The 144,179-nt window shown below is 38.2% G+C and overlaps 2 protein-coding genes and 1 long non-coding RNA gene across 6 annotated transcripts; 2 read left to right on the plus strand and 1 right to left on the minus strand.

The window, feature by feature from the left end:
* Positions 1-23,374: 23,374 nt before the first annotated feature.
* dgkb (diacylglycerol kinase, beta) lies at positions 23,375-103,563 on the plus strand. Its single transcript, XM_063486436.1, has 25 exons — positions 23,375-23,716; positions 31,882-32,021; positions 40,318-40,394; positions 40,797-40,817; positions 41,344-41,491; positions 45,878-46,015; positions 51,517-51,566; positions 52,951-53,025; positions 53,151-53,270; positions 54,954-55,071; positions 55,502-55,590; positions 55,951-56,067; positions 56,349-56,447; positions 57,201-57,302; positions 59,917-59,990; positions 60,606-60,680; positions 62,938-63,023; positions 63,716-63,805; positions 64,959-65,119; positions 73,160-73,224; positions 88,036-88,126; positions 89,391-89,586; positions 96,236-96,356; positions 96,573-96,633; positions 100,490-103,563. Exons 2-25 carry the CDS (start codon positions 31,952-31,954, stop codon positions 100,595-100,597), a joined length of 2,352 nt encoding a protein of 783 aa, XP_063342506.1. The 5' UTR covers positions 23,375-23,716; positions 31,882-31,951; the 3' UTR covers positions 100,598-103,563.
* LOC134637438 (uncharacterized) lies at positions 25,762-28,032 on the minus strand. Its single transcript, XR_010095117.2, has 3 exons — positions 27,770-28,032; positions 27,355-27,431; positions 25,762-26,077 (listed from the first exon to the last, which is right to left on the minus strand). It is a non-coding gene; the product is annotated as an uncharacterized LOC134637438 (long non-coding RNA).
* A 5,247-nt stretch (positions 103,564-108,810) lies between the features above and the next one.
* On the plus strand, positions 108,811-130,353 carry etv1 (ETS variant transcription factor 1). 4 transcript variants are annotated; one of them, XM_063486527.2, is made up of 12 exons: positions 108,811-108,893; positions 109,413-109,500; positions 109,810-109,857; positions 114,220-114,273; positions 119,750-119,879; positions 120,710-120,898; positions 121,822-122,069; positions 124,791-124,862; positions 124,963-125,031; positions 125,125-125,294; positions 126,767-126,868; positions 129,006-130,353. In XM_063486527.2, the coding sequence occupies exons 1-12, from the start codon at positions 108,849-108,851 to the stop codon at positions 129,225-129,227; spliced, it is 1,437 nt and encodes a 478-aa protein (XP_063342597.1). In that variant the 5' UTR covers positions 108,811-108,848; the 3' UTR covers positions 129,228-130,353. The 4 variants fall into 4 exon arrangements, with proteins under 4 accessions (XP_063342597.1, XP_063342598.1, XP_063342599.1 ...); XM_063486528.2 differs by having other exon boundaries at positions 124,794-124,862; XM_063486529.1 differs by lacking the exons at positions 108,811-108,893; positions 109,413-109,500; positions 109,810-109,857 and adding an exon at positions 110,501-110,597.
* The last annotated feature ends 13,826 nt before the right edge of the window (positions 130,354-144,179 follow it).

Genomic DNA, 144,179 nt, shown 5'->3' on the forward strand with positions numbered 1-144,179 from the left:
CATGCATTTATTACTTCCAGGCTGGACTACTGTAATTCATTATTATCAGGAAGTCATAAAAACTCCCTAAAAAGTCTTCAGTTAATCCAAAATGCTGCAGCAAGAGTACTGACAGGGACTTATACAGCCGCATATCACCTAGCACGCAAGTGATCAGCATGGCTGAGGGAATGACATCAATGGAACATCAACAACAAGACTGCAAAATGAAGCAGTTAAGGACATCCGATCTACGAACTGAGCCACTGGAGCATCCGTATCTCACCTTGTATACAGACAGATGTTGATACAGGGGAGGAAATTTGCTATGGAGAGACATGGAGCATCGGTACAAGGAAACATCACACAACCTGCCTTAACTCAGATGGCAGAAATTGTGGCTCTCACCAAAGCTCTACAACTTTCAGAAGGAAAAAGTAAAAAATCTATACAGACTCAGCAATTCATGTCAATGGACCACAATGGAGACAGTTTTTACAGCCAATATTCCAGTAAAACAGAAAGAACAATTGGAAGAACTGATACAAGCTGCCCAAGGGAAGTGGCAATGAGGAAATTCAAGGACATCAAAGGAACCAAACATGGTTGGCAAAAGGAAAAGTACCACCTTCTCTCTTCCACACTCTGTTCACCAGCATCCTGTTCTTTTTCTCCCTCTGCATCAGATTTTCCTTCAGGTGTGACATCCATTATCACTGCATTCAGGGTTGCTGGATGACTGGTGTCCCCAGGTGTGCTGTCAGATTTAGGCAATCTCAAACAGTCAGGTAGTTCAGGGTAGAGTTTAAGCACAGTAGAAACTCCAGGAGTTGTAGTCGGCAGCCCAGTTCTTTGTGATGATGACTGTGATTTTTGGTCTTCCCCTTGTAACTTGCAGTCTGGATCTTGGATTCTTACTCGTCTTCCTTTTCCTCTTAGCATCCAGTAGCACATATCTATTGTCATCATGTGCTCTCGCTTTTTGTCAATTTCCTTCCTCTTGGAGCCTCCTGATTTCCTTCCTTCTTCCTTTCTCAGTGTGCTTGCTCATATTCTTCATTAGCTTGTTTCTCTATTTGGAATATGGTTTCACTCCTGGGTATTTAAAGATGATATATAGCCTCCCTTTTTCCAGTGATCCCATTTCTTGTTCAATTTGTTTTCCATTGTAGATCTTGCTTTCTTATCTTTTATACCATCCAGCATCCGGTCGTTGACATATTTCTCTAATTGACCCAAATTCTCCATTCCGGGTGAAATTGCAATGCTCGCCATAACGATTTTATTTAAATTCTCTTTTTATTGTTTTTGTTCAAGTTTCTATCCCTTTTTCTTTTTTTCTATCTGTTTTTTGTTTTCTTCTAGGAACAAGGACTCCCTTACTCCCAGGTCTAATTATTATTACGTCTTTCTTTTATTCTTTGAAACCGAAACCAAAATTCAACTTCACCAATGACTAAGAATTAGACACTCAACCTCTATTTTGAAACGATGACAAAGCAATGCTTTTCTCTTTTCCCGAAACTGCAAATATCAATTTTAACAATAAATTAATACTGAAAATAAAAACTGAAAACTTAATGATTTTAATTCAAAGCAAGCAAAATCACAGCTATTCAACCCAGCTGGTAAATAATTCAAAAACAAAAACACTGTATTAAACTAATAAAAGATGAGATCAACCATGCCAAAATTCAGCTCAGGAATTAACTCAAAAAGAATCTCTAACAAGACTTGATAAGAAATTAATCAAACATAATAAGATTCGATTTATCAATAAACTTAACAGTAATTATTTCAGAATCAAACAAAACAAACATGAGAATGAATTGAGGAATTGATTCACTCAGTTAACTATACATTAAACAGATAAGAGTCAATCAAAGAAAATTATACAGCATAAACAGAATAGCAGTTAATTTAGAACTGTTAACAGTTATCAATCCGACAAAAGTCAAATATAAGATCAAATGTAAAAGCAAAATTACTAACCCCAAGACTATTAACTTGTCACCAACTGATAACAAAAATTAATCTCAAGATCAACTGCAAGGATCAGAAACAAATACAGTTAATTCTATAGCTTTCAGCTGATTACCGACTGATAACAAAATCAAACTAAACCGATCAATATTCCAAAACAGACACGAAAACAAATGCCAAACTTTATAGCTGTCAGAAATCAATTTAAGGGAGAATCAGAATACAAAACCAATTAGCAGTTAACTCTATAGCTGTTAATTGAGCACAACTGATAACAAAATCACTTATAATGATCAAAGTGCAGAGACAAATATGAACAAATACCAGTTCATTCCATGGCTGTTTAATGATATCAGAAATCAACTCAAAGGAAACTCAGAATAGAAACCCAATTAGCAGTTAACTCTATAGCTATTAACTGATAACAACTGATGGCAAATGAAATAGAATAATGAGAATGCTAAAAATAAACATAAAACAAATACCAGTTAATTTTTTTAGCTACTGACTGATAACAAACAAAAAATAAGAGTAAATTTAATATTTATCTTCAGAAACACCAAATTGTTTATCAAACAAAACCAAGTCAGACATTTCACATTTAACCATATCAGATAAAAACAAAACCAAAGGTCAATTTAGTATTTAAGGTTTCAAAATCATTAAACTGTTTATCAAACCATTTAGCCTATTGAGATGAAAGTTAAACTTTCTGGAGATTTTCACTGTGCTATGCAAAAAAACAATCACACAGCATTTCATAAAAAGAATATCACATCAACAAAAGAAGTTGTGGTAGTGTAATGCTTTGGGGCTGCTTTTCTGCTTTGGTAACTGGGTGACTTTTCATAGTTTAACATAAAAAAAAAATAACAATAATGTTTTTTTCTAAAACATTAGAAAATCCTTCAGGAGAATGTCTGGTCATCAATTTCTGCCCTGAATCTTTAGCACACTTGAGTTATAAGGCTGAGCAATGATCAAAAGCACCCCAAGTCTCTCTAAGTTTCTCTGTTTTCCTCGTTCTCTTGTTTCTTGGGTTGAATGTTCCATTGCAGTTTGAAATCAGTCAATCCTTGACTTGTTAGCTTGGCTCTTAGCTGTGATAGAATAGAAAGATAAGTAGGTGGTTTCATCATTTTCTTGAAGCTATCTGTCAGTATATTTATCCATTGCTCTTTCTGTTTTTGTTTGTTTGCTTTTTTTCCCAGAAACAAAAACAAGGATTTTACCTGCTGGAGGATCTGGGCATTAGTTGCAGAGTCACTTAAGTCAACATCAGTCACAAACTTCAGCTTCACTGTCGTCCTCAACTTTGCAACTTAGAAGGAAACATGATGTTATTAAATAACAGTAAGTTTTGACAAACTGAGAAACAGGAGTTAGGGTTAGTCAGGACAAGTTATTTTTATTTTTTTTTATGTGTGTGTGTGTGTTTGTTTGTTTGTTTTGTGTGTGTGTTATTGAACATTTACCTTGATGGCAAATGAAAACATATTTTATTGTACATATGTCGTCATCCCACACGTGGAGGTTATTCTCGACCACACAATGCTGGTTACCCGGAGGGTTATTTGGGCTGGAACTTCGCCAGTTTCTAAAGGAGCTCTGACTCTTGTCAGACCAGGTCCATGGCACTCGGTACAGACCGATCCAAATGTCATCACTGCTTGGTTTTAATGAACTGACCTCAGCGTTCTCCTCACTATTTTCGATCACTGCCAAGTCCATGCTTAGTTTCATGCAGTATTCTCGAGCAGAGGTCCATGTTTTTGTAGTAGAGATGTACATGTAGTTTTTCTTGTTTTGCTCTGTAACTGCAGCAGATAGAAAATTAACCAGTATGGGGGAAACACATGAAGCAAGTGTTTAAGCATCCATGGCAGATGATAGATGCTCAGTTTATTAGGAATATTAATCAGTTAGCATTGCAGTGAATGATTACAAGTTTTGGATAATCAATTTAATGTTTTCAAATAAGTTCAGACTTTTTGAGCTAAGGTTTTTCTTATATTTTATACAGCAAATCTTCAGTGATGTTTTCTGTGAAATCTACCAGTGAAAAATGCAGGTCAGTAGTCAGGTCAGTAGGTGAAACCCATGAATGAAAATATTTTCTTACCATTGTAGAAAGCAAAACTTTTGCTTTCACGACAGTTTTTATCGTACCAGTTTCCTCCAAGACCCATTATCACACAAGTTTCTTTAGCACGATAATAATCTGGTTCAGTAGAGTCCCAGTTGTGGTAATCAGTTTTGCTCGTTTCACCAGTTATTGCCCATCTCCAGGAGTTGGTGTCTTTGCCTAGGGTATTCTTCCAGGATTCAGGGTCATCCTGCAGTCCAATCCATGCCCAGTCGTAGGAAAAAGTTGAATTTAGCCTGCTTATATCATCCATGCTTTCAATGGTGGCCAGGTCAGTGTACTTCTCTCTGCAGTATTGTTGAGCATCGTTCCAGCTCATTTTTTTGTCAACGTAGTAGTACTTACGAGGAGGGAACTTTGAGCAGAAGCAGAGACTAAATCCTTAACAGTGATAATAGATAGTATACGTAGTATTAGATTCCTCACAGTACACACAAGAAAAGGGTAAAACAAACATTAAAGATTGATTCTTTTTGCCCTTACTATTTTGTAACTACATTGACAGGCTACACAGGGTACCAGTTTACTAATATAAAAACTGCTAAAGGAGTCCAGTAATGTTGCAGTAATGACCAAATGTTGTATGATCAATATTGAATTCAGTGTTTGTCGTTATATTTGGGATTTAAGTATCTGCATACAGTTTTTGTGATAGAAAACATTTTTATTTTTAAACATATCCCAACAGCATATTTTACTTTGTTGCTGGGGTCATGAATGGGTCATAACATCTGAAGATGAAACAATAATTAAAGTTTATTTCAACCATGGCATATTTACCTTTTTAGTCAGAGCTTAGACACAATGTTAGAATTTAGCAACTCAGCGTTGAGTTGGTCCTGCAGACTTGATTTTGGTCTCTTTTATGGATTCCAGTTCAAATAACAATGGCAAACACTGTAACACTGTGAGGAATCTTGAAATCGTTTTTCACCAGCATATGTCCTTCTGTGTGCATATTAAACAAATATATTGGACTGCTTTTTTGCATTCACACAATATCTCTTCAGGGTGGCTGTGGCTCAGGTGGTAGAGTAAATCAGCTACTAATTGGAAGGTTGGTGGTTCGATCCTTGGCTTCCCCAGTCTGCATGCCAAATATCCTTGGGCAAGATACTAACCCCAAGTTGCCCTCCGATGCGTTCGTCGGAGTATGACTGTGTGTGAATGTAGTTTCGTTTGCACTTGTGTTTAGAAGTGCTTGTATGAGTTGGTGTGAATGGGTGATTGAGGCATGTTGTATACAGCGCTTTGAGTACTCCGGGAGAGTAGGAAAGCGCTACATAAGAATCAGTCCATTTACCATAACCTTCAGCTGATCCAAAATACTGAAGCAAGAGTGACAAGGACTCGAAAGAGAGACAATATTTTTTTCCCATATTGGCTTAATTGACTTGTAAGCTAAATTGAAAAGTGTGTTGTTGTTTTTTAGTAGCATGAAAGCACTCCAACAGGCCACTTTTCTTGGTAGGTAGCGCCATAATTTTAATCACATTTACTGTGTAAGTTCCTCATAAAAGTAATGTTACTCAACACTTGTTTGTGTGTGCTCTGCTGCTCTCCATTGAAACAGACACATGGAGCAGAGCAGTTGCTCATTAAAGAGAGACGTGAAGTTCTTGTTCCTGAAAATTTATGAGTGAGAGTTGAGGAAGTGTCTGCATGAGATAGTTCATGTTATGCACAGTGTCAAAGGTATAGCTTTAGAAAATCATTTTTAGGGGTTTATTTCATGCCTGGAAAATGAGTTTCAGTATCAAGTTATTGTTTCACCTCTTTGCATCTCCTCAAAGTTTTAATAAAATTAAACATATAATTCTTTCTGACACACTGTTTTCACAATTGAATATGTTTTTTATGGCTTCCTTTTCAACTTTACAATTCAAATCACACATTTCCATTATACAAATTTGGGATCTTACCAAAGAAGAGGAGAGTCAGTGTTGGGAAACAGCCCATTTCTGATTTCACTGTAAAGAGAAGGAAATAAGTCAACATACATAAAACACCAACTTTAGAGCTTTTGCATTACTTTGCATTTGTTTCCAGTTTTCTCTGATTGATGTGTTAATCAGCTAAAGAATGACATAACACGATTTTGAGAATGAGAATAAGGTCAGAAAATAATGACTTTAAAAGTTTACTTTGGGATATGTAAAAAAAAGAAGATTACTATGAAAATATACAAGAGTAGATAATTAAATTGTAAGAAATAAATGTATACAAATTACAGTAAAAATTGTTCTAACAGTCTAATTGCCCAGAGAAATTATTTGTTTACTTATTTTACTGTAGACACAAGAGAAAGAAACAGATTTTTTTATACTACATTGTGAAAAAACTGGAACTTTTCTGTCATTTAATTGTTTATCTATTACTTCATCACTTTGATGTAGTTTGAATGGCTCTGGGGGAGGTCTTACAGCTAAGAGTCCAAAAGTTAAGCCCTCTGTCACATTGTCGAAAGATGTCAATTGGGCCAGATTGGACTTTTTATTGGGCGGCTTCTGGCCCCCAAGCCTTATGTTTGCCATGTCCGCCTTAGCATCACTGGCAGGTTTGTTAGGTTTTGCAGCCATTTCAGCCATTATCCCTGCCACACTCATTGTCTCCACAAAGAGCAAGATCATTCTTAATTATGTAACTTTTTACTAGTTTTAATGTTGTGACTGATCAGTGTATGTTCGTATTGAATCGATGAGTTGTTTTTTCAATAAAATGACAGAAAATAGTGAAAATTTGAAAAAAGTTAGAATTCCCAAATAATGTCTTCAAACCAGTACACACCCAAGATTTATTCACTTTACAGCTGTTATCTTTTTATTTTTAGGAGTTGATCTTTCATTTTCTTTTTCTGTGTTTATTTTTAGTCAATATTAAACTAAAAAGAGACAAACACTGTTCATTTATTGACATATAATATATGCAATAGAATAAATACATATTGTTCCATCTGTAATTTCTATGTAAAGAGACAATAAAGAAACATTAACAATAACAAAATCTAAATGTATTGTAAGACTCAAATGGTGAAAATATAAAGATATACTTACAAGTTTGTTGAATATTGTTTTAAGGTTGAGATCTGAATGCTCCACATATGAATGCAGACGATGAATTGGCCACCCTTTTTGAATGGTCAGTCTTTGACCTTATTTTCATATGTAAATTATAAGACAAATTCTCTAGAGGTGGTAACACACATCCAATAAGTCACTGTGACATACTTGACAAGAAGACTAACAGTGATGCTGTGTAAAAGAAGGAGATGAGCAGAATCTACTTTCTGACGAAGCTCAGATCGCTTTCTACACGCAGCAAGATGTTAGAAAGCTTCAATCACTTCGCTGGTAGTTGGATGGGGCCGGTTCCTTCTGGGGGTCCTTAAGGATCAGGACTGCCCGGCCTTCTGTTAGCCAGAAGGTTCCACAGAGGCAAGCTCTGAGCACAAGATCCATAGAGGCTGGAGTGCATCACACCAGGCAAGATCCCATGTGCTGTGTAAAGACGCCCCTGAAACAACCCAGCACATAACAGCAGTGTGCAAGATGCTAGCAGGCAGGGCATACATGAAACATAACTAAGCAACGTATGTTGTATGTACTTGTGCAAGTATTTGGACAAGTACATACACTGTAGGCAAATGTGTGTTTATGTGCGCTTAACGTATAATGCAAACTTATAGATTACGATCCAGACACAAAAAACATTTTTGTGTAGTTCATTTTGATGGGGTTGTAATTCACATTACTGCCCCATGAAATCACCAGATTAATTACAGTTTTCAGAAAAAGATCCAAATGAGCAGAATCCCACAGAGCTGGAAACATCTGTTTCTTCTGTCACAGATAGTGCTGATTTCGGCGGCTTCAAATATCTTAACTGATCTCACTTTAACTTCCAGCAGCTGTTAAAATCAAAACACTTACTGTGACATGACACTTACTGTCACATCCCCTGCTGAAAGGGATGTGGCCAGGCATTCAACTTGCTGCAAGGGTTGAAACCAAGGTAGGGATCACATAGGATACATTTCACACATTCTTGTACCTTTTACATTATAGTGGTACCCATGGTTCATGAAAACAGAACTGTCATGCCTTGTGGTGTTTTCATCTTGCCAGCCTGCTTCACCCACTGAAAACATCATTTAACAACGTTTCAGGCAGTCTTAACTAAAATGAACTTTTGTTTTTTCCTCCTCCCCCGCATTTGGATGCAGTACTTACAAACATCCAAGTAATATTTCTTTGTAGTTGCCTGGTGTTAAAATGGGATAACCTGCAATGCAGAGGCAGTGTTCTGCTCAATGTAATTTAAGGTTTTCAAATTCAAATTCAAATTCAAATTCAAATTTTATTTGTCACATACACAGTCATACACAGTACGATATGCAGTGAAATGCTTACACGACTGCTGGTGACCTAAAGAAAAAAAGAAAAGGCTATGAATAAGATAGGAAATAAATATGAAAATTCAAAAGGGTAAATTTAACTAGGAAGGAATAAAATAAAATATATATGAATTAGAGTTGAAAATAAAATAACTGTACAACACAAATTAGAATTGAAGGGTAAATTTAACTGGGAAAGAATAAGATAAAATATATATGAATTAAAGTTGAAAATAAAGTAACTGTACAACAAAATACACAATACACAGTATAGAAATATATAAGAATGTATGAAGAAATATAAATATATATACAATAACAGCATCTGTACAAGTATTAAATTAGGTTGTTTAACATTCCTCTTTTCTAACTTTAAACCTTAGTAAACAAAAATCATTAGATAAACAGCTAATTGCCTCCAATGATAAAAGATTTTTGCAGACTACCCAAACACAAAATGCAGCAATTCTATTTCAACAATTCAACTTTTTTTCAAGGTCTATTAAGTCCAGAGTCCAACCTAATATTTCTGGCTTACAGTATTTCTGGTGCATTAACTTAAACATACAGCAAATTTAAATGAAAAAGACAGAAAACCAAAGATGCCAATCTCAGTTTCCTGAATGAATGTTGTGCGTATTCGTGCCACCGTCCTCTCACTTGAGTCCTGGCAAAGTCTTCATAGCCTGTGTCCTGTTGTTGGGAAGGTTTACAGCAGTGGTGTTGACTTTAATAAATTACAAAATAACACAAGGAAAATGATAGAGAGTATTGAAATTACATATTGAAGTATTTGCATTATTTTGTGCAGGGGTTATAACATGAATGTCAGCTGATAATGCCTTCAAATTTTGAAGAAGTGCAAACAAGCTAAGTACAGCTCCATAACACTGGTGGTGAGGCCTGTGGAGGAGAATGATGCCTTTAGCTAAAGCTGTCACTCTGAGTGAAATTAAGGAACCTGATTATGTGATGGAGGAAATGCTACCAATATCAAATATGTAATGACATCAAGTCAATACACTGAGAGGTCGATTTAATGAGCTACACACTCTCTGAACAATATCACAAACAAATGGAATGGAATAATTATTTGTACAAAATTTTTCCTGAAAGTAGGGCTATAATGTAATGGATTACTTTTTTTGACGTGGAGTAAAAAATTATATTTAAAAGTGATATTGCACAATGCTGTATGTGAATTTTTTTTTACTGTGAATTTCTGACTAAGGTTGAGGACTTTTTCTTGCTATTCTTTATATTATATCTAAGGTTTTGTTACTATTACAGTTATTTTTCAGTTATTTATTTATAGAACTAGAGTTTTAAAAGTTATATTTAACTTTTATTTTTTTACCTTTTGGAATTCCGGTAGAAACTAATTAACATTAAACATGATAAAATTTGTACCTGCTGATGTAATGGACAGTAATAAAAACTATTATGGAAAACAAACGTGTTGCTGACACTTTCATGTTGTTTTTCAAAATCCCAACTCCTCCATGCTACAGAATAAATCAGTCATTAGGCAGTTAGTTTGCTTCAAGCTTGTTATGTTCAGTCTATTTTTTACAAATCATTTCTGAGGGAGAAAAAACTAAACAGAAATGGTATGAAAAGAGTTTGTTTACAATTCTCTTTATACAACAATAAATATGGAACAATGGAAACATTTTAGGTATAGGTGTAAAATGTGTCATTTTACTAAAAATATAACAATTAATCTGTCAAGAGTCCTCCTCCTTTCAGCTGTGATCTAATTCTCTGCTTTCAAAGGATGTATTGCTTTTATATTTATCCGCTCACAGAATGAGATGCTGGGATATTGATCCCAGTGTGAATTAGCTTTCACCTTACTAAAGAGGTGTAAAGGGGATTCTGCCTAAAGCTTCAGTGAATAGATAGAGGAGGTGTTGCTCCAAATACTTGATCAATAAGACATCAATGAGAATTAGATCTCTCTGGGCTTGCTGCAATATAAAAGAGAACAAAAATAAACCAGGAATCATTTTGTCCTCCACAATGTAATTGCTGTTATTTACAATGATAACCTCTGAATTACTTTTGTGATCAATTCATTTGGTTAAGTTAAAAATGTTTTGACCTATAATTTGTTAGTAATGGTACAGGTATGAGTGATGGCTGTAAAGTTGTAAAAAAATGGAATATACAAAGGTCTTTCAGTGAAGTCATGGCTATTAATATCTGTGAGTCATACAACAGAGTTTTAACTCAAAGTTCAAAATCTGTCATTCAACAGTTTTCATCTTTCCCCACCAGATTGTAGCTCTAAGTCTCGCCTACTGAAGAGATGCAGTAAATCATTAAACAGATCAAATGATTAGGTGCATGTAACAAGCTAAAATGTCAGTATAATTGTGTGTATGTGTGTGTGTTTTATGTTTTAATTGCTATTTGTTGGAATCTTTACAGTATTTTAACAAGTGTTAAATTTTCTATAACAGATGCAATGTAGGCATCTGTTTTAGAAAATGTTAGCAAATGTTATTTAAACAAGAGCAAATGGTATTTGAAGAGGCTATTTTCAGCCGTGGATTATTGCACATTTGTTGCCCCAGGGAAGTATTTACTGCAGCAAATATGGAACCTAAGTGCGAACATCCATCACAATAAAGGGAATCCATTGCTGTGATTTGTGACACAAAGGCTATATAACAGTTTAGATACAGGCAATATTAGCAAGAATTAGTAAATTATGCATTTTGATCTTTTTATTGAAGAAATTAAAAAAAAATCTGATGGTCTATTGAAATATAACATAAAAATATGTAATCTTTGAATGTACAAAACTACCCAATAGGCAAACTATAAGATACTTTGGACCTGAAACTATCTGCCGGTGAGAGGAAGATGAATCTCCACTGATGGCTGCATCCATAACTTCCGCTTAAAACATCCATTTACTATGTTTGAAAGTAGTATTCTGAAAATGTATCCCTTCACAATGATGCAGTAAATCAACCTCCTCTTGTTCTCTCTGCTGATGTACTCTCAGCAGTACAGTAAAAATTCTCATTCTACACTCTATAAAATAAAAAACGAATTATTTTACGAGTAATAAGTTACTTTTATTTCAAGTAAAATTATGTGAACATACTCATTCTAGTCATTCTGAAACCAAACATTTTCAACCAAGAGATGAGATTAAAAAAAATCCTCCAGCACACCAGACTCATTACAACAATAACTGGAAATGCAAAAAAGCTCCATACTTGATTTTCCACAATCTGCAATGCCGCTTAATAAAATGTGTCATTCATTTGGTTTGTCTTAGCAGCCATAAAATGTACTACAACACATGTCCACACTGTTCACATTTAAGATGATGACTTCTTTCACGCCTTCTGGCTATGTAGCCCATTTCAGGGTTTTTAGTCAGAGGTCATGAACACTTGGCTCCATCCGGAACTCCTCTCTGCTCATAAATTTCTGCTCTGAGCGAGCTCTCCACACTTCAAGTCAGACACTAGGCCTAGTTTGCAGCATTTGTTTTTAAAGCTTGAAAATTAACCAAGGGATTATCTGATTGAAGAGACAGAAACCATCTATCACCCTGTAGATGAATTTGCTGACTAAACATCAGTTTAGTCAACGTGCTCTCGCTTCTTACAGTTTTTTGCAGAGTTGATTCCTCCTGCTTTGCACTCAGACAATTTAATCAAATCAAGCATGTAAATTGATGGATCCTAAATGTATTACTGATCTTGTCATTTGTGCTGCAAAAAAATAGAAAATGGTAAATGGAATGAAAATATGAGGTTGGAGAGACAGTGAGGAATGCAGCTCTTATTCTGCTTTCATGTGAATAAAAGTAATGTCATGCCAGTTTGATAACATCGCAGCACTTGTTAGTGTAAGAATGTGTTCTGCTCACTGGGTCGAGGACGAATCACATCAGGGGTGGTCATGAAAACCTGAGAACGCCTGAATGCACCGGCGACTCCACCAACATCACCTCTGATGTGCTGATCACTGCTACAGTACCTGGAACAAACACACACCTGATCATCGTTAATATCGACGCGCAGTGCTGTATCTAAAACCTTTTGTTGCTTTTTATTATTTTATTTTTTTTAAATGTACTTTAATTCAAATGAAGCATAAGATTTAGGCTTTATATTTATATGTACAGGCAACAGAAAACTGAATATAGGTTATTTAGAAAGATTAAGTTTGCAGTGGAAATGATTATATCTACAAGTAAAGTCTAGAATTGATTTTTGCTGGTTAAGTATTGGAATTTTGTACCCAAGGATGTGATGAACTTTACATGATCTTTTATGAATACTGGCACAAATGATCAGCTGACGGTGAGAGGAATTTATTCCCACATGTGAGGTGTTTTGAACTAAAGTGTGTCGAGTTAGCAAGAAGCAACCATGGCTGTTCTTACAGTACACTAAAAGCAGGGATCACTGTTGTTATGAATTCACACTATTTAAAAACGATAAAATAAAATAAAAATGATATCTGAAAAACACGAGTTTGGAAGGTTAAGATTATAGACGGCAACTGGAATTATTTTGTGGATGCTGCTCTTATCTTCAAAAGTATGGCTTTTCATTTTTACCTGTAACTTAAACCCTCGTTTGTGCTGCCATTATATGAAGAGACACCATAAAACAAAGGCAAAGTGCCGTACGCACAGAACAGTTGAACTATATGAATTAAATACCCTCATACCAAGATATTTGATATGAGACTGAGTTATATAAGAACTTGTATTTTATAATTAATGAGGCCTACAGGCTGATGTCAGTTTTCTCACTTTTATTTCACAACTTTTAACCTGCAGAATGTATATTTCCCCAACTATGCAGCTTCAAAGGCTCTGTGAGGTTTCTTCTGAGGAAAACAAAAGGTGAGATGATTGGAGCCTGACGTCTGAGATCCTGCAAATGAATAGAAGGCAATGATGACAATGACCTTAAGACAGTCCCACCACAAGCTTGTGACCCATCACATGCCTTACACATTTGGGCCTACAGATATACACAAATACTTGCAAATCTGCATTCTGCTGTGGAAAACAACAGACAGACAGACAGCCACCTTTTGCAAGTGCAAAATGTATTGTGGTTGTGTATCAAAGACTGCTTGGAGAGAAGGCCTTTAAAGTCTATACAGTAACCACTCAGGAGGAAGCAGAATAGAATAGAATAGTGCAGGAATAAAATATAAATAGTAAAACAGCAGGTGACATTCCATGTCCCGATTGCCAGTCTTGCCAGCCTTGGATCAGTCCGCCAGGGCCTCCGCTCCTGGCCGCCGCCCGGCACACAATGCACCTGACCCCTATGGCGCCTCCTGCGGGTGGTGGGCCTGCGGAAGGATGGGCCCATGTCCCCTTTTCGGGCTGTGCCCGGCCGGGCCCCATGGACTAAGGCCCAGCCACCAGACGCTCGCCCTCGGGCACCCTCCCCGGGCCTGACTCCAGGGCAGGGACCCGGTGACCCTATCCCGGGCAGGGTAAACTGTTCCCTCGATGTTTTCTTCATAAGGGTCTTCTGAATCGCTCTTTGTCTGGTTCTACAGTCTACATGTGTTTTGTGGACCTGGAGAAGGCATTCGACCGTGTCCCTCGGGGTGTCCTGTGGGAGGTGCTGCGGGAGTATGGGGTGTCTGGCACATTGCTACAGGCCATTCGATCCCTATACAACCGTTGCAAGAGCTTGGTTCGCATTGCCGTTAATAAGTCAGACTCGTTCCCGGTGGGTGATGGGCTCCGCCAGGGCTGCCCTTTGTCACCGATTCTGTTCATAATTTTTATGGACAGGATTTCTAGGCGCAGCCAAGTGGCGGAGGGCTTTCACTTCGGTGGCCTCAGAATCTCATCTCTGCTTTTCGCGGATGATGTGGTTCTGTTGGCTTCATCGAGTGAAGGCCTCCAGCTCGCTCTGGAACGGTTCGCAGCCGAGTGTGAAGCAGCGGGAATGAGGATCAGCACCTCCAAATCTGAGGCCATGGTTCTCAGCCGGAAAAGGGTGGAGTGCCCAATTTGGGTCGGGGATGAGTTCCTGCCCCAAGTGGAGGAGTTCAAGTATCTCGGGTTCTCGTTCGCGAGTGATGGGAGAAGGGAGCCGGAGATTGACAGACGGATTGGTGCTGTGGCTGCAGTGATGCGGACCTGCACCGGACCGTCGTGGTGAAGAGGGAGCTGAGTTTAAAAGCGAAGCTCTCAATTTACCGGTCGATCTACGTCCCTACCCTCACCTATGGCCACGAGCTGTGGGTAGTGACCGAAAGAACGAGATCGCGGATACAAGCGGCGGTAATGAGCTTCCTCCGAAGGGTGGCTGGCCTCTCCCTTAGAGATAGGGTGAGAAGTTCAGCCATCTGGGAGGGGCTCAGAGTAGAGCCACTGCTCCTCTACATCGAAAGGAGCCAGCTGAGGTGGTTCGGGCATCTGACAAGGATGCCTCCTGGGCACCTCCTGGGTGAGGTATTCCGGGCATGTCCCACCTCGAGGAGGCCCCGGGGCAGACCCAGGACACGCTGGAGAGATTATATCTCTCGGCTGGCCTGGGAACGCCTTGGTGTTCCCCCCGGATAAGCTGGAGGAGGTGGCTGGGGAGAGGGAGGTCTGGGCTTCTCTGCTTAGGCTGCTGCCCCCCCGGATAAAGCGGATGAAGATGGATGGATGGATGGATAGTAAAACAGCAGGAATAAATAACAAACAGGAGAAATATATAAAATCAAGAGGACTATATACAAAACAAGAGAAATTACTTTGTCTTGATTGTGTCCAAACGGTAGTTTTGGTCAAGGCTAGTTCACAGCAACAACCTTGGAGAGCAATCACTACTCTCAGGCTACAATGTTACTCCCATAAGTACATGGATAATACAAATTTTTGTGCACTCCTCCACAGATGTACTACACAGGATAAAGGTTTGAGGGATGACCGCAAGGAGTTGTAAAACACAATAAAAGTAATGCACCATTAATCTTTTTTTTTAAAACAGTAAACAGTGTATGACTATACATATAATTTTGGTTAGAAAGGCTAAATGTTTGGAAAAGATGCTTATTTTAATTTAGAGATTTGAAACTGTATCAACAGAAACATAAGCATACCAAAACCCTTTGATCTATGATAAGTGTAGAGCAATGAAAAACACTGCAGTATTAGCCCATATTAATTTTATGACATTAAAAAGACATTTTATAGAAAATGTAATTCTCTTTAACAAAAACTGTTTATTTAGTATTGCACACATGTTGTTTGTTTTAATTTTTATATAAATGCTGTATAAATAAATTGACGTAATTCATCAGTTACAATGTTATTTGTCTGTGTGGTTCCCTGTTTTTTCTCCTTTTCCCTCATTACATGGCAGATGGGAAGAGTGAACAAATGTGATTTGCTCCCTCTGAGCCAAGAATGTTCCAGTGACTCATCCTAAGTTAATACTCTATAGTTCAGTGCTCTCCATGGGGACAGATAGAGATCCTACTACACAAACACTGGCATGAATTTGTAAATGTGGGCACATGTAAACACCCCTTAAATTCATACATGTACAGAGGCTCCAACATTTTATGGTTGTGCTGTATTTGCTCGGCGTGTAGTGGATGTGGATGATGGGCACAAAAACCACAAATTTCTTAGATTTGTGTCATCTGATACATGAAGAATCTTGTTTTTTTGTTTTACTGGTGCTTTAAATATATAAGCTTTGTTCACCCACAAATATCTTTCCACTTAAAAGATTTGCAAATTACACAAGCATAGTTTGTCACAGCTGAACATCTAAAAGATGCTCTTAGCAAACACTGGTGCAAATACCATGACAACAGAAACAAACATACAACCATGAAACAATGTGTCACTGGTTATACAGTCTGTGTCCTACTATATTATTATCACTATCACTAATATTATCAATATTTTAAAAATACATTTGTATATGACATTTTAAAATGGCTAGTATTTGAAGATATTCCTAACTTATTTTTATATGTTTTCTACATTGTGCTTAAATCTTCTGCATATATTTTAATTCCCATTCACCAAAGATCATTGCTCACACTATGTGGTACTATATGGTAAATGGACTGATTCTTACATAGTGCTGTTCTACTCTCTGAGTACTCAAATCACTTTTTATACAGCATGCCTTATTCACCCATTCACACAAGCACTTTCTCCTTTGCTTAAGTGCTTTCTATCTACCAGTCGCATACATTCATAATATGATGGATGCATCAGAGAGCAACTTGGGGTTAGTAGCTTGCTTCTTGCTTGCCCAAGAAGGCATGCAGACTGGAGCATCTACCAACCTTCTGGATAGTAGATGACCTGCTCTATCTCCTGAGCTACAGCCACCCTGAATTTAAATATATTTGTATATGAACACTGAATTAAAGGGGTCAGTGTTTAGAATTAGGATAAACAGGCCAGTACTTATGAAAATGTACCCAACAGTGGGGTCATTTGAACATTTTCAGAAACCAATAAGAAGAAAATTTGTATCATCTAAACTGATTGGCCTGCAGCACCAGCCTGTTTGTGCTTGCCCACTTGGTCTTGTTATAAATTTGTATTTTTTTTCTGCTATATGGCCACTTTCGAGCTGAACTGATCCCCCATGGAGACGTTTAATAAAAACTCCTTAGGAAGCACAGTAACAGAAACTCCTGCTCTAAAAATAAAATAGATATCCATCTTCAAAGAACTGATCAAGCATTTATTAAGAAAGATAAAATAGTCAGCGAGGAAGACAAAATTGTGACATGTTTACATTTACATTTGCCACATTGCTTTGATGAAAAGTATCATATGTAAATATCAGATTGTATTAAGATTTTATCTCATATAAATGGTTGGAAGATCTTCAGCTGGAGTCATTTGCTGAACATTGAATATGACAATTGCAGGGTTGAAGAAATATTGCACTACAAGGTCGAGATTTTTTAGATTTTTAGATTTAAAACTTAATGGATCTATTTGGACATGTTTAATTTGGTTATGCTTCTAAGTATTTGGAAGTCTAATTGTTATAAAGGAGGAGTTACATCTTCTCCAACATTTTCAAAACTGAAATTAGTTGTGCATTTTAGTCTCCCTTCCATAACTTCCTGTACACATGGACACACTTCCTCAAAATGACTGCTGCCTAGTGTTTACACATGAATGTTGCTCTACCTCGTAAAGCTCTTTGGCTTCTGCCTGGGGATGGATACATGGCAAATAAGCCCCAGCTGTCTGTGACCTAGCCAGCATCAATCTGATCAACTCCTCCGGGAAGAAAGACCAAGGGTCAGCCAGTGTAGATGCTCACGACTTATATAATGGTCCCTTTATGATTCTGTCTATCTTCCACACTCAGGCTGTTATTTGTAGCACAGAGGAAGAGTGAAGTAGAACTGATATGGGCTTTGGACATTTGTTTAAGAAAGAGGTTTGAGTCATAGAACCTAAAATTGCTTTCATTGCAGTATTGTGTAGAACAAAAGGTGTTTATAGTACTACTTTCTTCATCATTCAGTTAAATTTGGCTTTATAGAAACAAACAAAACAAAAAATTAATGACTAAATGAATTAAACGTAACCGAAGAGATTTTTTCCACCCCAGACCAGCTCCGATCCTGTCACTCAGGGCAAGACGAAACTAACAGAAAGCTGAGTGTACTGTGTGTGTTTGTGTCTGTGTTTCACTCTATTTTTGGAGACAGAAGGGTGTCATTGATGCAGAGAGGCTAATTTAACCTGCCTCCATTGTGTCTGCCCCACATATATATAATGATCTCATAATGATGCAGGTCTGTTGCTCCTGGAGCTTAGTGACATCTGAGGGCTATCTTTTGTGTCATCGGGATCCAGAATGTTCTGAAAAAAAAAAATAAATTCACAAATAATTAATTTTTTATAAAGAACTGAATTTGACTCTAGCTAAATTGGTGCCACTCTTTAAAATATTTAGGCTCTAAAAATAAAGTGGCCGTGCTGAAAAATCTATATTTGGCATAATGCCAGTAGGCTACAGCTCTATTTGAATTATTTATATTATGAATATTTATTTTTTTTACTTCCTTTCTGGCAGGTAAACACCACTGGGGCTGTTGCTAAAACAAGAATGCTAAAACTATATTATGCATATCTAAACATTTACTAGAATAACAGCTGCAGTCTGTCACGTCCCTCCACTTCTTGATGATACAACTATAATTCTGACAAGTCTGCACACATTCAACAAACCTGCCTACTTCCCTGCCTGGTTCATATAATCTAAACATTATTAATCCAGTAGGTCTCACTTAAAGCGCATATACATTCATATAGTGTATTAAATACAATAATTTTCCTCTCTCACACACAATACTTTGCAGCAGCTGTGCTGCCTTCAGTCTGTGTTACATATTTATTTATTGTAAAAAATATATTTTAGTTTGAACTTCTTTGTAAAATACTTTACTTGGTTAGTCTGATTGGTAATGTTAGGGAAGCGAAACCAACTTCGTAGAGCAGGCCTCACTTGTATTTGTGTGGATCTGTGTTTGGATTCATTAATATTTTGCAGAATCAGTATGACTGGTTTGAGAACAGGCCTTTGTTCATAGATTTTTTTTTCTTTTTAATGTTCTGTTTTGGTTTGGTCTCACACTTCCCACTTCCTATAGTTTAATTTGAAACTGAACGTCTTTGATGAACCTGCCAAGCACCGCAGCAAACTTAGTAATCAGCTAGCTGGTAAACACAGCGGAAATTTTAGCATCTAAATAGCCAGACATTTCACTGAAGAGTTGTTGGATACCAAGCTGGAGGCTAAAGAACAGTAAGTACTGACATTTAAAAGCTTGTGTTTGCCTGATATGCAAAGAGGAAGCAGACGCAGCAATGTTGGCCAACATGTTCATCATTACAAGCTGATAAGAGCGGTGTCTCCTTACAGCTTGTTGCTTAAAGTTTACTTTGTGTAAATAAACTTTAATGATGACACTAATGTAATTATGTTTTTCCTATAGTAGATTTCTTTGTTTTAGAATGAACTTTGTACTCGGCTGTAGTCAAATGTCAAATTATACAGTAAAATCAGCCAGATCCTGGCTGCACAGCACCCTGAGAAGCAGATGTCTTGTAGTTAGTCATTGCTAGTCACATGTGAAGGACATGTCAATATTTCAACTGGCTCTGCCACTCTGACACAAATGTAAACGCCCACATGACCTACCCAGATAGCCTGGAGGCGCCACTGCCACACTGCCAATATCTGGGTCATTGTTCAGCAACCTTTTATGAAACTCAATTCATGCTGAGGCTTGTGGGTCGGATTAAATGCTGCTTCCAGTAGGTGGGAGGTTACATGAAAGGTTTCAATGTACAGGTTATCTAAAGGTGGGCTGGTAAGTGAATAGGATATATTAGGTTTGTTCCAAGAAGTGAAATGCTTATTACTCTCAAGTCTTTTTCTCTGCACAACAGCAGAACTGCAGGGCAAGAACTGTTGCTGAGTCACCTTCATGTCTACTGCAGAAGTGTTTTGTTGTGAACATAGCACAAAACATTTCTGCTGCACACTTGTGTTTATGCGTTTGGGGCTTATCTTTTAATCCAGGCCCCAAAGTCAAAGTAGCATGACACCCTTCATCATCTGAAATATCATAAAACGGAGCGACGTCAAATCTTTATAACTACCACAATTTAAGCTATAGTGAAAAGCCAGCTGTCAGTTGAGCTCAGACTACAAAGGCACTTAGTGTGGCTGAAAGGGTTAAATGTGACTCATTCTTACGATAGACATTTCCTGCATCAAACCAACACTGAAACTTGATTTCGGTTAAATTTGTGCCAATTTGTGTCATTCTGTGCCACTGGGGAGATTTCTTACATTTCATATGTTAGTGGTGTGGCTTTAACCCTCTGACTTCATTACTATTGATTGCTTCAACTGAGGCCAAATTGAGCTAATTTGTATGTGAGCACTCAGCATGCATCTCTTTGAATAGGAGTATCAGCTAAAATGTCTAAAATGTCAATGGCTGTGTTTTGAATATTAATGAAGGATGAACACCCATCACCTAAGAAAGCTGTCCCTCTTTTTTTTAATACAGCCACAAAAGGAAACATTATTTTAATCTTAGAGATATGCCTGTTTGAAAGCCAAAGCAGTTTATTCCCAGTGAGGCGAAACCTTTATTTTCTCAGGATAGTTTATCGCTCTCAGGAAAATTTTCCTGTGTGCTGTTATAAGTTGGTATGCCATCCTGCGATGCAGCCAGTACACTATGTAGAAAAGTGGTAAAAATAACTCACCAAATAGTTCCTAAGTGGTCAGGCAGGCAGTTGGACTGATTGACCATGCAGGGTTTTCTGTGATTCTTCAAGATAGAAACTGCACCAGTGCTAACGGCAAAGTGTAAAACATCTACAGCTCCTCAAATGGCCACTTGACACTCCAAAAGCAAGTCAGTCCTAATAGACTCCCATGTTAAAGCATCTAGCTTGAGTAAAAATGAAGTTAAAATTTTTGTACAACTAGAAACAAAAGTAGGTGGAGCCAATAGCCATTGGCTGTCAAGGCTTTACCTTTTTTAATTTGAGTTACCTAACTGGACCTTCTAACTGTGTATGGCGTGTTGGTGACTTTTGGAGAATTTCTTATATAACTGTTTCTGGATTACATCACTTAAAAAAAGTGATGTAATCCAGAAATCGAGAATTTGTGAATTTAAGGTAAAAATTTGCATTGCACTTTTTAAAGCTTTATTACCACTTGGCAAGTAGTAAGTGAGTGTTTGCAGACATGTCAGCTTTTTCCATGCAAACTACAGGCAACTGTGACAGTCTGCTCATGACCAAAGCAAATACAAGGAGGTTTTTGATACAACAGCCTCTTTGCAGACAATTTCAGCAACCTGCAGGAAGTACTTGGCAATCGGTCAGGGATTACAGATTTTTCCCTAGCAACTAGTGTTTATATCACGTCCTGTTTGGCAGACAACTCTTGGGTTATTTGTTTATGACATCACATGAGTAACTTTTATAGGACCAGCAGTCTTTTTGTAACCACTGCTTTCACCACCAGTTAAGCCTTCAGATAGACTGCTTTTTCCGAATAGGCTTAAATTTTCAGACACAGATGCTGTTTATTGTTTATAGCCAGAAACCAGAAGCCGATGTCATGGTGGTTACGTCTTTTATACATATATGCAGCTTATACTGGTAACCCATCTGTCTACCTTCTTTTAATGTTTAGTAGGGAGAGGTTCTTGCAGTCTGTGATTTCTTTGTTTCATTGATGCTCAGTGAGAAATTGAGTTTTTACACCATCCTACTGCTTTGCAGATTTCATCTCTGTAGGCTTTCTAATTCATATTTAAAGTTAGTCCCAGTGCTATTGTGGCCTCTTCAGTTTTAATGATTGTTTTGTGTTCAGGCTGTGTGGGGAGAAGGGGGCTGCATTTGTACGTAGCCTTGAATAAATCTGATTGTAGTGGTGGTAAGACAGGAAGTCCTTGATCCACACAAATAGGAAGTTATTGAAACCACAAATCGACCTATCAGCTAATGCAGAGCTTTAGTCAATACAAAGCATCCTCACATGCTATGCCCTCTTCTGTTTAAGATAGGTCAGTGTGACATGGAGAGCCATGGTGATGGCATTCTGTGTGGATCTATAAGCTTTGTAGGCTTACGCTACACAGGGGTAGGGGAAGGGTGGATATGTTCTTTAATGCCAAGCACTTTGACATTATGGGTTTCTGAGCCACTAGTCAGTTAGACATCTGGTGCTCATAATGTACCTTATCTCATGTTGTTTTTGGCATTGTTGTTAATATTGTTGCTGTGCTTACTGTTGCAAATCAACATAACCTATACTGTTTTTTTTGTATACATATATTAAAATTACACTGTGGTTGAAGCATCTTGTAACTGTTTTGTGTGTCTATAGCTTCAAATTAGTAACTACAAATGGATTTATAGCCACCAATGTTAGGTCCATGTATTTATAGATTAGCTACATTTAACAAGCTATTCTAAAAATCACAAATATTCTCATTATTGACTATACTCTTTTGATGGGTACTGAAAACGAGCCATTATCAATTTTCCAGTGGGACTTTTTTTTGTCTTTAAAAATACTATGTTTGTATCCAGTACATAGAAATTAGACTCTGATTTGTGAAAAACATCTGACAGACCCTCTTTTTTAAACTTTTTATGAAAATGCAGACATGTTTGCGCTCTTTGCTAAAATGCTTTCATATCTGTTTGATGTTATGTTTTTGTGTCCTCTGTGCAAAAATGGGAGAAGAGAATGGAAAGAATTGCTCACAAAAAGCGTGCCCTCCTCCTCCACCTCCTCCTCCACCTCCTGTGCATCATCTCTGTCATTTTCTATTTCCACTCTATTTGTCACCCTTTCTCATCTTTCATTCTCAACTTGTGCTTCACCCTTCACCCTCTCTCACATCTCTGTCTTCATCTTTCTAGTTTTCCCACCTTTTTTCAGCCCTCTGGAGAGAACATCCTACAGGTTGCTGCACTTACTGCCTGCCGTTTGGAATGCTAATGTGGTCGGCTGATGCATGACACAGTGACCAGAGTGAAGATAGCTTGAAAGGAGGAGGGAATTGGGGAGTAGTAGGGAGGGAAATGAGAAAGACAGAGTGAAAGCGAGAGAGCATAGGACCTCTGGGTTTTCAGGGGAGGGAGGGGAAGGTGAATAACAGAGCAGTAGAGGGGAGGGATGGAGGGATGTGACGTGAGCGAGCGGGAGTATGGAAACTGATCATTGCAGGCAGAGCAGCGCTGGATGATTTTGCTCTCCCTCATCCTCTGTCTCTCTCTCGCTCTCTCTCTCTCTCTCTCTCTCTCTCACACACACACACACACACACACTCTTTCTCTCTCTCTCTCTCTCTCTCTCTCTCTCTCACCACCCCACATCCCCTGCGATGCTGCTCTGACCAGACTCTGCCTCAGAGAAAAACAAACACTAACCCATCCACATACTCATACACTGACAGGAAGCAGAGGGCTGCTGCTGCTCCTTCCTTCCTCTTTTTCTTACACAGATACACACTCTTCCACTCCATCTAATTGCACAACACCCACCTTGCCTTGCAGCTAAGAGAAGCTCAAGAGGAGGACACGGCAGGAATGTGAGTGAGGAGCTGCATCTGAAAAAGCCTGTCCAAAAGGACTCCTCCCTCATCTGTCTTGGTGATTAACTCCAGATCTGCAGCAGGTGAGCGAGGCATGTTGAATTCTCATCTGATTCCCTGTGTTGCATGTCGCAGTGGCCACTACCTACTGATTCTCTGTGTCAAAGCATTAGTGGTGTCTGAGCTAAGATCTTCTCCAAGTGGTGTGTAACACATGGTTCCACATGTTATCTCCACACTGCACTACTAATGGACAATGAAGCTTATCTGATAACATTTGCAGAGCTGGGTTTTGTTCAGAGGATGCCAGCTGAATGTTTTTGTGAGGATGCACTGCAGTCAGGCAACGCCGGAAAGGAGGATGATTACAGTGCAGTGCAAAGCAGGAACGTACTGCACACACCAGTACTATATTTGAGATTGTATCTCTGTGCTGGAATTAGACTCAGTGGAGATCTGATATAAACAACAAGATTTCCCATCAGCTCCTTTTCTTTTCTTTTCTTTTTTGCTGCCTGTGCAAAACATTAAGAAAGACAGTGCAGAGCGTTTCTAGTTTAAGCTCCAGAGGCAGATCAAAGTTTATGTGAGGGAGGCTGATTCCCACGCACGCAGCGTGTTAAGGCAGCAGCACCAGTGGCTTCATATTGTGTTGCTTTATCTTGCACTGTAAAATATAACTTGTTGTTTCAACTTAAAAATATGAGGTAAAGGGCTGCCTTAAAATTTTAAGTTAAGTCAAGAAATAGAGTTTGTTCTTATAACACAACCAATTGTTATCTTAATGAAAAATCACATGTTGTCTAAACTTTCATCTTAGTTTAGTTGACTGAGATTTATTAGTCAGTTCAACTCCTTTAATTGTCATCTTTACTTGGGAAAACCCTTTCAGCTAAATTAAAATAATCTATTGTTTAAACTCTTGTCCTAGTTCAGTTGACTTGGGTTTTTTAGTTAATTCAAATACTTTAGTAGTTCTTTTAACTTAGGAATCTATTTTAGCTTAACTAACATAATCTGTTAGCTAAGTTGATTTAAGTTTATTAATTAACTGAGCTCCTTAAGGTAGCTGAGTGAACTTGTAAATCAGTTTCATTTTAATTATCAGAGTTGATTGACTGGATGTAAAGAAAAATGTGTATTAAACATCTTAAGTTTTGTTTTGTTTTTTTTTGGCTTTCTAACATCCATTTCAGCAAAACTACCTGTTAGGTTTATCTTAGATCTCAGGTTTAAATATCTACATTCCTTTAAATTAATTTTCTGTTGTTTACAGAAAAAAAATAAAACCCCACAGATTCCATTAAAGTCTATCTGATCATTTCATACAGAAAGTTTGTTTTAAGAACATGACAAGACAATTACTCATGAGCACCCAACATTCACCATTTATTGTGCCATCTTAGTCATCTGAGAAACAGAAAAATCAGTGACGTAGCTCATCAGGCTCACAATCCATCAAAACTCAAAGGCTGCTCCCTGTGAAACAATAAATTTGAACTTGGTCTTGAGCCCAGTTTGGGTGAAGATGAAATTCTGACCAATACTCTAGGAGCAGTAGTGATTCTTGTGAAGTAACAACATAAAGTCTGCATTAATGTAATGTATCAACGGGACACTTGCTATTTTAGAAAAGTTATTCTTTACATTTACAAAATTTTTAAACTTCATTGTGCTCAGTCACACCTGTTAGCATAAAACTTGAAATATTAAAATAGTACAAAACCTTTGATAAGTGACAGTAAAGATCAGTTTATAATAACTAAGACATCAAAATCTTGTATTTGTCTTCGTTTACAATTGCAACAAATTCCACAGAACCAATATCTCTGAAAATGAGTGCATGCTTCTGAAACATTTGATAATATGGATATTTCAGAAACATTAGTTTGAGTCTGCTCAATTGCAAAACAAAGGAAAAACTACTGACTTGCATGAGATAAGCATCTGCAAAGTCCACCATTATATTGTTGTTCACATAAGTTTCTTAAACCATGAACAAATGAGTAATTGTCTAATCTGGAATGTAAAGTGTAGTCATTTAGTGACATACAAAAGTGAGAATGAGAACTTGCAAGAATAAAAAAACAAACAGTAAAATAAAAACTGTCCTTAACACTAAGGATCATACAATTACAGTTCTGCATGGCTTTCTGCAAGAGTCTGTTTCTTAGACCATGCACTAGTGAGATGCACTGCCTTCCACCAATGTTCATTAGGATGTTCTGAATGACTTCAAAGATGTCCTTAAGTTCCTTTGGATAGTCTATGTTGAAGGCAAAAAGAAGGCCCATCAGCATGGAAATGGCACTTGAGACATCCCTCAGATTAGACAGGATTACTGCCGCCTCAAGGACAACCAACACATCGATGATGTCTTCTTCTTTCACCATCGCAATGCCAACTTTCATCCTCTTAGAAAACGTGTCTTCAATACCTGTCGGCTATAAAAGGGTTCAAAGACAAAAAAAAAAAAAAAAATTACACAATTACAATTACACAATATCCCGTGTGCTTAACAATTCATGTCTTTCCAAAGAAGAGCCATACTGATGCTTTGGATGATGGTGATTGGCTTTGGGTAACACTTATTAGTTGTTAAAGTTTTTTCAGAATGAGATATGCACCCCCATGTTACAAATCCATTTCTTGCTTTAAACAAAGACCATGTTCATAAATAACTGAGCATGTCTTCAATTGCAGAATTCAAACAAAATTTTCAATTTAAATGGTAAATGGCCTGTATTTGTATAGTGCTTTACTAGTCCCCTAAGGACTCCAAAGTGCTTTACACATTCAGTCATTCACACACATGGGTGGATGACTGAATCGTGACTCAAGAGTTGACAGTTCGTCTTATAATTGGAAGGTTGCCGGTTCGAGCCCTGGCTCCGACAGTTTCGGTCGTTGTGTCCTTGGGCAAGACATTTCACCTGTTGCCTACTGGTGGTGGTCAGAGGGCCCGGTGGTGCCAGTGTCCGGCAGCCTCGCCTCTGTCAGTGCGCCCCAGGGTGGCTGTGGCTACAATGTAGCTGCCATCACCAGTGTGTGAATTTAAATCTACTTATGCTAAATATTGGCTGTGCTCTAAACCAAATCTGGCTGAGAATACATGAAATGTGCAAACTGCAGCTACACTACAGGATCAGATTATGGCTCCATAGACAATGCTTCTTTAATCAGTTTATTGATTAAAGTTTATTTTTTCCCCCTATATTAACAGCATGAAAAAAGAGCATATAGACATGTCTGAACAGGTTGCATAATTGGCACTGAATATCAACATCCACCTTTACCCAGCTGCCCAATGACTCTCGGCCAGTAACCTTTAATTGCTTACCCAGTCTACACAGTCTCTTTTCCAGGGTCCAGGACATTTCACCAAAGTATTGCCCCCCACAGCTGTAGCAGCCACTGCAGCCCCTTAAATATCCTAATATCTCTGCCATTACAATATACAATGTGAGAAATCAAACGTAAAGCTGAAGTGAACAGTACAGCAGCGAAATGTCAAAGACCCTGGTGAAGACATGAATAAACACAAGACACTAATAATATCAATGCTAGCTTGCCAGTTAGTTTCTCTGAAACCCAGACCAAATCCAGTGTCAAAGATCTTGTAATAATACATTTGGTGAGGAAAAAGTACACATGTACTTTTTAATTTAAAATCCACTGTGGTGCTGTCATTATTAAATTTACTAAAAGAAACAATGCTAACCTTCACAGTCTTGAAAGTGTGTGAGGGATCTTCCTTTAGAAAATGAGGTCCTCTGTCCTCTTCCTTTGTGTAGGGCTCTGGTCAAAGAAGTCAAAAAGAAAACAAAAACACTTTTTAAACAGTGTTTATGAAGCATGTAGACAGCTCCAAATTCACAGCTTTTTGATGCATAATTCCATCAATATATGATTATCATTGGAGATTTTGAATCAGGCTTATCAGGACATTCAAGTAGAATATGATATCCAACCTACCACCAATATACATAGATTCTGTAAAAGTTACCACACTAAATGTCCAGTTGTGAAATATGATGACAGACTTTACTTATCAGCTTTCTTTCAATGAGTTCATCAGTTGAACTGGATAACCTAAAACTTAAACAAAGGATTAGATTTCGCAGTTGAACACTTACATCATCTCCGAAGCATCTTATGAGCCTAGTTAGCCTTTCTATGCCGCTCTTGATTTTGTACAGCTCCACGAACCTCTCCATAATGGTCAAGCACAGCAAAAAGGAACCCTTTCAGGTCAACAGATGTAAGACGGGCAAATTCTGCTTCAACCTGAGCAACAGAAGAAGAGGGGTGGAGAGTACAGGCAGAATTAAAAAAAGATTCTTTGAGACCCAAATTTAAGCAAACAGTCATCTGAGGCCCATTAGAGAAAACACAAACACACAAAAGCAAACAAACAAAAAGATGCACTTTACCTGCCGTTCAGCAAACAAGGAAGTTCAGAGAACAATAAGCTCTGTCTTGAAATCTTTTAAAGTAGAATGATTGTGAAAATGACTTATGTGATGTAAAACTTTAGTAAACGTGCGATTAAAAGAACACTGAGTAAAAGGACAAGTAACAATTTCCTTATTCCTCAGATGTTTACCTTGATGAGCAATACTGTTTTAGTCCAACTGCCTCATTAAAATTACACAACAGGCTTTTTACATTAAAGCCAGCAAGTCCATTACATACTCCCTTTTTAGATCTGAAATACTGTGCAGATTCTGTGTATATGTAGTGGACAGCAATTTACCCCAAAGAGCGCAAAGTTTGCAAGTCCACCTCATTTAAATGACAAAGACAGATGTGATCATCTAGACCTGTGAAAATAAATTAATGACAAACTTGCAGTTATGGATGTTATTACAACCACAAGAACCTAAACAGTCTGCTCCATTGCTTTTGTTAATGAATCATTTGTTGGTAACACGTCTGAATATTTAGTTTATGCCACCTGCATGTGATCATCAATAGTGCCATATTACTTCTTAAGAAGTACCCTGACACTACAATCTTTATATCATTTGTTCTACAGAGCTATTAAATTACAATATAATCTGAGGTGTTTCCAGTATGACAAAATGCACAAATTGTAACTTACCATTTGACTCCACTGACAAAAATAAATCCCCAGCATCAAGTTTGGCTTCACAGACCTAAAATAAGTAAAATAAAAATATATGTTATAATTATATTGTTTTCGCCATTTATTCATGTTTGCTAATTTTCTGACATATAAACAATGTTAGTTTTGTTACAATACAGAGAATGCAGTTTAATTAAAAGGTAAATTATTCAAAAAAAAAAAAACTTCTGCAGTATACCATGCCAAAAATCAGTGTCTCTGATGCCAATTATTTTATCACTACAGCTCGTTTAGTATGGAAACTCACACAATCTAGTCATACTGATCACAAGAGTTCAAAAATAAGTTAAAATGGTGAGCTGTTGTTAAGCATAAAGCATTTCAGGGTAACAAATAACTGCACAATATAATTAAAGCAAAAAATAAGCACACTGGAGGACTATCTGATAAAAACTAATATAATGCTGGTTTGTAGACCATATTTTGTCTCAGTCCTCAGTGCACTCTTGCAGCTTAGCATGCAGCAGTTAATAACACCTTAAGTGATTACATAGGGATAAACAGATGACAACAAGCATCCGAGTCCTGCCAAAAAGTTCTTTTTAAACCCAGCCAGTTATTGGAAATATTGCCAAAATGAACTTCCACCAAAATACAACAGCCTGTGAACTTGAAAGAAATTTACAAGTACAGAGACAATATGAAATAAGCTTTATTAATTAGCTGAGTTAGCTTGCTAATATCGCAACAGGGTGAGTGCACAACCTTAAAGCTAGCGGCACAATACTTGTGATTTGGTCAGTGCCACATTAAACCCATAAAAAAGGCCATATGTCAGTTTATTAGGTCAAGTTTGGTCATGACACACAAGCTGGACCTTGTCGGCTAAAGTTACATTAGCTAAAGCAAACATTTCGGTAAAAGAGAAAAACACACGTCATGCCATAAATTCAAAACATGTTCCAACTTTTGTAGCTCTCTTTCCTTATAGTTATAACCAATGTTACTCACCTTGAAAGCATATTCCAAAGAAGACGATTAGAAAACGTCCAAGTAAAGTGAGCATGTCGTTAACCGCCAATTCCCCATGATGCACCTCGGTAGCAGTCACGTGAGGCAGTTTTGAATCCTGCTGTGCTCAACTTACCCGCATTGTCAAGTTCACATAAGTTTCTGATTTAGCTGGACATGAGTTTTCAAGTTAGCTTTTTTTGGTGTAATTGGGACGTTTTTAACTTGTAATTCTATGTTATAACAACAACTTCAGTCATCTATCGTCAAACTGATATAGAATAATATGTTGAAATAACAAACAGCTAGAATTACATTTTACAGTGTGGTTGTATAGTGTATATAATAATAAAGACACTCAATTATGTATATAGGCTTGATTTAGCCTATCACCTCTTCAGAGTAACTGTGGCACAAGCTTTCTGAACATTCATTCACATGCGTATTTACACACACACACACACACACACACTTCCATGATCTTAGATATGATTTCAAACTAAAGTAGACAAATTCATACCTCATACCAAGCACATTAATGTATATTAAATACACACAAGCATACAAACACACACACACACAGTTATTCTCCACATGAATGAACACTTGTTGATCCAGATTTTCAGTTCCCAGTAATTGGGTCAAATGCTTCACAGGCAATGTGAAACACACGCGCAAATACACACACCCACACAGATGCCTGAGTGACACCTACAGAAACATCCAAGTGCATCCACATTCATCCACAAAAATAAAAGGGAAAGCAAGGTCATGTGGATCTGAACAGCAGAGTCGTGATGTTGGCTGAATTGGTACTACTTCAGAGATGTGTTTGCATTAAATGGATAATTCAGCGTGGCAATTCAGTATTTACTTTAATTAAAGGGCAAAAATCTGCGAGGCATGTTATCCATTCTATGATATGATATCTAATCCTTCTGAACCACGTTCACAATATTCTCTTGTCAAACCTGAAATTAATGTTTGCACACTTTTGTTTTACATGTCATTGATGTTCTGTGTTTTGCCTTTGCTAAGTGCAGCACAATGCTTTACATCAGCCGCAGACTCTGACAAGTTTTGTTTGACATCATGCTTTAAAAGCTGTTATAATGCAGACAAAAGTACTGGTGAAGCACAAACATTGACGCCACTTAATTTACCTCCAGTGAAACCCTGGATGTTGGACTCTGCTCAAAAATGGAAGTACCTGCCTACAAAAACCCATTTAGCCTGAACTTGATCACGTTGTCTTCATAGCAACCGCTCAGGATGATGTTTTGAAGCAGCACCAAGGCGGATCTCTATTCTTTTAATGTCCAAATTAGGATTTTTTTTTTAAATACAAGGATCCCTCCACTTGTTGCAGACATTTCGTGATGTAACCATTTAAGCAAAACAGATGAGCTGACTTTAGATTCAGGGCTTATTTTCTTTCCTGCAGTGCTGCACATACATCACACCCATGGTCGAATTATGTATTTTTATAACTGGCTTTATTTTTTGTACTCTCTTTATTGAAATGCATATTCCAAGTGCAAGGTCCAAAACCACCAAAGCAACGATAGGCAGGAATATACTGCAATATTTGAGTTGTGACATTATGTATAACACGAATATTACACTTCCTGGGTTGATAGTTTTTAATTTTCCTAAATTTGAATTGTGAATACATGGGACTAGATATCACTTGTGTGTTTTTTAGTGTTGGGACTTGTTTCTATGTATAAAAAGATCACATTTTTTAATGATAGTGTATTTTGTACCAACATGTCTTAAACTTTAAATTATTCATCCTGCTCTGGCTAACAAACATGAATCTCAATGCTTGAAACACCAAGATCTAGCAGAGGAAGAGGGACATTTTAGTTGAGATGGCAGCTGCAGAAGAAGGAACAGGCAGGAAGAAAAAATGTGCTCGGAATATTAGAGGAAAAATAATGTATCTATTTCTTTATTGCTTTAAAATGTGCCAGCAAATCTTTGCTTTCTCCAGCTAATTAGAGACTATATGTAATCCTATTGTGTCTTATTCAGCAACAAAGCTGTTGCGTCTTACCAGCTTTGCTTTTTTTTACTGACATTATGTAAAGAAAAGATGTCTGTGGGGGTGAATCGGGCTGATTTTGATGTCTTGTTGTGTTCCAGTGTGAGACTCCCTGCTGTGTGTTGCTGCACGGGGAATGCACGGTGGATATAGAGACGTGGCCTGAACACAATGAGCAGCCAGGACAAATGGGTCACACTGACCCCAGCTGAATTCGCCTTGCTACAGGAATACACTCAGTGTGAGTAGAGGAGGTACTCTCAGTTTGCATCTGACTGTGTTAAGGAAGCTGTGCTTTTTCTTCAGGGACAATAAGAGGTGACATTACACAGTCAGGTAGATATCTGTGTCCTTAAATTGCAGCTTAAAATCTATATTGTATACAAAAGTTGGACTTGCAACGGGCGTCTTCTAGTCTTACTGAACATTCAAAGTACTTTCACAGTGCAAACCACTTTATCTGCCTTACATAAATGGCCAATTTAGAGTCACCAATCAATCTAACATGCATGTATTTAGAATACCAGGAACAGGGAGAACTAGAAACTGCACACAGGATTGACCACAGCAGACCACCTTAAACCTGGAATCTTTCTAATGGCCAGCAGGAAGACTACTCCTCTGGTTCCAAAAAAGAAGCTTGGTCATATAGAAGTCAATAGGACAATGACTGTTTGTCATCCTCGATGCCTCAGTAAGCCCTTTCCTAATAAAATTCTGATCTCAGTCATTAGTTTAATGTGTTAATAAATACAACATGAATTTTGTAAATCCCTATTCAAGCCAAAAAGGAAGAAAAACAAGCAGAGCCCCTCTGTTTGTCAGGCAGATCAACCTTGTACTCATTGCTTCCAATTTCAACAGCAAAAACGCTCAGCTCAATCTGTCACGACACTTGCTACTTTAGTCTTTTTGTACAGTCTATGACCAGACCTCAGAACCATGGTAACCTCAGAAAATTTGCTTAGATTCTTCTGAAAGGATGAATTTTGTTTCATGTATTTTTTTCTTTTCATAACCACAGTCAGGTAGTTTGAGAGTCAATTATTACAAAGTATTTGGGATGGTTTAACCTAAAGGTAGGAGACTTGAACTTCAGTCTCTTGATCAAACGTTGGTGACTTGATTTCTACTGTGTACTTTTTCCATGTCTTGTAGTAGAAACACACCAATATGCTGTCTTGGGAATGCTTAAAGCCAGATTCATTGTCTGGTTTGTGTCTGGTTTATTTAGTCCTTTGGCTAACCAGAGAGGGTTATGAGAATTAAACTAAGGGAGAGGCAAAGGAGATGGACTTACGTGCAGTCTCACAAACACCGTGTCACCAAACAGTCATTATTATTCCCTCTCACCTTTTCTTCTGTTTTTCTTTGGCAAGAAGATTTGTTTACATCATACTACTCCTTATTAATTATTTGTGCTGAAGGTATAAAGTTTTGTCTACATTCTGAGTGCAGGATTTAAGGTGAAAATATATTTGGTGACATCTTAATGAACTGTAGAGCATGTACAGGTATATACACAGATCCATCTTTTAAACTAGTTTGTGTTCAACTGTGTTTTCAGCCTACATTCTGACAGAAGTTAAATCAACAAGTTTCTTGATGTTCTGATCCAAACGATAAATAGTTGAAATGTTGAAGTCATGCACGGTGACTCCTCTGTGTGATACCGAGATTTACAGTTGCCATTAAAAGACTTCTCTGTTCAGGTCTGCATGAAACATGCTTCTCTGTAGATACATCATGTATATTCAGAGGAGGATAGGAATATGAAAATGTTTCATTGTTTTGATTGAAGCTTAATGCTGACCTTGATCTTTATGCAGGTGAGTGAAAACATTTATTGTGAAGAAACAGAAAACTGTAATTGACTTTTCATCAGCAGATTTAATTTAAATAAAAGAGATACTTGGGATTAGATATGTAACTGAGCCGGTAAGTATACACGGACATTTCCTGTAATTTCTCATCCCAGCATTCTGGAGAATATTGTTCTCTTACTGGGATCAATACAATAAGACTGGGCCTCATTCTGCACTTTATGCTTAGAAATGTTTTTCCTTACAGACAAAATGGATATGCATGCAAAATTACAGTTTCATGAAATGCATGCACCTCCCAGTTTTGTTTTTACCACCATGTTTATCTTAGTGAATCAGAATTGTTTTAAATTGAAAAGCCTGCACTCTATATTTTGAATCAGCATGCTGTTACTGCCACATTTCGTTTACCTCAGGGTGTATCATGGGGAGAGCACTGAAACTGAGAAAAGCCCGATCACTCACTAGGCCAGTTTTAGTTATGGACAGGGTTGAGCTAATCCCACCCAAACCATCTTCCTGCACAGCCAATTAAAAGTTGAGAAAGTTGTTTTCAGCCAATTGAAAAAAAGCACAGAAAACACTTCTGATTGGAAAGACAGATTACAGCCCACCTCCAAAGTCTCCTATTGCACACCCTTTAAATGCAATCAGTTAACACACAGAGGTGCTCTTCTCCCTTAGTTAACCACGCACTTTAACATAAGGATAGATCATCACATCAAATTTTTTTTCTTTTTGCTGCAGTTTGGAAAATGAGTATTTTGCTTCTGCTAAATTCATAGGAGACTTTTCCACTAGTGCTTCTTTTCTCACAGGCTGCATGGCACTGAGACAGAGCCTACGACTGTGTGCATGCATTCACTTTTCCAGTAGATGTGTGTTATGCATTTTATTCTTTTAAAAAAAAGGATATTTTTACTTGTGTACTACCCTGGCAGTGAATGAGCATCATAACAACAAGAAAATCCAAAAAACAAAAAATAAAACAATCATCAGAGAGGAGAACCCACCATGTTGGCCTCCTATTATTTGTGACATGGCAGGCTGGAATTGAAAGCAAAGCATAGACTGCAATTACTAAGGCAATGAATGTTTTGTTCCCTGAATGGTTGAGGCCTTTAAAGATTTAAAAAAAAAAGAAAGAAAAAGAGAAGGAAACCTGTTCTTGAGGAATATCACTTTTGTGCATAAAATACAGATGTTGTTTAGAAATAAGATTCTAATAATAATTTACTCTACGTGCCTTTCATATTCAAGTAAATGTGTTTTGTAATGAATTTAAGTCACTCTTAGTTAGTTTCTAATTGGGAACAGGTCGACATAGTTTTCCTTATATAAAAAAAGACAAGAATTTAACCTCAGCAACAACAACAAATGGCTATCCTGTTTGCTAACAGGCTGAAACATTAAAGCTGTTAGGATAAACATATCCTAGACTGATCCCTCCACAAAAAAGGAAATAGATGACGTATTCTGCTCAAACTCTCTGCTACAAAAGCAAAACAAATATGTTTAAGTATCTCCTCATTAACCCGTGTCACTGCTTTGTTTATTTAATTTTCTCCAATTCACACGTGAGTTTTGAGTTGAGGCAAGTTTTCACTTCATCACTGGAAGTTCTTGGAAAGCTGGCAGGATTTCAGCATCATGCCTTCAGTAATCCTCCTCATAAATGGAAGCAAAACCCAGACGTTCCCGTGCACTACGCACAAACACATATTCTCTCCGATAGCATCAAACCACCAAGGTAACAACAACAGTGTGTCTGTTAGTGTAAACTGCAGTGCAGTTAGATTCACTGTGGTTAACATCAGTTGTTCTAATTATATAATCTTGACATTGTAATTGCCTGCTCTAACTTGTCTTGCTGATGTAGAAAACTGAAGCTGCTGAAGCGTTTAATCTTTGTGGCGAGCTATGATTGATTCATTTGCAGCCCAACAATTGGCTTCCCTGCTCACCAGGCTGCGCTCTGGATGCCTGGAGTTTATGTTACGCTCCAACATGTTGACACATTTCATCATTTGAAATGGTACCAGGAATGGAAAATATGATGATACCTGGCATGCTGACTGCAGGATGCCGTGCACCACCCACACATAGTTTTGGACAGACGCTGGAGATACGAACACCAGTCACAGTAAATCGTTTAAAGTGAGACAAATTATGGAACTAGCTGTGGAGAAGAATAGTTGTTACGTATTCAGTGTTTCTACAACCTAAGTGGTGTTTTTGTAGTGTCCTTGTGTAACGTCACAGTAGATGTTTCATATGTCAGTTATTTTCAGTCCCAAACAAGACATCTTTTAGTCATTTGAAACAATTTTTTATTTCATTTGCTCTGAGTTTGAATCTTAATAATTAATGCTTTCCATCTCTTGAGCTCTTGTACCAGCCTCTCACTTGGTTTAAAACAACATTGTTCTTTATTCTGTGAAACGTTCCTGTTGTTTTTGGCAGATGGTGCATTATGGTGGGGGTTTTACGTGTTTTGCAAATATTTTGAGATTTGAATCATTCAAAATAGAAGAAAGGGGAGAAGGGAAGAAGTATAATAAAAAAAGACACATAGTGGTCATAATGGGCAATTATCTACACATGTGTGCAGGCGCATGCACGTGGATGCATGTGTGTGCAAGACAAATTCTGGATAATTATGTTTCAATGAGCTTGGGGCGATTCTTTGTGCCCTCTGCAGCTACAGGTTATTAAAATATCCCTTTATCTGAGCTATAACAATGGACATCACATCCCCTCGCCTTCCTTTTTAATCTCTGCTTTTATCTCCCTTGTACTGCATCTCCCCCTTCATTCTCATTAAAGTGAGGAGTTCACACTTTCATAATGATTTAATGGCCGTGTGCTGAGGCAGGCACCTAAGATCTGGCTCACAACAATTAAGAGCTTCTATCCATATAATAGATTTACTAATGCAAGTTATGTGGCAGTGAGCTCTTTAACAGAAGGGCAATTATTTACCACAGAAGGTAAAAAAAATCCTCAGAGTGTTTATGATCCTCAAAAACATTACATTTCTGTTCTGTTGTTTCTGATTATTGTGTGGCACAGAATGGTTAAATCATTATCCTGATAGAGGAAACACACTGTAATTCAGCTGTGCCTGCTGAATGTAACAGGCAGTGGATACATAATCACTCTGCTCGGTAATGGTTTTGCGTAGATGGTGTGCTCATAAAGATGGTCAATAATGATGACACACAGTCAGTTCAGTGTGGGTTGTTTATTTCTAGTCTGTATTGGTAAAATGCGTCCTGAGAAAATCAAAGATCCAAAACTATTAGTGCAGGAGGTGACAAATTGCTGTCGAGAGGGGAAGAGAGCTCAAATGCACATGCAAATAGAGACAGAATACCTGCTATTATTAGCAATAACACATAGATTTTTTTGTCTTTTCTTCAGAATCTGCCGTGTGGTAAATAAGGTCCAAGCTCTTGTATAGTAACTGGTGGCTCTACAGCAGAATACATCTATTTAAGGTCTGATTCTATGAAATATGTTTTTCTTTTCAATTAAATTCTTTTTATACAGGTTTATTCTTATTTGCTTTATTTCCCTTCCTTAACTGCAAGGCTAACCTCCCAACAGATCAGATGATTATAAATCTGGGGCATGCTGTGTAGTTTAATAAACAGCAACATAACCTCAGCTTCCTGGGCTGCTCGAATTACCCTTATAGCAGGTTGGGATTTTAGTTCTAGAAACAGTTCTTCAGCTCAAACACACAAGCAGACAAACATATGTTCACTGGACACTTCAGTTATGCCCTGTTGGAACTGGATTGGAGCCCGTTTCACTGGGCTAGAACTGTTCTAATTATTCATGGTACAGATTCAACAAGGTGCTGGAAACATTCCTCAGACATTGGTGCATATCGGCGTGATAACACCACACTATTGCTGCACATAGGGTTCATGCTGTCTTGTTGTTTGCGCCCAATTGTAACCCTACCATTCCAGTGCTGCAACAGAAATCAAGACAAAAAGTTTTCATCCCTGTCTTCTGGTACCCAGTTTTGGTGATCCCATGTGAATTATAACCGCAGCTTCGTGTTTTTAGCTAACAGAAGTGGCACCCAGTGTGGTCCTCTGCTGCTGTGACCTGCTTCTGTTTTTTGATATGTTTTGCATCCAGAGATGGTCTTCTGCATTCCTTGGTTGTAACGAGTGGCTATTTGAGTAAGGATTGCCTTGCTATAAGCTCGAAGCAGTCTGCTGATTCTCCTCTGACCTCTGACATCAACTAAGCATTTTTGCACAGAGAGCTGCTATTTACTGGATAATTTCTTCTTTTTGGGCTCTTCACTGTAAACCATAGGGATGGTTGTGTTGAAAACTCCCAGCAGATCAGCAGTTTCTAAAACACACAGATCCACCACCTGATGCCAACAATCATGCTGTGCACAAAGTCCCTTAAATCATCTCTATTCACCATTCTGATACTCAGTTTGAATTTCAGTAGGCCATCTTGACCAATGGCCAGTGCATATTTATCTGTTCGTGACGATGAAAAACAGTAATTAAACAGTAATTGCTTATCAACATAGAAAATATCCCTCACAGGCCTTTTTCATTTGTATAAAGAGAGCAGAAAGATACCATACATGAAGCACAAACTTAAACAAGCTTCTTAATGTAATTTGTAATGTGCACACACCAACTTATGCTTAGAGAGGAATGTGAGAAAATTAACTTCACTAACATTAGAACCTGGTATCTGTGGTGCAGCAAATTGATTCAGCAGTAGGGCTCATAAACTCTCTGTAGCATGCAGTAATTATCACAGCAAATCTCTGCCTGATGAAGTTATTTTTGTCCAGTGCTGAGTGCTTAAACAGAGAGTGAAAATAATGAGCCACTGTGGTGATTTCAGTCTGTTTTTTTAGTCACTGCAGTCTTAGGCATTTTGTCTCTTTCAGGGAAATGACAATAGTTATATCATTTTTGTGTGGTTCAATTCAGATTTTTAACTTTACATAATGTTTACATTTAATATTTACCCATATCGGAAAGAGTTGTATTATCATGTAATATATGATAGACCACAAGTGACTGTGACGACAGTAAAAGTGGGCACACCTTCACCTGTGTGTGTACGACTGCTTTTAGAGAGATAACTAGAGCGGATATACTGTATTCATATTCACATTTACTACATTCACCCACCTTGTCCCCCAACTGCCTATGCTGAGTCTGACTGTCACACATTAGTCTGCAATGGATGTAACAATACCTGCATGCAGTAGCAGTGGCACATCTGTCATAGAAATGCTGCAGGTTAAATTGGTAGTGGAATTAAAATTATCCAGCAGATAAAGAGCAGCAGAAGGATGAAATCACAGCTGCAGCTGAGGTCCGAGCAATAACCACACCGAGGCACCGCCTCAATCATCAATGCTAGACAAACATCTGCATCTCAGCCAGTGGGTGTATAGAGATTGGTTATTAATAAGTAATGAGCAGTAATTATTTGCTTAGTTTCCCCTTAACTTGAAAGATACAGTAATTGGGCTATAAAAATACACCAGCTGTTCATATGGACTAGAAGGAACACAAAGGTTTTGGTATATTTAAATCCTGTACACTCTACCTCTAACAATAAAATTAGATCATACTGTATATAAAATATTCACACTTGTAGTTTTCTAGCTGTTAATTTGCTACAACTATAAACTGAGTGTTCAGGATTTATTTTTCCATGTCACGACAAACTATAGCGCTTACATCATAAATGAGAAATATTGTTTAAAAATGCTAAAGATGTATCTACCAAAAAAAATAATAAAAATATTTAGGGATAGTTTATTCTTCTGTCTGCCTTAGAAGTAGTACCTTATACAAGTTATGTGAGGTATGTTTGTGTATTATTTTATTTCAAGTGAATAATTTTTCCCAGAACTCGTAACTTTACCACTAACTACCAGTTTTTACGTCTTAGGGGAATTAACCTGATGCATTTTCCTTTATCTAAGTACTAATTCACTTTGCAAGCAGCCTGCATATTTCATTAACGGTCCATCTCTTCCCTGCTGAAAATAGTTATTTGGTATTGTATTTGGTTTAGTATATTATTGTGACCTTTACATGTGTTCACAATTCTGTTTTATCTAGTTGTTATCCCCGGTTGGTGTTGTAGCACTCAGATGTGCAAACCACATTTCAACTCCTGCCCTGTATTTGAACTTGACGTACTTTTACAAATGTCTGCCATGCCTGTTTACTTGTCCTGTTAAAGGCCATGGCTGGTTTGTAGTTGTACTAAATGTGGATGATATATTTTATGAAGCCCTGAATAATGGTTAATATCACAAATGATCTAAAAGATCTTAAGTCAGGTTTCATTCATGGTCTAACCTTTACAGTTGGTAGTGCAGGATACATCTTCAAAGCTCTGACTCACATATGGAGGCGTGTCTCCCTGTAGGCATCAAAATGCTGCATCCAAGTTAAATCAGCAACACAGTGCATGACGTGCATGCCTCTATAGCACTTACAGGTGCATCCACACCTGCATGGGTACAGAAAATGACACCTACTGCAGATAGGCTAACTCCATGAACCCACATTTGTTTTTATAAATTAAAAACCAGAAGATGTAAAGTACTTTGAACTATATAAAATAACAGCATTATGTAGATATCAATCATATATAAAACATAACAAAAATAAAGCATGTCTGAATGTTTTCTCATAGATTCAACCAAGAAACTGAAGGATGTGCTGCAGGAGTTCCATGGAGATGGTGTGTTGGCTAAATACAATCCAGAAGAGGTATGTTCAGTTTATACTGGATTATATAACACATAGTTTATAGTCTATTGACTCAGGAAAAGCCAACAGCAAGCATGTATCACACTTAAGCATTTCTTTCCGAAAACATGAGTAACTGATTTAGAGAGATTTTAAACATGCATACAATTTAAAGATAAAGCAACGGCAATAATCAAGAATGCAACTTATAAAAAAAGGAATGCATACTCAACTACTAATTGCTGCATCATAATAGTTCACAAATCTTTAATTCAATAACAGATAATCACAACTACATAACTGCATTTTCAAAATGTGTGTAAATATGTGATGTGATTATTTTGTGCATTTTAAATGACATAACCATGTGATACTTCCATGAATATGTCGCGATTCTTTCTTCTTCAATGCTGCGGAGTGTAGAAGCAGGAAATTCTCAGCCAGGTATCTGCTGTCTCTTCCTCTTGATTTATTTTTCATTTATTGTCTGTGTTTTTCTAGTTTCTCTAATCACTAAATAATTGAACTCTCTTAAGGATTGTAGAAACTTCTAGAGGCAATGCAACCTATTGCAGGAAAATATTAAACCCTTATTACCTGATTGTGTACCACAATCAGGTAATAACCATGTGCGTGAGCAAAATGATATTAAAAAAATAGGCTCACTTTTGTATCTGTCTGAACACGACTTGCAAATTGAAACAGCTAGCAAAACACAACAAAACAAAAACGAAGAAAAACAGTTGGCATCAAAGCTGCATCTTGGCATAAAAAGGCATCTGTATGAAGGCCACACATAGCGCAGTAAATAAAAGAAGCTAAAACACAGTCCAAACAACAACTCAGACATAGCCAAGTACAAAAATGTGCAACATTTTGCAAAATATTGAAAACATGATACTGAAAATCCTCGGCATTTCACTCAAACCTGAATTCAACAACTAGCGCTCTTATTTTTATTTTGTTTTAGGAGATTGACTTCCAGGGCTTTAAGGTCTTTATGCAAACATTCCTGGAGAGTGAACTCCCTGAAGAGTTCTGTCAACACCTTTTCATGTCGTTTAGCAACAAAGGACCCAAACCCAGTCCCTCATCTTCTGACAAACCTCGAGTCTCTGGTAAGTGTAGAAAAGAAATTCTTTTCCTAACATGCCCTCAGTTCATAAACACAGCATGTTAGTGTTTTATAGTCAGTGATGTGTATAAGAAAACATCCCCGCTTGTGTTGCTAAGGTTCAGCCAATATGTCAGTTATTCTCTTCCTTCACAGCGCTTCTTTTGGGGTTTGTTATTGTCATCGTAGAGAATGAATCACTTTACTCTTCCTTTGCTGTGTGAAAAAAAAAATGGCGCCATCACTGTTTCTGTTTTGTGCCATTGGACAATTTATTCAATTTAATGCCAAGTCCAGCCCGGTGGCACTCACTGTAAATTGTAGTGTAGAAGCTGCCAATTGTCTTGGCAATAGTTTTGTTTGTTTATAGCATTATACTAATGTCTCATTTGTGTGTGGTAATGACTAACTGATATTAAAATAATACTTAACACTTCAGATCAGTCCTCATTCAGACAGCATCTCCTGCACTGCCACTTGGCTTTGACACCTCCTTGACTGCCTACCAGCTCAGATAATTAATAATAAAGACTGTCTCGTGTCACTGAGTGCTACAAAGCAACATGTGTTTTATCTTCAAGTGACCAGGCTCTCTAGCTCTCATTAGATAAGGTTTTTATGAAGTTTCATTGTCCACAGAGGAAGGAGGTTGGGGTGGATGATTTGAATTTTTGAGACAATAAACTCAGAGTAAGTTGGGCAAAACAGTCCTGGTATTGTTTTTATTACACTTCTAATATTGGCGGCCTTTAATAAACCCTCAATAAAAATGTCAAAATACAAAATGTAATCTTAGTTTATGGTTTTCATAAACTTGTATAACCATAATGTTCAGTTTATTGTGGTATATTTCTCCAGTGTGATATCATAACACACGGTGACTAAGCAGTGAGAACAGTGTGTATGTGAACTAGCTATTTACTATACTGCCAGAACTTGAGTTGGCTAATCTCCTGCTTCAGCTTTACTTCATGTATAATAGGTCCAAAAGGAAAACTTAAGCAGATCACTCAAGGTTTAAAAATAAATAAAAGAAAATGGGGGAAAAAATATTTTCTCTTCCCATAATAAATAAAAAAGGTGTTTAAACATCTGTTTGTCTGCCTTATAAGAACAAATACATGAAACATATATAAACTTAATAGCAATGTTAACAACAATATTAATAATGAACTTTCTATATATATATGTATGTATATAAATGAATAGATAAATAAATAAAAATAAATAAAATAAAATAGATGAAGCCCAAACCAATAGATTCAGTTAAAACATAACATAACATAACATTTCCATATTGTGTGCATTCTTTCCTACTGGTGAAGCATTAACATCTGGTACCAAATATTCAATTTTTTTTGAATACATTCAACCATTTTTAAGATATAGCTTCTTCTTTTCTTTTTACATGCAGCGAACAAATCTGTCATAAGCACTCTGTTTTTGGAGGATACCTTTTCTGCGCATAGATAGAAAATCATATCTAAGATGGTAGTTGTAAATGTATATTGTTATTTAAGTGGAGAACGTTTTGGAATAATAGGTTGTCTAACAAAAACATCAGCTTTGTTTTATGAAACAAGACAGCCGCACCATCTGTGTGAAATGTCAGCTTCGGATAAAGTACAACTGAACCTCATCCTAAGTGCCCTAACAATAATTACAAAACAAACTCATAATTGTCATGACTCCCAGCTTTGGGAAAGTTAACCTTGTAGTGGAGCTATTCACAAATTTCTGTTAAAACTATGTCAATAATGTGTAGCAAATGTTTGTATAGGCACAAGCTTGATTAAATGTAAAATTTTCATCATTAGATTTCCTCCAAAAACATTGTATCTTTCATAATTACTGTGAACTTAAATAACAGTAACTAAAAATCATGTGTGTGGGCTTTAGTTATTAAATTTGATGTGAAGCACAGTTAAAATAATGGAATTGCCTCCCAGATTGAGACATGTTTCTGCCATTGAACCACAGGAAAAAATTAGTTTATTATAGAAAGGTTATAAAAAAAATGTTCTCCAGTTACTAGTCTTATTCTGTGACTGGAAATTGAAAACTTTCCTTGTGGGGATTGAGGAGTACTGAAGTACATTTACAGCAAAAAATGAGGTTTCTATAACTGCCATTCTATAAATTCATTTGTAGCCTTACGTAGAGCCATTATTTAAAAAAAAATATCTGTTTTTACTTTTTTCTTGAAAGTAATACTTGGTTAGCTGGTAGTGCATTAGTAAGTAAATTAATAATCATAAAGAGTAAACATAATGTCCTAATATAGTTTGAATACACAGCCTGGCAATTGGTTTGATTCAAAGGTTTAAAGAATCTTAACAAGCTACTGACCCAATTACTCATGCGTTGAATGTAAGTTTAACTCAATCAGGATAAAAGCTGTCCACAGAACAAAAAATCTTAGAAAAATAACAAGAAATATAGTTTATCTAATGCCATTAACTTAGATTATTCATATCATGATCTTTTGTACATGCAGCGTTTGATCACATTGTTTGCCCCAATTACGAGGCTGTGTGAAACTGGATCAGTGCAGCCTGTGCGAGTGTTTCGATTCGCCCTTATTGATCCAGTATGTTAGCTACAAGCCCTTCCATCACCCTTTGTGTCCATCTAATGACACAGAATGAAGCAAGTGATACGTTTTAAAGAAGAAACTCAGACATTAATGAGAAACCAAACCCAAATTCCTGTTTTCAGGTCCAGTAAAATTAAAGCTTAGCCTTCACAGTTCATTTGGTAGACGGTTGTCCTAATTTATGTCATTAATAGTGGATCTTTTCTTGCACTTATAAGGGACATATTTTTCTAATGTATCCTGTTTTCTCTTAAACAATAGCACTTCTCTATTTATGGTCACTTAAAAAACCCAGTATTCTCTTCAGTTCATTGTGTGTCATGACCTATGACATTTATCCACCCATGGGATGAATGTTAGGTCGTTATGGAGTCATTATTGTTAAAGTTACCCAATCTTGCTACTGCTACTGCCGTCTGAGGAATTTTGCTAAGTATTAACTTTTAATGGCACTCATTTGTCATGATTGATTTTCCCTCTCAGTTAGGCCTTTGTAAAACTATTTAAACTGGTATCAATCAAAAATCAGTCAGTAAATTAAAAACGCAATAGAAAGACCCGTAAAAATTAGTTTTCAAATTGACATTAAGATTTTGTTTATTACTTTAAAGGCCCTTAATGAATTGTAGAATTAATGTCTCAGCACAATCTGACATTTTGTCATTTTACTTCTTTAACTATTAAATTTAATTTAGGTTATTAGGTTATTATTTTGTATTGTTTTGACATTGCATTTGAGTCTTGCATGTCATTATTGATGTGAAAATGGTTTCTAAGATTTAATCTTAGTGCTTACATTTTTTAGTTTTTTAATCTTTAATTTGATGTTGTGTGTTTTAATTTTGTAATGCTGGTTTTTATACATACTCCTAGTACAGATGTTACTCACTCCTGTAGGCTTTATTTTGAGCTTTAGTTTTCCCATAACAAGAGAAACATTATCTATTTATGTTTTCTGTTTGTTTTCTTGTATTTTATGTGAGCACAGTGAATTGATAATGTAGCTAACACTACTAAGTGTTTGCCTCTGCCCTACCCTCTCTGCTCACACTGCATTTTAACACTGACAAATTTCTAGTAAATCTGTTTTCATTTGCATATTTTTCTCTTTTTGTTGTCACACTGTGGTACAAACACGGAATATTGAATGAAACACAACCCATTAAGACTAATGTAAAACAGCTGCCCCTTTCAAAACATTTATAACCTGCTTCTCTGCACAGCTAAAATCCCAGTGTTACAGCTTTAAAACAACAACAAACAAAAGACAAACAAACAAAACACCTGCTCGGTTTTTTCTACATGTTGTACTTGACTGTAATGTATGTGTTATGTACTATATTGTGACGTTTACAGCATTTTTCCTGAACAGCTTAGTTCTCCAATACTCACAAATAAGAGGCTGTCACAGTGGCATTAACTGAACCTTTATGTATATAACCACTATAGTCTCATCTTCAGTGGACCAGCTGACCTTTCAAAGGAGAATGGGACCTTAAGAGGACAAGAGCTAAAACAGAGTAAACAGCAGAGTTGCAGCAATGTAGAGAATGAAAATATTTGTCAATTTGTTCATTTTATGCCAAATTATGAGGCTGTAAATAATAAGTATATTGATTTGGACCATTAAACACAATGTGATAGGGCTGACGTATTGTCATCCCTAGACACCATACACATGCAGATTGTTCTGACTATATGACTGATATCAGACATCCAAACCCAGTAGCTTATTGGGCTAACATTAGAGGTGGCATAAAGGATGTTTTAACCTTTCATGTGTTGGTCCTGCAGGACTAAAGCTGATCAAAGGCAACTCCACCCCTCTGAAGACCCCTACTTTGCCCAGGCCTCTAGATACAGTGCAGCTTAAGGACATTGTGTGTTACCTCTCCTTGCTAGAGGGTGGGCGTCCTGAGGACAAGCTTGAATGTGAGTATCATCCTATGTCACATGTCTGGGGCCTATGTTAATATGCAGTAAACATCAGCGATGCAGTAATGTGCAGATAGTGATTGTACTTGTCCTAACACTATGCAATATGCAATAAACACTGGGAACCTTGAATATACAAATAACAAGATAAAATGCAGATGCCAAACAACTGAGGTACCAGTAGGCAGAAGAAATGTCACTGGTTGTTAGGGCTCAGTGGGTGAAAAGCAGTTTTTCAGGCCAAATAAGGTCAAACTGAAGCCCAGTGAAAAAGACAAGAGGGTGAGAGGGAGCAAAGCAGTGACTCCTGGCAAAGCGATATCTCTTTGTCTGTGGATGCATGCTCTAGTGTGTGCTTATTAGCAAAATAATAATAAACCACACATGCCTCATATGTACCAACCTTTCTGTTAAGAAACTGTGACTCTTTAGTCATGGTCAAAAAATAACCAGTGTTAAAGCACATCTCTCTGAACTGAATGAGATCTAGAAAAAGACTCGTAACAGTGTGAAGTGGTTCCTTCTGAACGTGCTTTTTAAGTGTGGGGACAACCTTAAAAAGAACCTTCAGTAAAGGTTTGAAAAATGTTGACCTTTGTTCTCAAGCTGTGATTGTGCTCTGAAAAGCTCTCAGTCCTTGACTTGCCTTTGGATGTTTAGCTCAGTCAGTTTTTCACATTTTCTTTTCTGTTTGGGCTTTGATGAAAGATTTGTGGAATCCTTGATTCTAAAAATATGTCAGTGGTAGACTTTTTTTTAACAAATACCCAAAAAAGAAATTTTTTGATGTAATATATATCCTGTTGCAATAGTAAATGTTCATATAGAGCCATTCATGTTTTGCTGAGGATTCAGTGCAGCTTTAATTATTTTTTTTTTTTTTGTCTCCAGTAGGAGTTTGTCTGTATATAGTCCGTTTCTTTTAAATTACTTTGAAGCATAATTTGAGTGATAAAAGTTGTACAAAGAGTTGATCTGTAGATTTGGTTTGTGGTTTCCAGGTTTGGCCTGAATCGTACCGTGACTTAATAGTTATGTCAGTTGCCATAAACTTTCACTCAAGTAATAACATGTTGGATATACACTACCAGTTAAAAGTTTGGACACACCTTCTCATTTAATAGTTTTTCTCTAATTTCATGACTATTTACGTTGTAGATTCTCACTGAAGGCATCAAAACTATGAATGAACACATATGGAATTATGTAGCAAACAAAAACGTGAAAATTCAAAACGTGATTTATATTTTAGATTCTTCAAAATAACCACCCTTTGCTTTGATGCACACTCTTGGCATTCTCTTGTGAGCTTCACGAGGTAGTCAATTGAAATGATTTTCCAACAAGATCTCAAATTTGGACTCATCAGATCAAAGCACAGATTTCCACTGGTCGAATGTCCATTCCTTGGGTTTCTTGGCCCAAACAAATCTCTTCTGTTTATTGCTTTTTCTTAGCAGTAGTTTAATAGCAGCTATTTGACAAAAAAGGCCTGATTCACGCAGTCTCCTTTGAACAATTATGTAGAAACATGCCTACTATGGGAACTCTGTCTTGCATTTATCTGGGCTCTAATCTGAGGTGCTGTTAACTTGCAATTTCTGGGGCTGGTGACTCGGATAAATTTATCCTCTGCAGCAGAGATGATTCTTGATCTTCCTTTCTGGGGGCGGTCCTCATGTGAGCCAGTTTCGTCTTAGTGCTTGATGGTTTTTGCGACTCCACTTGGAGACACATTCAAATTTTTAGCAATTTTCCAGACTGACTGACCTTCAGTTCTTAAGGTAATGATGGATTGTCGTTTCTCTTTACTTAGCTGATTGGTTCTTGCCATAATATGAATTCTATCAGTTGTCAAATAGGTCTCTCAGCTGTGTACTAACCTGACTTCTGTACAACACAACTGATGTCAACAAAGCAAAGGAAGGCTACTTTGAGGAATCTAAAATATAAAACATATTTAGAGTTATTTATCAATTTTTTCTTTGCTACATAATTCCATATATCTTGCTTCATATATCTGATGTCTTCAGTATGTGTCTACAATGTAAAAAGTAGTAAAAATAAAGAAAAAACATTAAATGAGAAGCTGTTTCTAAACGTTTTACTCGTAATGTATGCATAATCTAGTAACAGTAACCCACCTGCTGTTCAAACTTTTTGTTTGGTTTGCCGATGACAAGAAAGTTGGGTCGGAAGAAGGAAGAAGGAAGCTAAAACTGGTTCTGTAAGAAATTGGATGGACCGACTCATCCAAAACTCCTTAATTAGAGTCCAAGAATAAAATTATGGAATTGGAAATTAGCAGTTAGTTCCCTTTATTATAAATGATGCTCAACAATTGGTAAAATACTCAACTCAAACTTCTGTTTTAATGTCTTGTTACAGTCAAAATATTTCCTTAATAACTTTGTACCTGCTGGTTTCTTTGTTTGGTTTGCTTTTTTCCTCAGCATTTTATCTGAGTGAGTCAGACTTTCCTGAGATGTTTTTGGTAATTAAGAAGTGCATTCAACCGAATTGTTTTTCTTATTGCGTTATTCTTTACTTAAAACGAATTAAGGTAAAATGTTTCCTCTTGCAGCCAGTCTTATCAGCCATTAGCATTTTGGGTTTTCTAAACTCAAAGGTTCTAGTCTGGCCACAACCTAAATGCCTATTTTATTATAAATGTAAAAATCAATCTTTTTTTCTGCATCTCCATTTCCTGTCTTAATGCAGATCACCTTCTTTTAAAGTGATCTTCTGAGCTCCCATAAAGCTTTGCCAACAGGTGTTTGATACCTCATTTTGGCAGCCTATTGACACACCTCTTAATTGCAGTCATTGCATATATTATTCACAAAGTTTTCTCAATTGGACAACAGCCGTTTTTTCTGTGTTGCTATAATGCTTATGCTTCTGCTAAATTATTGAGTAATGTTGCTCCCATTAAGCAAAGGGGATTATTAAATAATTCAGCAGATGGTACCTGTGACTGGGAGCACATTATGGAATTAACTATGGGTGATGTGTCATTGCTGCGCCCTGTCCCTGTAAACCTCTGTGGGCTTTAACATGTTATTTCGGTAGAGGATGGCTCCCTCTTCTGGACTGTTTGAAAACTGCACAGATTTAAAGTGGTTCTTAGACACATATGTGCTGCTTTATTTACATCAGGATCATTAAAAATTAAAATAGCTTTAAAAAAATACAGATTGCATGTAAATGTACAAATAAAAATAAGAGAAAAAAACTAAATAAATAAAAATTCCCACTTTCAGGTATTTTTGCTACAAGCCATTAAAGACTTTAAGAAAACACTTCTTATGATAACAAAATGATTAATTATTTCAGTTTTTTTTTAAATCTGAGAAATAATAAACTAAAAAGATCAAAACTTACCAAAACTTACAATACAGTTTTTTCTTCTTATTGTTGATTTTTAAATAAAAGGTAGTTTATATCCTTTTTTTGGTAACATTATTCCACTAATAAACAGGGGGCAGTAGTACACATATACAGCAATGCGCCCACACTTTCTAATAAATGTGGATGCAAACTTAATCAAGTTGTGGCTTATTACAGCTGTTTTCTGTGGGGAAAAATTAATTTTGTCAGTTTGTTAAAGGTGAGTAAGTTTTTTATTAATTAATTTTTTTTAAATTTATTTATTTATTTTCAATGCAGACCTCCTGGGACACATATCAAGTTTCACTTAAAACTGTCACACTGCCGTTATTTGTGTTTGATCCCTGTTTACAGTTTTAACTGGCCTCACCAAAGTCCATAAAATGTATTTCTCTTTTTTTTTTTTTAGATGATAACAATGACCTGAACAGCAATCAGGAAACAGCCGGGTTTGAGTGGCGATACATTTGAACTTATTTGCAGTCACAATTATTTTAAAGATTTGTATGTTTGAAAGAAATTTATTTTCTTACTTCAGCCCATTTGTACTGCTGGCATCATGTCAACACCCTTTTCGCTCTCTTCACTTTTGGGTCCTCTTTGATCACTACAGCCACCCCCTTCTAACACCCCCAACCTCCACCCAACAGCAGACGCCAGGATCAGCCACCACCATCACCTCAGTTTCCCTGGAAACTGGCAATTAGCTCCTCGTTAGTGGCCTGACAAGCTGCCATGTGACATCAACTCTTTAGTGATGATGTCAGTAGCCACGATGTGCTGCACCCAAGCCAGGCTGGAGGTGGGGCAGTGGGTTTTTTTTTCTATCTATATGAAACAGTGTGCACAGCCATTTCCTGATGATGTTGTTGTCACAGCTCAGCAGGACTTATAGTACTGTGCAAAACCCTTCATATCATTATATTTTGCAAGGAACATTAGAAATACTTTTAGCGGCAAAAAAACTGCAAACACACAGAAATACATGGGAATACCATAATATAGCAAAAAAAACAGAGTTTGTGCAATTATAACTAGCTTGAAAATAGCCACCCTTTGCTTTGATGTTAGACAAGCTTTTAAGTAGTTCTTCAAACTTCTTGGAGGATATTACAAAATCTTTGGGTGATGCTGGCTTTTGTGCTGTTCCCTGTCAAGATGTTCCCCCACTGCTTCAATAAGCCAGAGGTCTGGGCTCCTTTCAGGTGCAAACACCAAAGATGTCTAGCTAGAATTTTTCCTGGAAAATTAAAAGTAGAGAAGTGCTTAAAACTTTATATAACTCTGCAAGAGATGCACATATGCACATATGCTATGTGTAAGGTGTTTTTGCCTCAAGTTGTGAAACAAGTTTGTGGTTCCCACCTTTAGCTGGAAGTTTTCTTGCATATTTAGCAAAATACTGCACTTTGTTGCAGTTTGATGAAGCATTTTAGGTACTAAATCATCATCGAAGGTTTACATGCAGTTCTGACTCTGTTGCTATTGCAACAATATTGCGATATGACAGTTTTGCATCAGGTAAAAATTTCTAACAGGCAATATGATATGCAGCAGGCCTAATTCCAATGTGGGTCATAATCTGCTGATACCTTTCTGTGTTCATAATTTCATTAATTTTGACAATATCCCCAACACCACTGATGTCTTTTTATGCTTGAATGATCCACAGATCATGGTTCAACAAATAAAAGATTCCAATACATTCCCCTGTAAGGTGCAAAGAACCAAAAAAAAAAATTACAAGTCTTGTTTTTTGACATCAAAATATAAAGAAGTGAGGAGTGACTCAAGATTTTGTCACAGTGCTATAAAATTACTGACGTTAAGAGATGATCAATCACATCTGTGATTTAGGAGCTGTCCATTTCCATGGTGACACTTTTAAGTGGTAATTGGGGGACACTTAAAGTTGCAGCTTCTGAGGCTGATGAGACAGCTGCTGAGATAAAGACTTTGGTTTGTCTCTGCGTGCACTGATGTGACATTGGCACTGAAGAGTGTAGCCAAAGCTGGTGTGGTACTAAATACTGACCTCAAAGGTGGAGAAACTTAGCAAATCCAGGGTGTTACTACAATAAGCTGACATTTTCTTTTTGTCTCCATAGTCATGTTTCGACTCTATGACACAGACGGAAATGGCTCCTTGGACAGCTCGGTAAATATTTCCGTTTTGGAGTGTTTGTTTTGATTTACAAAATCAGGATCCTACCTCAGAATACTTTAGTTTTTAATGAGCAAAATGTTTTTGTTATTGGTTTTTTATGAGCTTTGATGGCATTGACAATATTATATATGCAAGATTATCTAAGCTCGAGTTCCACTTGCCAATTACTATTCTTGACTGACAAATGACTGACTGGCTACTGTGATTTACCCACATAAGCAGATGAGTTTATAGAGAAAACCCATCTGAAAGAAAGAGAAAAAAAATCCAATTATATGTGAATGAAGAATAAAGAATAAAGAAAGAATAAAGTTTTTAGGGTTTCTGAGACTTTTTCTGTCAGGTAACAGATATCCAGCTCTCTTCACCACTTATATAACTTTTTAAATGAAGAATGATAATATTTAACAGCTAAACTATCATCAGATGATAGCCAATGGTTTCAAGGGTGGATTCATAATAACAGACTATATCTTACATTTACATTTACAAAAGGCAGCTTGCAAATAATAAATTTTTGCTGATTATCTCTCTAATATCTCTGTATTTTCTTCTACAGTTCTTCTCCCTCTATCTTTTTTTCTAAATTTTGTCAGTTAATCTCCATTTTTTAAAATAATTTCTGTCCATCAGTCTCTATTTCTCTTTATGTCTGTTTCTCCATCAACAAAATAATTTAAATAAATTGAGTTAATTAATGGATGAAATGGGAAGAGTAATGGACAAAAACAAGGACGAGCAAAATCTGTGGCTTGGACATAGTTATGAATGAAAGAGCACTGCTCATTATCTGTGCAGAGTGTGTAGGAGGGATTGGGGGTTTAAATTAAAGGGTTAAAAGGGAGATAGAGAAGGTGGAGTGGGTTTGGTAACGTATTCAATTATTAGTCATCTCTCACCCATTATTGGACGGCAGATAGAAAGCATAATAGAAAGCAGAGGACTAATGAGAGGGCAGTGAGAATACAAATGTAGGCAGAGATAGCCATTCAGTGGGACACTCAGAATTTAAGAAAAAATGAAAAAACAGTATGAACTCTTCATTTACACTCATACACTCTAGTTTTTAAAGATATCCTAAGTGCATCATAGTGATTCAGTGTGGTACTGGATAATAACATCACCCGCCTCTGCCCCCAAAAACCAACCATTGTAATTAAACCTTCAGCTTCAGAGTGCTTCCCACACTGCCTTTGTTTTGGTTGTGTGCAACTCTTCTCTGCGGAAGAATGACATTTCCAACCTGCTATTACGAGCTGTTCATCAGTCTATTCATGCGAAAGACATTTAGTGACATTAACTTAAGGCTGCGACATACAGAAAGGTAAACACAGTGTTTTTGTGCCTATAATGACCGTCTGTGGTCTCGCCGCAGGAGTTAGAGCACATTGTCTCTCAGATGATGCATGTCGCAGAGTACCTGGAATGGGATGTGACTGAGCTGAAACCAGTAAGGAGGATATTCATACGCTATGCTATGTTGCTTGAGAAATAGAGTATGCATGAAAATATTGCTTACTACCCTGAGACAGTCAAATGTACTCAACATGTCTTCTTTTGTTGTTTTTGCTTTAGATCCTTCAGGAAATGATGCAGGAGATTGACTACGATCACGATGGTACTGTATCACTGGAAGAGTGGATCCAGGGAGGGATGACCACTATCCCTCTGCTAGTCTTGCTGGGCCTGGAGACAGTGAGTCCACAGAGAGAGAGTCACATTTGGTGCTAATACTGAGAAGCCCAAAGCTTTCTTAGATGCACAGTGCTATGCTAGTACAGTACTATGCTAAAACTAAACCTGCACCTGACCATTTTCAGAAGAACACTTTCTGTTTGCTACAGTAAGCTGTACAGTAAGTCACATAACTCGAGGGATGAAACTAGGCAAAGAGCCAATTTTAAGTTGATTCTCTTTAAGTTGTAAATGTAAAAACATAGCATAGCTTGAGTCCCAAAGAGCTACAGCATTAGCTGAAAACTTGGCATATTGCACAACTGACCAAAACAGAGATGCTGTGTAGCGGATTTTTGGTTTTACTCTTGATAAGCTTGGTATCCTACTGCTACTGTGTCAACTGTGAACACCATCAGTTCACGCTTTTTCCACTAGGTGGAAGCATTTGACCACCTTTTAATATAAATCCTTCCAGCGTATCCTTTTTTATGAATGAATATTACTACAAAAGAGTAACAGAAAATCCTGCATTCTGTCCTTACAGAATTTAGACTGATTGACCCAGAATAATGTACAGAGAAAATCAAAATGCTTTGTCTTGATGAAATCCTCCAGAAGTTGATTATGTTAATCTGAATTCAGTGTTTTCAGTGGGAGAAATGTTTCATCACTCATCCAAGTGACTTCTTCAGTCTCAGCTAACTGCATGTTTCCCAAGTTTTATAAGCACTACAAATGCATAATGACTGAATCTAGCACCATTTCCTAAGAATGAGCCATGAGGGTAGTTTCATGATCATTAATATGCAAATTGTCATCACCATTGATTTGTGGCCATGAGAACTGTTCACAGCGAGTTGGAGAATGGCTGCAATCAAAGCTGTAAGAGAGTCAACGGCATCCCTGCAGACACAGCGGACAGGGAAGCAGAAGAACATCATATCAAAGAAGCCCTGAGTAAATGTGGTTATCCCAGCTGGGCATGGGAAGCTGGGAAGAGGCTTGAAGAACACTTCAGGCAATCCAGGAGAGAAGACGGAAAAATGCTGCCTAAGCAAAAACCATTGGCGATCTGTTATGCATCAGGAGTTTCGGAACAGCTGAGACACATTTTTCCAAAACAGTCTCAATGACTTTTAAAAACCAAAAAACTCCAAAAATTCATCCACCGCAAAGACCCAGTTTCCTACCTGAAACAGAGGGATATGGTGTACACGATGAAGTTCAAGAGGAAACCAAACATAGCGCAACATGGAAGAGCTACCCTGTCAGGCCTCTCATTCAGCGATGAAGATGTGCACAGGGAGGAAGGCTGGTTTGAGCATGGAGTCAAGGAGGCCATTTATGTGAAAAGGAAACAACGGTGGCTGAACCGAGGAGGGGGCCTAAGATGGTGAAAGATGGACTCTTATCTCATTTCTTGATTGCAGCTGTTTCACAAATCAGCTGAGACTGAAGAAGTCACTTGGGTGAGTGATGAAATGTTTCTCCCACTGAAAACGCTGCATCCAGAAGAACAAAATCAACTACAAAGTGCTTTTGTACAGAATTCAACGTGCGATAAAAGGAACAAATATAGTCAATCAGATGATTAACTGGTGATTGTCCAGCCTGAATATGAAGCCATGTGATACAGCAGTGGATTAGTGACTCGGTGACTGTTCCAGCAGTTAATCGTTGCACCTGTTTCTGTTGCTGCAGAACGTAAAAGATGATGGGCAGCACGTGTGGAGACTGAAGCACTTCAATAAGCCAGCCTACTGTAACCTGTGTCTCAACATGCTAATTGGACTGGGGAAGCAGGGTCTCTGCTGCTCATGTGAGTAATTCAGTCAGTGTTAAAGGTTTGACAGATGCACTTATCTGTTTAAAAAGATGAAATGTAACATTATAGATCTGCGTGGCCTTTCATGCATGAAAGGTAGTGATAAGGATATTTACATAAAACAACTGACATCAAAAAGTAAATGTCTAATAATTTTGATTTAGTGCCACATGATTGTCTAAAATACAGGACAGGTGGAGACAAAGGAGAAGTAAACCGTTTAACAGAGACATTTATTTTAAAAGGATAAGACCTGCATGTGTTTCAGCCTCCTACAGTGCACCCTTTACTGAGTTATAAAAAGATGAACAAACACATAAGTCAAACCCTAGTGTACATACTTTACAACAAAAGAGAAGTTCTTCTTTGTTCTTTTGCTCATTCAAAACCATGTTTTTGTGTTTTGTTTTGTTTTTTGCTTCAGTCTGCAAGTACACAGTCCACGAGCGCTGTGTGGCTCGCGCTCCGCTGTCTTGCATCAAAACCTATGTCAAGTCCAAGAAAAACACAGAGGTACGTCCAATTGGAGTGTTTACCAGTCGGCACGCTTGGATCAGCAGTGCTCCGTGGAGCTTAGGATAAGGGCTTCTCTTCCTATCATGGAATTGCAACAACTCAATCTGCTACTAAGCATTTCTAATTACCAGGATAAACCTAGTTTAGAGACGGGGATGCAGACAGCACTGTTTGCTTTGCTTTCTCCTCCTCACTCTCTGTTTTCCTTCTTGTTCCTTCTTGCTTGTTTTTCCCTTCCTCCTTGCTTTATTTAATTGTTGTGTCACTTGTGCTTTTGTATATATCTTGTTTTTCTGCACCATGTTTCTTTTCTCACTTTTTTCCCTCTCTGTGTGCTATCTCTCCTTTTCTCTGCAGGTAATGCATCATTTCTGGGTGGAAGGGAACTGCCCCACCAAGTGTGACAAGTGTCACAAAACCATTAAGTGTTACCAGGGTCTGACTGGGCTCCACTGTGTTTGGTGTCAAATCACGGTAAGCCGCCACCCGAGGAGAGGCAGCCACCTCCTTATTATATTCCCACTGCTTCTTGTTGTTTAGGGTTTCATTTTTGCACCTCTCCTACCTCACAAGTCATCCCACCAATTTACACTCCCAAAACACTTGTTTGCAGTTGCACGTTAATAGAAAATAAAATGGAGACAATGACACATGTAATGTAAATTAGTCTGGAGCATATACCTGAAATTGTACACTTAAACATGCGCTCTTATTGACACGAGTTGGTTGTTAATAACGGTTGCCACCTCCTCCAGCTCCATAACAAGTGTGCCTCACATGTGAAACCTGAGTGTGACTGTGGACCCCTGAAGGATCACATCCTGCCCCCCAACTCAATCTGCCCCATCGTCCTGGTAAGACTTCACTTCTGATGGGTCAGCAGTCCCGAGGCTCGGTGAACCTGACCTCGTTTGGAACTGTTACCCGAGGATCCAATCATCAGCCTGTGTTCTCCCACTGAGCTCTGAAATGGCACCAAATTATTTTGTAGAAGTTTATTTCCAAAATTGCATGAGTGCGCTTCACGAGGAAAGACTCTTACTTACTCAATAAAAACTCCATTTAAACTTATGTGAGGAAAGTTTGCCAGAAAAGGTCAAAAGCCAACATAAAAAGTTACAACATGAATTTTTTATTAATAACCTCGTTGTTTTATATTTATATTTGCAACTTTTTATTTGGTTATGGCAGATTTGTAAGTTGCAATATGTAAAATAAGCTTTTCTTTCAGTGAAATTCTTCAACTAGCAACAGATTAAATGTGAACTTATAGGAAAACTACTGGGAAATTACAGATATATAATATTAAGATGGCAGTTTATATTCTGACGTCTTCTTTCTGCTAAAAAAAAAAACAACAAAAACGTTAGAGATTACTAAATCGGCAACCTAGACTAAGCTGTTCACGTCATTGTAGTCATAAAACGATAGCAGTCTCTGGTCTCTAGAGATGACTTTACAGCAACAGATATGAGACACACAGTTCACTCCAATTCTGGCAGTAAACCATGTATTTACCTATGCACTATTCTATCCAATAATATATATATATATTTAACTGCAGAAAAAAAACAATGCTCTTGTAATTGTTTGACCGTTGACCACAGGAAAGACAGTCGACACTGAGGAAGGATTCTCGGTCAAGTCAGTCAGGCCGAGGAAAGATGCAGAGAGCCAATTCTGTCACAGTCGATGGCCAAGGACTGCAGGTTGTACTCGATTCTGGCTTTTCTATTTATTTTTTAACAGTTTTGTGCCTTAATATTTTTTTTATAGTTTTTATTTACTAATCACAATCCCATACTGCAGTGAGCGCAGAATTCATGCTTTGGGTTTGTTTGTTTGCATTTTATTTGTTTGTTTTTAGTTATTTCATTGATATAAGGTTATGCTTCAGAATTTGAAAAGGCCCACAATGAGGAGAGGGGGTTTGAGAAATCCTTAATTTTCAGATTCATAAATTTATTTTAAAATTACAAAAGTTGAAAAATCAGTTAGTAGTTGAAAAAAATCTGTTTTAATCCAGTGAAAGCACAAGTTTTCTCTTCACAAACAAGGGAACATAAGACAGTCCGATTATTTGGGATGCAGGTGCAGAATAAGTGGTTATATGACCTGAAACGTTTTGTGGATGCCTAGAAATAGGCTAATTTTGAAATAAATAAAAACCCAGAGTAACTCAGAGATAAACTAAAAAACATGTTAAAAAGCTTGCTTGCTCAATTCTGCACAGCCATAAATTGGTAACAGTCAGATTATTTTAAGGTCCCATCCAGAAATCAAACCGTTTTTCATTGTTGAATACTGAGTTTTTAAAATGAAGCTCTGTATGATGGGACTCTGCAGGCCCTGCTGGTAATCAGTATCCCATGGCCGAGCCTTGTCCAGCCTGATGCTCTCTAATATCTGTCAGCCAGCATGTTAGCGATGGAAGTCTGCCGCCGTCTGTGGCGACTGCACGTCTACGCGTGGATGAGAGAGAAATATGATGAATCATATCCCAGGCACATCCATCTATGCTCCTCGCTGGCTAACCAGCGTAATAATCAAGATTATTATTTATAATTACAGGAAGTAATGGATCACTCTGAACTGGACAGGGAGCTCATTAATTCACCCTTGGCCTGCTGGGATAGCAGGCAGGGGGAGTTAAGTGCTTCATCTGTGTCAGGGAGAGCACTGGGCGAGTTGTTGCAGACTAACTGCAGGAAGGGTAATTCAAACAGGGGCCGCTGAGTCAGAGCTTGTTTATGTGGCGCTTTGTGAAATCAGCCTCTGACATCGCAGGCTCTGCCTGTCCACAGATTCACTACCGCTCAGAGACACTGGAAAATCCTTTCTCACGTCACTCAAGGCAAACTGTCTGGCTGATTAGAAAACAGTCGCAAATAAGTACTCGGTATCAGGTTGAGAGTACTGACTGACGGTAAGATAGAGGACTTCTTGTTTTTTTTTTTTTATGTCAGAGGTATTTACAGGGCTTTATGGGCTCTGAAGCCAGAAAAACAGCTTGCATTCAAAACTTGAGTTTAATAGTCCCAAACTTTAAAAATAATATTTAAAAGTATTTAAGGATAATGTTGTTGTCAGCTTTTTTAAATAAAACAAAACAAGACAAAAAATATCAAAAAGTGATGCTCAAACATCAAGCAGGATATGGCTTATTTGTCTTTGATGTAGAGGTCTGTTATTGTCAGAATGTTTAAAGAGAACATGAATTAGTTCCTGTAACGTAAGGTGAGTTGTTTCCGTGAGTGATGTGTTTGTGACTTTAATTCACCAATCAGGAGCAGCACTGCCACACTTGTGTTTTGCGTAGTGCAACGACAATAAATGCTTTCCATGGTATTCTATTCATTACTGCCAAAAACACAGATGCTGTATTTCATTTTGAGGCAATCCTGATTAATTGTCCTGGAGCTGGAGATTCTAACCACTGTAGTTCACGTGTATTAATTACCTACAATGGTGGTGCAATTGCCCACTGGTGGACAGTGAAGATACTGCAAGAATTTTAATTAAAATTTTTGCAGTGGAATTTTAGATTTTCATTCCAATTTCTACTTTAAAAAACAAATGTAAAAAAGAAAACTAGAACCTATGAAACAAACCTATTGGATTTCAAAATGAGATGTTATTCATCATTTTCTGACCTATTCTTGATCCAGATCATCATTAGTGGGTTCAAATGGAGCAGTTGTTAAGAGGTCGTAGTAAAAGTATTAACAGAGATATAGTCTCATAAAGCAAAATGAGGAAAAGATATAAATGAACCAGGGGGAAAAATAATGAAGGACATCCTTTGTCATATGCTCATCTGCTGGTTGAATATCCAATTAAATATCTGAGTGGCTCGGCGTAAATTTGAGAATGGCTCGCCTGCAGTGAAAAACGATACTTACTTGAATTATTTGAGTAAGAATGAATACATGGTTTTTTTTGACAATAAAAAAGCAAAACAAGGTTTCTTTGAAAAATAAAGATATTAGTTCCTCAAAAATCAAGGGACCTGTGATAGTGTATAATGTAGTTTCAGAGATACTGGCTAAAATCTCCATCACAGCTCTTCCTTTATAATTAGATATTATAATTAACCCAAGATTAAGTTTTTACTCAGGCGAAGGAACATGAAGCACACACAGACATTATCCCAGCCAGGTAACAGGAAAACTGCAGTATATAACGAATCAGATGACTGGCATGCCTTGAAAGTGCTGTATATACTTGGCAAAATTTCTGAGGGATATGGCTTGAAAGTGAATTCCTGTGAAGCATCCTGCAGTCTCCAAACACCAACAGTTTGTTTTGACATCTCCCATTCAGATCACAACAATAGAGGGCACTCATCCTCTGCTGGTGTTTGTCAATCCGAAGAGCGGAGGGAAGCAGGGAGAGAGGTAAGTACACAATCTGTCTCAACATGCTACAAGAAGCCTCTAAAGCCCCGCTCCTCAGCCGCAGAGGGAAGGCAGCAGCGTGGCCTCTGGCCGCCAAGTGCTTTAGGCTTGCTCAGTCAAATAAAAACAAAATAACATTTACCTAAAGCACTGGACGCCTCCACCGTCAGCTCTCGTTTCTTTCTTTCTCACACACACATACACACACTCTTGCTTCAGACAGCCTTCTCACTGTCATGTCACTGGCTGGTTCCCTTTCTTTAACCCAGGGCTAATTGGGTTATTACTGAAACATATTCATTCACTCCTTATTACTCCGGCCCTCATTTGTTTAAATTATGAGATCAAAATATGACTTCAGCCAGTTGATATAATGAAATTGAAATTAAAATGAATTAGTCTTTCTAATGGTTTCTCCTCAAGGGGACTTTGGGTATGTCCCACCCCACTGCCCAGTCCACTGCCTCGTTACATTGTGATTGGACCCTGGACTGCATTTGCACTTAACAGGCTAAATTCCCTGAAGTGGAAACGAATGTGTGATATTTGAGAGCGACATTTGCATTGCTTCTTAGTTTTTTCTGATGTTATTTTTTTTATTTATTTCTTCTGTAGGATTTACAGAAAGTTCCAGTATCTTCTGAACCCAAGACAAGTCTACAACCTGGCTAAAAATGGACCCATGCCGGGGTACGTTGTTGACCAGATCATCTTTAGTGATATCTCACACATCTGTAGTGTGAGATACCGTTTTAAAAATGTATTATTTCCATGAAAGAAGCTAAATGTCAATATAATATATTTTTTCACAGGTTACTTTTTTTATGTTTAAAGCATCCAAATTTCACACTCATATGACGATTGAGGTTTGCTTTTTTAAAGTGTTTCAGACACATAAATATGGCGAGAGGAAAAATCTGCAGCCCTTTTATCAATCTAAGATCTAAACCCTAAAAGCAGGTAGATATTTTCCAAAATGATTTGTGTTTTAAAATGTAAAAAAAAAAAAAGATTATATTTAAAAACACTGTAGCTTATAACCACAGATAAACACAGAAAGCACATCAGCAGCCTTAACAGAAATGAAAAGGCTCTTTCAGTGTACTCATGAAAATCAGAGTATTGTTTTCTAATGTAATTAAAAAAGTGAACATGACTGCTCTTAGATTATTAAATCCCAAAACAACTGCCGTGATATATCTAAAGAACTGAAAAAATAATAAATAGTAATAATAACGACTATAGTATAAACAAAGCAAGAAAAAAGGAAAAATAAAGATTCACAACTTCTTTACTGATACACTATGCTCAACATTAGTTTTATATTTTTTGTTTTATGTGTTAATTTTTCTTTATTAGCTTTATAGCTGGCAGCAGTATCTGTAGTAAGTTACTTTGCATTAAGAAAATTGTCTTTTTATATAAATTATTGCGGAAAAATTGAAAGAACTGATTATAAAAGGAGAAGCAAAGATAGGAAAAACACAAAATCTAAAAGCATCCCTTTGTTTGTTACCTCACTAATCAGATCAGCTAATGACCTTCTGTTTACACACCCAGTAGTGTTTTCGGTTGTTGCCCACATATAATAACCACCATCACATGCAAGAGAGGCCTGTAGTATTAAACCTCTCACTCGGTTCCCTCAGACAGAACAGACACAAATGAGGTGAGTTCACACATAACAAATCCTGGAGACGATAGCATCATGCTGACGAGCAGCGACTCCATATGCATAAGGCTGAACGCAGAGCTGGTGACACAAGTGACTGACGGATAGAGAGAGGTGAAACACTCGCCATACCACATGTGATCGCGCATACAGACAAGCAGCTCACTGCAGGCTGGTGGTGTGGGCAGCTCCAGGTTTCCTATGGTTCACATTTGTGATTAAGAAAATGAATGGATGATTTACATTCACAACGCTCCTCCACTTTGCTGTTTGCGTCCAGCAGCGTTTAAACACACAGGAATGCCTCAGCGTCGTGCTGCCACGTTGTTTGGCTTTGATTAGATGTGAAAACAGAATCTTTGTGTCTTATAAAAAATAAATACACAGCAGCACTCACAGGGTGCAAAAAAAACCTCCACGAGGTTGAGACTGGCACAGCTCTCACTGCGCCAACGCAACTCCCAAGTTTTAGGGACTGACCTCGTGGCCACTGTTTGTTTCTCTGTTGATGTGCCTGAAACATCACCTGCCTCTCCTCTGCAGTCTGGGGCCGAATCCGGGGCTTCTTCCTAGAGTTGAGAACATTCCAGATGACCTTCTCCTATTCTAACCTTGTTAATATTTTGTCAAGTGTACTCACTGCAGCACACATTAGCAGGGTGAACGGTCACCGTCGGACACTGCAGGCCGAGGCAGCCGCACGCACTGCTGTCAATTAGCTGCCTCACTAATGCAATTACAGCAAATTAAGTGTTTGTTTCTTGGTATTTAAATATCCCCAAAGTTGCCTTTCATGTTTGCGGCCGTCTGTTTTGCGTCTAATATGGTTTGTGGTCCCAGTTGGAGAGTAATTGAGCGAATCATTTACCCGCCATACGAGGCTTGGAGGCTGGCTCATTCAGTTAGGGCTTTGTTATTGTGAAGGAACGGAAGAAGTTGGACTGAACACTGCCTGTCATGATCCAATTAGGCCTCGAACAGGCAGGCTAGCTCACTGAATGAATAATTATCAATGCGACATGTGTTATTTTGTGGGATTAGATGGGGGTTTGCAGTGAAGCAGTGTGCTGTTGCAGTAGGCTCAAAAATATGCTCATAATATGCACACCGTGTCTGTGTCATGTGAATTTTAAACGCAAGAAAGACTGAACAAAGAGACATTTTAATGCACCTTAATTTTTAAAATCATTTTTAATTATTTTCAGGGAAAACTGAAGATAAAAGATATCTTCTGTAACCAGTGCAAGACATCTAAAAGTAAGACGTTTGTTACAGGTTGAATTTCTTCAGAGATGTTCCTGATTTCAGAGTGTTGGCCTGTGGAGGGGATGGCACTGTGGGCTGGATCCTGGACTTCATTGGTACAGATTATGCTACTTTTCAAACATATTTTTTTTTAATTTTGTCACAACTTTGCCAAGAATTTGGTCCTCATGTTCATTCCAAAAAAGCAAAAAACAAAAAAACTGCAAGCCTTCTGAGGTGCTACAGTACATGTGCACATACTGCATTCAGTTACCTGTAAAGTAATAAACATAGTACTGTAGCACTTAAACACCCCATTTCCTTTTTTGGCAAAATTGCCTTTGTTTTTATTATTTTTCAAAGGCTGCAGCACTCTTGTTGTCCAGCCTGAAATGGTAAAGCGTAATAAATGGGTTGTATATGAACACTTTCATTACATCCAAGCCTGTGTATTCAGAGGTGGTAAAATGGGATGATTACGTGAGTTGGAAAACAACATATTAGTCATCATTTGAAGGAAAAAAAAACACCCGGCCTTCTCTGTTTGGTCTTGAAGATGTGTTACTTGTTTGGGCTCTCAAAAATTGCCTCAATTTTTTATCAATCAAAACAAAGAGAGGTAATAGCTGTCAGGCAAAATGTACCTCTTGAAATAGACTGTACAACTGGACATTCATGTTGACTTCTAGTATTACTAGTTGGGCTGAAAAGGGATTTGATGGTTTCTTTGCAAGTTCTTGCAGTGAGTTTGTTTTCTTGGTTTGGCCTTGTTTCACATCTTGTTGTGATATTTGCCCTGCTGCTCCAGATAAGGCCAACCTGGACAAGAACCCCCCTGTGTGTATACTTCCTCTTGGCACGGGCAACGACCTGGCAAGATGTCTGCGATGGGGAGGAGGTACTGACAGAAAACAGATACATAACAGTCAACAACATGGCCTCACATCCCTTTGCTGTAGTTAAAGGTAGAGGTATAAATGTCCCGCATTAGAAATCCAGTGTTAATATTGTTTGTAACGCTGTAATTATTGTGGAACATCAATGTGGCTAAAACTAATAATTACTTTATTTGGTGCTCTGAAAATAATATGCAAATTAACTGATTAAATAGAGCAAAGAAATCAAAACAGTGGAATGCCCAGAGTGGTGTCTACATGTTTTGTACTTTCCAGGCAAATACATAAATATTCAATTATATAAAACAAAGAAAAGCTGCTTTTTTTTCTTTTTTTTTTAAAGGTATTTATTTATTTATTTATTTTAAGAGACTGCTTTGAGTTCATGGGCAAGCACTTAGAGACATGCGGAAGGAAAAACTCCCTTTTAACAGGAAAAAAAACCTCAAGCAGAACCAGGCTCAGCCATCTGTCATGACCAGCTGAGGTGGATGTATTGGAGAATTGTACAGAGACCAATATCACCTAAATAAAGCACATTCAACAATAAATAAATAACCTTAGCCAAAGCTGCCCACACAGTGTGTTAGTATGTTTAACTGCTCAGGAAGTTATAGATTTGTATTCTATATTTCACAAGCATTACAAAAATGCTGTTTTGGCAGTTTTTATTCAAAGCAGCTACATCCCTTGAAATACTTATTTATATGGGGAGTTCACATTTGAAATGAATAGAGAAATTAAACTTTGAGACCAGAACTCGGTTTTTTTTTTTCCAACCAGGCTGTAGACAATTTATTTTCTGCGTTTAATTCACTTTGGATCCAACCTCAAAAGGAAATGCCGTTTTTGGCACTTGTGAACTGACTTAATTTTTTCACAATAGGTCAAAATACCAAATAAAGAACAAACAAAAATGTCCAACACAATATAACCTAAGGATTTTATAATAACAAAATCATTAAGTATAAGTAACAAAATTGAGTAATACTGGAAATAAATTGTCCATATGCATGTATAAAAAAATATTTGGAAACTCACTTGTATTTTCTTGTATTTGCCCATGCACCTGTGTTTGCAAAGTGTCAGTCATGTGGCACGAGATATTCTAGACCCATTTTAACATCTCACTTGTCTCATCTTATTCTTCCTGAGGCTATGAGGGCGAAAGCCTCCTTAAGATCCTGCGGGACATTGAGAACAGTACAGAGGTGATGCTGGATCGCTGGAAGATTGATGTCACACCCACAGACAAGGAAGAGCGAGGGGACCCAGTGCCTTACAGCATTATAAACAACTACTTTTCCATCGGAGTGGTGAGTTGAACACTGAGACAATAAGGTGCAAAGATACCTTTTGTTTTAACTTGGTATTTTATGTTATATGATTTTGATGTAATACCCTTTGTCAGATCTTCTCACTTTGAACAGTATTTAATAGTGTTTAGTGCTGAAGAAATAAAACATGATGTCCACATTAAATACATTTAGATGTAAATAGTCTTTGTATTTGATTTTATACATAATTGTTTCTGCACACACACAAATGGCAGCTAATTGCATGTTGCTTAGCAATTGCACGATGCCTCTCACTACAAAAACACCTGCTTGTGAAGGGGATTGGGGTAAGTCTCACGTTTTAGGTGTCAGATGTGACTCTCGTGTTGAAACAAACAAAAGAAAAAGCAGTAAACTGTTTAGCATCTGCATATTCTCAGGGATTTTGGTGTTATTTCTTCACACATTTTTAATAATCAAAATCAGCAACGTAAATATTTTGACTGTTTTTGATTGAAACTAAAAAAAATCTATGAATAAGTAAACTTGCTAAGACTATAAAAACAAAGAACGATGTGTAAAAAGAAGGCAATGTGCAAATTAAGATAAAATTAAAGATTTTATGGGTTTAAAAAGTACTTTAGCTTTAGTTGAAAAAAAAAACTACAATGAAAACCAAAAATGCAACCTTAGGCTCAATGTGTAAAGTGATGTGTTGAAACATTCTTGCTATAAATACTACTAATAATAAGATTACAATTTTAACTTGTATAGATGCTGCATTCCCAGGTTGGGTGTAAAGGCTTTAACAAGCTTATATCACAATGCAGGACATAATAAAAAAACAAAAAAAAACTACCACAATAAAGACTGTCAATGATGAACCAGTTGGAATATAAATTTCCTTGTGGGGCTCGCGTGGGTAATAGATGTGCTGTCCACTAATCACAGGGTTGATAGTTTGATCCTCACCTTTAGCAAGATACTGAACCTCAAGCTGTTTCTGCTGGGAGGCCGGGGCCATTGGTGTGTGAGCATGTGTAAACAGGTGAATGGGAAGCATTGAAAGTGTTGTGCTGAAATACTGTAATGGCTCTCTGTAAGTGGAGACAATTTATCATTTGTGCACTGCTGAGAGAATGTGAATATGGCACCTTTTTACGCCTTACACACCAAAGGAAGGTTCAGTCTTTGTAAGAAAGAGCCTCAGACAAAGAATGATACCAGTAGACAGTTTAACCTAGAAAAAAAAAATAGAAATAGCTGCTAACGTGTGGACTCCTGTGCTTAAAATTAAAATTCCTCTCTCAATAATTCTTCTTTCTGACTGTTATGGAAGGTTGAATACAGAAAGTAGAACAGCGAGTGGAGTACATGCAGTAACAGCCTAATCAGTCAATTTATTTGTTGTGATCACATTGTGGTTAGGCCTTTATTGAGATGTGCTCAAACCTCTACCGTCTCTGATCGATAAACAGGGCCTGTTGTGTATTTGCATGAAGTTACGCATCCATTAGCACCTCCCCTGTCCATCAGCACCATAATGACACTGATTTCACGTAGCTCATGTTAGCCATTACTGATAAATGTCAGGGGGAAATATGGTAATTGACATTTACAGGTGGTAGAGGAGGGAGTCGCTCGGGTTTGTCAGATTTGTAGAGACCATGGCAGGGACATAAGTGATGCATGGCCCTAGAAATGTTAGTTGAATAACACCTCCAGCCTGGGCTCTTAATGACGATGTTTGAGGATATTAGAGGACGGGTCTTGTTAACATTGTGATAAAGGAGAACAATAGCTGTAATCTGTCTACAGTGATGAACATATGGTGATGTGTTCAGGGGGAAGTGGTAACAGTTTGAAATACATCCCAGAGCATTCATCCAAATGTTCAAATGCATTAATAGCCTAGCATAAATGTCAGACACACAAGTTACTTCATCTGCTGCTTCATTTGGAGAACTTTCAAGTCAGATTTATTTGTGTAACATTTTCAGAAACAACAAATAAGTGAACATTCAAAGATCGACTTCTGAAAAAGGCGATCACAAACAAGAAAATAAATGTATTGCTATCAAATTATATAATATCATTTATATATTAGCATTTTTCATCATTATGTTAAAATGGTACATTTTTGCCTACTTGATTTGTAATGGAGATTGTTGATGGTAAAAACAACATTCAGCCAAATGCAAATGGGCCTTTTTAAAAAACACAGAATGTACAAAAGATTGTTGTTACTAATGTGAAGCCATCTTTTGTTTTGTGTCCTCTCATACTAGCTGCAACTGTGCACCATGATCTTTTTTCTTCAAAGTCAGAAGTGACTATGTTTGAATGCTATGTAGAGTGCTAAGTCAACTAAAGTTAATACTTGCTATCTTTGTTAGCAAAGTGTATCAATAGCCTATATGCATGCATCATGCAGACATAAGTAGCTGCTAATGTATCAATAACACAATTTAGTAGCAGAATTCATGTAACCAGGTGTGTCAACGCTGACCTGTTACCTAACAATACATAACATTAACCCTTAATGCATTTTAAAAAGTGAGTTATACAAATTCACCCCCAAAGAGTTAAGATAAAAAGCTTTTTTTCTTCTTTTTTCCCAAACTGCCAGGCAGACATGTTTATTTCTTACTTCGAAACTTCGAAACTGATGTTAACTCTCTTTTTGGTACCTAAAAGTGGTCATTCAAGAAATTTTTGATACTTCTGCATTGGCAAGACTGCGATTGTTTTAAAGGTACAACATGTAGCTTTGAGCAGTCGTAGAGTTGGGTTTCATTCTTTTTCACTGAACATTTAACTTAAGTGATAGAGAAAACAGTGATTGGAGACTGCAACTCAACCAAAATAATTGCAATTGTGTGCAATAACCTTGTGATCTTGTTGCATTTGAAATGGTTGCTTTGAAGGCAAGGACCAGGTCTGTTACCACTCACAGCCAGATGTCATCTTCAAACCGACTTTGGTGTGTCAAACCAATAAAACAGAGTCAGTCTACTATCAGTTTGACACTGAATGAGGGCAAGTTGGCAACTGCATCGAATGTGTTTATATAATCTGGTGACTAACAGTAATAAATTGGCAAAAAAACAAATGCATTGCAGACAATGACAGACTAGGTGCAGGTTGGCAATTTAACTTCAGACTGTGGTGCTCTGCAACCTTGCTATTATATAGAACTATAACTACAGCAAAACCAGTTGATAACTAGTTGACTCAAGTCCCGTTTGACTCACCAATTACTGGGAGTCAGGTTCCCTTCCAAATAATTGTGACCTGTGCAATCCAAAGTAGGGTCTCACACGCAACCTCTAGGTGACCAGTTGGCTGCAGAAATTACTCGCAATTGATTGCCAAATGTGAAAATCTTCAGTGTAGTCACCAGGTAACCATTGATTTTTCCTAGTTGCAAGGAGGCTGCCATCCTGTTTTTACGCTTGTGTGACTGAAACATAAAGATGCATAATTTTGCTCAAAATGTGGTGGATTTTAATGTTAGTACGTGCAGTCAACCAAACATGCAGTACTCTAAAAAAAAACGTGAAGTTTTAATGCTTTAATGATTGCTTCTTGTTGAAGCAAACATTGAGAGAAAACGTCTTTGGCCTGACATCTTTGGTTCATAAACTCATTATAACCCCTATTGTCTTTGCTCTGTTGGTGGGATTAGTGTACAGTGGGCGCGATGATGACAAATGAAGTTGTTTGTGGGGGATTAAGAAGACTTTGAGGTCTCTATGGATTTGAGTGTGATAGAATATTTTGTTTGCATCAAATTTTTTGCTTTCCGTTGAATGAGAGAATTACATTAAAGATTATGCGACAAGTCAAGCTAATAATTACTTCAGAGATTATGCAGATGAAGAGTAGATTGTTTCTGTAATGACACTGTTGAAATCAAAAGATCAGCAATAGCAGCCAACTCGGACGATGACTGTCACTGCCAACATATGCTTGAAAGTCATTTCCATGAGACCTTTTAAATTTGTATTCATTTTAGGACCCATTTGGAGGATCCCAAAAGCAGAGTGGTTATGGCACATACCAGACAGATTTTGGCCATCATCTCTTCGTGTATTTCCTGTCTCTCTTTCTTATGTCCCCTTGTAATAAAGGCCAGAGGTGTTTAAACTTGACTGACTGCTCTGATACTGGTCAGTCACAAATAATGCGTTATAGTAACCGAAGAACAATACTTTATCTGATATCATTCTTGTCCCACAGCACAGGTATTTCGTCTAAAAAAAAAAAAAGAGGGCCCATCTTTTTCTCCTTTTCTTGAATTTTTCCAGCCTAACCTTCTGCCATGGCCCAGTTGGATTGAGAATTAATGACGCCATCCCTTTGGGAGGATGTGGAAGTGACGTGAAGTGTAATGATCTCAATCAGGGCCAGGGGTGAGAGACAGAACTAATCACTGAGCGCACTCCGCTACCATAATGCAGTCAGTCGCCCTAATGACCCTGGCACTCCTGTCAAAGCCATTACTCTCCACTGTAGTGAAAGGCACATCAAACCGCTGAAGCCCAGTCATAATTGGACTAAACTTTGAGCTATGAGAGGACATTACACATGTCCTGTATTAATTTGGGTGCCAGATTTTTACATTGGTAATTATTTGAGGGCAGCTGGGGGAGGGCGGGCGGGCGGGGGGGAGTGAGTGAGTTGACAGCGCATCAGACCTGTGAGGGGGTCAGTGCATAAGAATGTGTCATTCAAGCTTTGGCCCACTACTCCTGTCATATTGGTGTTTTATTGTGTTGTTTTTACACATACAGTCAGAAAACTAGTAAAATGTATACGTTTAGACAAACACAACAACCTACCTAATATAGTTAACCCAGTTTATCCCGTTTTCTGAGCTCTTTAAGAACACTTCTTAATAACTGTGATTCCAAACTCACGTTTGAACTCTGAGGGAGTAGATGAAAAATCAAATATCACATCATCTAGTTGATGTTTTGCTTTATTTTTCAACTCAATTTTGCAGAACAGCTAAAATTACACTCGACCAAGAAAGCTCTTTGTAACTTACAACAATTTTTAAAAGTTATTTATTAAATTCTGCTTAGATAAACATAATTATATATTAATTAAACATTTGAAACCCATTGAAACGAAAAGATATTTCTTGATAAGTCGTGTTTGGTGCAAAAAAAACCCCTGAAACAATTTTGTCATTTTATACTACACACATTTTGAACGTACCCTTGACCAAGATGTGCAGTGCACGCTGGTGTATTAGCATGGTGCATAGTGAATAATTTAAAAAAGAAAACAATGGGCAAGGAAGAAAAAAATAGCTGTTCACCTGCAATTTATTACAAGAATGGAAATAAAATAATTTTATATTCAGAATATTACAGTATTGTAATTTGCAAATTTCAATTTTATATTTTAGATTGGTCAAAATTGATTTTCACAAAATAATTTAGCAGGTAAAACAAAACATCAAAAGCACAAAGTGATTTTGTTTCAGAAGCTTTCCAGGTGGGGTTGTTTCTATTTGTTTTCTATTTTTGTTTGTGTTTCTGAATAAAAAATGAAAAGAATGAACAATATGAGATTTGGAACCAATCAAGCAACGTGGTGGTGATAACTATTTCATTTTAGTCCAAATTATTGCCTAACTGTAAATCAAAGCTAATATAATAATATTTTTGTTTTTGTTTTGATAGAGGTTTTGCTTTTCTTTGTAAATTTGTATATGACTTTGAACATTGTTCATGTTTTTATCAAACATTTGTACAGATAAAATTATATTTTGTTATATATACTATATGTGAATACTGTAAATGTTCTGTATTTTGGTTATAGGAGCATTAGAGTGTTTTCTTTTTTAAGTTTTACAATTTAAAGCAAATAAACAGTACAGCAATGTAGAACGACAAAGTGCTTTATCCACTCTGGGTTGCTTGAAATCGCTGTTTACTGTTGCAAAGCCACAGCTCCACTTGTACAGATCTCAGATAATAGTCCCAAACCAAAGGGGAGACAACCTCTCCTGGCTTTTGCTCTCTTGTTTGCAGCTATTGTCCTGTTTGTAACAAAATCAAGTTACAATCTCTCAGATATATCCATCACCTCACCTTTCTTGCTCACGATGGAAGCGTGAGGCGAGTCTGCGGGGATCTTGAAGAAATCTTTTGGTCTTCTGCTTACAGCGTCTTGAAGAGACATCAAGAGAAACTCCATTGATTTTTCTCTTTTGGCTTCTTCTAAATTTCTGTACAGAGAGCTAGCAGGGGGTCCTCCCTGTAGGTGCTGTTTCAATAGTGCCACTCAAAATGGAGTGGGTCAAAACAGATTGCTTCAGCGGAGGGGGGGCGAGGAACAAGCCCAGAAAGTTTACAGCAACTTTTCCCCCACTCTTTCTTGAGATGTCTTCAGAGCAAGATAAGTTTTCATCAGAGTTTTTCACAAAGGCCAGTACACGTTTTTCTGCTGACACGGACTTGGAAGTGTAAATTAAAGGAAGTTTTACTGTTATTTTTCCTTCATTAGAGTCAGGCCTCACGCCCTGAGAGGTTTTGTGCATACTTTATGGCATATTTGAGTTCATATGTTTTGTTCACCTGCTTACTGGTGTTCCGATTAAATACCCTGTTTAGCATTTTTGCACAAATGCTCTTTGATATTAAAATATCCAATATATTTCAACTCAAACTGCGGTGCTGTGCTCCAGTACATTTAAACAGTTAATGCCCAGGTTAATACAAAGAAAATATACCACTGTGAAGGGAAATTTATTAGTAGGCAGTAGTCTTTTTTTTTTCATTTCAAAAATGAGATTACAGGTAAACTAAAGTGAAACACTTCATACACATTTAAATCGTTTATTTAAAAGTACCTTTGACTGCATTGTGATTTTATAAAAAACTGTGCAATATTCAAAATGTTATTGTTATTAATCAACAAAAACCTTTGACATGTGAGAGAATGTGGAGTGATTATAGGTATTTAGGTTTAGAAGTAGACTGGAGAAAATCTGAACTGCAGAGAGAAGAGTGGTGAGTGACATACAGAGAAAGGCAGAGAGAAAACAACTTGGTTGCTGAGGTTTCAGCAGCATCCTGTAGGATGGTTAGGAGCAGTATGTGTTTAATTAATTAGCCCGTATGGAAGCAGCATGTTTTCACCAGGGTCTCTGTCAACTTCCTCCAAAGCTTAGCATCCTTCTGTGTACTACAGCTCCTATAATCTTAGAGATAAACACCATGGACATCCAAGATGTGCCCGCAATGTTTGAGAAGTGTGGAGTAAACTACCATCTCCAAATATCAGCTGACATAAATTTAAACTTTAACGTAATAAAATTTTGCATGCTATTAATTGCTGTAATGACAGAAGTACAAAGGATTATTAGGGCCACACTAAAAAAACATATTAAAGATCATTTTGAGAATAAAGTCGAAATTTTGAGAAAAAACTTGAAATGTGGTGATTACAGTTGTTTTTTCAAGACTGTACCCTCTACAAAATGCCTTGCGTGGATGATTTAGTGAAGCAAATTGATCAGCCGTTTTGTGATACAACATACATCCTCTTTATTGCACAAGGGTGTAACCATCAATAACCTTGCATCTGTCCATTACCAGTCATTTCATTTCATACAAATCCACGCTTCCAACTTTGTGTGGTTTTTTCCATCTGACCATTTGCAGCTTTCTGCACCATCTATTGAAAGTCCTTACACTTTACCACCGCACTGTGTTTATGTGCTAAAAGGGAAATCATTTCCTTCCTTGTTACTAAAACTGGCAGTTTGTCTTGAAAGAACAACTGTGATCTCCACCTTTCGACAAAATAGATTTTTGATTTTATTCTCGGAATTTTGACTTTAACCTCAAAATGATAAATACATTTTTTTCTTAATGAGGTCCTAATACTTTGTCGTAGAGAAGAGCTTATTTATTAATTAATTAATTTTTTTACCTAGAGTTCCATACATTAAAGTGTCCAAAACTAGAGGTTGCAGGATTGTAATTCACTTATGATCTGTTGTTAAACTATTACACTAACTTGCTTAAATAAAGCATACGATTGTACTGTCTCTTTCAGGATGCCTCAATCGCACATCGTTTCCATGTTATGAGAGAGAAGCACCCTGAGAAGTTTAACAGCAGGTATGTTTCTGTTTTGTTCTTTTGGGCCATTGGAGCTATTGCCATTGGCCGAGAGGCATTGCACATCCTGGACCAGTAAATGGCAGGGCTCACCCAGAGAGACAGACAACCATTCCCTGTCTCATCCACATCTATGGCTAAATTCAAATCACCAATCAACTTAACATGCAAAATCCTCAAAGAGGGGCCCTGCTTAAAATCAATATCTCTTAACAAACATATTGATCAGTGGTTCCCCAGTTTTTCAGCTGGACCACTATTTTATGGATGTACCCAAACAGGCTTTGCTTGAAACATCCTTTTGTTGCATTGTTTTTTTGAAAAAAATTGACTGCAGTTAATACATACAGTTTGTTTTGGACGTTACTATGAATGGTAGAGATCTATTGTCTGGTTTGGGTTTACCTAGTACTCTCTTCACTAACTTGTCCATACAATCCTAGCACTACGGAAGTTTCATGGCCTCACTGTGCTCCTCCTGTTTCACTATGTGCTAGATGTTCTGGTAATTTATTAAATAGCAATAGTTCTCTAGTCTTTCTAAAGGTCTTTAAAAGGTTTTTAGGGTTTTTGTTTTTAGGAGAGCGGATTTTTTTTTGTTTGTTTGTTTGTTCAATTGTTTTGTTTTTTGTTTGTTTGTTTTTTAGACATTGACTGATTGTGTCTGACACCTTTTTTCTGCAAAATGAAAACTAGCGTCCTCTGAAAGACAGCTTAACAAAGAAGCAATTTTTTAAATTGTATCTTTACACACTTTGCGGTCCTTGTTCCCATTTCTTAAGCTAAGATAAAATAGTTTGACATAATATTAGGCATAATTATTGCACCAATGGTGTGATTCCGAGAGAGTTACTACCTAAAAACTAAAGCATGGACATGCTGAGATATATGTCTTGGCATGTGGTGTCCCCCAGTAGTGTCCTCAACTAGAAGGAAATGGAAATGGCAAATTTCAAGGGTAAAAACTATCCACAGTGCAGGAACAGTATCTGAAAGTCAGGACTACAGGACCTGAGATATACATCTATCCTTTCAATTGATCCATCTACTGTTGCATGACAATAATCCCCAAAACACACAAAAAAGCATCATCAGTCATGGATTGGCCTCCCCAGAGCGCACACCATGTGGGGTCATCTTGACAAAATGGAATAAAAAGCAGCTGACATCCAAAGAAGACATTTGAATGTCCTTCAAGAAGCCTGGAGAATTGTTCCTGAAGGCTGCTTAAAGAAATTACAAGAAAGTGTGTGTAAGAGAGTTCAGACAGTGAAGAATCAAGGTTTTCATACCAAATTGCTACACCCATTTCACATTTTCCTTTTAAATATCAAGAAAGGAAAGATGACTTAAGACTTTTGCACAGTATTGTTGATCTGTAGCATTGTAATTTGCTAGTTAGGGGAATCAAGGGAAAAAATCTGTCTCACTTATAACTTGTATTGGACCCCCTGCCTATTTTTGGATGGTACACCATCATTTAATGAGTGTGGCAGTGATTGCAAAAGTACAGAGTTTGTGATTATCTAGTCTCTTGTTTATTTCTTTCTTGGAATAAAAGCTATTATGTGACATTGCAAGGTTCAAATTTTTTCATCTACCACCCATGTCTAACAACAAACTCCTCCACCTTTATTCTTATATATGTCGGTACAAAAATGAAGGACATTATGATAGATCATTTCTACCGACAAGCTCAACATAAATAAATCTCAAGTTCATAAAACATAAAAAGAAAATATCAGAGAAATCAAATCATGCATTTTTCACAGTCTAAATAAACCTGCAGTGCATTTGCAGATCCTCTGTTTGACCCTTTTTATGACTGCACAACATGTTTCTTCTCAGCAGGATGAATGGACGGGCTACATGTTTAGCATTTGTGATTACCTTGAGGAGATGCATTCACCTTTGGAGATGAAAAAATGTGGCATCTATGTTTCCATCAATATTTAACATCTCCAATACATCTCCACTAGCGCCAGGGAGTAATTGCAGGCCTAATTGAATTTGCTTGGCTAGTTTGACATCATGGATCAGTCAGACTGATGACACACAGCCTCCTAATAATCCCATTTGTACTCATTATCATATTTTACTCTGGCCTTAGTACAACATTTAGCCAGCTATCCTTCTGCTGCACGAACATGCAGATAAGCCAGTGAAATGGTCCAAGCGGAAGTGAAGGGGGTTTCAAATAAACACGGGCCTGTTAGTCAACGCTGACAATGATTACGACAGATGTGGCAACATTTTGGAAAAGAGCCAGCAAGCAAGAAAGGACTATATCAACTCTGAATTTCCTCATTAAACAAAGAGGGTGTTATGTGGTCATCATCCACTCCAACATGGTGCCACATCCTTTGCAGATGCTGGTAAATCATTTTCCTGTTTATCGCACTCCATCACATTGTGCGTCTACATTTTAGGCATACAGACTGCATCTCTGTTGTTTTACCTCATCTTAAGCCATAGTGAAAAATGATTGAGATATTTTAAGAAAATTATTCTGTCTGTTATTTGAATTCAATTAATAATTCACACAGGGGAATGAGTTTAGGATCTCTCTATTACACACTATCCTTGCCAATTCAATAATGCATGATTATAGTTTTTCAAGGTAGCATAGATTTTGTTAGATTTGTCCAAAGGGCTTATGTCCATTGGAAGTATATTGCAACTTATCACTGAGTCATTTTCCTGCAGCTGGAAGCTCTTTTTCAGGAACTTCTATGACAACTGAAGCAAAGGGTTGCATGTCTTGAGGGGAAGATTTCATTCCACTGTTATTAAGTAGGCGTTGGTGCAAAGCGAATTAAAGAAGACTGAGCAAGTACAATGTTTTTAACAGTATTCAAAAATCATGAAACTGATTTAATATATTAATTCACTGTAAGGTTTCACTTAAACAGTTGTCACTATACAGAGATATGTAATGATAGTTACAGTTTGCTTTAAAATAAAAAATTAAAGTGAATATACCTTGTAAGTTTAAGCAATATTTCAATAAAAAGAAAATGGAAGCATTGTTACTACGAAATACGTTTAGAAAGATCCAATTTTCTTTTTTTTTTTGTTGGGTTTCATATAAAATATACACAGAAGGTGCACACGATCTTTAGAGCTGAGACAATGCAACATATGGTTTTCATTTCTGTTATAACTGATTAACTCTTAACAGATGATGTTTAAATAAAATTGAAATATTCCTTTTTTGGTGTTTAATATGCATACTATTGGTGTTGCAGGGAATTTACCTATGAAAAGTATATAGCAAATTATATTTTTTATAGTATAATTATAATTTTTTATGATTCTTAAATTAAAGGAGTTCTTAATTGTCACTAAAATAAGACAACAAATTAACAAATTTCCCACGTGTGGGACTAATAAAGGTTATCTTATCTTATCTTATCTTATCCTAAAAAATGTGATTTATTGTCCTTTCTGCTCATTTCAGTTTGACCCCCTTTTTCTGCTTTAATTCTTCACAGCAAAGATTCGACAAGGTGCTAGAAACCTTCTTAGAGATTTGGGCCCATATTTACATGATAGTATCACATAGAAGCTGTAAATTTTTCAGCTACACACCCTGTGATGGGAATCTCCCATTCCATCACATCATAAAGGTCCTATATTGGACTAATATCTGGTGACTGTAGAGGGCATTTGAGTTTAAACCAGTTTAAAATTATTTGAGCTTTGCTCTGACCTCTAATATCAGAAAGTGGTATTTTTACTCAGAGAACTATCACTCACTTCATAGTTTCTTCTTTCTGGACCATTCTCTGTAAACCCTAAACACTGTTGTGTGGGGAAATTCCCAGTTGATCAGCAGTTTCTGAAATAGTCAGACTAGCCCATCTGACATTGACATTTGAATCCTTTTTCTTTGCCGTTCTAATGCTTTGTTTAAGTTTCAGCAGGTTGTTTTGACCATGTCTACATGCCTGAATCCTCTGAATTTATACCATGCTATTGGTTAATTAGATACTTCTGTTGATAAACAGATGAATGTACTTCTCTTTTGATTTCACTTTAAGAATACAAGCAAAATCTGCCATTTTATAAATCCGCGGTTAATAAACTTCAATGCAAAGCTAAGAATGTCGTCTTAATACTGATATTTAAAATGTAGCCATTGTTTATCTGTCATCCTTTTTGATGCTTTGCCTTTGCTCTAGATTTAGTTTCCAGGTCACGATATATAATAAAAAGTAACGCATGAGACATCAGTACAATGTGTGAAGAAAGAAATGTCAAAGCGTGACTGTTTTTATATGACAGCAGTAATAGGTGTTTTATGAACAAAAATCTATATATTTATGTCACCGCTGTGACCTTACAGAAACTACATGTTTAACCAGCTCTAATTGCCAGAGAAATAACATAATTAATGAACAGCACTAATTATGAAATGAGGGGATTTTGTTGATGAAATGCTGGGGTCATATTCTCTCTCTCCTTCCATTTTTCTCATTCTTTCTATCTCTTGTATTTGCACCTTGGGGTGATTACCAGGGTGAAGGTGTGAAGATTTGACACTCTGCAGATAGATTCATTTACTGCCACTGCCGGACCTGGAGGTGATAATGAGGTCGAGGATTAAAAGCAGACAATCAGTCGGCCCGTGACGAGGGCCGCGCCACCTCCTCCCTCTCATGACACTCCTCTTCGACCGCCTTGTTAAAATATACTGGTCCCTTTCCCCCCCATTTTTTGCTGATCTCCCATGTAATTATACACTAATCTCTAACTCTGATGGGAGAGATGGATAGTGAGAGAAACAAGGAAAGAGAGGTGGAGAAGCAGAGAGTTGAGAAATTAATAACTTCGATTTTTGTGTACAGTTTCATTCTTTTATACTGTTAACTTTTTTCATGTTCTAACCAGTGCTCAGATTTGGCACAACCCTGGTACAGTTTACACTAATATCATTTTTTTTACACAATGTAACTCATATGAAATAAAGTGACACCAAATTGAGGCAAAATAACAGTCACAAGAAAGATTTTTCTGTCTTCCCTTAAGCATGATTGGTAAAAATGTTCTGGCTTGATAGTTGTACATTTCCTAAACAATCATCTCAGCCTTTTTGTTTTCTTTGTTATCAGTTTGTAATTATTTTTCCAGTGTTTAGCACATTTTACTTATAACAATACTTATTTGAATTTCCCTACAGCTTACAAATTCTTGTAGAAATTACCTACCCAAATTGATATAAGCTGCTCTAAGACTTAATTGCAATGTGTAACACCAGAAAAAACAGTGCACAATAGAACCCAGTGTAATCACATGCGGTGTGATAGTCTTGAACCATTGTTCTACCACAACGATATAAAGAATTTACAATGCACAGTGCTAAACAGAACAATGCATTTATTATAGTCTTGTTTCAAGCCTCATTTTATATAGTATCCACACATTGTGGCTATAGCATGGTTACATCTAGGAAAAGATGGCCATATAGACTGTATATAAACAATGGGCATGTTAAAGTGTCCCTGTATAAGATACTAAACGGGAATCAGAATGTCAGTTATCAAATAAACTGCTATATCAATGTGCGTGTGGCTGTTTGGATGAGGCTTGTCAAATAGAAGTGTTCTGAATTCTCAGTAAGAGTAGAAAAATCACTGTGAAAATACCAGTCCATTAACCCTAACCTTACCTAACCAGAGTTGTTTAAGGGTGTTAAAATGAAGAGTTTATATATAGGCCACCATTTGTACTTGTCTAAATAACTGCATTTAAAATTTCCATTGGGGCTGTAGCTATCACTGAGCTTAGTTGGAATAAGACTTGTTAACCTGGTAATCAAGAAAATGAATGAAACACTTGAAAAAGGTTTTTTACCATCTGGCCGGGGCCCTTCTGTGTGGAGTTTGCCCCTCACGTCTGTGTAGGTATTCTCTGGGTACTCCAGTTTACTCCCACAGTCCAGAGTCTTGCAGTTACTGGTGATTCTAAATTGGTTGTACGTGTGAATGTGAGTATGAATAGTTGTCCGTGTCTCTGTGTAAGTCCTGACACAGGCTGGGGACCTTTCCGGGGTGTACCCTGCCTCTTTCTGTATGGCAGCTGGGATAGGCTCCAGCCCCCTGCGACTCAGAATTGGATAAAAAGAGAATGGTTGGATGGATAAATGGCAGTTTGTTGTTCTCTAGCTTTCAGGTGTGTGTTAACTCAATGCTGCAGTCTTCCCAGGAGTAGGTATTTCATCAAAATTCAGCCCAGGGTTAGACCATGTAATGCTGAAAAAAAGACAGCTACATCTCAGGCCCTCAGGCAGCGTGTTAAATGTTAAGGTTCATGACAGTACTATTAGAGAAAGGCTAATATGGCTAGAGAGAAAGCCTCTTCTCTGTAAATAAAACTAACAAAAAAAAAACATTGCAGTGCAGCTTAGGTTTGCAAAGTTGCATCTGAACAAACCACAAAATTTCCGCAACAAATGAGACCAAAGTGGAGATGTCTGGTCATCATGCGCAGTCCCACATTTGCAGATTTATCACAGCATATCGGCACAAACACTTCATGCTCAATGTCAATTATTTGGGCTTGTTTTGCAACCACAGAACCTGTGCACTTGGCAGTCACTGAGTTGACCATGAACTCTTTAATATACCGAAGTATCCTAGAGTCAAATTTTGAGATCATCTGTTCTAAAAACTAAAGCCTGATGGAAATTGAGTCAGCAAATCTGTAACAGAATGGTTGAAAAAGAAAAGGAACAAGGTGTTGCAATGGTCCAGTCAAGTCCAGATCTCAACCCAATTGAAATGCCATGGATGGACTTTAAGGGAGCTGGAAATAAATAAATGCTGCAAACCTCGATGAACTGAAGCAATGTTGTAAAGAAGAATGGGAAAAAATACAGAAAGCAATTACTTCATGTTGTTGCTGCTAAAGGTAGTTCTTCACATTGCTGAATCATGGGTTGAAACCACGATTACATAGAGTCCTGTGAAAACTTTCTTATTCATATAACTGTATGTTAAATATGATTTACATTCCGTTTTTTCCCATTGGCATCACTAGAACAATGATAACATGATAAAAACAATGAAGTCTCTGTGCAGCATTTTCCACGTTAATCAGATGATTTTAGATCTGTGAGGGAAAACATCTGATTTGGGACCTTTCAGCTGCAGTGTGAAAACTGCTGTGGCCTCACCTGCAATGTTTGTTTGTTCTGTGGCATCCGTCATGGCACCTTGATGTTTCGATGATATTTGCTCTGCTTACCCAGATCTATTTTCGGTCCTGAGACATCTAACACTGTCAGCACACTCCTCCAGAGCCTCTCTGCCCCTGTGTACCCACAGGTTCTTGCTGTGCTGTGTAACCATCCTGAGTTAACCTTTCCTGAAGGCACAGGGAAGCCCAGGCATGAAGTACTCTTTAGCATAATGAGTATGTTCATCAAAGCACTTCGTTGTGCTGGATGGGGCTGCTGGATTCACCAACGCACACACACCAGACAGCCCATGTTAATGTGTGCGTATGCATGTAGGTGTGTATGCGTTTCCTGCTGAGCTGGAAGCAGTGCCACAGGTGATGGCACTATTACACACACTCAATTACACACACACACAAGCATGGTGGACCTCAGTGGAGGCTGCCCTCATTTGAGGATGAAATCATTTCTGCGACCAAAGTGTCATCTATAATTAATGACCATTTGTGTGTAATTTAGAGGGATCTCACCTGTGGCCCTGTCCTCAGCTCAGTGGGAGCACACACAGACACATAAGCAAAAAAAAAGGTATAAACTGAAGTAAACGTGCAGGCAAAAATGTGCACATAGGTAGCAAGCATTAGGAACATAAAAAAAATAAATAAACAATTAAGTGATGAAATTTTAACCTGTTCAAATTGATACTTATACATTAAACTAAATCACATGCCCACCTAACTGAAACAAACAGCTCCCTGCTGATGTGCTGCTGATGTGTAGACCGTAGATAAATGTGTTACTAAAGTGCCTGAAGTCATATAAATAATATAAAATCATTAATAACAGTATTGTTAAGTTTATTTAAGGTGTATAAAAACCCTAGAATGTCTTTTATTTCATCTGTTAAATACAGACATTTATTTACTCAATGATTTTTTTTTTATTAATGCACAAAATAAAATATTTAACTCAACCTATGAACGCAACATAACCCAAAGCACTACCACTATTAACTTTGTTCATCTAAGCAACATTATCTCGATTTAATTAGGGTTTTACGGGTTGGAGCATGTAGACGTCTGGATTTTAAGGAAGACATTTTAAGGACATTTTAAGGAAGCGAGTCACAGTGATGAAGCAACTGGAGACGATGAAAAGTCAAAAAGATTCAGCATCCTCAACCGGCGGGAAAAATGCTAGTACCATAAAATGGGCAGGTCCCAAGTTAAACTTTTCTCAATGTTGAGGCAAGTGACTGAAGTGACTGACAATAACCACAAATACCTGGACAAAAGTATTGGGCCACACCTCTGAATCTTTGAATTCAGGTGTTTTTAGTACCGTTAGCCCAGGTGTATAGCATGACCTAGCCATGCAGACTGTCTTTATAAACATTTGTGACAGAATGGGCCATTCTAAAGAGTTCACTGAAGTTGAGTGTGCTATATTACTGCATGAAGCAAATCTGACAAATTTGTTCTTGATATTCTTCAATCAACTGTAAGTGGAAGCATTTGAAACCACCATGGCATACAGACCTCGAACGCTCTGCTGACTCTGCTGGCTTTATAATCAGCACAGCTGTACACCAGCAGCTTTTTGGCTTGGGTTTCCATGGCCCAACAGCTCCTGTATGTGTAATGTATGGGTGGCCAAATACTTTGGCTATATAGTATATGTTTGAGGGTTTCCTAAGCAACCAGTGCTCGTAAAGTCCACTCCAGCAGCCGGTAGTGACAAAGTGATGCATGATGAGCAGTCACTTCCTGCATCACTTCCTGTGTGTGCACTTTTAAAGACATTGTGTTAGCGAGGCCTGTCTTTGGCACACAATTAATTTGCTTTTGTTTATTAACTTGTTTGGTTTTTATTATTCCAAGTGAAAATTTACATCTATATATATATATATATATATAATATTTAATATTTCTATATCTACATAGACTCAGAAGCGTATGTTAGCAAAAGGACACCTATTGCTTCTGCTTCAAGTGTAGTCAACAATTTCATTTAAAATAAGTTTATGTCAGTTATCAATGAATGCTGACAATTGTAAAGTTAAGTACACGAGTAGAACCACATCATGTGTACAGCTGCAACAACATAGCTTTATTGTTTCATATTCACGTGGCCACTGAAATGGTGAAGTGTGCAGCTCCGCTTGCGTAACTATTTTCTGTGTTAACCAAAGAGATTTAGGATGTCTGGCTTATCATTTCACTCACAGCAATGCAAGATTTTATATATCAGTTTTATCACTTGTTTTTTGTTAAGAAAAAAAAACACACACACCCTTGAATCCATTGCAGTGCAGCAGAATACATTTTTCAAGCTGCTTGCTACATCTCTGAAGGCAAGAAGATGCACCATGGGTCATTTCTCAAACTGCCATTCGGAGTTGGAGCGCTCCAGGCAGTGTCATGTTAAACAAAACAGTGCATTGATGCAATGCACAAAGAGTTGGTTATGTCAATGTGATATTTATCACCTCTGATCAAGAAGAAATTAGTGTGAAAATAAGGTCGTAGATCATTGTGGGTTAGATTAAGTGTCAGAGGGGGGGGCAAAAAAAATCAATGACCATGTGCTTCATGTTCAGTGTGGCCAGTCAAAAGTGCATCTAAAGGTGCTGTGGCCTCAGGACAGCAATGCTACACTGAAGCTTATCACCTATGACATCCTTTATTTGTAACCAAGCAGCCGCAGTTTTATAAACATTGTTCAGATTCAGGCTGTTTTGTTGCTTTCTCCTTTTTTTTCTTTTTTTTCCCTTTTAGCTTGTAATGTTTTTCTAAAGCTCTTTTCTTTTTTCCTCTTAGTCACACAGTTTGTATTTTCCCTCCCTCTTTCAGTTTGGTTTTGTGATTTGTCTGTGCAAATAAACCACACCTCAGTCACTCTGGAAACCTGAGCCACTGTTTTCTTTTGGCCTGCCAGCTGTACGTACTACAGCTGATCTCAGATGTACACCGCTAAAGTTATTACTGCAGTGCACTTTGCATTGATACACTGCAGCTACAATCACAACAGAGGTGCTGCAGCTACTCGGAGAACTGCAAACCTGCTACACATGTCATTATTGCTGATGTTTGGGGTTTTTTTCATCCTTAAAATGCAAATTGCTCTCACCAGCAATATAATTTACTTCAAAGATGCCTGCAAGGTTTCGACAGCATAACATCAGCCAACATTTAAGTAAATGGGTACTTTATGTTTGCTTTTATTACACTTAACATGGAGTGAGTCCTCCTAATCCTCCTTACAAGCATCGTCTTGTTCAAATGGTCTCCCTACTCTGGTCTCTCTATTGAAGATGCTCCTCATAGTCAGTCTGTCAGATGAATCCAGCGTTTGGCATCGGGCAGCAGATAACAAATGACAGGACGATCTAGCCAATGAGATTCTCCTAATTATCTAATGACCAGGGACATGAGGTGATTTGTTGCCCCAATGAGCTTGTTAGGTTAAGTGGTGGGCATCGACAGGGCGGTCAGATGTTGTCTCTTGCTGTATCTCTTATTAGTGTGTTTTGCTTTCCTGCATTTGACTCTAGTTTTTCGGGGTCACTTGCTATGAAAACCAAAAAATATTTTCCCTTTCATCATACTCATGATACAATACTCTTGGGATGTGATCCGTTATACACACGATATGTTCCAGAATGACCATCTATGGAAAATCCCAGTATTTGTGTAACTGAAGATGAAAAATTACCCCCAAATAGGACTCACGTGGTCTGCTTTCCAGCTATATTCTCTTTTTTTTTTTTTTTTTTAAACCTGTCCCGTTTGGTTCTTTTGCCATCAGAATTATTGTCTAAAGGCGAAGAAAGATGCCCAACGGATTTACTTTACCAACTGGACCATCCCAGCCTTGCCGTAATGGTCCATTTGATTTACCTTTTATTGTTTATTTTATTTTATTTTATTTTTTTTACTTGCTAGATATGGGACAGGGGAAAAGAAAAGGGAGAAAGAAAGAGGGGGGAAAAAACAAAACAAAACAAAAAAAAAAAACAGCGGAGAAGAGGGACGGGGATAAAGGGCAAAAAACAAAAACCAACAAAATAAGCAGACAAAAAATACATATATCGATCACCTGGATCACCTGTTGAGAAAGAAAAAAGAAAACAAGCAGAAGAAAACGAGAGTAATAGAATAAACAACATCACAATGATATATGGGAATATAACACTAAATACTTAATATTAAACATTATTGTGCAGCACGTAAGATCGACAGCGCACAGTGTGCTTTGAGGTAGGAGCCAAAAAGGGTGTAGTTTGTGTGTGTGATCACCTGTGTGTACACCTGTGAGCATGAGCGCACTTGTATTTAAAAGGTTCCTTAATGTAATGATCTGCTAGAGGGTGTGGGGGGGCCACAGTCCCATCCTCCAGGGCATGAAGCAGGTATGGAGGAGTTTAAAACTCCAGACATCCAGAGGCCCCCAGAACACAAGAGACCAAGGAAGACCAACAGAGGGGCAGCCGCGCCACTGTCCCAGAAAGAGCTGAGGAGAGTCCCAGATGAGGGACTATATATCCAGCTATATTCTCTTATATAAGTTAATCAACTTTCAGTTACTTTAGGTTATGCAGCAGTACCTTTTGTTATGCTAATGTTATCATTTGTTTTTTCCATCTCCTCCTCACCTTATTTGCTTTTTCCAAACTGCCATAGAAGTCCATATCCATATTTCGTCATAGGCCATAATACCAGAAGGAACATGAGACACTGTTTCCTCAACATTTTGCTCACGACGAAACTGTACAATGCAGATTTCAGATTCTGTGCTTTTATACTACTACTACTACTAATTTTGCCCCTCCCCCTTCCTTGTTTGACTTAGTAGGCATATCCATTTTTTTATCTGTCAAAAATGAACCAAAGATATCATGTTTGTTTGTTTCCGCCTGTCTTACTGTGTGGGGTACAAGTTAGCTACAAGTAACTAATAGTTATGATAAGGAGTAGGATACAAAGCACTCTGAAAGCACTTTCTTAACCCTGAAACAATTAACACAATCACAGTGATTCATCAGATTTTACGCTGATCCCTCTGGAGCTAGAAACTTATTGTTACAACTTCTGTTTCATTACTTAGTAATTGTCAACAGAAAGCCGATTTTGGTTTGTAAATCTTGGTGCCTCTTCTCATTACGATGTGTTCACATTGAATACTAAACAAAGTTTATTTATTTGGTTAGTTTTAAACTTTGGGTTTTATTCCTTTATGTCACAATATTCATATTCAACACTTCCCTGTGTTACTATGTCACAACCAAGCTGGTGAATTTAAATGAGGAGTGATGTGAGGAACAATGCTGTGTTTGACAGCTAAGATGCTGATTGCAAAATGTAACAGTTGTATTTGTTATTGCACTTTGTTTTCTCACCGTTTTCGTCATGCCTCCATATGTTCTACATTTGCACGTTTTGGAATAAGTGCAAGGTTATATCTCCAGTTAAAAATATAAATTTATAGAAAATCTCCAGCTAAGTTTATGGCACTTTGACACAATCTGTGTCTGTTAACTCTGTCTTTTTGTCAGTGAATGCAGTTGTTGTCTTCAAAACTCTTATTTTGCATTACTTCTATAATATAATCAGAACACAGCAAAACCAGTTTCAGTACAACACCAGTAAGAATGGAAGGTCCAAAACATTGCATGTAGTGTATCTGGGCCCATTCTCTGCATTAACCACAAGATTTGATTACGCTTTTTCGAGTAGCCACCTTCATTTGTTTATTTGCAAATTTGCACAGGTTTTGTTTGTGTGTTCTCCTGGGCTTTCCCTCTCGTCTGCCCAGTTTACAGACTCATGATGACAATGGTGGTGTGGTGGTGGAGGAGATGTAGGAATGTGTTATGTAAATTCTCCCAGCGTGGCCCTGGTCGTCCTTATACCTCTTACCACCTTCCTCTGCTTTCTTCCCTCTGCTATTGACCATGTTGCACATTATAAATCAAGTGTACCTTGCTAGTACTCTAATGAAAGCTCATTTATAAAGTGGCTAAATGGTCCTGACAAAAGTCCTAATGAGGAAATCAATAATTCAGTGATTGTTGCTGTGCTTATACTAATACGTTCCTCTTGTAGTGCTTTGGTCCCAGCTAGGAGAGAAACATTTGTTACTGTATTCAGTTCTGCTTGTCAGCATTGTTGTAGTTTCTTTTTTCTTTCCTTGAATCTTTGAGATAAATGATGTCCCGTTAGAAACATCAAAAGCTGTCTCACATGTTCTTCAATATCCAATAAACTTCTTTTTGATGAGAAAAGAGTGAAGAAATGTAAAAAATATTTTCACTTGAATTGTTAATATGAAACATTACTCTGGTATTTGCTCAGCACAAATCACTGTGATTAATGAGAGGTTTGATGTTTTTATTGAATTGCTTGCAATGACCATTTTTTCCCCACCATCCCACCATGTACTCCACTGAAGTACTTTTCACTGAAGTTGCCAGGAGGAGGTTTGGTTATTTGCCAAAAAAAAAGAGAAAGTCGAGAAGAAACATGTTGAGTAATTCACCTCATAGCATGGTGAAAAAAGTTAGTGTTGACTTATTGTAAAGCAGTACACAGAGATGTATGTAAAAAATCTATGACCTGATTCACTGTATTTGTTTCACAGTGTCATAACCTGTTAAGCAGTTATTTTTATTAGTATCACACTCACATTAGCAGTGCAGTGTTTTACAAGTTTTCCATGACTGTGTTAAAATAACCTCTAGGCTTCTTTTACTCCATCCACATTTCCCCATAAACACAATCATTGTGAAGCTGATGACCTGATCTAACAAGTTTGGCTTAAAGAAAATAAGTTCAAAGATCCAGCCTCCTCTAATTGCATGAAACCGAGCTAGTGATCAGTAATAGTTGTTTCAAGTTTTGTTTAAAGCAAAGTTGATGAATTCTTCTTGTTCAGGGGTTTAAATTATTAAAGACATAAAATAAATAATGCAGTATTCAAATTATCCTTGACATGCAGTTTTACTTTCACCTGTTTTACACAAAGATGCACATATTAATGTGTTACTTTATTAATGAAAATCAAATTACAATTACAGGTTTTTTTTTTATTTGTGTACCCGAGAGAAAATATAATACAGTATAGCAGTGTTTGGACAGATGGTGACTCACCCCTGCAAGGTCATTGATCATCAGCCTTAGGGACTGGAGTGTACACTGTAGGAAGCCTGGGGAGCAGCACCCCAGTCCTCTGTTAATTGCCAGGGCAGGTAGATTACCCTCTTATGCCCCTCCCTGGTCCTTAATGTTGGGCACGGCCACCCGAAGTGCTCCCTCAGATGCATCCTTAACTAGCTTTGAATTCAGTGATTAATGAAACACATTATACTTCTTTTGGATTAATGGCTGTGTGGTTTTAGCAAGCTGTAAATGGTAAAAGTACATTTCCTGTGTAGATTAAAAGATTCTTTTTCAAACATGATTCAAACACAAACTCACCTTTATGGAGTGGTCTTCTATTCTTTTTTATATAATCCAGTATATAGGAGACTAAAGACAGAGAGCACAAGCTTCAGATTTTGATGTGGGGAAAACACTCCCATGTTTCCTTTTTTCTCGGTCCCTTTGCAGTTCCTGTTGTTTTGTTTTTTTCAGAACAAAGAATAAGCTGTGGTACTTTGAGTTCGGCACTTCGGAGACCTTTTCGGCCACATGTAAGAAGCTCCACGACTTTCTGGAGGTTGAGGTAACTCAAACCATGCATTTTGTTTTTTGAAGACTTTTCCAAGAAAAGAAACAAAAGCAAAAGCATATATTTTGAAATTTGCTGCTTTGTAACTTATTCTTCTTTTTCTCAGCTCTTAGATATGAAGCAATCATGTATTCTTTATTATTAAGGGTATTTCACTAGCAGTCAGGTAAGAATATTGATGTCATTTAAGATATTCTCGTCTTCTGCTGCTCCATAAATAGCACTAATGTATACTAGTTTCAGATTCACCCAGACAAAGTGTGGATGTGTGAAGGCTATCTGTGCACCTCCCCACCCACTTCTCACATAACCTTAGTGTAACACACAGGTAATTAGCCCTACACGACCCTGCTGTGTGTGATATTGAGTGATAATGAAGATGGTGTCTATACAATTCATCTTCCCTCTTCTCAGAGCTATCCACACAGTGCAGAGGTCTTCATTAATTAGGGCTGAGTAGTGCCTACATTACTGAAGAAGGACAGGTAGGGAGATGATGAGACATCCCTGAGTGATAAAATGCACCATTTAGAGTAATATATAATACAATATTTCTGGGTTAACACAGAATAACTATAAGGACACTTGCCCCCTTCATGCTGGGCTCTTTTAAGCATAATTCAAATGAGTGCAGGATGGGTCAAGCAGTTAGTACAAACTGTACTTGTGTTTTAAAGTTAAAACAGCCAGGTGCTCTGGTGTTCTCCCATCTTTCTAATATTCTGATTCCTAGACCTCTACTTAATAAGATTAAGCATATATTAGCTATGTGCCTAAATTAAACCAAATAGTGGAGAGTAAACAGAAACTAAAACTTGTCTGACCTATATATATTTGAACACCTAGGTTAATTTTGTAATTGAGCTTATTTCAACCCTATTTTTCTAATAAAGTAGTTTTTATACTTTACTGAACAGTAACTGAAAACAGAACTACACAAAGTGGACTTCCAGTTCATGGATTGAAAAATTCATATCTTACCCTCTCTTTCAAAGATGACCTCCCTGTGCTTACTAATATTTTTAAGAGTAGTGTCACGTTATGGCACAACAGCAGCATTGACACTCTGGGGTGAGAACTGGTTAAGAATTAAAGGTTCATCTCACTTAGACAAAGCAACATATTCCGGTTTAGACATTGGGGAAAAACACTGTTTAGGGTTCATCATCTTATAGACTATTTCAGGATCAAACTGTAGTACAAAGCATGTGATGAAACGGATTGTGTCTGTCCTTCTCTTTCTGTGGTCTTTTAAAAGTGTGATGGTGTTACTCTGGACCTTAGCAGTATTTCCTTGGAAGGCATTGCCATTCTCAACATTCCCAGCATGCACGGTGGCTCCAACCTTTGGGGTGAAAGCAAGAAGAGGAGGGGCAACCGCAAGGGAGGAAAGAAGGGTCAAGACAAAAGGACACCTGTGCTCGACCCCAAAGAACTCATGTTTGCGGTTCAAGGTAGCTCTGACACCCGAATTTTACAGTTGTTTACATAAATGCTGAAGTCAGTGTGGTTAGAAAGCTTAATTACATTACGAATCTAAACTCACAGAGAAAATTTGTTATTGCTAAATAGAATGCTCCAATAACCTGTGTTATACTTGGCTATGTGGCTACAAAGCCACATTTAGCAACATAGCTTGAAGGAGCATGTTGTAGCCTATTGATTTTTTGGTAAGTGGCCACTTTGGTGTAGTATATATCGCATTAACTGACGTGAAATTTTGTCCAGACAGTCCTGGTGGACTTTGGTGATCCATTCGGCTTAAATTAGTACTGTATGTGGGTAACCCTAACTGAGCTGCATGGCCAACTAGTACAGCTAGGACTAAAATTGATACATTGTTTCACTCGGTGTTGCCCACTGCGCAAAGGAGTTACGCTTCTCGTCACATTACTTTGCGTTACTGTAGAAACAAGCATAAGCATGTCTGCTCATCACTGCCTTTATTTGCTGTTAAAGTTCAGGCTCTAGCTGCTGGGCTGGGGTCTGCATACACTCAGCTTTAGCATCACTCTGGGGGTTTTCATTAGCTTTGTGTTAGCATGTTTTCTGTGCACATGCTTCCAGAGTGCCAAAGTAGTGTTAACAGAATAATGTGGCTGTGTCTGTCTGTGAGGCATTTCGCATTTGCACTCGTCCTTTCATTCAGTCAAAATAAAAGTAAGGTTCATATCCCTATTCCTCAAAAGCTGTACACCACTCCAGCATTTTCCTCCTCCTGCACACAAACTTAAATCAGCTGACAGTTTTAGAGGGTTTTTTTGTTATCAACTTGTGTCCAGATATATGAAGAACCATTGTAACACGAGTAACAAAATAATTGTAATTGTCATTTGTGACTGAAAAATGTAATGTGATTACTATAACACATTATTTTGGGAGCCGTTACGCCTACGATTTTTTCAATAGTTGAACATTTCTGGCTAAATCTGTTGGCATGTTGTAACGTAATTGGTGAGTCATCAACAGCAGTCAAACCTCTGCATGCTACAGACCATGGTTGGTTTGCTCTGTTAAACAATAATAGTGCAAGTTAAACAGCTTTGACAGAGTAGGAGGCTCTTCTCCCTGAAGCCCACATCAGACACTAACAGTCTGTGTCCTTGCTCCTATCAGACAGATCAAAGACTAAACTTTGGGCCAAACTTTTCCTGAGCACATTAATATTTCACTGATGACAAGGTGAATCACAGCCAGCAGGTTTTGTTTGCAAAGAAGAGGTACAATCATGTCACAGTTTGGAACTGTCACTTGTGTATTAATGGTCTGTGTGGGCACCAGTGGATAGGCTCTGTTAATAGGAGCTGACTGAGTGGGGTGTTGGGCATACCCCTGAATCCATTTACGTCAAAAGGAAGCCCATCAATGGGAATATATGAATGAACGAAACACAATGAGTCAGCTGCTCTGTGGTAACTGGTGAAATTGTGTGAGCCGCTTTAGGGAGTTAATAGCAAAGGGTAGAAAATATCCGGAAAGCAGAATGTTCTAGTACTGCAGTGGAAAATTACAGATAATATAATCTTTCTTTCAAATACATAGTAAGAACTATATATATGGCTTAATATATCATCAATGCACAAGTGTTTTCAGTTATTGTAGTCCTGTTGAAAGGGAATACAATTTAGTTTTACTTTTTGTTAAGCTTTCATATTAATATGTCCCAATTTTATCCATGTTTACAACATAGCTTGAATGACAACGGGTTGCTAATCTGTTCTTTATTGAAATAATTTTATTACTAATCATTGCTGTTGAGGAGTCTTTCTAAATTCTTTTGTAGACTCACAGCCATGAATTCTGGATTTACTTGGCTTTTGTATTTTATTTCTATCATGTCTAACTGTGCCTGTTCAGGTGATGCACAGTATGTTTTTTAGGTTTCCTGCTGAGATGGTGTGTTTGTACCTGGGGATGAAGTGGATGTTACAATCAGTGTCTGGCTTTGAGACATGACGAGCCAGCGAGGATCTCTAGACATGGCTGCCAGTGATCCCTTATGAGACTTCACTGGCCATAGCACAATTTCTGGAAAATAAAAAGCCCTCTGTGAAGCACACTATGGAGCATTCATTCTTTTTAGTTGTGATTCAATTTTCTGTTTCCTTTGGTGCTGTTTTGCCTTTAAAGATGGTTAAAGGCGGCACATTTTAAATTAGACTTTTTTCACAGTCACAGCATTTGTTGTGCAAAATGAATGTGTTTTATGTTGTTTAAAAAACTGAGAAAACAAGTGAGGGACAGTGAGGAAGTAGACAAGGAAACACAACTCAGTCCTACAATAAATAACCCATAAAACAGTCATTCTCCAGTACATTAACATCACCTTTTTGATGCTTCGAGCTGAGCATTTTCGTCAGTAGGCTTGCCCTGTAGCATACTCTGCTGTGTCATCTTGGATATCAAACATGACCATTATTTAGAGAAGAAATGCGGTGTTGTATTTAATAAGACTTCTAATTTGCAACCAGGACCATAAAATTATCAAGGACATGTTCACCGATGGCAGTTTTTTCACAGACTTCCATGCAACCAGACTTCTTTTTTTGGACGACCCCCTGCTGACAGTTAGAAAAATCGAGATTTAAGGATTCCAGTAGACTTCAGGTTAAACCCAGAGGCCGTGTCTGTTTTTTATATGCAGTCCATGCACTATACCAGCAAGCACTGTTGCATGTTGTAATGCAAAATCATAATAAAAAGGAACCATGCGGCACATGTGCACTGTGAGGGACATATCTGATCAATGCAAAGCCTAGCTTTGCTATGATGAACACTCCATTTATCCCTGAAAAAAAAAATCAATCACTTCTGTGTTTGTATTTAAAAAAAAATAGAGGCCACAGTCTAAACCTGGAAAGGCACTTAGTGTGAGTGGGGAGTATTTCCCTTTGTTTATGTGTGTCCATACCCATTTGAGCCTGTGTATTGATGCGGGTGGGTGTGTTTGTGTTGTCCACCTGTACTGTATATCTTAGAATAGATGCCCTTGTGGAAGGTGCCCTCAAGGTGAGCAGCCAAACTTGTTAGATCAAGAGAACAGCGTATTTAGAGGTAAACACAGGAGTGCATCAGCCCAGAGGGGGCACCGCAGAGGGTGACGTTGGCAGAGATTATTTTTTGTCAAGTTGTATGTGTAGTTGCATCTGTGTGTGGATGGGTGGGCTGGTGGGTGGCTAGGGGATGAAAAAAAAACCCTGACCTTTCGGGAGCTGTTAAATCGTCCCGCTGGTGACGCCAGGAGACAAGCCCCTCAGGTGGAAGGGAATGGCTGCAGAGTGAATTATTTAGAATAGGGGCTTCATGTGTGGGTGGAGGGTTGATGCTTGCGACTGATCCCCCGTGACAAGCCCCATGAAGCTTTCATTGGAGGATCGGCCTCCACATGCCCTCCCTCCTTATTCCGCCATTCCTCTTTAGTTTTACTTTCAGCAGATCGGCTGCTGGTCCTGCTCTGCTCCGTCACTGTCTGTCTTTTATTCCTCTGCTCTCACCCTGTCGCTCCACATGTGTCAGTGCAGCCACTGGCCTGGACAGGTAGTTGTGTGACAGTGACAAGGACGTTGTTTCTAATCTCTCTCTCTGATGGAAAGACGTGGCTAAGATTAAAGTCGCAGTGTGCTGCTTTTTCATGTCCCATACGGACACTGGTTCATATCATTGTCTCATTCACTATCACTTGTAGTGTTTATCAATTTGAAATCCTGATTTCTTGACCTATGTAAGGGACATTGATTCGAGATTAAATAAATAAGATGATTTGGTTTATATTTGGCCATAGACTGCTTATCAGGACTTTTTATAATTTGGCCTCTTTCTTTCATAAATGGTTAGGTGATTCAGTTTTTCTCCCAGTTTATCTCTGAGAACATGTTGGTTTTTCACTATATTTAGGAGAGTGTGCTTTGTATTGTAGATCCAGGTGAATCATTTGAACTTCCCGTAAATGGAATAATTGATGGTGATTCAAGAAGAAAAAATGGAAATTCACCCAAAAAAAAATCACTCTAGATAAAATATGATTTCAGTCCATTAAGACCCTTATTGAAGTCATGTGTCCTCATTTCTTAGAAAGAGATGAAAATATGACTAATTTTAAGTTTTGCCTGAAGGCCATTTCTCCTCCAAGACTAGTGCTGTGTACTATTTTGCCATATTTCATGAAATTTCATGGAGAGGTGGAACATGGACAGATTAGAAAAGATTCTGATCAGAATCAATTTTCTTACAATTCTGAGACAGAGGATAACCTCTGTAGTTTCAATCATTTTTTTATCATTTTGAAAACTATTTTTTTCAACTATTAATTTGAAAGAACAATTTTTACCTGAAGGTTCATTTCAGGCTTTCGTAAAAATGAGACCGAATGCTCCTATCAGGAAATACAATACAATTTAATTTGTAAGGGTAAGAGTTTGTTGAGTTTTAAACAGTTTCATTATTCTGTTTAGATGTGCTAATGGACATATTTTAATTTCTTTGGACTGCAGATCCAGGCAAGGTATCAGCATCAATGCAAATAAGTGTACACTGCAAGGCACTGGAGTGTAAGAAAGTCTGTAAACTCATTTTCAGAAAAGAAAATAAACTTAAGTTACAGTATGTCAAGTTGTATATTGCGGGTGAGCAATATATTAATTAGCATAACTAACATTAATGATTAGTTACAACCTTAATATACTGCGTCAGCATCTTTACTTTTAAATCAAATATACTTGATATACTTTGATGTAGCTGACTTTAGAGTAAATAAACTTAGAAAATGTAATTTTGGAAACTTATTTGGACTTTTAAATAAAAGTACTTATATGGGAGACAGATGTTGTACAACATCAGAAATGTAGCTCAGCTCTAACCACACTACTCTTCTAGAGTACCGTGCAAAAGATTTGAGCCACATCTCATTTCTTTACATTTTACTAGGACACACCCTCCGCTGTGTTTTACAGATGGCTCTAGACATTCACTATTGTACCTCTCACCTTACCTCCTCCATACATTTGGATTCATCTCTCCATAAGACCCGCTGCCACAGATTTTTAGCCCAGTTCTTTTGACATTTGACATCCCAGTCTTTTTACCCTTCCACCGAGACCATTTCTAATGGGGAGTCAGTGAAGAGCAGATACATTAACTGAAGGCCTATATCAGGTCTTTATTGGCTTTCAGATGCTGTTCATCTGTAGATAGTTAGAGTGCTACTTCTCCTTTTGTCCTCTATTTTACACACAAGAAGGCCTGAAAGGTCTAAAAACAAAATATAAAGAAATGAGTGATATACAGTACTGTATGTCACTGCAGCAACACAATTTACAACAAGAATTCACAAAATAATAGGCTCTTTTTTTTCATCAGAGTTGGTCTTTAATTCTTTGAGACATCGTAAAAGTTGTAACTAAAAACAAATTTGTGTCTGTGAGTGTGTTTCAGTGTGTGTGTGTGTGTGTGTGTGTGTGTGTATGTGTGTGTGTGTGTGTGTGTGTGTGTGTGTGTGTGTGTCTGTTGGCTGCACAGGGTCCTCCTGCCCTTCTTAAACCAGCACAGCTACAGCCTTTGCATTCTTTCCCAAGCTAAGAGCTCTAGAGTATAATAGATCTTTGTAGCTCGGGGCAAACAGGAATCCCTATCGCTTTGGTGATGTTGTCCATCATACATGTCACCATGGGCCTGGATGAGCCGTTCACATCAACGTGAGAAGTCACGTGACGGGGGGAGCAACTTTAAAGCTCAGTGTCAGGGAGGTCAACCTGCTCTGGATTGTATGTGTACACACTCTTCCACTCCGACCTTGGAAAGTGCTGCACTCAAAGTCCAGCGCTGAGATAGGGGCAGACGCATGTCCATCACCATGGTGACAGCTGGACACCACAGCTCGGCGGCGGCAACAACATCTCACCGCAACAGCAACATTGCCCACGACACTCCTTCAGGAAACCAACACGACTCACGTACACACGGCATTGCGGGGCTAACACGCTCACACACACCGAGTGCCTAAAAATGGGTCTTAGTTTCAATTAGTGTCTGTATACTACCAACAGCGAGGCAGCAGCTTCTTAATTTGTGGAGGGATGAGTTGATGGAGAGTCGGAGGCAGAGCGGGCCTCCGAAACAGATGGGCCCTGCGTGACACTGGGCTTCCAGCAGGGGCAAAATCAATGCTCATAACTGAAAAACAGAAGAGAAATTAATAATTATATTATCACAAGATTGCTTTGCATTGCCGGTGCAATCTAATTAATAGCTGTTTTGTTTGTAGCTTGTTGCCTTTTTTCTATCTTTTTTTTTTAAACAGTGAATATTAAATATTTCAGCAACAGAAGGCAAACTCTGAAGTGAGGAACATCACATGTCATGTTCTTTTATTCTTCCTCACCTCCTTCTCACTTTCCTCTTCCCCTCCTCGCTTTTGTACTTTGTTTCATACGTCTTCTCACTCCTAGTACAAGTCTTTTTGCATTGTTTACCTCTCATGTGAATGGTAGCTCCATTCAAAAGCAGCAGTGATACTATAACATAATGAGGACAAAACTTGGCTGGACTTTGCATGGTTAAAAAAGTGTTTTCTCTTTGCTTTGTTGCTTTTGTTTGATTTTGTCTCAGACCTGTCTGACGAGCTCTTGGAGGTCGTGGGACTCGAAGGAGCCATGGAGATGGGTCAGATCTACACTGGCCTGAAGAGCGCTGGACGGCGCTTGGCACAGTGCTCCTCTGTGACTATCAGGTCAGTCTTTAACAATCTTTTGTGCCTGTTTCTTCCAATTATTATATTGTTTTTAGTTTATTAGGGTAGCAAATGCTATGGCATATAAGAAAAAGCATAAAAATGCTATGAGTATAAATTAAGGTGATGATTTTTAAGCATCCTGGTGCAGCATGCTTTTATTTGGTTTTATTGTGAAGATTTGTTACAGCATGTTTTCTCTTTCTTCACTCACAGAACCAGTAAATCCCTTCCAATGCAGATTGATGGTGAACCTTGGATGCAGACTCCGTGCACTGTAAGTTGAACTGCATTTCCACAAATGGTTCATCCAAACTAAAGACAGTTATATGCCAATATAAAGTAAACTGTAAGGGCAGTGAAAGAAGAATCGAGCAAAGTATTTTGTAATCTCCATTTACAAAAAAAAGATTTGCAAATGAAAAAATATTAATAATACGTTTTACATATGGAATCTGCAGTCTGACAGTCATAGCGATGCTTGAGAATTTTTCCAACATGTGGCAATGAGCATCCATGATTCATTCTGTAAATTCAAGTTTTCAAAAAGTTCTTTGTTTGTTTGTTTATTCTGAGCTTAAAGAGTAACATCAGACTGTTTGAGGAACCTCTGAGGAAACACATTGTTACTGTTGTGTGGGAGATCTTGAGTTCTACTATGAAAATGCGCCACACGGGCATCATGAAGATAAAAAACAAAAGTGAAAAATTAAATGCTTGTTAGGTGAAAGACAATGGTTTTGAAACCATATCAGCTATTTAACTGTATGCAGCCAAAGCCTGCTCTATTGCATCTGCATTATAAAACCAAAACAGAAAACTAAAAAAAAAACAAAGAAATCTTGTCCCTTGTCTACACATCTGCATATTCATAAGAAGGTACTGGTTTATAGACGTTATGGTCTAAGATGTTGAGATATCCAGGAGTCATTAATGCGACCCACCTTAGTGACTGATTAAATCTTCTTTCTGCTTTCAATGACTTCTTTTTCATACTAATTAATATGATTTCTGTGTAAATGGGGTAAATTTTCTGTCAGTGGCTTTCTGACAAACAAACCAAAAGCTTATACATGTTTAAAAAAGTATGAAATATATATGCTTTAATAGTAAGATTAATATAACAATTCAGCTGTTGCTGCTTTATATTCTAGTGCATTAATTTATGATAACAAATTCTTAATGATTCAAGTCTTACTTCTTCTAATTTGCTCATCGTCTAGATCGCAAACATGTACCTCGATAAGTGTTTTCTCTCTGTCCAAGTTGCTCGTTTTTCAAAACGAAACTCCTGAGTTTGCGTTGATTACGGTTGTGTTTAGCTTTAATTAGAACACCACTGCAGATGAAGTGCTGCCGAGATTTACATATGGATCGCCCAGCCATGACAAAACAAGTGGCCTGCAAGTGCTCTTGTATCTGCTGGCACAACTACACAGAGCAAAGTTGGGCTCTGACGATACATAATTGTGCTGCAATGATTTCCAAGGAAAGTTTTTCATTCTGTATGTCTGAACTGAATCTGAATCACTTAAAGCGTTAAATGCCTACAAAAACATCACAGTTCAAATTGGATGTTGTTCCACTAATTATTAACAACAGCAGCTGTGCAAATGCATATCAGTCTCTGCATGCATACCATGTTTAACACCATAACCATCTAGGTTTTTAAGCGAAATGCAGCATGTGTCACTCTGATGAGTAGATCTAAAATAACTGGCACCATATTTCCAGATTTGATTCTGGTACAATGCACCTTCATTAGGGTCTAAGTAAAATCCCCCCTCGGTTTTCTTAATTTGGATGATTAATTGTGACCTGGTAGCTCATTACATCCATGCTTCATTTGAGCAAATTATTTTATTTTCTGTCTAAAAGCCATATTGTTCCATGGGTCCTTGAACCACATAAATACTTAATGCTGCATCTTAAAGAAACAGAGCTTGATTACCATCCAAATTTATTTCAGGTATCACTTTAGATCTTTTTTTCTTTTTTTGGCCACTGTCTTGTCTATAAAGACTATCATGTTTATGGCAAAGTACTTGATAAACATTAACTTCAGTCATGTTTAATGATGGCAGACAGCCCACAAAAGCTAAGTAATTGCTCCAGAGTCAGAGTGCAAGCACAATAAATGGCAGCTTTCCTTTGAAGTGAATGTGGTCCTTTGAATGCAGATGGTAGCATTTCCCCTCCCCATTACTGCGTTTAGACTCTTAGTACGACTCTATAATGATGTGCTTAATATGACAACCCTTGATGGTTGATATTTGGGGTTCCATCGATCTACAGCTGCAACTCCTAAAAGAAATTGCATCATTGCGGGCAAACAGGATATTGTCAGATAATATAAAATTCAGTCTTTACAGTAATCCACAATAATATGTTATCGGCGTCACTAACCCCAGGGATTCTCAAAGTTTGTTGTAGTCAGGACGTTCAAATATGCATTCATAAGCCACTTGACAAGAACCCATTTGGACGCAACATCCATATGGATGATTTTTTTTTAATTGTTAATGCATTGCTGAATTCGCTTCTGTGGGGATAAAGTGCTGGGTATAATGAACAGTGGATAGAGACCTTATTATTTCATGAGGATAACCTTCTGAGATTTAAAAGAAAGGTAAACATAATTCAAAAAAGTCATTTGTTGATTATAATAATGGATTGCATTTATATAGCACTTTTCTAGGCACCCAAAGCGCTTTACAATTCCACTATTCATTCACTCTCACATTCACACACTGGTGTAGCCACAGCTGCCCTGGGGCAGACTGACAGAAGCGAGGCTGCCATATCGCACCATCGGCCCCTCTAGGGTAAAGTGTCTTGCCCAAGGACACAACGACCAGGACAGAGAGAGCAGGGGGATCGAACCGGCAACCTTCCGGTTACAGATGAGCTTCCCATTCCCCTGAGCCACGGTCACCCCCGAAGTCTTCTGTAAATGAGCTGTGAAAACTAAATAATAGTTTAAATACCATTGTGTTTGTTGTGTTTGTGTTTATTGTTATTGTTGATTGTGGCATCAAATCAATATATATATGAAGTATATGTGCCGTAAAATTATCACACTATGTTTATCTGAAAACAAGAAATGTCATACAAAAACAAAACAAAAAACAGACCAAGCAAAAAAACATAGTTTCACAGTATCAGGAGCTGTTTCAAAAACATGTGTGACATGGATTGTGCACTAAAACAATTAAATACAATAATAACAAAAATAGTTAATACAGAAAGAAAATGTGCTTAAATCAAAAGATAAGTAGACTATATTATGTGTTAATTGTCAGTATTTTAGCTTACAGTCACATCTGGCATATATATTTCAGTGGTTTGAGTCTAAATCAGGGGTGTCAAACATAAGGTCCGTGGGCAAGAATTGGCCCGTCAAAGACTTCAGTCTGGTCTGCTGGATGACTTTGGAAAAAGTGAAGGAGAACAGAAATTTTGTACTTTAATTGTTTTTTTCATAGGTTTACAAAGGAGTCGTAAACCTTTTCAGACTGACTGATCCTAAAGAGTTTCTTTTTCATCTGTTTTTTTGTTTTATCTTTAGCTGACTGCACTTATATTATACACAGGTTCTATTTAAGTCATTTCTTGATTCAGCATGTCATAGGGCCTGGGTGTGGTTAGTATTGTTTTTGCTTAATAAATGAAGTCATCATTTTACAAACACAGTTTTGTGTTTACTTGGGTTGATTTTGTCAAATGTTAAAATTAGTTTGATAGTGTAAAAGATGCAATTATGACACATATGCAAAAAACTAAAAAATAAGGAAGGGAGCAAATACTTATTCACAGCACTGTACATAGCAGGTGTGCTGGAGTAAACAAATAATAAGAGTGGGTGATGTCAAGAAATTGAATATGGCTTACAACAATTTGCAAAGCAAAAAGACAAACTGACAAGACATCAGTTTTTTACATCGTGGATTAAAGAGTGAATGCTCCCTATAAGCCAGGCAACATCGGGAAAACTCCCTTTATAGTCTACTGTATAGTAAGCACTGAATGATTTCATATAGCTACTGAAAAATGCTATGTGAAGATGTTAACAGACAGCTTAAAACACATTTCCTTTCGGAGCTAAATCTCAGCTCTCTCTTTTCTTATACCAGATTGAGATCGTTCACAAGAACCAAGCTCCCATGCTAATGGGACCACCACAAGGTCGAAGCTTCTTCTCTTCACTGATCAGACGAACTCGCACTGAGAGCAAAGACTGAACCTTCAAGACCTCCGAGTGCTCACACACACCTGCAGGGCAGTAGTCACCGGTTGATCTTAGCTGGGCCTGTTTGTAAAGGAGCCCTTTGTCTGATTGATAGCCCAGCATACAGTAGCAAAGTGTAGGATCAGGATGTGTCGCCTGCAGCATGGAGATGTCACTGAGAAGCCCACATTGGATCCAAAGCAAGGCGAGTTTAGGACTGACACTTTCTTCTACAGTCTGTGGTGTACTTTCGCTCCAAAAATATTGAAGCTATTTATGGAAGTTCACTTCTGTTCTTCTTCTATTTTCTAAACTTCTGTTTTTATTTTTGCTGTTGTGCTCTGTGCCATGTGGAACAAACCCACCGCTGAATGTGTTTTGTGAGATGTATTTATTTATTTATTTATTTATTTATTCATATTTAACTGCTATTGATGTTTTCTAATGTTTTATTTTTGTATTTGCATACCCCTGATGCATGATGGACAGTGAAAGAGGTTGCTGCTGTTGGAGATGACATATCTGGAGTTTGCATCTGATTTTTCCCAAAGTGTTTAGTAAAAAGTGAAGTGTCTCTACCCGACATCTCTTCTACGCTTCAGTCATGAATGGCTTCAAATAGTGCAAAGACAGAGAATCTGCTTTCGTTTCATGTTTCCTGCAAGTCATCCTTGTCATGTTTTGATTGGCTGTTTTGCTCCTCCGTCAGTGGAAAGATTAGGAATGATTATTGATTGCTCATAAAAAATGCATGACACTCTTTGTTTTACGTTGCACGAGAGATTTCCAGACAGTTTTACCAGATCTGTGCACACTTTCTGTTGCATGAGTGACCATGATCTCTTTTGACACTTATGGAAATTGATCATTTTTGAATCTGCATCTACAGCACAGCTCCGTTTCAACCACATCATTATTTATCTGCATTTTTATGGGATCCTGTGCTTTCTTAACAGGTACTCAGGCATATTAGAATGAAAATCTTTGAAAAGCCACAGAAAACAACAATATTTATCTTGACTTTCTATTGCTACGGCACTCGTATAGTTATTTTCACAAGAAGCAGCTTGACCTTCTATGGTAACTGATTTTTTTCTGATGTTTGTTGATGAGGGTTTACGGTCCGCTGCACATATAAGTGTCCATTAAACAGTGAAAGATCTACAAAATTACTATTGACATTCATGTATATACAGTGCTGTGCAAATTCTTCATTTCTTTATATTTTGCTTCTAAGTATCCAGACTGTCTTTAATTTTTTATAGTGCTCCTGAGCAACAATTCTACAGGCTTTCAAAGTTTTTCTTTGGATATTGGCTGTTTTTACACTCATTTTCAGTCTGGTCCAGTTTTCAGAGGATTTTTTGTTTGTTTGTTTCTTAAGCCACTTAACACTGATTTTTAAATCATTCAGTGTTGTCTACGTAACAGACAAGTTAGCAAAAAGACAGTTTTAATTTTTAACTTTAGCACGTTGTTAATAGCATGATCCCATTTCTTTAGTTGAATCTCCCCCCCAAAAACTTAATGCCAAAGATAACTTAGTTTACTGGCATAAAATAGTGTTTTGGACCAACAAGGGGATTATTAGCCAAAAATCTGGCTTATCTTAGCATGTCGTGCACTATGTCCTTAAAACAGCATATGAAAGTCATGTCCTTCAGAAACAGCAAAAACACCTGAGTCAGGTCTCTTTGTCAGTAAAGACTTGACCCAGAGAGCGGAAAGATGCATCTGGCCTTTCAATTGATCCATCTCCTTTCGGCAAAGCCTCATCATAAATGTTCTCAGTAAGAAGGTGGCTATGAAGAAGCCATTCTTAAAGAAGGGAAACAGGGAAAGAAATCACAAAAAACAGGACTATAAATCAGCGGTAACAGGTCTTGTGGAGTTGATCCAAATGTTACATTTTGAGTTAAAATATGTTTGGTCAGGTCAGGAGAGAGCTACCACAGTGAGTGTCTACAGGCATCTGTAATACACAGTGGAGGCTCTGTCATGGTTTTGGGCTGCATTTCAACCAGTGGTGTTGGGGATTTTGCCAAAATTGGAATTATGACCGCGCAAAACTACCAGCTGATACCACCATGCAGTACCATCTGGAAAGCATTGGATTGGCAAAAGCTTAATTCTTCAGCGTGACAATGATCCCAAACTCACTGCCAATGCAGTAAAAGTATACGTGGATAGAAAAACACAAAACAAGACACTAAGTAATGGCTTGGCCTCCATAGAGCTCGAACCTTAACATAATTGCAGCACTGGGGGATCATCTCAACAGAGAAGAGGCCAAAAGGAAGCCAACGTCCAAAGTAGAGCTTTGAATGTCATTCAAGGAGCCTGGAGAACTATTCCTAAAGAAATAACTAGAACGCTGCCCAAGAGAGTTCAGAAATTCAACATGTTGACAACGACCTTTTAAAGAATCAATACTGAAAATCAGTCACATTTTATAACAGTCACTAACATATGCACAGTTGCCATTTATAGATAATAATTTCCTATGAGTATCCTCTTTAATACAGAGCATTAAGTGGCTGGGTGGTATTGGTCTTATTCAGTGCTTTTCTGCACTAATTTCATTCAGGCTGACCAAAGACTAAAAGTACTCACTTATTCATATTCTGGGGACATTATGTTGCAGACCTACCAGCGAGACACACTTGATAAATGCATTTGTTTTTATAGAACTTCACATTTGCATGTTTTGGGAAGAATTTTAGGCTTGACTGTTTCGGTCTTTATAAGTGGCATATGCCGGCGGAGACGATAGCCAAGGAGTCTCCCATGTCTTTTTGCTTTGTATTGTGTAGCGTTTATACAGTGAGGTTGTATTTTTGTACACAGTATTATTTATTTTTCTGCTTTTTGCTTCACTCTAGAACTCCCACCATTTTGTTGTTGCCTAAAAAGAAATTATGCCTGCCAGTGTTGAATGAGAAAAGTGATGGAAACAATAAAAAAGCTTGTTGTTTGGCATCGTGTTCAGGAATTTTTTTAACCTTTTACTCCTTAATGATGCATAGTAGTCACATATTAGTCAAAAGATTGTTGGTATAACAGATTCAAATTCTACGGGCGGCACAGTTAGCGCTGTTGCCTCAAAGAAAGAAGCTTTGAGGCAACAGCACGATTTGAATCAGTGCAGTCTTTATGTCCTCTCTGGTCCTGTGTTTCCTCGGGTACTCCATCCTCCTCCGAGACATGCATGCTAGATTAATTGATAATTATAAGTATGACACAAATATGAGGTAGGCGCTTTAATTGCAATTATAATATTGTGTTTTCTGTATGAACAAAATTGACAAAAGGGCGACATAAATGCAAGGCTGTTATCGTACATATAACTCCAGAAAATTCAGTCAGGATATTGTCTCCATTGCTGTTTATCAAATTTAGCATAGCAGTGTATCAGCAACGGTCTACTGCTTTCTTTCACACTACTAGAAATATTTAAGTAGAAGTTAATGATTAGAGTAGAATTAGCTAAATTACCAGCTCTGTTTCCACAGAGGCACAATGGGACATCATGCAGTCTTTGTACTAGAAAAGTAGAAATGTATAGAACACTGATGGCCAGTGGGACTAAGTTGGATAATTTCTTTGTCACATGCAGTACAACTCTGGGCAATACAGTTAGGTCTATAACTTTTGGGGCAGTTACACCACTTTTTGCTATGTGCCTCTGTACACCACCACAGAGTTTGTGGTCCTCTCTCCATTCAGTTTTGTATTTAATAATTAAAAAGCATGTTCTACTGGGTTGAAATGAGGTAACTGCCTTGGCCATTGAAGAATAGGGTTAGGATCCCATCTCTTTGTCTTGAGAAACTCTTTTGCAATATGCTTTGGTTCATTATCCACTACACACTATAATAACACTGCCAACACTAGTAGCCCAGTTCCACTGGCAGCTATACATGCCCAATGCCATAACATTGTCTCCACCATGTTTGACAGATGATGTCTCTTTCCTTCTAGATGCCTTTTTTCTTCCCATTATTTCAGTACCAGCTAATCTTGGTCATCATCTGTCCAAAGTCTAATCTTTCCTTCCTGTTCTTCGGTGTAACCTGTGTTTTGGACCTTGTTGCATCTTTAACATTCATAAAGGGATTTCATGATTACAGACCTTGACAATGATACTCCCGCCTCATTGAGTGTTCTTGACTGGGCTTTCTCTATCCAGTCTTCTGTGGTCTTTGGGGACGTTTGGTTTTGCTGAACTGGCCAATTCCTCCATGTTTTATAAGAATGTAACAGATTCTTGACTTGGACACCCCTAAAGTTTTTGCAATCTTTCTGATAGTTTTATTTTGGTCTTTTTTTTTTTTTTCAATCTAATGATTCTAAGGCTTCCTTAACTTGCAACAGTATCTCATGGGACTTCATACTATGCAATAAAAAAAATACCAAATGCAAGTTTGACACAAGTCCAGATCTTTAAGCTGCTTAATTTGTCATGGGACAATGAGGGAACAGCTCCCAATTGTCCAATGATTCTGTGCCTATGAAAATGGGGCACAGATATAAAACATCTGTAATTACATTTGTCAAACCCCTCCCTTGAATTAAAGCTGCAAGTCTATACTTCAATCTAATTATGATCATTTAAAGTCAAAGTTCAATGAGGTGGTTTACAGAGGCAAAATTACAAAACTTTTGTTGCTAGCCAAAAACCTATGGACCTAACTGATTCTCTGAGACAATGGCTTTAGTTTCATTTTTGCGCCACTAGTTTGCAGCCATTTGTTTCTAAGCAAACCCAGATAGTACATGGTTTTTCATCTCCTTTCACCAACAGGGAGATATCGACTTGGAATTTGAATCTACATAACTCTAATCTCTGTATTATTGTAGAGTCTTTGCTTACAGTATAAAGCACCTGGAGACTGCTATACTATAGCAATCACTATTGCTATACTATATAAATAAAATCAAATTAAACTGAATAACTACTCATTAGTTTGTATAACTTGCCAAGATTAATGCTCATTCCCATTAAATATATTCTGTTCATGTTAGTTTAACACCCTGTGAATTCCTGATCTTCAACATTTGTTTTTCATCTTGCATCCTAGAGGAGATAGCTCTATTTCTCTCTCTCTCTCTCTCTCACTCCCATGTGAGTGATAGTAAAATTACTAGAATGTAAAAATGTTTGGCAATAAGCTTTCACTTGCCACTAATTTTTCTTCTTTTTTTTAATAGGACAAAAGAATGCAAGAAATGCTTCAATAAATGCTCAAAGAGGATAAGCAGCAAATGAAGTGGTTAACTGTCTTTTTATAATGATTATTCTTGTCCCCTATTTTTAGTCACCTCAATTTTGGCTAAATAAGTACAAGTGAAACACAGTGTAGTAATCTGGAGTACCTTCAGTGTCTTTAGTTTTATTTTTGAAAATAAAACAGATGGGGAAAACCCCAATTATATTCTTTTGGAGTGGCACTTGGTTTAGGGTATTGGCTGTCTCAGTGTCAGATGGGTAGACTCCTGCACTTGACCTGCGTTTCTCCATCCTCATGGTGTTCAGCAGGAGTGACACAGTACTTCACTTCACATCCACTTCACCTGCCTGGTAATGGAACCCTGCCTGGATCCAAGATGGCACCAGCGTGACCACCACTGACTTCCGATATGCCCGTCTTTCAGTCAAGTGTTTGATACACTGGTAAAGTTCTCTTTCAGGGTTTTATCCTAGATCTGTTCTGTATCCTGGCAAGCAAATCTATGTTGACTGTTATGCACCCAACACACATTTTTACAAATTACAACTTAGCTGCAACAGTGACAAAAAAGCATTGCTGACAGTGGTAATGATTATTTTTTTGCCCTTGACCTTCTTTCAAAAATAACGCCTGTAAGCTTTAAATATAGGTGTGCAACCAGGAAACTGCAGACATCCTACAAAGGTCAGACCAAACAGAAAAAGAGATCTAAGGTGAGAAACTTACCGGATTCACAAAACAAAGTAGTATTTTATTCTGAAAAGTCTGATTCTTTAAATCTCACAGAAATTATTTATTTCTTGTCAAGTACAACACGTTCAAGTTTATTTATTGTTGTGATGTACATGCTGTTCTATTTAACTCAAAGTCATGGTGTCAAACTTCTTTAGTTCATAGACCACATACAGCCAAATTTACATCTTAAGACCAGTAAAATCATTTCATACACACTCAAAAAAATTTCTAAGAATAAAGAAGTACATTCTGAAATTGTTCATCAGAGCTGTAGCCAAGATTTTTAAAAAGCTGAAACCATAAACCTAAGAAAGACATTCCCCACCCAAATCCCTTAAAAATGTGCCAGACAACAGAAGGCATTATTTTTTATTAATTTTTTTTTCATGTAATGAGTGATCCATTTATAGAACAGATGAAAAACAGCCTGAGATGCAGGAGGAAAAATTTTAAATTCCAAAACTATATCTCAATGTTATGATTCACAGATTTTGTTAAAAAACATATAAAACCATGTAACTTTCCTAATACTTTCACTCCAGGCTAGAATAATGCCAAAAAATGATTTTACTCTAGTTCTGTCACTGTATTGTTGTATTTATTGGCAGTTTTGGTCCTCGGGGCTGTATGTTTGACATCCCTGCCCTTAACTACTTTGGCATTGAATATAATAGTTAAATTAAGATTTTGTTATGATGATTAACACTTGCTGGATGTCACATACTTAATATTTTTAGAGTTTATTCGGCCTCTGAGAAGAATTCATGGTGAATTGCGGAAGCGTGTTTACTCTGCAGCTTCGAAGTGTTCATGCGAATAACAAATAAGTACCCATATGTCCAATACAAAATCTTGTTTTGAGTATTGACACCAGTGTCATCAGTTTAAGGCCTAAAAAGATAAACATAAGCACATCGATATTCTCCGAAATGCTGGTGTTTGGTTATTTCACACAACTAACATTTTCTATGTACTGTTTAAACTGAAGAAAAGAAATGCACAGAAGTTCAGAAGTAACCTGTTATTAGTATACATGATCACAGTGGCTTTTGAAGTCATGCCATATTTTTTTCTATTGAAAGAATAAAGTGCATTTGCAACTTTTAATGTTTTAATATCGGTGTTAACTGCTAGTAACTGTACTGGCCGACCATGGTACTGGTATTACATAATATTAAATCTAAAGCAAATGTTATGCTTTAGCTGTAAAACTGCACGATTAAAACTTTCCATGACATTCAGGTTTGGGATCTGGACTTCCCTCTTAATTTAAAATGGTTTGAGAAAGCGGGCTTCAGTGGGGGTTTTTGTTGGATTTATTTATTTATTTATTTTTGCCCGCTGACCTGGGCTTTACTTCCAGGTCAGTGCGTTCTGCAGGTCTCAACAAAGTATCCCTTTACAGTAGAGGGAAGAGCTGGCGCTTCAGCAAGTCCCCCTGGAGGCTCTTCAAAACACCGTTACCATGGACACAAACTTGACCGGGAGAAGAGTGAGTGGTGTGTTTGTGTGTCTCACACTGTATGCGATTGCGAAAAAAACGAGAAGGAGAGGGGGTGAAGACGTGCGGGAGAGGGCGGGGGTGTGCAGGTGCAGTTTGCATGTGTTTCAGTGTAAATACAAAATAGTGATAAGTTGTCATGAAGTTTGGTGGCTAGTTTCGTCTTAAAAACTCAAAAGTCCAAACTTAAACAAAGCGAGATGAGCGCATGACAATGTTGTCATTGACTTCGCCCGCGCTTACCGCCTGCAGCCGTGCGTGATTGACTGCCAGCAATCTGATCCAGTGAAAGACATTGACAACCAATAGGAAACGGAGTGCGGCTTGTTTCCATGGGAGGCCCCGGGAGGCGATGCCAAGCCGCTAGAAAGCAACACAGTGAGCGGGGAGAGGCGCAGGCAGCAGCCGGGACTGTGGAGATCCTGCAGCCGCTCTGTAGCTCTCTGCAAATGAAAGCGGCGTGAAGTTGGTAGGTAAGTACATGCAGTTTTACACACTTCCTCTCATTTCTAAGTTTATTACAGAGCGAAAAACATTTTGGTGCGCCCTCTAGCTCAGCGCGCTGCTCGTTTACGCACCAACTTAACTGTACCGCATGATCGCCGGAGGTGCCGTCGGTCATTCCGGGCTCAGAATAATACCAGAGGGTTCATACACTGAATAAAACAGAGATTTAAACCCGAAGTTCTTCTCCTCCTTATTCCTGCTTTCTATTTATCTGCCTGTTTGAAGGGTGGCCGGACAGGAGACTGGAGACTTTGCAGATTGCTCGCCCGTTAAAGCCACAACAGTGCAGAATGGATGGATTTCACGATCAGCAAGTGCCTTACTATAACTCCAGAGTGAGTGATCACTGCCTCAAAAGAAGAAAAGTTGAAATGAAATCAGTTTCACTCATCCTTCTCTTCTTCCAGCTCCCACCCCATTAAGGAAAATACTTCATCTTGATTTTTTTCTGCCTTTTGTACTGTGGATGGCTGTTCTCTCTAACGCATTCTATTTGTTCTGATCTCACCTCTGTCTTTCTCTCTGCTGCTGCCAACACTCATTTCTCCCTCAGGGACCATTTAAGTTTCATCTAATCATCAAAGATAAACAGCCAAACAAGGTGCCCATTACTTTACCCTGTGTTATTGGTTATGCACCATGTAACAACTTGTTAATTATGCCTGATAAGTGAAGCACAGACCCCTTTGCATGGGTCAAGCTTTAGAAGTGTGTGAGGCATTAATCAGAGGCTCATTGAGGCTCTTTCATTTGCTATTTCAGTTGCACATGTGATGCAGCCAACAACAGAATTACTGCTCCAGCAAGAAGAAAAAAATTGATGAGTGTGTGTGTTTTTTTTTCTTTCCCAAAAGCTGCAAGAAAAGACAACGAGCTGCGAGAGGCCAGCAAATGACAGAAAGAGAAAACTCATTAAGTCCGACCTGGCTCTGGACACTGAAGGTAGGACAGAGGGAGAAGTTAATTTCACGGCTTCTAAACATTTAGCAAAATTCAATTGGTTTGTGGCCACCTGTGCTGCTAACTACAGAATCTCAATTACAGCACAGCGGCCTGTGATGATTCTCACAAGCCTCTTTTCAGTGGTCAGAAACACAAATTGACTTGTTATTAGCTGCACACATGCCCAGTGAGCTCCAATGGCATATCAGCCAGTAATAGTGAATGCACTTGTTTCTGATACTTCTCTTGAGCTTTGACTGTTTTTCAACTGCCTTCAAACCTTGATCCCTGCCTCGGTTTCCCTTTCAGAGCTCTTCCAGGACCTCAGTCAGCTGCAGGAGACTTGGCTAGCAGAAGGTGAGTGTTTTAAATCTTGAGCAAAAAAAGGAGGAGAGATGGGTAAAAATGAATAGGTTGTGAGTGTTGGGGGGGGGGGGTGCTGCCTGGAGTTACATGCCTAGCGTCGCAGTCCAATTAAAAGCCTGTGTGGAAGAGGCACCTTGTGTGTCATGCATACATTAGAGACTGTGAGCGAGGGGTCTTGAGGGAGACCGAGGAGGCTCTACCCAGAGAGTGTCATCACAAATTACCAGGAGAAGGCTCTCCGACGCTCACTGTCTCTTCTGCTTTTGGCAGGAGCTAACGCGCTGCACGCCAGCCGCCACTACCTCCACCTCCACCAGAGCTCTGCTGTAGCCTACCAGCTCTCTTACTCTCACTCACTCTGTCATCTCCTCTCTCTCCCCTTTCTCTCTCTCTCTCTCTCTCTCCCTCTCTCTCTTTGCTTCCTCTCAGCACACCTCTCTATCTTGTACAGCTGTACCTTCACCTTGTCTTCTTCAATTTCATTTCTTGGTGGCAAAAAAAAGAGAGAATGGATCTATGAGTAATTATTTTTCTCCGCAAACTTCCAAAACAGCAGTCAGCTCTCAAAGCGACAACTGATTTTTTTTTTTTTTATACTACAATTTTCTTGCTTTTTAATTTTTTTTTCTCTAATGGCAAGACTTGCTCATTGTGGTCTAACTGAGACGTGATGCTTCAGGATTTAAGTGCGAGCGTCCTCTTTCCTCCGTGTCTGCAGCACCGAAGTTTTGGTCAGTGGTGAATATTGTTCACTTTTGCTGTGTTTCTTTGTGCATGCATGTTGGACTTTTTTGTCGACATCTCAGAAAGATGTAACGTACCTTAATATTGCATGTAATCTCAAAGTTTATATCCAAGTAAAAAAATAATTTTACAGTAAGAAGTATAATTTGAGATATATGTGACTTCATCTGTTTGCTTTGCTTGCAAACAGATGGTGTAAAGTTGTACAGTGTGAGAGAACACAACTGTTTTATAAAGTTGAATTTTGAAGTAGTTTTTGCAAATATATATAAACCTGAAAATTAAAACAAATTCTAGTGTTTTCTCTGAAACATGTCCAAAGCACAGGGTTAAAATGAAGTTTGTAAGTCACTTGATTACAATTGTCTCTATTGTTGTGCTAGACTATTATTATACTAGACTAATTCTAGACTTTGCTTTACTATAGCTCGTTGGCTAATGTATAAAGTGTTATATGTGTTAGAAATTTACTGATTTATGTGCATTTTTCATATAGTTTTAAATTAAGGTTTAATAATGAAATATTAAAATTGAAAATTTCGTAGAATTGTATAAAACTGGAGTTTTGGAGTTATTATATTGTAATGCTAAAATGTTCTGCTTCATAATTTGGTTCATTTGAATACATTAACACCAAAAAGCATTTAGTCTAATGAGACGCTGATGTTAGTTTTACTATACTGTCTTGTCTCATTTAAGTCAATCAAGTCATATGCAATTTGTAAATTTATAATTTTTGTTCTGTTACCCGTTTGCAGCAATAAAAGGCTGCCTTCTTTTTTTCTAACAGTTCACACGTGGTAAAGCAATAATTCTAGTTGTCGTAGAATAACGTGTGCAATATAATTAAATAAACTTTAATACTTTTTTTTAACCATAGGATAGAGTCGTAATACATTTACTGGAAGAGTGTCGAGATGAATTTTTTCGCTTGCTCCCTTTACGCAGCCAAAGAAGACTCAATCATTTATGCGCTCCATCTATTCTTTAACACATGTGAAAACGCTCGCAGTGCAATCCAAAGCTTTTAAAAAATGAGAAGTATTCTTTAAAACAGATATTGGAAGAGTTGAGCCGACTCGGAGCGGCAGCGAGGTGAGATGAGGCGTCGCGGCTCGCACCGCAGGGTGTGTAAAAGAATAAGACACGATTTTAATATTTCAGTATCCAAAGTGGGAAAAGAGACAGCGGCTGATAAGAGGTATTACTGTTAAAGATTACAGTTCTGCCTGTCATGGATCAATGTGATGATGTGCGCCTCAAGATTGTAGATTTAATGAATGACTTCCTGTCCATTAAGATGAAAAGGAATACCTTCCCATTTCTGAGATTTATTAGTTCAGGTAATTGGAACGAGAGGAGAAATTATGAGCGACAGACTGAATTTCCGACTCCCGAGACCCAAGATGTTGAAGGTTGATCGTGACATGTGAATCTGTGACCTCCCCCCCAAAACTACATCTACCCTCTTTCTTCCATACAGTATTTTAAACTCGCTTTAGTTCCTTTTTTGTCAAAACAAAACAACAACAAAAAATGTATTGTACTTCTCAGATTTTTTGCTTTAAGATTGTTTTTCTTTTTTTCCTTTGTTCACGCACTGATGTCTCTGCAAAATTTTTGTGCTGATAGCGTCATTTGTCTTGGAAATCGTCACAGGCAGAATGATAAATTTGTTTAAAACTCAGCCCTGCTTACTGCTGTTGCAGGTTTAGACAACCATTCAAATAGTCTCAGGCCTCGTGTTTACAACCTTCCTCTTCTTTACCCTCGCTCCTGTTTTCCTTCTGTCCCTCTCCCTCCTTTTTTTGGTTTTGTGAATGGCGGCAGATTTCCAACTCTGCCGTTCTCCCCAGGAGTTTGTTGCAGAGATCAGCTGGCTCATTCACAGACTGAGGCCAGTGACTCATCCATCCTGTACTTCCTTTTGGTCACAGAGAGACTGCCACCTTCTTTGTGTTTAATTTATTTATTAATTTTTATTGTTTCTCCTCTGTGTCCTCTGAAGTTTCGAGAGATGTTGTGGTGCTTCAGCTGATTAAGAACTTGGTTTTTTATTAGGAAAATTTTGATTTGTTGTGGCGTGTTTTATAAGGTTTGAGTAAGTGTTTTCCTAACTCTGTATCTGTTACATATTATTACATTTTCTTCAATTTATTACAAAAGCATACAAGTAGCCCTGTATAAAATCTCCTGTTATGTCTTAATTGATTTCCACCAACTTAATTCCAAAAGGCCAAAATAGAGAGCTGGTAGCGCCTACTACACAAACATATGGAGTGAAGTTGCTTGTGCATATTTATTTTCTGGCGTCTGCACCCGCTTGACATTTTTAGAAAATATCTCCTCTTCATCTGTTAATTGTTTACCCTCCTCAATTCACACTTCTGGGAAGAGAAAAAAAACCCACGCTTGACCACATCAAGAGTGACAAAAATGGAATATCAGTCATTTAAAAAAAAAACCACGATCTCCAGACATGTCAAGGCATGCTGCACATACTGTGATAATGAGGATCCACCTCATTTTGTTTATAAATAGATGTGCTAATGACACATTTAAATCTCTTTTTGCCTATCACCAGAGAGACTGAAACTTAAGGGACATGAAGAACTGTCACTGAGTGTAAATATGTGTTATATAAATATGTACATGCCTAATTGGAGCCCGAGTGGAGCAGGGCTTCATTATTTTAGCATTAGCCTGAGTGCAGGGGTGTTTGAAGCGCAGGTGAAGCTTTGGAGGGTTTGGAACAGACCTAACTCGGTAGGTACAGGTGGATTCACCAGTAGGGAAGAAGCCAATTAGATACTGTTAACAATGGGTGTTTGGCTGCTGGCAAGGAGCGAGAGCCGAGACTGCAGAGCAGTCAATGGACAAGTCGACCTCAGGAAGTAAAAGTAGACGGTCAAAATATTATCTGTCAGGTACGAGTTTGTTGGAAAATGTGACTCAACCGCTTTAGTAAATATCAGGGAATGTGTTAGTCACAGCAGTTCAAGGTTATTTAGTCTTTTGATTGCATCAGAGTTGTCGTCTTGGGGACTTTTTGTCCTTTTTCAAGCCGTGAAAGTCAGATTTTATTTTCAGAAAGAAAAAAAAATTAAATTAAGCTCTTTTTCTACAACAAATCAAAAGTGTTTTGCTGTTTTCTTTTCTCTCTCTCTTTTTTTAAGGGAATGATATAGATATAAAATCAAAAAGAAGTGCATAGAAAATGGAAATTTGAACAACTGGGCTATAGTTGGATAACAAATGCGTAAAATGACTGAAAGTTTAAGAATGGATTAAAAAAAAATCTATATTAAGATGTGGGTTTTTTTAAAATTCATTAATTGATTTTAATTTGCATGATTATTTCTGTGACTCTGAAGATTTACAGCATATTGAAATCTTCTGCACATTTAAAATGATAAACACATTAAAAACACTTTTTTAGGCTTCTTTTCTTTTTTTTTTAACTGACAACAGAAGCAGGCAGTGCTGGGATAGGCCAAACTAACATCCCAGAGGACTGTTTGCCAGAGGACAAAGCTGTGATCAGTGCTGCGGTGTCCATCAACATCAGAAACAATCAATCCCTTTCTTCTTCTCTGCTCGTGTCTTTAGCTCAAGTTCCCGACAATGATGAGCAGTTCGTTCCAGATTTCCAGACTGAAAACTGTGAGTAAGAAACCATGTCGCTTTTCTTTGTGTCTCTTTGTCTGTGCATGTGTTATGTTTATGTGTGTGTGTGAACATCTGTGGCGTTTTTTTTTTTGTTTGTTTTTTTTTTCACTCATCTTCACTGGTGTGTTTGTACTGGGGTAAAAAGCAAGTGACTGTGTGTGTTTTTCCATGTCTCTCAGTGCCCTCACCTTTGCTTGCACAAGTGCTCTCAGGAGAGCTGCAGCAATCTTGCAGGTCTACAGGTGCATGGTTTGGGTTGGGGGGGTTATCTGTGTGTGCGTGTGTGTGTGTGTCTCTGTTTTCCCTTGTTGTTCTTGGGCCCGCTACTGAGATATTATTGCACTGTGACTTATTTGCATAAGAAAACATCAAAATATTGTGGCTAACTTTTTTTTAGGTTGTTGAAGTGGTATTTTTAACTCCAGGTAGTCCAAACTGCTGTCAGTTGATGTCTGTTTTGAATTTTCTTTTTTAATAAAATCTTAAAAATATGCTCCTCCTTGACCTTTCCCCAAACTCCTTTTTTGTGCAAACCATTGAGTGTGGTTATATTTTCTAAATCAGGCGGTGTAATATTAGGTACTCCTGCATTTATCCTTCTTTACTTGGAGGTTGGCTGGCCTTCTTTTACACTCCCTATCCTTCACTGGAGATTTTAAAGCATGAAAGCAAGTATGATCTGTTTTTTTGTGCTTTTCCCCCCCCTTGCTCTACATATTTTATCCAACAAAAGGACAAATTCTGTTTCTAAGAATACTTCCTAAAAGTTTTAAAACATTTTCCAATGTCTGACAAGAGTTCATTTTTCACTCACAGTGATGAGGATAAGCTAGTTGGTCGTACTTCACCTGGCTGTATACGGTGGTTGCACACGGTGACTGGTTACTTGGCACGGCCCATTTCTGGAGGAAGTAGTGCCAAGGTGGGGACAGAAATTGAGTGAGTGGAACTCAGTGGGACCCAGATAGAGCACATGTCTTTCATTTGAGCCAAAATGCACATTAAACTGTGAGAAAAAACACAAAACCTCCCGGTGTCCTCAACACCCTTTAACCTGCAAATGAAAGTTGAACAAAAGGCAGAAGTTAGAGTTTTGAACAAGAACAAAGTGAGAAGGTCACATCTGACATTTAGTTTGGCAACTTTAATTGCATTTCAAGATTTAGTGGTCACAGATAACAGTTTGGTAAAATGAAGCTGTAAGAGATTTGGCATCAAGCGAGATCACAGGCCTTTTAACTCCATGTGACTCAGATCACAGCCTGAGATTATCGAGAAGGTTCCCGTTGGTGGGCTAGATTAGAAACCCGAGAGGGGTTTTTCTTTTTTCTCACTTTATTTTGCCACGAGTACTCCTGCTCTCTTGAAATGACAAACCTGAGGGGATTTGCCTGGCTACAGGCACTTGACTTTAGATGTCCTAATCTGATTTGGCTTTTAATTTAACTTATGATTTAAGTTGCTCCAAAAGTGAATAAATGCGCCTTAAATCTAAACACATAAAACTGCATTAAAATAGTTATAATAGTCTAAAAAAATCCATTAAATGTCTGCACTTTATTTGATTCGTTTCATTAATTTTACTTTTTATAATTGTTCAGAACACTACAACACTAAAGACAACTGCTGTGTTAAAGGCAAAACATTTAAACTATGGGTGTGACTTAGCCTTGCCTAAAACCCAACATGGACTAGTGTGGTGTACAGTAGATAACCAGAGGTCACCAAGACTGTCCTGATGTCCTTCAGAGGTAGCCAGGGTGGGTGGCCATAGTGGCAGGAGACTGCTGACCATCTGAATTGTCCTGTTGGCAAACCTGCAGCAGGCTGGAGAGGCACTAACAGATGGCAGGAGGGTGAGGGCACCGTGGTTGGGCGCATGAGCAGGCATCCCAGCCGGCAGCTCTCCCATATGGGTTTTCACCAAGCCGAGAGATGGAGAGGCAAACGGTGAGACCGGGAAAAAGAAAGGTGAAGGTGAGGAGAGATAAAGCTGGAAGTTAACCCTAAAGAAAAGGCAGTGAGAGGATAGGGGCCGTTATGAAAATGGCAATATTAAATACTTTTAATGTCACCAAATCTAGCGAGAAATCCAAAGCTAACAGAGCTCTGATTCCACACAAATCAGTTACAGCAGCTTTTTCTTCTGTGAGCTCCATTGTTGCTCCAAAAACACTGAAGTGACTCACACTGTTGCACTGGGTAACATCTCCCTTTGTTACGATCAACGTGGGCACTCTCTGTTTTGTGTAAATCCCACATACTACCTCCAGGCTCCAAAAATACTCAGTACTGCCTATGTATGTCTTGTATATGTGTGTTAATCTGCATTTGAAAATAGTTGAGTCTGAAAAAGTGTTTGAGCCAAATTTGTTAAAAGTTACAGTGCTTAGCACTTTAAATAATTTTCATCCTATCCTCAATAGCGTGGTGAAAATAGAAAAACAATACATTATTTACTCAGATTTAAAAAAAACTAAAAATTTAATTTTACAACATTAAAATAATTCACAACAGATATTAATATGACAGTTGTGAATTATTAATGAACTTATCAAATTTGATTTAAATCAAACGTAAAACAAGCCAACAGTTAGCACAGTTAGCATTAGCCAAGATGTCCTATTGTTTATTTTGCTATCGATGTAAGCTAACTGCTACAATTAACAAGAAACATCTTATTTTATTGAGATGAATGTTTTCAAAGAAAATAAATGTTATCCCTAAATTTTTGTTCCTGTACTGCTGAAATAAAATTGGCAACAATAGTGAAATAGCTGTGATTTTATATTCCTACCGGAGTAATAATAAAAAATCTGAAAAGAAAAAGAAAGACATCTCTTTTGAAGGCTTAAATATCGCAGCATAAAAGCTGGTGTATTCTGTATTTTCATGGCCAGACTCATCTTTCCTCATGAGAAGCTGTTGCAGCTTCTCTCAATGTCAACTTTGCACTCTGCGTCTATGCGACACAGAACCAGCATGTGAGCGGCCTCGAAGCGAAAGTGTCCTCAGGCTGAAGGAGGAGAAGGAGAAATTTCTTTGTCTCAAACTCCAACACAGATGCTTACCATTAGCATAACTTAGCAGGGAATGGAGGAGTAGAGGAGGTGTAAAATGAGGCCACACGTTACCAGCAGATCTGAGCCTCCATCATTTAACAGCAAAGGCGAGCACCTACAGTAGGTGAAAATGGAATGGAAGGTTTTTCGCTGTTGCCAAAAGACCTGTATTTTTTTATGAATGGACTAGAGAAATATCTGCCAAACGTAGGCTCCCGTTCTGCCAAAACGCACAATTTGTACCTTCAAAGTCGACAACAGTCAGAGCCAACAGTTATCTGATAGTGTACTGAAAGGACTGGCAAACAAACGGCTGCTAATATAAAAATATTCGAATTAAGTGTTGGAAAATGCAAAAAAGGGTTTTTTTTATTTGCATGTGCCACAATGTTTAAAGGAAAGATTTCTGTTTAATCTGTACTGCAAAGGCTAAAGCAAATTGCCCAATGTTTAAGTCAGTGGTACAACGAAGAAAAGAACATTTGCATTCAAAATAGACCCAGTAATTGTTCTAACTGCCTCTTCTTTAAAACTGCCTACCATCTTAGTTAATCAATATGTAGATAATGAGAGCAATCAAGCAGTGATGGGCATGACATTCTGGACTAAAAAGGAAGTCTCTGTTTTAGTCAGAGGCAATGCCCTCGCTATTGATTTGTGTACCTTGGCACCCCGCTGACAAAATCTATTGTGACATTTCCATTTCTAATTTAATGCCCTGTGCTGCAGCACACGTGAAGCCATTGTTTAGAGCTGATGTGGCGCTTACATTTAACGGCAGCATTTTTATAGACGTTGTTTTAATGTCATTCAGTGTTAAATAAAGAAAGGAATTATGGTTCAGCTTCAGGTGAGCTGTAAACAAGAAGCCGATGGAGTCGACTCTTAAACTAAACAAATTCATGTGTGTTTAATGTAAACTGTAATTAGCCTGACACTGATTGTGATCTTGACAGCCAAAGCTGAGGTATTGTTTTGAGTCCATAATCTCTTAACAAGGCTTTGCGATGCCAGCGTCAACAAAGGTCTCCCCTCAGGAAATGTCTCTTTGACCTCCGATCGATGACCCAGAAAAGGTCAGGCCCCCAGCGAGGGCTGCAAACAACCCCCGAGCTTTGTCATGCCGGGCCCGTGTGGCCCATCACCCAGGGGGCTCGACTGTGCGTCAGATGGGGTGTTGGCAGATCGACCCCTGCTCGTACAGCAGCTGTCTGTCAGCCGTGAGAAAACTCCTCAAAACATCCTTCTCTCTCAACTCCTTGTAGCCTCAGAGACCTTCTTGTATTTAAACGAAAAACAGTCCTTAGCCACATATTTAAGTTTCTCTAGTACTCACATATCTAAATGTTTGCACTTGAGTTGGACCAAGAGTTGATGGACTTTCTCCATTCATAATTCCTGGTTATAAAAGGAGAGGGCCATCTCTCAGTCTAAAACATCAATCAAAAGTGATCGTCTTTAACCGCGGCTGGCCCTCTGTTGTGTTTGATAGAGCGCTGTGGGATGGCTTCGCTGTTGCTCTGTGAGCCGTCGTGGTGAGACGGCGATTGGCGAGGCAACCTGAGCCTGACTTCATTCTGACTGACTGGGTTTTTCTTCAGAAGCGCAGTCAATTGGATTAGCGTTGATCATGACTCTAGATGATGGGATGTTAATCAGGACTGATCAGGCACTTAACAGCCTCTCAGATGCACCGGGCTCACTGTGGGGCCATAGGTAGAGATCGCAGGCCCCCCTTCAGATCAATGAGACTTGTTGTTGTCGTCTGGAACTTATTGACAGCCAGCTGAAAGCAGATAAAGCATTTATCGGAGCTCACCGCACACCCTGTTTTATGATTGTCATATTTCACTACCAGAGTCCCCGTCAGGAAAGGCTGAATAAATGGGATTTGAAGTGAGTTGTTTGTGTAAGTGATGGCCTCAGATGTCATATCCTTTGGCAGATGGATGCTTAGAAAAGCAAGTGTTTTTAATATATCCATCACGAGTTCTCTTAATTAGTGATGGCTTGGCACATTCATGCCTGCTTGTATCTGCACTGTAACATGACCTTTTCCATTGTGGGTAAAGCTGCTGTGTGCAGTTCTGAAATTTAATTGTATTTTAAGTTTTGAAATTGAATCTTCTGTACTTAAATAAAACAAGCAGTATTTTTTTTCCAGACTGTGATCATCTCATTTAATTTTTGTGAATGATCTGTCAGATGTAAATAAAGACAGTGGTTTTAGTTTTTATTCATTTATTTTTTTCCGTCCTGTGATTGTACGAATTCTGTCTCAGGTGCTTACAAGCAAATCCAGAAGCAGTCTGCTGCTAAATGAACAAAAAAAATAGTCACAACCTTAAAAAAATGTTACAGTTTGACAGAGTGTAAATGTTAATTGTTCTTCCTCCTTCCCATCGTAGTGGCGTTCCACGGACTGCAGCTGAAGATCAAGAGGGAGCTGCACAGCCCGTGTTCAGAGCTGAGCTCCAACTGTAGCCAGGAGCGGCCCTTCAAACTCCAGTATGGAGAGAAGTGCCCGTACATCATCAGGTGGGCTCCCCCCCACCGACACTTAAAACATCTTTTACAAATTATTAAAATGCTTTTGTACATTATACCTTTTTCAGATTTGTAAAAAAAACACAGAAAATAACATTTGGTTCCACATTCCTCACTTTAACAGAGGAATAAATGCAGGTGTGAAGGTTTATTGTAGGACAGCGATGACTAAATACTCACTTTAGCTTATCGTCAGTTTACTCTTGGTGAAGAATCTTTATGCTTTCTATACATTTGACATTTTTTGGCTTTTTAATTCTGCATTGTAATTTTTATTTAACTGGAAATGACTTGCTAATCATTCCAAACTGCAAATCAAAGGACATCGAGATATGTACAGCTTTGGGTGGTGACTCTGAAGACATTAACGAGATATTTCCAATTAGAGGTATTTATTTGAGATTATGGCAGTCATGTTAGTTTTAATTGTCTGTTATAACTGAACTGAATCAGAGGGTTTCTGGAACCGCTGATTATGGAGTGGTTTAAAATGCCATTGATTCTAACTGCAGTCTGACATAAATGCCCTGAGGTAGTTTGTGATGCATTTCTTCACTTTGTGACATCTGCTCAGAGTCTTCACATCCAAATCTTGCACAAGGCTTCATAATTTATACAGTAAATCAAATCGGTTTAGAAAACAGTGAAAGGATAGTTGAGTGGGTAGGGCATTTGTTCCAAACTACCCTAAATACAGACATCTTAAGAAGAAGCTATCAGTTAAATAATCCTTAATTAAAAAGTGTTTAAATCGTGCAACGTACACTGGCAGTAACACAGGCATCTTTGACTGTTGCCTTCAACCCTTGCCATTACCCCAGTGCCTATGAGCAGAAGCAGCCCACAGGAATGAAGCCCTCCAGCCCAGTGACACCCCCCTGTAGCACCCCTGTGTCCCCACTTCATCATGGCTCACCCACGGCGGCCCCGACGCCCAAACCAGACAGGACCTACACCCACATACCGCCCTCGCAGCCTCTCCCTGATAACGCCTACACTATGGACCACAGGTACTGCAGCCTGCAGCCTCTTACATTTACATCACATTTACATCTGGTGATCTTAGCTGGCAGTTGTACCAAGGATAGATTACAATAAGGTCACAGCAGCAGATGCACATTTGAGTTTCTGTTTTTGATTGAGTGAATCCTCAGTGGGCGGGGCCTGCAAACGACAACTTTCCCAACCATCGAATGCCATGTGGTCATCACTTGACTTTAGTGCTTTGAAATAGAGCTTATTCAATAAATCAATAGCAGAATGGAAAAAACAAAACAACAAACAAACCTACTAAGTTAATTATTTCAAGGAAAAGATTTTTTTTAGGTGTGAATTTTCCAGTTTAGGAGTAAAAATGTCAGATTTCTCTTATAATGTAATATAATGGATTTAAATGACACTTTCCTTGTGATTCTCAAATTATTAAAGGAGAATAGAGCTAGCTAACATTAACATCCCTCTGCACAGTAACACAGTTGGCGGATGTGCACTTTATAAAGAAAATACTTTGTACATGAAACCTTTCAAAACAAGTTTTGTGGATTTTTAGAGTAATCAGGACACAAGAGGCATTTTACTTCTGAGTTACTCCCATGAGCACCACAAGCCAAGTGCCATAGGATAAATATGTATATTTGATTTTGGTTTGAGATTCTTTAATTCAATTTTCAAACAAATATTCCAAACCTTTCCTTTATTTTTTGCTTTTTTTGGTCACCTGTAGTCATAAACATAGGGGAAACAAAAAGGCAAGCACTTGAAAACATCGTTAATGATTTCAGAATTTTCACTGATACTCTATTATTGATTCATTGATTAGTAAATTAGTAAAACAAGATGTACATGTTCTTGATTTATCTCCTTTTTGTCTCATCAAGTCTTTCACAATCAGGAGTCAGTGTCATGAATCCACTGAATTTGTCGTCTGTCTCAGATTTCGACGTCAGCTCTCAGAGCCTTGCCACTCGTTTCCCTCCCCGCCGACAATGGCTCGGGACGGCCGGCCCATCTACCACAGGCAGATGTCGGAGCCCAACATCCCTTTCCCTCCTCAAGGCTTCAAACAGGAGTACCCCGACCCCCTCTTCGAACACCCGGCCATGATGGGGGCCCCTATTCCCCACACATACCCAGCCGGCATGATGATCAAGCAGGAGCCGAGGGACTTCACCTATGACTCAGGTGAGCGATTTGAAAAGGTTTCTGTTGTTTGTGCTCCTTCAAACTCCTCTGGTAAGTGAAAGAGCAGAGAAGTGATAGCTGCCAGAGCATTATCATTTCAGGAATGAGAGAAGACATGGCGGGAGGGGGCGGTGTTTATTGAGTTTGCCCATTATTAGGGCAGGGGATCTGGTTGGGCCGGGTGTCTGTGCTGTTCGCCATTTCCTGTGGTGCTCTAATAGAAAAAAAGGAGGGGGCTGTGCCTGGTCACAATCCAGAATCTGCCCTCCCACGCTTGTCCGCTCCCTTCGGTTAGAGAGTAAAGGGACCTAATCATCAGCCAGCGGCTCTGTGGAGCCTCTGTGGAGCCTGAGGCTACCTCAGGACATGAATGAACATTCGCCGGACTGCCGGGTTCATTCAGAAGGCGACAGAGTGGACCCAGGAGAGGCAGGGCTGGAGGAGAGTGTGTGTGACCAGTCAGGGGGAAAAAGCAACCTCTTTCCCGGGCGAGAAGTTTAGAAGAAAACATTTGGTGCCTCATTCACATCTCTTTAAGTTACACCTGGTTTTCCTAACAGCAGCTCTGCAGTTTTTGTCATTGAGGAGTCAGGCAGCTGTGATTTTTGGTGTTTTCTCGCTTTTCCAGTGGCAACGTTACTTTGCAATAGATGTGTTTACCAAGTTTCACAACTATGTGGCTTCTAAATGCCAATTAGCACAACTGAAAAATTTATCAAAAAGAGAAAAAAAAGATAGAAAAGAAAAGAAAAACAAGATTCGGTCCAAAAATAACCCTGTTCTTTAACAGTTTCTTGGGTTTCTTCTGGCCTATTTGCAGCAATGTTATTTGCATCAACCATTATTCTCTTGTTTTATTCGGGTTTTTTTGTTCGCAAATTTGGCCAAATACAGGCAAAAATTACAGAGCCCAAAATGACACTGGCAGCTTGATTTTCTCTTTAGTAATAACAGTCAATTCTTACATTTCACCAGGTGAAGCAAGGTGTTTTTTCATAGATAAATGAAATGGCTTTAACAATTAGAAGAATTTTTATTGATACAAGTAAACTATCTACAAAGAATTGCGTGCAATCATAAAGCAAAAGTGGTGAAATATATTCGATTAACTGTTAAAATACCAAAAGGTCTTCCTTGTGTTGTGTCCACTACTTGGACCAAGATGTCCAAGATGGAGCATCAGAGTGAATTTATTAGCAGCCGCAGTGGGGCATGTTGACTGGAGCTGGACTGTTGAAAAGGATGGGAGGGGATCTGGTAATTTCATTAGCAGCAATTTCCTCTACAAGTCCATTACTTTGATGAAGCTCAGAGAAATGTTTATGGGTCTAAATGAAGGGCTTCAGTCTGTTTATTGAACATTCACTTTGCAGCCCATTTGGCTGTTTTTTTGATCGCAGCATCTCATCTGTGATGTGGGAGGTTTGGACATATACAGTAAATGGAAGAGTCGATTGGACAATGTAGTAAAGCCAACCGGTAAATGAAGGAAGAGAATTATGTAGTGGGGCATTTCTATCTTAGCCATTTAAACCTACGATTTAAAAAACTGCTTATGTCTATATAAAATTACATTTTTGGTTTAAGAATTATTCAAACCACAAGTCTTTATTTGATCTCTTGTTATAGCCATGATATTGATAAACCACAAGTGAGAACTTTTAAAGGTGCAGTTCACTCAAAAATCTATTTTAGTTGGTTGGTAGATCTTATAAGGAAAAGGGGCGCTTTGAAAACAACAAGGTGGGTGCGATTTAGGAAAAGGCAGATATTTCTAGTGCTGATATCTTTAAACCTGGAAAATTTGCATTAAAGCGATCTAAACTTGGAAAAAAATAGAACCAGAGGAAGTGTGTTGGGGGGTGAATTGTTCCTTTTTACCTAAAAATTGACCCAAGAAAAGTGACCGTCTGCATTTTGCACAGTTTATTTTAACATCAGCTGAAATGTTGCTCAAACATCAGAACTCAATGTTAAATATGTATAAAGTATAGAATCAGCGAGTATTTATTATCACTGAAGAACTGAGCTGATCTGTCTCCTCAGGCCAGTGTGGGTGTGGTCTGATGGACGGCGAAAAGCATCATAAACAACATCAAAAAGTGTTTGTTCACGTTTTGAATGTATTGTTAGTATATCTTGACTGTTTTACAAAAGCATGTGTCAAGTCATTTTTTCAAACTAGTGAGGAACATGAAGAAAAATGGAAAAACATGTAAAACAAAGCAAACAGCTTTGGCAGAAAACTATACTCACACTGGATGCAGTCAGTCATAATAAGAAGCTGATTGAGAAGATACACGTCAACCGTTTTAGCTAAACGTGCTGCAGCTGCACAGCGAAAACGTCAAAGAAACTAACACCTGCAGGTCCGTTTAGTTTTGATCTCAGAACGTGTGTAAAATAATCATCATGAGCCCTCGTATTATGAAAAAACTTACATCGTGTCAGCTCGTGTTTTCACACGAGCGCTGTGTTTTATTCAGTTGTAAATCTTCCTCTGAGTGGAGATGCTTGGGGCGCGTATCGGCGGTGTGATATAGTGAGCTCGCCCGTGGCTGGAAGCCATCGCAGCGCTGATGCTGGAGGGCATTTTCTTTAATCAGAGCCAGTGGTGCATTGAGTGAACAGGCTTTGACTGCTCTCAGATAACTGAGATAGTGTTCTTAATGCTGCCTTCGGGCCCTTTAACACCCACTCTCATTCTGTACTGGGTTTCAGCAGAAGTGCCTAGCTGCCATTCTGTCTACTTACGGCAAGACGGCTATCTGGCTCACACTAACAGGACTGAAGGTACCAACGATGATACGTGTGGATGTTGTGGTGGTGCACGTATGGGTTTTTGCTTCGTGTGATATCAAACTATCTTTTTTTTCCCGATCTTGTTTTCCAGGTTGTATGTTTGACAAAGTGGCGAGGCACTTCTACGACGATACCTGCGTGGTGCCTGAAAAGGTGGAAGGTGAGTCCTGCAGTGACTCTTAAAATGAAAAGTATGCCACGTACCAACGATTCTGCCCATCATACAATAACCATTTTGCCCCGTGTTCTGTAGGCGACATCAAACAGGAGTCGGGCTTGTACCGTGAGGGCCCGTCGTACCAGCGCAGAGGCTCGCTGCAGCTCTGGCAGTTCCTGGTGGCTTTACTGGATGACCCGTCCAACTCCCACTTCATTGCCTGGACCGGCCGTGGCATGGAGTTTAAACTCATTGAGCCAGAAGAGGTAAGAGACACAAAGGCACTGTCACAAAAAATCTTATTTTTCTATATTGTAATCCTGAATTTTACTCCTTTAAAAAATCAGTTTTTATTTTTCATGGATTTTATACTTAAGCTTTTTGGACAGTCTTAGGTAAATGTTGCATTGTATTTCACTACATATATTGTTCAATAAAATCTTTAAAAGAGGTTTACCTGCTTTCAGCTACTCAGAAGTAAATATTTGCTGCTTTGGACCGTTTTATGTAATTACAACTTAAATATATTTGGGTCGTAGACTTTTGGTTAAAAAAAATGAAGTGATTAAGCAGTGAAAGAAGGTAAGAAGGTAAGGTAAATCACTGCAAAACCAGATGAGGTCAGAGGTCAACGTGTGAATGAGTAATATTTTCTGCTCTCAAAATGCGGTAGACTTCTTTAAAAAATTGTTCTTACCGATCAGAAGACAAAGAGAGGAATCATTCTAACTGACAGGGAGCAAAAACTTCTTACATTTAAAAAAATATATATTATTGCTTTTCTTTAACACACAGGTTAGGGTAAGGGTTTGGAGTTAGGATTGGGATCATCACAGATGATGACTTGGACCTCAGAGGGTTATATATTCTACAGTCCACACTAAAGCCAACCAAGTGACCCTGATGGCCTGCTCCTGCTAAATATTTCACAGGACATATTCCTAAAAATATAACCCATGTTGGCGGTTGGGCCTTTTGAAATGGAAACAGAGGCAGGGTTTGTGTATGGCCACATCACACACAGTGGGGCTCAGTCACTGCTGGAGGATGAAGGAGGATGCAGGGTGCAGGCAGGGGGTGAAAGTGTAGAATGGAGGAGATAGATGAGTACCGGGCAGTGGTCCACGCAGCCCGATGGTGTCTAGAAGCACGAGCCAGCTGCACCTAACAGGGGGCCCCATTCATGCCATCAGGTGACCAAACGCATTTGCTTTGAGGCGCCGCAGACAAACATTAGGTAGCGGTTTCTGCATTTGCAGCATGTCAGCAGTTGCGGGGACAAGAAAAAATGTGAAAAAGAAAAAGCAGAAAAAACACAGTTGCATTGATCGGGGAAGGTATCATAGGAGATAAACTGTGAGAAACAAACAAAAAAAGCAGAGTTTAAAAAAAGCGAGCAGCTAAAGAGAATGCCGTGGGGCTGTGGGTTTGGACCGTGAGGCCGGGTGGCGGGTGGTCTGGTAGACAGGTGCTGTAACATCTGCTGCCTCCTCCGCTGGGTGTGTGACAAGCTCCTAATGAACACATCCCTGGTCAGGTCTGCACAAGCTGGACGCACTCTAATTACTGTTATTAGGAAAATATGGATCGCTAAGTTTGTTTAACATTTTAGCTGCTGCAGCGTTCCTGTCTGGAAATCAGGGCAACCGTGCTCGTTTGTGTTAGATAAGTTTGCTTTCTGATAATGCTCTGTTTACTGACTGTCTTTATTGTCTTCATGTTCGTGTGTGTGATAAAGGTGGCACGTCGGTGGGGGATACAGAAGAACCGGCCAGCGATGAATTACGACAAACTCAGCAGATCATTGCGCTACTACTACGAGAAGGGAATCATGCAGAAGGTAAAAAAATAAATAAAAAAATTGTATCAACCAATTATAATTCATCTGTTACACTGAAAGGGATCCAAAACTGTTTACCTTTTTTCTAAGAGATTTTTTTGATGTAAACATAGTATGAAAACAACTCATTTGGCTGCTATACCTGGCCTGTGTTAAAGGCGCTCCCATTCCCCCAGGTGCCTTATATAAGGAAAAGAGTGTCTCAAAAATGGTGAAACAGCTAAAAAAAGTTCATTTACACTTTATAGCTAAGAAATTGTAAAGCTTTTTTCTGTATTGTGTGCAAAAATCAGTTTTTGCTAGGCTTGCGGCTCATGTCCGCTTTACTCTTAAAGTGAAAACATAGATATGTATGTTAATTTATCAAGTTATTCTTTGAATTAATCTTCATTATAGTGCATGTAGTATTTATGTAGTATATGTAGTAATGCCAAAAACAGATGTTTATAAACAGCAAACAAATGAGTAATAAATACATATATTTCTTCTTCTTTGCAAGCTACATATTCATTATATAAGGGAAAGTAATCAGTTACATCATCACCATTAAACATCAATGTTTGATGAACACTGATTTACAAATCTGAATTCCAGCTATGTCAAAGTTTCCCTGCACTAAAACAATTGTTCAGCAAAATATTTACAAAAACAATAGATGTGCAAATAATGACCATTCTTTTTGAGATCAGCTACCACGCATATATAATTTGTAAGGATTTGAGTGTTATACAAATAATTTCCATAAGCTGTATAGATGTTGATTAACTTGGTACTGGACTAAGTTTCTTTCAGATCAATTAGTGCGTTTAGTGAGAGTTAGGATCTACACTGCATATGCTGTGATCATTGTCATAAGATTATTTATGTAAAAATACTTCAAATCAAGAGTAATGATTTTTTTTTAACAGAACACTGGTTAAACACACTTTTCTGTCAAGTTTTTTGTTTCCTGAGGTATTAGTTTGACAGTTAGAAGCATCTCCAGAAAGCATTCATTAATAAGCAGGTCAGAAGAGGTTGAGCACTTTTAGGTGGAATTATACTCTGCTGGTTGGCGATCAAGAACTGCTGGCCAAGTTTAAATAAAACAAGGAAGAAACAGCAAAGAAAACATAAAACTGCTCCTGAGATCACTTTTACCTCTGAGAAGCGATGAACAGTTTATAGCTCCTTTATTTTCTACCAAATCCACGTGTGACATAGGACATTTAAAAAAGCAATCACTGTCTCAGAGATAATTTTAGAAAACTTAGTAAAATCACTCTATATAATTTATTCTGGTGTTTTAAAATAACTGTTTTAATGGATAAGCTGTTTTCGCTTAGGTTGGGGATAGTTCATTTGTTTGAAGTGGGTTTGTATAAAACACTGATCCATAAAAAAACAAACAAAAAAAACAATACATGGTGGTTAGGATGCCCCAAAGCAACAAAGGGTACCAGCACAGAAGCTAAAGCCACGTGCTGCTGTGCTCTAGATCAGAAGCACGAAGCATTTTAGTCACCTAAAAGTAGTTTTTGTGCACTTTTTAAAATATTTCACTGTTTTACGATTGGAGAATTATCAAGTCATTGTATCCACATCAAAGCCAGCAGATACTATTTACGAGTTACTGGACTATTGTTGCCTCGTTTGGTTGGCTGGTATTTGTTAATGTGTGATGCTAGTGTTTTAATGGCTTAATTTAGATCAGATTCGATGTGTGAAAACGCAAAAGTCACACGGCGTTAGAACGGCCATTTTTTATTTTTATTGTGAGTGGGGGCGGGGCTCCATGAGTCAGAGAGTATAATGAGAGAGCAGAGATGCAAATACTGCAAATTGTAATGAAGCTTTTTGTAAACAAACATCAAATGATATGGATACAAATGCTATTAACTAATCCTGTATCTTGTTTGAAAAAACTTAAAGCTCAATGCACCTCTTGAGCTTTAAGCGTGGAAGCCAAAGCAGAATTGTTGATTACATTTGGAGATCAGCTTTAAAAGTTTAAAAAATGTTTTTTTTATTAATTTTTTTTAAAGATATTTAATCTTTTTTTCCATCTGGTGGATTAAAGTGAAAGATTACACTCAGTCACTGTAGAATATGCTGTGGAAAAATGGTTTAAAAACAAGACCTCTCCATCTTTCTCCAGGTGGCCGGCGAGAGATATGTCTACAAGTTCGTGTGTGACCCCGAGGCCTTGTTCTCCATGGCTTTTCCTGACAATCAGCGGCCGGTGCTGAAAACTGACATGGAGCGGCAGATCAACGAGGAGGACACGGTGCCGCTGTCGCACTTTGATGAAAACATGGCATACGTACAGGAGGGACCCTACTGCCAGCCGCACCCCTACAGCGAGGGCTACGTTTATTAACGTCAGCCCCACAAAACCCACACCTCCACCCTACCCTCCTCCCACCTGCCTCCATCCGTACACATGAGACTGTCGTGTCCTCTAACTCGCAGCCGCTCGGGGAATTAGACTGAACACACACATGCAGCGGCGCTTCCCTTCCCCTCTGTCTCAAACACGTACACGTCCTTTTGCTCTTGTCTTTCTGACCGCACAGCAAGATGGAGAGTGCACTTTATGGACCGGAATGGCGCGATGTTAGCCTGCCGGGGGCTAGCTATGTGATTGGCTTTTTACTCATTTATGTTTGTACATTAATGTGGGAATCATTCCGTTTGTTTGTTTGTTTGTTTTTTTGAAGTCTTTATGATTTTGAGCATGTGCCTCCCTAACGAGACTGGACTAATTTACGGTCACTTTGATCTCCTGCTAAAGAAACCGTCTCATCTACACTCACAAAAGATGGCCATTTGTTTGACTGTCTTTCTTTTTGTCTTCATCCTGTACTGGAAACGTGTTAACGATACTTTTATGGTGAAGTGACATGATTATAGACTTGAAAAAGTAATGTGATTATAAAAGAGACATTTAGCTATCAGTGAGAACTGCCTCGCCACCGGTCTGAACACCGCACCTCTGTCCGTCAACGCCCGTCGTCCAATCAGACTGTAGATTTCATCATGTAGGTGTTGTAATGACATAAACTCCACTGGATCCTCAGCAGCTCAACAACCTTGTGGGTTAGTAAAGATGAGACTTTCACTTACAAGGACGCACTCCGGGAAAAAAAATGTCTGGATGACAAAAAAAAAATACTTTCTCTGCATCACACGTGAATGGCCTGTGTTTAGGATCGAAGACAAAGCTACAGGCTGCTGTAAAATAAGTCATTCACTGTAAACAGCAGTTTCCTTTCTGTTCTGTAATGCGTCAGAGCAGGAGTCACTCATTCGTCCTTCAGGTGTTCAGTTTTTCAATGGATAACAGGTGAAAAGTGTATGTACAGTCAAAGTGGTTACAGCAACCAGTCAGTTCATATTCAGGATAATGTTTGCATCCCCAGCTAAAAAACAAAAAAACATCTGATTTCATTGGCACAGACAATAAAAAGGAAAAAAAGATATAAAATCGAATTTCTCCCTTGAATTGTTTTCAGTTTTGTTCCAGGTGAACGAGAGGTGTATATTTTGCTTAAAAACTGTTGCTTTGCCATTAATAGGTTGCTTTTTGGTTTAATAAAAAAAAAAACAACGTAAAAGAAATATTTAGAGTTTTATAATGTGATGAATAAAAATCATGGTATATTAAATTGTTCCATTGTATAATCAGGTAAATGCACATTTTGTTGCTGCTTCAAATTGTAAGTGTATTTTCTAGTCTCGAGAAAATGACAACGGGGGAAAAAAGGAAAAAAAACAAAACAAAACAGTGCAGCAGCTATGGCCTGCTATTCTGGATTTCTCTTTATTTTTTGTCTCTTTTTTTCGTCAATTTCAGCATTAAAAAAATTACTCTGAATTTTGTTCTCAAGATTCACGTGTGTGGGATGGGATTGGCAATAGGAAAGATTCTGTAATAAAATAGTTCTGAAAAACAAAGTGATGAGCACTTCTCAAATGTTTTAATTGGTCATAATATAAAGAAAAGTTTAAGAGCTTCAGTGTTTCTTCTCTTGGCAGTTTTATGTATTCCTTACATATGATAAATCTTTTTTTTTTTTCAATCAAACTGAATATTTATCATGTCTGTCCCGACAAGGTCATAAATTTACAAAGTGGAAGTGGGAAAAGAAAACAACATAGCAGGTGTGTGTATGTGTGTAGACTAATAGATTATAGACTCTTGTCAATTTCCAAGTTGGAAAGAAAACTCCCAATCACAAAGCATTTAACCAAAGTGACACCTGAGGAAAAATCAATGGCTAATTTAAGACCTCGCTTTTTCATGTAGGTGAATTGTTTCTGTCCTTTTGTGTCTGGTGCTGGCAGTAATGAAAAAAAAAACAGCAACAAAAAAAGCAGCAACGCTCCCTGAAAGTTATCATTTCCTTCTGTAAGGTGTCACTATTGCTAAAAATCAATGACTAATTTAAGGAAGCATTGTTTAATTGGTTCCACTGATTTGAAAAATGAAAACGGATGTGTAAGTAATGAAAAAACACCACTTGCCTTAATTTGTCAGAGCAGGTTACAAGCCGAGCCTATTACAGTCCCCACGCTTAGGTTTTTCTTTTTTATTGATTCTCTGTAGGGAAGGGAATTGCCCTTAACTTTAAACACCTGATTGCTTCCCCGAGGATATTTAACAACATCTAATCCGACATATACAAAAGTAAAAACAGCGGTGCGGCTTTTAATATGATGAATGGCGCTTCTATTTTGGGTTTTCCTCTTAAAATGGCACTAATCTGGAGTAAAGAGTGCTTGTTCAGTATTGAAAAAGTAGGTCAATGAGGTGAAGACGGGGCTACCTTTTTAGATAATTAGTTATATCCTGTGTGTATTTACTGTCTGATCACTATAATCAAATGTAAATACTTTTATCAAAAATATTTCAGCACCACACTTATGTTCTTAAGAAGAAAATGCACATAAGAAAATATAATCCAACATTTAAATTAAGCAGATTATTGGAACATGTAGACATTATCATTGGTGGTGGAGGAAAGAAATTACGTGCATTTATTCAAGTATAATTCTTTGTACTTTGTATTTGTACTTTTCCTAGGATTTTTTTTTTAGCTCTTTACCTTCTACATTTATTTACAGTCCTATCTATATTTAAAGATAACAGATTCCAAGTTGTTTAAGACTGCCTTACAGATGTAAAACACTATATACTATACAGTAGTTTACAGTAACATATAAAACCCAACAGTTTATCGAACGCCAAAATGTGCAGTGCCTGCTAATTTAACAGCAGGACTTTAACTGAGTACATTTCACTAATTCAAAGATGGGTTTAAAGTATCTTGACATTATGGTACTCTTTCACTTAAAGGATTTCCAGGAGGTAAGCTTCCTTCTGTAAAGTGTCGGACTGCATAGGCTGACTATCCCTGAGCAGCTCTGTGCAAGGAGAACCAGTTTTTGCGTCAGAGGCTGTATGTGGTTTGACTTTTGCTGTTCAAATGAACTTCACGGTTACAGACCGGACACAAATGACTGTGGTTTATTCAAAGTCCCATCATTGAAATCCAATGCAAACACTTTGGTGCTTTAAATATGTGGTGAGTTTTCCATGTGAGCGGTGAGCTGCTGGTGGGACAACAGCACTGCAGCATTTTCCACCTGTATGTCGTGAATAGTGTGAAGGTCACTTGCAGGATTAGTTGTCTTACACCTTTTAAAGGCATTCTGTCGCTGAGGCTGAAAATCGCCATGCAAATCCTGTTATCTGGCCCCAACTCAGGGAATCGGGGCCTCAGCTATCAACATATTTACCATTTATGGACATATGCTTTACATCCTGTGCCACCAGCCAAATCCTCCCCTCCTCTGCTGCACTACCGGCTAATATTCTGTGTATCTGAACTGTGAATTGTGGTCCTCCCCCACTGTAACAAACAGATGGCCGCTCGATCTTGAGTCATCACAAACCCATTACCAGAGTGACTTGTCCTCAGCCAGGCTGCCTTGATTCGTGCCCGATGGCTCTCGCCAGTGTTTGCTCAGGCTCTTAAGTCATCCTCAGGCTTCACAGCGCACTGTGTTTGCTCAGGTTAAATGGCTTGTGCTGCCCCTGGAGTCCCCTGATTGGCTGTGACACTGCAGTGTTTGACAAGTGAAATGACACCGAGTGGCCCCCGTCGCAGCAAATGTGTTTGGCTGTTTGAAACAAGTTGGCTTTTAATACAGCGTGTTTACACACCAAAAAGCCCTAAGTGTGTTTCTATCTATGTTGCCAGGGTCTATCAGTGGCCAGACCAGTGAGCATAAATCATTCAGAGGTAATTCAGAGGAACAACAGAGGCTTTAAGAGGAAAAAGCAGGGAAATTATAAAGCCTCTATAATGGAGGCCCCTATTACAGCTGCTGGTCCAGTTTAAGACTGCCTTATAAATGGTTTTATTATCTAGGAGGCTCTATTTTGGCTACATCTGTTCAGAATCACCATTTCTGAGTACAATTTTGAGCAGTAATCAAAAAGTTTTTGAAACACCCTCATTTTCTTCAGAGGTCGTGATTCCTAAATTCAAAGTACAGTCAACTCTTTACTCTTGCATTTCTTTTTTTTTATCAATTAGAGAGCACTCTGCAGTGTGCTGTAGGACACAAACACACACACACAAACCTGGGTCATAATTTCTTTCAGTCACTGGGGCCGGCGTGCGGATCAAAGGTCTCAGAGAAGCTGCTGACTGCTGAAACAAGCATGGTTGTTGTCTAATTTAACAAGGATCCTGTGTTTTCGGGAGGTTTCAGGCAACACCACAGGTCCCTCACTCATTACGCTTTTCTCTCTCTTGTTGATCATCTTCCTGCTTCGAAACAGATGAAACACAAAAGCTAACTCCCCACCCCTTCCACCCCCCAACACAAAGACTGTGACAGTAATAAATAGCCTCTGTGATCCAGGTTTAGAAAGCTGTGAAATTGGATATTGAGATGCTCTCCGGAGCTGCGGGTCGGGAGTAGTTTCAGACTAGACTGTGGGAATCGTCTAATCCGATCACCCGGAATGTAAGACGGGCTAATCGCCTAACAGGCCGGGCCTCTTGTGCCCACGGGGCATTGGTGGTGGGGAATTGATGCCTTGCTCTTTTTAAAATGGGATTTATCAACTCTTTAGTTTCACTGAGAATCGTAGAAACACTTTTATATCTTTTGTTTGTCAGAATGTTGGCATATTTCAGGAGTAATTAAATGTTACTGTGCAATGGAGTACATCCTGTTCATGTTTTACAGTAGCGAAAACACTCCAAAAAAATCCTTTTTTTTTAAATTTAGTCATTTTCTTGAGTCCATGAAAAGCTTTTCTTCCATTTAAAAAGCTCCTCATAAATTCCATTCAAGAAATGATAATGCTGTAAACAAAATAAGTGAAACTACTTTGGTATAACGAAACAGATCCTTAATACAAACCTAAACTAAATACCATTCTGTCATTGGTAAAAGTTAGCAAAACCTCACGGTAGACCACTATTTGTACCCACTGAATAGAACATACTGCTCTACAGTCAATGTGTTTGTGCAAAATTCCCGACCAAAAGGCAAAAAAAGAAAAAAATCATTCCATCCAAGTGAAGTAGCCACATGTTATGTTCTCATTTCTGAGACTCTATAAAGACATCAGCGTTTGTGCAAACAGCTTTGATCAGAGTCTGATGAAACCTAATGAAAGCTGTTTGCTGTAATGTTGGTGTCTTAATAAACATGAGAACACAGCGTGTGGCTACTTCATCTCAATGAAAAACTGGATATTGGACACTCCTGTTTTTCACTGTCGATGTAATAAAGAGTTGTTTTTCGGACTAACCTGACAAAATGTTCATATTTGCTCATATGTTCAAATTATATTTCTTTCTATCACTTTCAGTATAACATATGTGCATGCACCTTTCACAGTACTCAGTGCAAGAATACATATATGTATATATATATATATATATATATATATATATATTAGGGGTGCAACAATACTCGTATCGATATTGAACCGTTTGATACAGTGCTTTCGGTTCGGTACGTGTATGTATCGAACAATACAAAATTTTTTATTTATTTTATCAACTTTTCTTCTGACGATGCTGTCTGTGTTGAGAGCTCAGTGGATCTGCGTTCGACTACTCCGCATAGGCTGCACTGTCGAGTGCAGATCCACTGAGCGCAGCGCAAGCTAGCAAGACAGAAGCTAAGCTCATTGCAACATGGCAACTGCCTCAACGCTACCCGAAACTGAACCTCCCCCACCCTCATTCAGATCTGGCGTTTGGAACTATCTTGGTTTTCGTGTGAAGCATGACCCTGATGGTAAGTGCGTCATGGACAAAAATAAAACAGTATGTCGGATGTGCCACGCAATGCTCAATTGGTGGGAACTAGTGCGTTAGCGCAGTTAGCTTGTTAACATGTTGACGCCGTCCAGCCCCACGCACGGGGCGATAACTCGTTAACGGAGATTTGCCGCGTTATGGCGTTAAAGTCATTTTAACGAGATTAACGCTGACAGCACTAGTGGGAACACAACGAATATGACTGCACATTTACGCCGACATCATCCTAGTGCAAAGACAAGTGGAAGCAGACAAAAACAACAAGCACGCATGCTACAAACTTTACCCGAGTCATTTAGACAGCCGTTAGCACATGATTCTCCTTATGGGGACCTGATATGTTTAATATGCTGCTGAAAATATACCCCAGAAGAAGCGTATAGTATAGCTTTTATTTTGGAAAGAGCCATTTCTCTGTAATAAACTCAATGAGTGATTTCTCGATCAGATAGATTTATTTTTTTTTTCATTACTTTGTTGTTTCAGCAACATTAAATTTAAAAACTGTACTTTTGAGTTAAAATATATATTTATAATTTTAATAAATGACAAATTAAAAAGGCATGAACATTTTTTTGTATCGAAAAAATATCGAACCGTGACACCAAAGTATCGAACCGAACCGAACCGTGAATTTTGTGTATCGTTGCACCCCTAATATATATATATATATATATATTCAATGCACATGTGGCGTATCAAATGCTTTGTAACTGAGAAAAACTTGAGCTTTATTCCTGGAAACTTAGTTTGTCATCAAAAAGTTAAGCACATTTAGTGTATTTCATGACAGCCTGTTAGCGAGGCTAGTACTATCTCATTAGGGTACTGTGGTTTTAAGCCTCACAGAAAGACATCCCTCAAGACTTTTTTTTTCAGGTAGTATGCAAACATGTAAAATATCAGCTATCTGTGAGTTAGTTCTAAAAATATCAGCACTGGCAGCTTCCTCCAAAACCCTCGAATTGAGCCCTAACACCGCCTCTGCCTCTCTGGCCTGGCACGCCACCCGTCTCTTCACCTTCCACAATGTCGTTTGATCTCTGCGACGCTGTCAACGCCACAGATCAACCTCACGACAGACCTTGTAGCCACAGCCACCCAGCGAGGTGGCCAACCATCTGTCACAGGGGCCTGGAGACCTTGGGCTGCAAAGGGTCCAACCCCCTCCCATGCACCCCCCACCCCCTCCCAGGGCCCATTAGCTCTCCCTAATGCAGCCAGTGTAGGCCCTAACAGGCACAAAATGGACTGCTACTTATCCTCCTTAATTCCCAAATGAGTTCTCTTTAGCATATACATAATTCATTTCTTGAAGTCACTTACGGGCGTCTTTCACCCATTTAGCAAATACTCATGTCGGGTTTATCTTTTTTAGTTTAACAGTTTTCAGGTGCGTAAATCTGATCACAGCTGCTATAAAGAGAGATTAATCTTGGTGGGAAAAATAATCTGAGTGTGAAATACACAAAAGAGAGGCTGGATTTCAGAGTCATGCAATGAGATTTAAATAGCAAGCAAGGAGCCTGGAAAAGTATACTAATGTAGTCAGATGAAGATAGATAATACGGGGTAAATTTAGACCACCTCACATTCATAATACCTAATGCCCTTTAAATAGGCTTAAGAGGAGGACTAGAAATAGGCTGTGTTAATTAATTATTTTCACTAGATTCCTTCTTCTTCTTGCTTTCCTTTCCACGGGCGTGTTAATTCTTTCTTGGCGAATATGTGGCAGCCATGTCAAATCTACTAAATAATGCACTTGTTACGATACACCTTAATTTCTTGGATAGAGAGGAATTCATGAGGTATTCGCCAGTTAAATTGAATACAGAGAGTAATATTTTTTCTTAATATTATTCTGGATTCCTGCTCAGGGTTAAGTGTGGAGACTAATGCGAGGAAAGCTGAGGAAAACTGTGTGTTTTGAGAAATGTTGGACAGTAAATAGCAAGTACAGCAAAAAGGGAGGTTTGGGAGTAGATTTTGGGAGTCATCAAGCAGACAAGCAAAGGTGTTAAACATGATTATAAATACACTATGATAACTCTTTTTGCACTTGTCATTAAATATCAGATAACACTAAAAAAGCACCACGGCCTCGGTGTTAAATGAAAACATTTATAGTAAAATGTATTCGTAGTAAAAAGTGAAAATAAGCGAACAATTATAAGCACACAGCAGACTCTAAAAATAACAGGAAAATAAACCCCGCTGTGGTTAACTCATATTTGAGGCTCAGTCTCAAAACACATGTCATAAATAGGAGTGACAAAGATATCTCTGGCTATCATAAAAACTGCAAAACACACATGGGACAAGCGCACCATTGTCCTCGTAAGCCACATGAGAAACATAGGCATAGTGTGATAGTGCAAATGGCACGCTTCCAGGATCCCCTCCGCAAGCCACACGATGAAGAGCAGAGTAAATACATTACACTCGAGGACCTGTAGGCACAGACACAAAGGCTGCAGGAGCAAGCCGAGGCAGCAAGCTGACCAAACCGCTCATGTGAAAAGAGATTCTGCTCTGGACCCCCGTTGTCCTGTTTTGGCAACAGAGGGCAGGGGGACCAAGTGCTGAGCCAGGACAATATGTTTTTTCAAATGCCCCTCAGCCAATATTTATTTAGCTACAAGCTGGCATGTCTGAGGAGCCCATGGCAGCCAAGACGGGCGTGCAACCGTGATTTTCAAGATGTTACAAACATCAGGCTTCAGTATGATTCTGACCTTGCTAATGTCCAATAAATTACAAATAAGTCATGTGTGATAACTTCTGCAATGCCACATTTGGTGCTGAATTATGGGATGGCAGTGAAGGCAAAAAAAACAAATAGACAATTTTGTTATTTACCAGGAAAACAGATGGAGTAAAATAGTTTTCTGACAGGCTACTCCTTCATTCAGAAACAATTTTAAAAAGCCAATAAAGGGCAGTCGAGATTCAGTCTAGTCGCAGCAGTAATTTTGGTAACTAGCTGTAGATTGCAAATGATGAACAGTGAGGTGCAGGATAATAACATAGCCCTGCATATTGTAGACTTGTGTTAGAAAGAGTAAATAGGGGAGAGAGGAGGAAAAGAGAGGGAGAGAGGGGGGACTTTATTTATTTCTTTCTGGCTTTTAAAACAGATGGTTCCTTATGTGCTGAGCGGAAGTGTCTGTTAACTCAGTTGGCTCACTATTGGTGGCTGCCGGCCAATGACAACAACGGGATCGGGGAGTGTGAGCAACAGTGCAGTTTGCTTTCTTCAGATGCTCTGCGAACAGAAGGATGGCAGCCTGCAGATACTGTTGCACGGCCACCCAAGCCTGGCGGTGCCAGCGCAGGCACCCATCACACCTCTATGCAGCACCCTCTCCATCTCACTGCTGCAAGTGTGGGTTACAGGACAAAATGAGGCCAAAAGCTCAGGGAAGACTTCAAGTTGTAAAGGAGGAGAGTTTGTTTGTATGGAATTCATTTAGTATTTGTTTCTGTCCAGCCCATCTCCACTTGTGTTTCAAATGACCCGCAATATTTGCATCTCAAGCAAATCATGTAGGGATCAGGACAATATAGGTGCATTAATAATTTCCTGTGTTGACTGCCAGCTCCAGACAATTCCTTTTTAGCATGTTTAGTGGTAGTGGGGTTTTTTTAACTGTTTTGCTATACAGGAATATTACGTTTCAATGTCATCAATAGCGTCATCTCAAATGTCTCTCAAAAAAGCTTTTACAGTGTCATGAGAGCATTGTACTACTTCTATCATTGCTTCTTGGAGAAAGAAGTAAGATCAAATCCCCAAAGTATTCACAGAAATTCAATGGTTACTGGATTAATCGACACCACTCTGTACAGCGCAAGAAATGGTGAGACTTATCAAGGAAGAAAGAAAGGGTGGTAGAGGTTGGGGTGGATGATGGGCATGCGTTACATCACATTTGGTCCTTTTTATTAAACACAAGCATTTACTTGATATTTCCCAAACTGTAGGATTAATGTTGCCGTTTGACGTTGAAAAGTTGGATGTTTGACTTTCCCTGTCATGCATATGATTTATACATGAAAAAGTTGATATTAATAGGCAAGGTTTCTTTGTGCTCAACTTGGAAAATATTTGTAGAAAATACTGAAAATATACTCCTAGAATAAAAAGACTAAATGCAATATTAACCATTTTAACTTGCTAATTTAACTTTTGTCTTAACTTTAACTGTGATAACAATTTAAAAGGCTAAAAATAACAACAGCTGTGCAGTGGCCTTTGGAATTTGCATATTACAGAAAATATATGGCGGTGTCATGTATTTCAAGAAAAGAGCAGTGCTTTAGGTGAGGACTGAGCTGCGGGCACCAACTTGTATGTGCAGAAAACTGCAATTCCTCCAATGTCCACTTGAAAATGCCAGCTGTGCTGTGCCAGCTACCTAGCCAGCCAGATGAAAGCTCCTCAGTTCTACCCTGTGATTCAAATGTGGTTCAAAAAGATCTTATTCAGCCACAAACAATATGGCATTTGTATGCATGTTTTTCCAACTGACTTTCACTATTATTGCATATAAGCACACTAACCTCAGAATATGTTGTAATGTTCCTCTGGTCTCCGCTACATGTTGCATTTATGCATTATCTCAAGAACTCTAAAATATTTTGTGTCAACAATACAAAAAACAAAAAAATTATGATGCATCATCTGAGTTACAATAATTAAATTACTCTATATGTCTTCACACTAAGAGGTCCAGGAGGTGTAATCAGTCTATAGGAAATGTGTCTAATTAACTAGCTGATTAATCAGTATGCTAATGAAACCATATTGATACAGTTCCATGTATCTGATTTGGGGCCTAGCATGGAATGAGATCAAATCAGAGCAGTGGGACAGTTGTTGTGCTGAAATGATGGCTCGAGTATCTGACAATATGCTCCTCCAGAGCAAAAAACACACATGGAAACACTTGTGTGTCTACCCATATGGTTGCATTTGTAGTGCATCTGGCTCAGCATGCCATATACAGTTACCAACCTATACTTCCAGTTGTATTCGCACCTCACGATGCCACGCGCAAAGTGAAAATTAAAGGCAGAAGGCTTGTGTGATGGGATTAATTAGACGGAGGCCAAGTGAAGTCACACTCCTCGTGGCATACACGCTCCAACCCTCAATTACTCACAGTGAACAAAGCAATTAAAAGGTCTGTCCTATAGAGTTACCTAGGACTGGATTGTGAGCTGTCTATAGTGAACCCCCCAGGGGCCTAAGGAGCTCCACTAGCCAGGTCCACAGGTAGGTAATTACTATTGATCAACTGGCATTAGAGCATGAGAAACGACATTGTTATTTTTGCCAGTGCTCTATTTTAGGCGTCCTCTTGAACAGCAGGGTTGAGCTCATGTGCTGATACAAAGAAAGGGATTCAAAAAAAGACAGGCAGGCAGATAGCAGAACTGATCTGGAAGTGCATATATGCATGAGGTACAATGCATTTAATATACCTGACTGTGATGAAAAGAGGCCATCATCCTTTCTTGATGTGCAGTTTTCCATATTTTGGAATAATACCTGTTGTTAGAGTTATGATAAGTAAGTCAAAGCTAGTATCAGATTTAGTTTGAAATGAGAAAAAATAAACACAAAAATACAGGAAAAAAATAAGCATGAGAATAATTACTTTAATAGGCAAATTACATAACAGTTTGGTGCTTTTTTGTAAATAAAAATGTATGAATAGAAGATTTTAACCAGTGAGCCTATTATCAATTATCAATTTGTAAGTTTAATTAAAATTTAGAGACACTTGACTTACCATCAACCTCCAGAGAAGTCACAGTAAGACTTAATGGGATGCCTCCTTTAAAATACTTAAAACCAGGGTAGGCAACATGTATTTGTCATGGATGAATATTCTACAGTAACCTTTTGGTATAGTGTAATTTCAGTAGTCTGAGAGGGAGTCCTGCAGCTCTGCTGAGCTTTATTTCCAGGATTTATAAAATCTAGCCCATTTTAGGAGATTGGGATTAATCATAGGCATTCCAGATCAGATCCTACGAGGACCATAAAGAATTATAAAATGGAAAAACCATCAGCTCAATACTGACAACAGTTTATGTTTGTATTAGCACATTCCTTGACTTTATCTGTATTCGTACTCAATGAACGACAGGATGCACAGTAAGTCTTTGACCACATAATTCATTCTTACAGGTGTGGTGGAAACATAAACCATCTCCTAAAGGCATATAAGTTATAATTCCACAAAATTCTTTGTAAGGGTTATTAAGGGTTACTATTAGAATAAAAATAAACAAAGATTTTACATGCCCTTCTTCAGAGCACACAACTTTATGCTTGTTATGAAAACTTTCTTCTATACTTGACAAATACCCAAATCACTAATGAATGAAAATATCCTTAGCTGTCAGCTTGGCAGACTAGCAAGCTTGCCTCAAAGCCATCTTATCTCCTCTCCAAGGCCATTGCAAGATTTGAGAAGTAACAAAGTACAAATACTTTGCTGGTGTATCACTCACCAGTACTTACTGTTCATGTGAAATAGGCTAAATATATAGTTTATTTATCATAAATAGTGCTATACTCATTGAGCTGAAATGATCTGGAACAATGGGGGGGGGGGGGGGGGTTTGGTGCAGGTGTCTAGAAGTTGTAGTCACGGTACTTTTGCATCTAGCCAGCATTACAGAAGAGTAGCGAGCATAAAGGAACTTATATTTGTAAATGGCAGGTAATTTCATATGCAGTGTTTCTAACAGCTCAACAAATATCAGCAAACATACAAACTGTTTCAGTTTGTCACCCAGTGTGTCTGTAAGCTAAAGGTACAGCTGACATATTTCCCAGGAAGAGAGGGGACTTAACAAAGATATGGAGAAAAATGTAAGAGAGAGAGAAGATCAAGTAGCAAGAAAATTTAAAGATGACTGTGCTGACTGTAGTGAAGTTCACTAGAAAACCGATAAAGTCTCATAACAGCTGTTCATATTTTTATTTTAACTTCTGCAAAAGGAAATGTAAGAAAGGAAAAGAGGTAAACTAAACACTGATGTTGGACAACAACCGAGTTGTGCATCATGTAACTCTTACCAACATAGATGCACATAGAGTACACTACGTGGCATCTCCAACAATGAAGCAGTGAACTTAACATGTTGGCTTCCTTTACTCAGTTTCTTCCATCCAGACGCTCCTATTAACTGTATACAGACTGCAGTATCTCAATAGATTCATTGACTGTTTTATCCCCCTCCTGCACGCACACACACCTACACACACACACAATGGTCTTTTATTAACTTTGCAGCATACTATGCTTCAATAGACTTATTCACACACTTGCACGGATAAATACAGTATATACATGTGTGACCAGAGCAGTGACCTCGGAGCAGGGTACTACCATCACCACACTGATACCACCCAACCCTGTTCACACACACACACACACACACACACACACACACACACACACACACACACACACACACACACACACACACACACACACACACCACGCCCTCAGACTCTTGATTGATTTAGACTGATTGTCCCAGTGTCGTGTTTAGTCCTGAGCCAGTCCAAGTCACTGCCGGGTTACACTGATAATGTTTACATCGTTTGACTCCTTGACAGAGCCATTGTCTCATTCACACTCCCTCCTGGGTTATTTCCCCCCCCCCCCCCACTGTCACCCACTTCCTTTTTTTCTTCCCCTTCATTTTCCCTCTCTTTCTCTCTACCTTTCGTGTTGCCTCACTTTCTCACTTTGCTGCTTTTCCCTCCTCTCCTGCAGCTATTCTTAGCTGGGAGCTGTATGCAGTGACTGTCTCCACCTCAAAAACAAAAAACCTTGAGGGAAGAGTGATTTGAATACAGGTTTGTACCTCAAAGCAGTGAATTTTTTCCCTTTTTTTAGAGACTCTAGAAGTCCATCCAAAAAATGCCTTCACTCCCGGTCCTTGGAGGCCTTTCAAAGTTTAATGTGCTGTAATTGAGATTCCAACAGAGGATCCAAAGAGTCTTCCAAGAAATGATCTTCAGCATCAAGCTTCCATCATTTGAGTCTTCACTTAACAAGGGATTTTCTTCAGACACAGGCTTTTTAATCAAAACATTTAACATATCGTTTTTGAATTCATCCCAAAAGTAAAACATGTTACTAGAAAAACAATATGTATATGAAAAGTTCTTAGAGTACAGTTACTATGTTTTCCTTTTCTGTCATACGTTGTTTGTCATATACTACAACAATGGTGGATTCCCATATTAAACATGGCCAAAGTTTCAAATAATGAAGTCAACATATGTCAGAGTAATCCATGTGAGCCAAAATCTGAGATTTCAGAGTGCTTTAAACACAGTTCTTCCCCTCTGTGCCCTTGATAATATCAGACACATAGCTCTGGCTGTGAGCACAGCAATCCCATCCACTTGCTCTTTAAATCTTCTGTTTGTGAGGTGCAACCAATCAGAAGGCTAAAAGGGACAGTGACCCTAAAGGAAACCAGCTTGTTGCTATCAGTAGATGAACTGAGGCTCTGCACCAAGGGCCTTATATAGGCATTATTATTATGAACTGTGAATCATGCAAAGCTACTCTACTATAGTAAAAGAATTAAATTAGAACTGTAACTGTTCCCCTGAAAATCTGATATACACTACCAGTCAAAAGTTTGGACACAAAAAAGTTTAGTTTTTTTGTTTTATTACTACTTTCTACATTGTAGATACAGAAGACATCAAATATATGAAGGAAGATATATGGAATTATGTAGCAAAGAAAAAATGGATATGTAAATCTCAATATGTTTTATATTTTAGATCCCTCAAAATAGCCACCCTTGGCTTTGTGGACAGGGTTGCTACCCCTGACCTTCTCTCAGTGAGCTTCATGATGTAGTCACCTGAAATGTTTTCAGGTCACAGGTGTGCCTTTTCAGGGTTCATTTGTGGAATTTCTTGCCTT

Source organism: Pelmatolapia mariae, linkage group LG10_11 (genome assembly GCF_036321145.2).
Source record: "Pelmatolapia mariae isolate MD_Pm_ZW linkage group LG10_11, Pm_UMD_F_2, whole genome shotgun sequence".
In the NCBI taxonomy this organism is placed as follows: domain Eukaryota; kingdom Metazoa; phylum Chordata; class Actinopteri; order Cichliformes; family Cichlidae; genus Pelmatolapia; species Pelmatolapia mariae.

What these genes read in the sequence shown, in the direction of transcription:
- dgkb (XM_063486436.1), top strand. Translation starts at nt 31,952, where the DNA reads ATGAGCAGCCAGGACAAATGGGTCACACTGACCCCAGCTGAATTCGCC. An exon ending in ATGGCTCCTTGGACAGCTCG is followed by an intron (nt 51,567 to 52,950) that starts GTAAATATTTCC and finishes GTCTCGCCGCAG; the next exon opens with GAGTTAGAGCACATTGTCTC. An exon ending in ACGACTTTCTGGAGGTTGAG is followed by an intron (nt 88,127 to 89,390) that starts GTAACTCAAACC and finishes GTCTTTTAAAAG; the next exon opens with TGTGATGGTGTTACTCTGGA.
- etv1 (XM_063486527.2), top strand. Translation starts at nt 108,849, where the DNA reads ATGGATGGATTTCACGATCAGCAAGTGCCTTACTATAACTCCAGA. An exon ending in GGAGACTTGGCTAGCAGAAG is followed by an intron (nt 109,858 to 114,219) that starts GTGAGTGTTTTA and finishes TCGTGTCTTTAG; the next exon opens with CTCAAGTTCCCGACAATGAT. An exon ending in AACTCATTGAGCCAGAAGAG is followed by an intron (nt 125,295 to 126,766) that starts GTAAGAGACACA and finishes TGTGTGATAAAG; the next exon opens with GTGGCACGTCGGTGGGGGAT.